Raw genomic sequence first — 144,179 nt, forward strand, 5'->3', positions numbered from 1 at the left:
TCGTGGTAAAATATTTTAGAATACTGCGGATATCAAGACAATTCTGAATACCCTCATTATAATTATAATATTCAGTTAGATAATTAATTCATTTGATTGTCAAGGTACGTACTTTAATTGCATCATGTTCATGGTGGCGTCCTCCGTGGTGTCGACGGTTCTTGTCTTGAACTACCATCACCGCGCGGCGGACACGCATGAAATGCCGGAATGGGTAAGCTGTAAATCTGGTTGGATTTAATAATTAATAATTTATGCATTTAGGGTAACTAAGCCTAAATCATTACGTAAATTATTTAAATTATAATTGTTCAAATCTGATTGTGCTGAATATTTACTTTCACTTTCTTTAATCATGGCGCTAACTGGTTTATTCCTTGCCCGCTTAGATTCGCGTCCTTTTGCTCCAATGGCTCCCCTGGCTTTTGCGAATGAGTCGACCAAACGACCGAATCACGCTGATGACAATAGCTGCCTCTGCGCAGACGCGGGATGAAATGCGCGAGCTAGAGATGAAAGACATGTGCTCACAAAGTCTCATGGCGAACGTGCTTGGTAATTCTATTTAAGTATTTATTTAGTAATTCTAAGAATTTGTGTTTTTTAAATAGGTAAATTAGTTTGAAAATTGCTTTTACTTTAGTTTTATTATCAGTTCCTTAAATTTTTAAAAATTAATTAATTAACATAAGTTTGTTTTAAATTAATGTTGAAAAAACCGCAGACATGGACGACGATTTGCGCCCTACTGCTGGTCAATATGCGACGCAAGGGTATCGATTTGGTGGTTCGCAACATCGCGCCCCATTTGCCGGAGATCACTGTCCGTTTCTGGGGCGACGTGAAGTCTCCCAAATCCTTAAAGAGATCAGAATTATTACAAAGAAGCTTCGTGAGGTATGTATGCCAATCATTTTCAGAAACCAAATTACTTGCAAGAAGCTTGTGGAATGTAATTAATTCCTAATTTCTGAAAGCTCTTAAGTAATTAATTATTAATCCTTTGTCTTACATACTAATCTCCGCTGTGATCAGGTGTATGTATGCTAGAGAAATTCTTACACATTTATCTACCTCACCCTAAATAACTTGGAGACAAATCTTCACCCGGGGAGGTATATAGTGTACATAGTCCGACCATAAGTTCCCGTGAATGCATTTCCGGTGATAAAGCCCAAAGTATTAGAGCTATCTGATAGAAATTTTTGTGGATGAACAAGGTATTAATCTTGTTTAGAAATCATAACTTCGTTTTCACAATTTCCTCCACGGGCTTGTACACAAGACATAAGTCGTGGCGAAAACTGCTCGATCGCGGCACGCACGGATTTCCTGGGAAAAGCGCCAGATCTTCAGTAAGTGCGACCTCAGCCCTTCCACACTTGGGTGAAATTTAGAGCATACTTGTACCTATAATTTTGACCACCAGTCATAATTTAGGGGATTAAGGTCTGCAGATACTGAGCCAGGGTTACAAGTGATATATATCACTGAGTGAGATTTAGTGAGATTTAATGATATATATCAATCATCTCACTTGGGGCTGAGTGAGAAATATGAGAAATAATGAGATAAACTTGTAGTTCATGACCACATCCGCTAGGTGGCGCTAGTGCATGGCTCATAAATCTCACTAAATCTCATATTTCTCATGTCTCACTATTTCTCATTATATCTCAGTGAGCTGAGATTTCTGCAACCCTGTACTGAGCACCGTTCTACGGATGAAAAAAGTCATGAAAATTCGTCTGAAGCCAGTTTTGGACAATTTTGCACCTTGCGCAGGAACAGAGTCTTGTTGAAAGGTCCAATGTCGATTTTCGGAGGGTCCAGGGTTCAGGTTATTAACGTTTGGCTTTAGGACACTCTGAAAATAATTCTTGGCTTCAACTTGTACCCTTTGCGATAAAAAACAGAGATTTCATTTCTCCAGCCAACTTGCTCCCATGCACACCACGGTGATGACTTCGTATTGACTTCCGCATCCTTATACGGATGTCAGACTTCTGTACAACAAATATCTGGCCTTTTTTTCTATTAAATTTTTTGCCAACGGTGAAAAGTCTGAAATACTTTTGGCACGAAAATTGGCGCGTACCACGATCAACCTGTGGCCGTCACGAGTTATGTCTTGTCTAATTGCCCGTGGACGAAATCTTGACACAGAAGTTATGATTTCTAAACAATATTAATAGCTTCTTAATCCATAAAAATTTCGAACAGATAGCTCTAATACTTTGGGATTTATTACCGGAAATGCATTCACGAGAACTTGTGACCCCACTATGTAAGCAGTCCTCATTTTTGGGTGATTATTAAGGAGACGTTTTGTCACAAAGGGACTGGGCAGAAAGCATGTAATCGATTTGAGGGAGGTAAGGGTCAAGGAATCCAATCCTTACCATGTTAATTATAAGATGGGGCGTATAGGTCACAGCGAATAGGTAGGGGTCAAAATTTCCCGAAAATCGATCACATTCTTTAAGTACGGCCCCAAAATAAGTCAAAAACTCAGGTACAAGACAGGACGTGCCTACATATAAAAGAATTCAATATTTTATGAAAAAAATTTGATGCTCGGATAATAATAATGTTCATTTTTTTTAAACATGACTTGACGATGTTTGGTACACGAGTTTTTGACTTATTTTCCTCAGGGGACAAAATGTCTCATTAATCATTGTCCAAGATAAAGCACTATAAAGCACTCCTGGGTTGACCAAGTAATTTAGAGTGTCGTCATCACATTTTAGCAAAGAGCTTTCAAAATTCCTTTGAAATTTTCGGTGCAAATATTCGATTATTTTTTTTCAGGACAAGGACGACCTGGTGTTGACGAACGAATGGAAATTTGCAGCGATGGTGATGGATCGAGTCTGCCTCATTGTGTTCACCCTCTTCACCATTGTGGCCACAATCGGTGTCTTATGTTCTGCTCCCAGGGTATGCAAATTAGACAAAACTGCGAAATGCTACACTCTTAAAAATAACGTTTCCCTTTTTGAAAATTAAATACACTCTCGACTTTACATTAAGTAAACTGTAATAAATCCGGGGTAAACTTTACTCTTTTAAGAATAAAGTTTACTGCGTTAACTTGATTTCAAGTTATTAACTTGAAGTTAACGTTACTCTGGGGAAAATGGGGACACAAACCATGTTCCACCCGGATTATTTATTGGCCACTTCAGTTTAAAAGACCAACTCATTGGGAACATCACTTTGTGCAAGATTTGCGCAGATGCGCGAAATTCAGAGAATTCCGAGTACCGCAAATACGAAAAAAGCTTGATTTTCGAGTAGAATTTGTGCACCGCGGGAGCATGTCGGACTTTTCATGTATTAATTTCTCATGAAAACCGAGCGTTTTTGCGAATTTGTGGCGCCCGAAATTCTCTGAATTTCGCACATTTGGGCAAACGTCACACAAAATGATGTTTCCAATGAGTTTGCCTTTTAAACTGAGGTGATAAAAACATAATCTGTGTAAAATATGGTTTCCACTCCAATGGTTAGCTTCTAAAACATAGAATTACAAAAGGCGTTAGGTGATGGTTTTGACGAATTCGCGGGTGAATATCTCTGACAGGGAGTAGAATTTTGAAGTGATTTTTGGTAGACTGCAAGATAATACTCTCAAAAAGGTATTTCCAAAATTTTAAGGTGATAGCTTAAAAAATGACACCTCCAGTGTCCTCAGAGTTGGAGGGTGCCGTAAAAACACTTTCCAAACTTAAGTACTCGTATAGCATAATAACCTAAGAGGTCAGAGGTGAATTGTTCTTAATATTATAACCCTAGATAATCATTGGATGTAATAATAAAAGAATCCACAATGAATTACATAACGTTGGCCTTCCATTGTCAATGAAATTTTTCCATGAAAAGTGATAAATCGGATCGTGCACGGGAAAATTGACCTGCTGACCTTGAATGCAGACCCACTGGGTCAAATGAAGATTGAGGGTAAAGCTGGAAGTGTCCTGAGTAATATTAAACAAAATAGTTAAGATTTTGAGTAAACAGTCTTGGAGAAGGACCCAAGCTAATCAGCTGACGGGGAATCATAAAAAACTCGTAAACTAATTTGGAAAATTAATGGTCAAATTTTGTTGAAAATAAATTTTAATAACGTTTTTGTGTCCCCTGCTACAGAACTATTTTGCCTACAAGGTACAAGTGACAAAATAATAAAATTACCAAGTTTTGGTTAGTTAAATTATTTTTGAAGTTCAACCTTGATGACGACGGCAACTTTTCCAAAAATTTTATTGGGTTTGATGAAAACTCATTTCGTGGGGTGTAACCACTTATCAAAATTTAATCAAAAATATTTACAGTGCAATATACTATATGTACCTTGGATAAAAACAACGTTAGGGATTTTTAGAATCAAAGTCCTAAAATGTGGGGGCCTTAAAAGTCGAGGAGTTGCGTTAACGAGAGCATTCCATTAGGACAAGTATGAAGCTAGACTACAAAAGTGACTTAAAAGATAAGCATGAGACAAAAATGGTTTTATATAGTGAAAAGTATGCTAAGTCTCTTGATAATACTCGCAAAGACGATTTTTGCATCAGGACCTAAGAAAAAAATCTTTTGTTCAACGCCATTTTATAAGAACACTGGTTTGGAAAACTAAAAAAGGACACCTCTCTATATTTGACCTTCCCTCATTTCGCAGAGTACACAAAACCGGAAGCCAGACATGTTTACCTATAGTTTGAGACACGGGCTTTCACATAAAAAATGTTAGAAATCTCTACAACTAAAAACCATCCCGCAATCAAAATATGAATTCGTCAAAACCATGTCCTAACGCCTTTTGTAGGAGTGTATTTACTATTCAAGAGGGTAACAATATTTTTAAGAGTGTACTGTTCATGTCAAATCCTACAAATCAAACCCGTTGACAGTTTTATCTATGTAATTAAATTTATGTTTCACCCTTCTTTGCAGCCACTCTTATCTTGAAAGTTGGTCAACTTAATTTACGACAACGTCTTCTCTGGAACTTACTTCTGAACAAGAAGAATTTCGAATAATTTTCGTGACGGAATTGTTCTTTCAAAAAATGAGTTTAAATAGGACTTAAATATGTATGTAACCGTTTCAATAATACTGTGAAAATTTGTTGGGATTTCCACGTTTTATGGTTAAGACCTGATAATTTACTAAATGGTGCGAAAAAATGCGGAAAAAATGGCACAGATTTAAATACCGGTTTTTGATGAAACCTGGCAAAATTGTGGGGGTACATACTCACGTCGACATCTCAACCTAACTCAAATAGCAAAATATTTGCGAAAAAAATTGGGTAAATTTTGCAAGGAAAAATCAGACATGGTTTTTAACCAGCAAGTTTTGCGAAATTTAGCAAATTTTGTGAAAATTATGGAGGTACTCACGTCGGCGAATTATTTTGCGTCGCAACTCCATAATCGCGAAATAAAAACATGCTGGGTCAATTTTGCGAATCAAAATCGCACATTATTTTTAACATGAAAGTTTTGTAACACCATGCAAATTTCGTAAAATTTTTGGCAAATATGCCAAATTTTCGAACAGGTTTAAGTGAGTACCCCCCAATTTATGAACATCTGTGTCCATGAAAATGGCTTAATTTTCGAGGGGAGAGTTTTACCTTATAACTTTAGCCTTCTTCTAATGCCTCATTTATACTGATTAAATTTATATTTTAGAAAATTTAAAAATTTTAGAAAATTTAGTAAATAATTCAAATGACAAGAAGCTTATGTATTTCATACCGTTTGTAGCTTACATATGTATGGAAATTTAGAAAGGTAAAAATCTTGTGATAAAAAACATTGGAAAAAAATCTCATGGAAATTTATTACGTACAAAGTTTACTTTGTAATTGTGTGTGTTTGTCTTGCCGATTCATGATTCAGGGTGTAATTATAAATGATTCAATATTATGCATATGACAAGCAGGTAGAAACGATAAGTACGTCCAAAATTGGATGGGTTTTTCGCATACATCAATAAAGCTAGAAAAATACTTAATTTAAATATGCAAATGCAACGTAATTAAGTAACTCAATCAAAAATGCGATTATAAATATCTAAGTACTCCAGATAATGAATTGTTGCGAATACATAAAGTGTAGAAATTAAATGTGAAATTACGTATGTTTGATTTATATAATAAATAATAATGTTTTTCAAAAGCATGTATACTTTTGTAGTCGTTTTTTGTGCAAAGAATATGTATACATATTGTTTCCTGCTTCCCGCGATATTGACGAATAACGATTTAAAATTCCGGTGTATTTCACACATAACGAACATTTGGATAGCTCACAATAATTGATAACTCACTTTGACCTTGCTGGGTTCGGATATGTATCGAAAATTTTGAGATGCGATATCTCAGCAGTGCTCATATTTATAAACACGCTTCGTATAACGCCGGCAGTCTTGCTCTGACTTTGATGACACAAAAATTATTTATCCTTACATAGATAAATCATCAAATTCATGTTTGAGAAGTTTTCATAATGTTCAATTTCCTCGAGATTACGATTCTATACGTGAGCGAGAATTTGAACTTTTTCCAGGGGAAATACATTCATACATATTTACTCACGTGGATCTTATGCTTCCATTTCTCCTCTTTTCTTACTCGCTTTCACTTCTTGTTACTGTATTTGTTTCTCTTTCGTATGTATTTGAACGATTACATATTTATCAAAACGGTTATAATTATTTGTTAGATATGTACCGTAAAAACTCAAATAGTAGCCGGGGGCTACTATTAATAAAATCGGTGTCTGGGACCCGGCTACTATTTGAGCAAGTTGTTCCTATTTGGGCAGGGTCACTATTTATAAAATGACGGGAAGATGCACGGCTACTATTTGCACACAGCTATTGAATTTTGTTTCCAAAATCTAGCTCAAATTAAATTTTAATAACAGCACCAATTTCTCAATTAGAATCGTAGTTTATGAGAATTCTATTGTTTAAACCTGCTCTTAATCAATTTCTTCGATGTGCCGAATTTCGTGTTCGCCTCGATTTTTTGTATGTAGTTGCGATTAAATTGAATTAAAATTGAATTACTTAAATGACCTGGCTAGATGTGTGGTTAAGTTGATGCACGACTATAATTCGAATAAGGCTACTATTTAGGCAGGGCTACTATTTGAGCAGGGCTACTATTTGGGCAAGGTCACTATTTATAAAATTACATATGAAAAAACGCAGGGCCACTATTTGAGCAGGGCTACTATTTGGGCAAGGTCACTATTTATAAAATTACATATGAAAAAACGCAGGGCCACTATTTGAGCACGGCTACTATTTGAGTTTTTACGGTATCCTTTATGTTGTAGCATAATTATAATAAATCCATGATTTTAATTTGCTAAATACCCTGGTGTGAATATTTGCATTTACTTATCTCCCTTCAAGGATGATGATTCAATTTAGCTAATTTTTCATGAACAAATTTTTTCTACATAGATAGTATTTACATAAATACGCACTACATTTTTCAAACATGACTTTATTATTTAGTTGTATCGCTACTTCTCCTTAGCGTTTCATGGAAGGGCCGTGCATGCAGCATGTCATCCATTTTCTGCGCCCCCGTGCCCTTAGTGTGAACTATATCTCCTTATGTTATTATTAACATGGGCAGGATAGAATGCCTTTGCCCCTTCCCCCTTCCTCCCCCTCTCCACATGCTTTGTGCACAGTCTCAAAGCACAAATGTTGCTACATATGTACGCATAAAAATACATACACCAAACATCTAGCTACACTCTAAAAAATCCGTTGATGGATGTGACTCTACATACCTGGTGGTATGTAGGATCAAAAACCAATTGGTGGTGTTGTGTTTATGCATATGTACATACGTGAGGATTGACTAACGCCGAATTGGTGGTAGGTCATTTACATGCGGTAACGAAGCTCTGACCGTGGGATATGATCACGATCCAGTAGACACTAGTCTCATCACATATTTGTAGTGATAATCCAGTGATTAAATTTCTTAGAGGGTACATACATACATACTTAGAAACATGCATATTTACATTCATAGGTATTCTTCATAGTGGGTCTTGAGGTTTCCTTTATGTCATTTAAAATTCTTTAGAATTCTCGCATAAGGTGAGACGGAACTGAATTGTCTAATTGCTGGCTACGTGTCCAGTTCCGTCCGTATTTGCATACAAGGACCAGTACTAAGACAATGGAGAAATCTAAACCAATGATACAAACATCCACTACATACATATGTACAACATTTGCCACGTTTACGTAAATTCTAACCACCCAATGCAAATTTTGTGTATGAAAAAATTCAGTCGTACAAACAAACAGGCATACTTTCACTTGTACTTTCACCCAGTTCTGAAATGAATTATCATCGACCACACCTAAATTGTATATAACCTGGATATCATAAATTAAAATTTTAATTGGTAATCATGTGACTCAATCATAAGAACTTATCATCATGCCAACCCTGAAAGAGAGGTGGGACGAGTTTAGACTGGACATTGTGTATGGGTGGCGAGGATTCTGGCTGCGGATTGGGCGGTGGTGGGACAGATTTCGTGATCTTCTCGCCTGGCAGCCGCAAGAGAGCAACTCGTGCATCCAGTGTCTGGATTGGAGTGCGATCCCCGGCCTGGAGGAGGTTGGGAAGGCGGCGTCCATCTCATCGCAAGGTCAGGATACGCATTTTCGTAATTTTGTAACTGGAGAAAGTCATCTTCATCTTGAGTAGGGGTGGGAGTTGAGGGGACATTACCGTTGTAGGATTAGAGTGGGAGGGAGTGTACAATTTTGTCGAATTTCTGGGCAGGGGGACCTTGTCCTCTCGTCCCCTCGTTTCCGTCTCCAATGCAAAGGTGGATTAGGAATAAAGAAATTTAAAATATTTAATACGCTGTAAAAATTTGGTAGAGTCACATATTGGCATTTATTTCGTAGCAATTTCCCCCCTCATTGGTATTAGCTTGCTCCAAAGTGCTAAATTTCTTATAACCATATGATTACGCAACGGTTCTACTACTTATTACCGTGTCGATGGAGTCGTACACGTACATATGTATTTCACGCATTAATGACTTAATACCAATTTCGTAATGATATATTTAAACACGACCTTATTAATTCTAATTTAATGATCTATTTCATACATGCACGATTACATATTTATCCTGTACATACGCTCTAAATAAAAAGACGCTAAATACATTTTGCCAAGGTGCTGTATGATCCTCTATTTTACTCAGCCTTAAGTAAGTTTTACATAATTTTATTTAGAGTGTATAGATTTATGTATATTCTTACATATACTAATTTCCATAGTTCGTAAGAATGGCATACATAATTCGCTTCAGGGAGCGGCAATATATTACGACATAAAAGCGGTGGGTTGGTATTAGGGTGGGAGAGAGGTGTTAAGGTCCGAATTTCTTGAGGACGTACTATATAGACAGTCCATTTGGTCTGGAGGTGTACATATGTATGTACACATGTCTTTATGTACCTTAACATTTTCGTGTTTGGTGAGATAGGTAGATAAATGTATGTATGTACACTCTTAAAAATGATTTTACCCTTTGAAAAGTAAATGAACTCTGAATTAGACATTAAACAAACTGCACTAAATTCACACTGAACTTTACTCTTTATCAAGTTAAAGTTACTCCGGATTTGGAAAAGTTTACATAATTTAAAATCTAGAGTGCATTTTACTTTTTAAAACAGTCAAATTCTTTGAAAGAGGATGTATTGTCCGATTGCTGTGCTCGTGACCAGTTCCGTTTTTATGTGTACATACATATACAGACCAGTAGTGAGACAATGAAAGACATCCAAACCCATGCTACATCCAGTACACATTCACCACATTGGCTTAAATTCTAACCTACTAACCCCCTAATGCAAATTTGTATATGAAAAAATACAGTCGTACATAGAACTACCACTGCCTACTTTCACCAAGGATGAGACACACATTTATGGAAGTTGTTATAAGTAAATCAGTCACGAAATTCCTGGACTACAAATTAAGTGTATTAAGAAATTTTGTTTCCATGCAGACAATAAGATCCATACATAGTCTGCTATTTATTTTCTGAGCAACTTGGCGTGTATTTATTTGAGTCTTTTATATTGTTACCCAATTTGGTAACACATTTCCCCGTCCATGACCGTGGGTTCATAAAAACTCAGGTTTTTAATAAAAAAAATCACAACTATTAAATCAAATTAATTCACTATGTTACGGGTGTTTTTTACTCATAAATTTAACCAAATTTTGCAATCTCCTTCCAGCCAAAATCCTCTCATAATAAATGCACGCATGGTTTTTTTAATGGTTAACTTATTCAAATCTTAACAGTGTGATCAGAAATATTTACAAAAATTATCATTCTACGATATTAGCACAATAACCAAATTCGACGAATTTGGTGCATTACATAATGGCTCTTGGTGGAATACTATGAATTGAAAGTGTAAAAAATCTTGTCAGGAAAGGCCCTATGGGGTGGCCCATACTATGTGGAGGCGATTAGAGAGATGCCACTGATGGGAGGCAATTTTCCGCAGTTCATACATATAACGGGTCTTACCCGATCGACAAAAATTATCACTTTTACGTCCAAGTATATATACCCCAAACGGTAAAGTCAAATCAACGGCATTCCCTGAGTATTTCCGTAGCATTGCTGTAGGAGTTAATATTTAGAAAATGGAAAATAAAATGGAAAAGTAATGGAAAAAGTAGTTGTAAATCTCGAGTTAACATTAGGCGTAATGCATCCGTGGTGAAAATTTTGAACATACAGACAGATGGCAGCAATTTTGAGTTACGTTTAGTGTGTACCATGAAAAACGCGAAATTTTCATTAAAAAACTGTAACTCATGGCTGAAAAATTATTGCACCTAAAGGGTTGAGACATTGCGTTCATAAAATACCGCACCCATATTTCGCCAAAACATGCATTAAAACAGGCGTAAAAATCATGCAATTTATACGCAATTAATGGTGGGTATTCTAATACTTATCTGCATGAAACTGATGCCATGAAATTTCGACAATGAGTTCTTTGTAACAAAACTCTCGTAACATTTTTGTTTTGCGGTACAAATTAAAATTTATTTAAATATTTTTTAGTATTTGAAAATGTGTATGGGGCACGCTTCCATTCAAATGTTATGCATCTGGCGTTATTTCACGCACTAAATCCTGCAAAATTAAAAAGTATAACGTAATTTTTCGAATTTTCTCAACATAAAAATTGTCAATGACTTACGGATAGCATGCCTTTACATTATGCTTGGTGCAGTCTATTTTCAGCAAATCGCAGATCCCTCTTGCATCACACTTAGTCTTGCCCACAACCTAAAAATTGACAATACTCATTTAGTATTCCGCTAAATTAAAGTTTGGATTGGGCTGCATTAACTGACATTGTGATCTCTTATCAATCTGGATTTTCCAGGTAGTTATAACAAAAAATCAAGCCAGAAATTAGGACCTACAGCCACTTTCTCCCTCCCTTGAGTCCACCCTTGATTAACAAACCATATTGGGAGATACAGTTAACATGCACGTACCCCGGGGGAAAAACGACAACAAATTTACTATTGAACTTTGCCGCCAATGTTTTTCCTCTAAAATATGTAGTCATTAGAAAGACAAGGGCCATGTAATCCCTAATTTTTGATTTGATTTTTGTTATATAACTAACTACACAATCGCGTGGTAGCTTCAAAAAATGTTCCATCGTTAGAAAGGATTGGTTTTCATATTTGGAGAATGACAAACGAGTCCCATTTGATCAAATCTGATATGCATGTGGATATTGAGACACTATATATTCACATTATCTAACATCTTTTCAAAAATTAACTTTTAAACTTATTGCACTTTTTTGCGTAGTTGTCCATTACAATTTGTGCTGTTTTGGGAGGATATTTTTGTAATTAGCTCCTACCGATTCTAGACCACAATCCAGCTCCATTATTGCTTCAGATTGGCCATTAACGCATCGATATGCTGCTTCTGGGATGCAGGTTCCACCCGCTTTTGGCGACATCTCGTGTCCGCAAAACATGTAGACCGATCCCTTGGTGTTCAAGGTCGGGGGACATATGCATCCAGTGTACCGATCTTCTGTACCCGGTCGTAATTTACCGTATTCCTTCAAATACCCTGCCACCGGGGGTAGTTTTAGTTTGCTGTAATCCTTGTTAGTACCTCCAGACGCCAGGATGGCTGCGAACCAAAGGAAAAACCAAATACTGCCAGTCCATTCCATTTGATAAGATCTGAAAATGGTTTATATTTAGTTTACTATCCTGATACATACTCTAAATTGGCCAGTAGGGTTGAAACTGGTCAAAATGCTTCCCGCTACATGTGTGCGCTATATTGAATATGGAATTGGACAATAACTTCACGTGAACTGTCTTTGAGAGTGAGTTCAGATGGGTATGTACGTAATTCAAGTCACTTACTAACAAATTCACAACAGGACATATTAAAGGTTGTGATAAATACATCGTGGATCGTAGATTTCAGTTGTGAAAAGAATCTTAAAGTCTGGATTAAGAGGTTTGAAGTTTGACTCCAGACAAACGCGATATTTTTGCAATCTTGGTATGTGACTGTTACATGTGAATTTCCATACAATAATTGGAAATCTGGTAGAATTAAAATTAGTAATTTTATGTGAGTCGAATTTCTTTACAATTTAAAGTGTGGTCAAACTACAAGCGATTCTTACAATGTATAGAAATATTTGCTGGAATTCAGTAACATGGTTAAAAAATTGTCTAGATGACGTCGTTGTTAAGATGTTGAGATGTTAAGATGACGTTGTTAAGATGACGTCGAAATATGGAAATGGTTAAGCTTGCATGTAATTTACGTGCATAATTAAGACCATGTTTACGTGACGTAAACCCGGTCTTACGCACGACAATGTTCATATTACAGATATTTATTTAGAATCGCTATTCATTTGTTTAGCGATTGGAAAAATACGTAGTAATCCGTCAAATAACAGGCTTGTTTATAAATAAGATACTGCAAATTAGTAATTCTATAAAAACATTTACCATATATCTAAGTACATAGGAAAATATAGGAACTTCTTACTATATTTTATATTTTATATATATAAATGGAGGTGGCTCACAAATATGAAGTTTGTCGCCAGAATTTGTATGTTTTGTATATATTTTATTTTACATAATTATTTATACATTATGAAATTTGCATGTAATTGTTGTCGTAAACATCATGAAATTTGCATGTAATTGTTGTCGTTAAACATCATGAAATTTGCATGTAATTGTTGTCGTTCACTAATTAGCTTATTCTCAAATAAAGCCAATTTTTTTTTGGTAGTATAATTCCACTTGTGTTTCATTTAATGAAAAATTCATTGACATCTAACAGGACAAACTTCCAGATTGTGGAGGATAAGTCACATCATAATTTTGCAAACTTGCTAAAAACTATGGGGAACTTATGTCAGTGCGTTATTTAGCAACTAAAAATTTGCGAAACAAAAACATGGCAAATTTGGCGAATAAAAATCGCACATTGTTTTTAACAAGAAAGTTATGCGAATTTCGTAAATTTTTTTAGCAAATATGCCAATTTTCGAACTGATTTTATTGAGTACCCCTAAATTTCTGAACATCTGTGGCCATGAAAATGTCTTAATTTTCGACAGGAGAGTTTTACCTTGTAACTTTAGCCTTTTTCTAGTGCCTTATTTATACTGATTATATCTATATTTTAGGAAACTTGGCAAATATGAAATTTAAATGCCATGAAGCCTCCCAGATAACAATTCGCTCTGAATTCTCTTATGTTTCGATATTACAGTCGCTTTGATATCGATATCGAATTCGCCTCGAATTTCCAACTTTCGAGATAAATTCGAGGAGATATCGAAGGGAAATGTCCGCCGATTCGACAGAGAATCGATAGAGAATCGTATATAGATTTCGCCGGTAAGTCTTCGCGATTTCGTCTTGAATTCGATGAACATGTAGGAGTTCATAACGATTTCTAAACGAATTCAATGCGACTTCTCCACGAATTTAATGCGACTTCTATACGAATTCACTGCGAATTAAGTAATAAATCGATACGATTTCTCCTATATTTCGAGTTAATCCAGCTTATAGTTTATTTTATTTATTCTAAATATCATGTAATATATATAACTGTTTTTATTAAAATAAAAACAAGTTGAATAATCAGATGACCCTGGTAGTGAAATTGGCCGCGATGTTAAATCACTTCCTATTGACAATATACTAATGTTATTTCTAAAATCTTTTGCAACAGTTATTACCGATAGTATATATTTGTACCTCATGCGCTTCCCAACTCTATCTGCGACTTTCTTAAGAGATTTTTGTACTTCTTCGTCAACTGTGCCCTCGTCTGGATAATTTGGAGTCCTAGGGTGAGCTGCTACCGCATCTGAGATTAACATATTTTTAAAATGTTTTAGAGTGTTGCATAATGAGATTGTATTATGAGGAATTTTAAATTCAAGGGACCAATTTTGGACACTATGTCTACATAATATCAAAAGTATCAATTTCACCTTCACTTTCTGAGCTAATTGTTTCAGCTGAACTTACTTCAATCGTGTTACTTCCGACTTGAATTTCTTCCAGATCTTCCTCGAACACTTGTTCTGAATAAATGTTTTCCCCTTCGGCCTGGCTGGGTCACTATTTAAATTTTCCTCGAAAATTTCACTTGGTTTTTTACAAGTCTTCTTTTGTGGCGACCACTCAACTGAAAAAGTCGTCTCCTTCCCATGAGGAAAGATTTGAATGTGGCAGCTAAAATTACTTAAAAATACAATAACAGCGTGAAAGAGAGAAATCACAGTGAATTCTCTAAGAATTATTTACGAATTCGAGATTCAAGGCGAACAGTTTATAGTCTCCTATTCCTGTAAGAAGAATTCCTATCGAAATCGGGGAGAATTCCTCACTACAATAACAGCGAAATCGTTTAAGAATTCATAGTGAAGTCGTTTCGAATTCGATAGAAGAGTTATCTGAGAATTCGAGTCTAATTCATTACGAATTCTGAAATGAGCGTAATATCGAATTTAGATACGAATAATTACCGAATTCGATGCGAATTCGATACGAGAATAATAACGAGGTCTGAGAGAATTCGAGTTCTCTGTTTTAATGCGACATTCTCTGCGAATTCTCTAAGCGAATTCATAGCGATCTGTTATCTGGGCTATGTCATACATATGTATGAATGTCTTTGATACCGTTTGTAGCTTATGTATCGAAATTTAGAGAGGTAACTCTTGTGATAAAAAAGCACTGGAAAAAAATCTCATGGAAATTTATTACGTACAAAGTTTACTTTGTAATTGTGTGTTTGTCTTGCCGATTCATGATTCATGATGAATTATAAATAAGTCAATATTATGCATAAGATAGGAAGGTAGAAATGATAAGTGCGTCCTATATGGGATAGGTTTTTTGCATAAGTACATAGTGCTAGAAAGAAATATTGAATTTACATAAATATGTAAATTAGCGGAGTGACCTCGAAGATAAAAATTTTCACTCCTCCGCTCGCCCGCTTGAAAAAAACAGGTCGCTACTGTGAACTTTTCCCTCAAATATTTGACCTCCAAGTGCCCATTCAACGAAAAGATAAGTACCACGTCATTTCTAATTTTTAGCTTGATTTTTTAGCATAAGTCACTAAGCTTATCTCGTGGAGCTTGAAAAAGGTTCCATTGTCAGTTTTGAGTAACGTTTATCCAACTTGTGGCTTTCGTGGCAATTTTACTCAACCTTGAGCAAATTTTAGTGAATTTTTTTAGTGTGTACAAATTTCCCTTGTGCATATTAAAATTTGGTTCCGAAATTAATTTTGTTTGAATGAGCTGAAACTTGTTATGGAGAAGGATGATGTATGTAAGTTGTTTATTTATTCCAAAGTTTCAAAAATTTTATACAATATGGGCAAAATAAACTTTCACGCAGCATGAAAATAGATTACGTGCTCAACCTGTGAGAAAAATTTTTAAAATTTTTATAACGTTTGATAACATTTTATGGTTTTCTGGGAAAACCAAATTAAAACCATTTTAAATAATCTAAATAATAAGATTTTGAAACACGGTAGGTTTATTAGATAATTTAAAACCCATTAAAACCAATTGAAAAGCCAAAAACCAATTTAAACTCAAATCCATTAAAATCCTGGGTCGGTACATAATACCCTGCATGAAATTTTGTTGTATGCTGACAAAGAGTGTTTTGCGAAATATAAATCTCGGAACATTTTTGTTTTGCAGTACAAAGTATAATTTATTTTAGCAACAAGTTTTATTATTTGTAAATATATATTGGTATGTATATACATATGTACGGAACACGCCCCCGCTCAAATTTTATGCGTCTGGCTTCACCTAAATCCCGCAAAATCAAAAGGTCTAACGTAATTTTTATAATTTTCTCAACAAAAAACTTGTCAATTACTTACGGATAGCATGCCTTTGCATTAACCTAACAAAACATGTAGACGGATCCAGTAGTGTTGAGCGTTGGGGGGCACATGCATCCGGTGTGCTTATCTTCTTCACCCGGTCGTAATTTACTGTATTCCTTCAAATACCTGGACCCTGCTGGGGGCAGTTTTAGCTTTCTGTAATCCGTGGTGCCGGCCGTAGCCAGGGTGGCTGTCAGCCAAAGAAAAACCCAAAAACTGCAAGACCACTCCATTTGATAAGACCTGAAAATAATGTTTAGGTACTTTACTAGCCAGATATTTTAAATTGGTAAATAAATTTAAAACTGCTCATTTTATTTCTCTGACATGTGTAAATAAATCAAACACACGTGGGATAGTAGCTTGACTTGCATGTGGAGTATATCTTAGTTATTTAGTAGTAAATTAGCAAATTCACAACAGAACATATTCAACATTGACATACTTAAACATGTTCATCCTTGGTGGACCCTGTGATAGGCAGAATCTCAAAGTCTGGATGCTAAGGTTTGGAGCTTGACTCAGCGTCAGCAAAACATTTTTGCAGTCTTGGTATGTGACTGTCCCGTGTATCTATGTTATAAGCTGGAAATGTCTTTCTGCAACGGAAGTGAAAGTTATTTTCCGAAACGGAAGTGAAAGTGGAGAAAGTGATTTGCATATCAGCTGCGTTGGTGCAAGCGGTTGGAAAGTCGATAAGTCAGTTATCCAGGATTTGCTGGTTAGCTTATCTCGCAGGGAAGTTAACAAAAATTATTAAGTGCGGTTATCGCTCTGCTGGGGGGATTGGGAGGGTGTGCCCCCTTGGGATGTGGTTATCGCTCTAGGGGGAAGTGGTATGCCAGACATTATCATGGATATTTGCCTATTATCCCAGTGCTGGGTGTGAAATGTTGGTGAGGTCACTTTCCGGAGGGACATTTGTTCCTTTATTCCGGATATTTAAGGAACATTCTGTTCCGTTCAGGCCCCTTAAGGCCCGTTCGGAAACCAGTGACATAAATTTCGCTATCTATGTATGGATGACGGGAAGGAGAACGGAAACGAATTCCGTTCCCTTCATGGGTAAACCATATTTATATTGAATTGTTTAAAGTACAAAATATATTTACTTGGCCTACACACAAGGGAATGGAATTCCCTTCCTCTTCCATTCCCCTTGGATATACTTCAGACGCAGTAGTGAAATCTTCACATCGATGGAAGGGAAGGAGAATGGAATTCCACTCCCTTCGTGTGTGGACTACACAGTTATCGCTATGTTAATAGGCATAGGGGATGCCGGATATTAGTAGGAAGATTGCCTATCGAAAGCAGTTACACCCCCAGTGTTGGGAGTGATATGTTTGTGGGGTAGCGCACCTAACCGGCCACTACCTCTGTTTGAGTTAACCCCATTGGGATGTGGTTATCACTCTGGTGGGGGTCTGCGGGCTGGAGCCGCAGTGAACTCGTCGAACGATGGTGAAGAGTTCCGTTCCTTCCCTCTTCCCGTTGGATATACTTCAGACGAAGTACTGACATCTTTGCATGAAGGGAAAGGAAAGGGATCGGAAGCCCCTTCCTGTTGGATATACTTCAGATGAAGTAGAGCAAATCTTATATGAACCCGATCACTAGGGCGTTTAATAGCAGAGTCCTCAAAAGTAGGGTTAGAAATGTGAAATTCTTGCAAAATATGCTAAACATTTCTGACCACGTCTCCCCAAAATTTCATAAGTTATCATTGGAAAATAAATTTCCTGCACCACTTCAAATTGAGGAAATCGGGAAACGAGTTTTTGGAAGTCCAAAAATTTGAGTGACAACGACTCGACGTAGACTTGACTGCATTTTAATCGAGAAGGGGGTGGGCGTGAAAAAATTGAGACATACATAAAAAAAGTATGCAGAATCCGAAAATTTCAACCTAATATACGCACCATGAGAAAAAACCACCATATAGGCCCTTCGAAAGTTAATAACGATTGAATCATTTTTTGAAAATTATTCATCCACGTCCGTGCCTGATGCCGCCATGAAGTCAAATATTAATACAAACTATTTGTATCATATTAAAGCCCATAACTTGCGGGTCAAAGCGTATTCAAAGAAATCTAAAGCAAAACATACTTAACGTCAAGAAAAAATGGTAAACGCAAGACCTACCAAGCCGTGCAACAAAATGACACCAAAATAATTGGTCACTGACGACGAGTCCTACGTCCTTAAAAACGTGACAGAAACTTCAGGAAGGGAATTTTTCATGGGAAATATATCTCTCAACTGAAAACCGAACAGAAATTGAAATGTTTTTCGAAATTTCTCAAAAAATCTCAGGTTTGGCTGGCGTTCGGACAATTTGGACATGTTTCGGACCCCTCAGTTTATATGGGCTATGAGGACGCACAGGTTTGTTTTCGGAAATGTGTGATAGACCGCCTGATTCCTTTCATCAAGGTGTATCATAAAATACAAAATGCAATTTTTTGGACCGACCTTGGGCTAATCCACAATGCAATAACTATCAAGGAAAAAATCTAGAAAAAAATCATTTTGATGCTGGAAAATGAAAATCCCACATACATCCATTATCTTCGCTCAATTAAAAAAAATTAGGCTATATGTGAGAAGACATACTCCCAGCTTTGTGAAACAGTCGATACTTAAAGAAAATTTTGGTTACGGAGGGAGAAAATTAACAATGAAGTTGCAAAGTCTTCCGGAAAAGAATTAATGGCGGGCGCGATGAAAAAGACTAAACACGAAGTGAGTAATTGATTAAGGTCTCCTTTCTTCGCGGATACCTAATGTCAGTAATGTTTATAATAACCACCAAAAGATTTTAAAAATCATCTTTGACCATTTTGAGGATAAATTTCCAAGTGATCGGGTTCATATAAGATTTGCTCTACGTAGCTATTTCATATTTTGTCAAGACTTCTTTCCAGCTCTCACTGCAGCTTTACATAAGGAAGATGCCGCTCCCAACGACAGACAAAATATATAATAGCCGCGGAAGGGTGAAGACAGGGATGAGGGAATATGTTCCCGCGGTTATTCGATGCTCCCATCGGCTGCCCATGTTATACACATTCCATCCCCTTCATGCAGACTACGTAGATTTAATGAATGGAATCCGTTATCTTTTCATTCCCTTAATCAAGGGAATGAGGCTTCAGATGAATTAACCAAATCTTCTACTGGAACATATTTTGAAATTTGAGCACGAATATAATATCGTACGCGCTTTGACATTCGACACACCAGTGACCGTGTGGACCAAGTAAAATATGTCGAACACGTCAAACGTCTCTTTGTTAACAGATTTTGAATCGGGTATAACAATATGATGTTGATTTTCTATGGATCCATTCGTTGTGACCATATATTTACTTACTGGGCCCACTGTAACTGTATTTAGCTGTTAACTTTAAAACCGCTGGAGATCATGAAAATCTGATAAGTGCATTGGATTCCCCGTGCGATTTTGCATAAGTTTCACAAATCCGTTTTGAACTACTTGCAAAGCTTATCAGCAGGGAAAATTTTGAATGAACGCATGCGGCGAAAATTTTTCATTTAAAAAATGGGTAGAAAAATAGTAAATTTGAAAAGTGTGGCAGGAATCGAACGTGCACTATAATTTAGTCCAGCGGACTATAAAAACGTTCTCGGGGACTGGGTCGACTAAGAACAGTCGAAGAAAAATTTTTATAACGACCACACCCATCATCAAGGCGCCGAAGCCTGGAATCAGAAGAAATTCGCGAAATTCCAACGGAAACCAACCTCACAGCTGACAGTGTGGAGCCAGATTATCTAATGAGTACTCAAATTGAACCTTAGAATTAGGACTTTGCATTGTAGTACTTGCCACATGCTGACTATCCCCCGAAGAAAAGCCAGATTAAAGAAACCCAGGAGTACCTTCAAATCTGTAACACAAAAGATGTTGAAGCTATAGGGTCTTATTTAGCGTACAGTTTCAGTGGGCCACCTGGTATTACCAAATGAGAATATATAGAATGCCATGAGCATTGTTTATATTTCTAAAATATCTTAATTTTCCTATCATCAACTTAAACCATCAAATTTACGTTCTTTACAAATTCCTTTGACTTCCGTCGGTGACAGAATTTGGGCTTATTATATAGATTAAAATATTTAATTGGTTGGAGTTTTCCAAAATTCCACTCAATTTCCATGAAAATCAAATAAGCTCGCGCCCGGCGGGAGACGGGCTTATACGCTAGTTAAGTATAATGCAATACATGAAAACCTGGCCGAAGTCAAATTAGTAATTTTATATGTATCGAATTACTTTCACAGTTTGTAGTTTGGCACCAAAGTACAAACTGATTGTTACAATGTGCAGGAAATCCGAAATCATTTGGATGGAATTTAATAAAAATATATTATTGAATTTTATTAACTTATAGATAAATTAAAATTAATAATTTGTAACTAATAATCTCACAAAATAATTTGACCTAAAAATTGAGTAAGTCTTAAGCGGCGAGATTGTTGGGCATGCAGATTTTAACTTACAAAGTCGCCAGGTTCAAATTACAGTGAATCCAACGAAATAAGTTACATATGGAGCACACGTCAATCATAACTTTTACGAATATCCGGTGCTACGCAATACAATTCAACAATACAATATTATCGGAAATAATAAAAAACCGCATGCATAATTTTAATGGCAATGACGTCGAAATACATATAAAACGTTTAAGCACATATGCATGTAAGCAAACGTGGTCTTACTCACGACCACGTAAATGCATATTACAGATGTTAGCATCGCAACTCATTAATGTAGAAAATTGGCAAAATTGTGTACTAATAATGTAAAATTAAGAGATTCTGTTAACGTACAGGATATCTACCAATATGTAGTTGTCAGTTTGTAAGTCTTCGTTGAGCAAGAGAGTAGAGATTTTTAAGTATTCTAAAGTCAAGTTTAAGTAATTACAAGAAAGTAAAGTTATACATAATTCCAAGATACAAAAGCAAAGGTTTAGTGAAAACTTAAATATCTCAAAATTCGCAATAAATTCGCACATTTCGGCTTGTATCGCGAAAATTCCGATTTGTTTTCTATATACAAGCTTGAGCCCAGCTAAAGTAAGATGCACACAAGTCATCCTAAATATTTCTTAGCAATTAACGTTGCTATTTTCCCAATTTTGGATTATTTCGCATCCTAATTTTACATATTCATAATTAACAAGGAAACATACCGAGGTGCCCAACGAGTTAAGGGTCGACACCTATACTAAAATGACCACAACACATGACTTATTAAACAAACTGAAGTAATTTCCGTGTAAAATTCACTTTTCGTCAAGTTGTGACGATATTTGTGACGAGCGCATGACCATCGGGTTGGCAGAGAGGGAGAGGTCGGCCGCTGAACGATCAGGTCGAACAGAGAAGCGTCGTCGTCTTCAGAGATTTCAAATTCTTTCAAATTTTGAAAACATCTTAAAATTTTGAAAAAATTTTGAGAAAATTTTGAAAATTTGAGAAAATTTTGAAATTTTGAGAAAATTTTGAAATTTTGACAAAATTTTGAAATTTTGAGAAAATTTTGAAATTTTGAGAAAATTTTGAAATTTTGAAGAAATTTCAATTCTTTTCAAAATTTCAAGTGGATTTCAAAATTTCAAGTGGTTTTCAAAATATGATAGAATTTGAAATCTCTGAAGACGACATAAAGACGACGACGCTTCTCTGTTCGACCTGATCGTTCAGCGGCCGACCTCTCCCTCTGGCAACCCGACAGTCATGTGCTCGTCACAAATATCGTCATAACTTGACGAAAAGTGAATTTTACACGGAAATTCCTTCAGTTTGTTTAACAAGTCATGTATTGTGGTCATTTTGGTATAGGTGTCGACCCTTAACTCGTTGGACACCTCGGTATGTTTCCTTGTGAGTTGTACACGTAAAAGACTTCATTATAATTGTTTTTGCACTACATAAATACAAGTATCTCAGAATATGGATTAATGGAATGACCAACAATGTTTCGTTGAAATAGGAGGTAGATTTTGAATGCCTTCTCGTTGATTACAACGAAAGGACATGCCGGACTGGCATGTCTGGGCGAAAAATTCCTGTGGGCGTCAAAAAAATCGTACACGGTCATACGATAGCTCATTTTTTTCGTGAGGCCTTGCCGCGTCCAATAAAAAATATTGGAAAGTCGAAAAAAAATTATCCACCGAGTTTTACTTTTGGCCTCTCATTTTGAATCTTTAAAAAAATGCTGACCTTTGACCTGCGTGTGTCGTTAAAAATCGACGACGCGGAAATTGTCCGTAGATACTTTTGACATTTTTTCCCGAAGTTCGGAATTTTAGAAATTGTGGGATCATATCGAAATAAAAAATATGTCGTTGCATCTACAATTTCGTGACATACTGTACTTTCACTAAGGATAGGATGCAAATTTATATAGGCTGGTACGCACATGTGCATGTACAGGGTGGTTTAAATGTCACGCAACAATGGAAAATTTTTCAATGGGAAAAATCCCTAAATCCCCATTGGTTACAAGATTTTGGATTAAGATTTTTACAATTATTATCAAAACTGATGGAAAACTGATAACGAAATTCTTTAAATTGAATTTTAGAGACAAAATTTCGGTAACTAATGGAAATTTACAAATTTTTCCCATCGAAAAATTTTCCATTGTAGCGTGACATTTTAACCACCCTGTATTTATGTAAATTTGAACCTGGAACAATGTTTTATTTCGTGACAAAGTAAAATTTGTGCTGTAATGTTTAATGTCTTTAAATATAAAACAAATAAGCTCACTTTTCATTTTTGTTCATGTGGTCGTATTTGTGTGTCTCGAAATGAGCGAACGTTCAAACCCTACAAAATTAAAAGGTATACCTTATTTTACGACTTTCTCCATCAAACTTACTTTTGAACAACTTACCTGATGCAAGACTTTGCATTATGTTTGTCGCAATCTATCTTCAGCAAGACACACGTCGGTCTTCGACTACACTTCCTCTTTGTAGCGCCCTAAAAATTGGTACACTATTCACTACATGTCCCGCGAAACGAAAGCTTAGAGTGCAACCAAAGTTCACACTTGCTACTTCGTAGTTTGAAAGGGGGACATTCATAATGAACTTACAATACTGCAATCCGCCTCCAGAATTGCTTCCGTCTGGCCATCAACACATCGATAAGCTCCTACCGGTTGGCATGTCCCTCCCGCTTTGGGGGACATCTCGTGTCCGCAAAACATGTAGACGGATCCAGAAGTGTTGAGGCTTGGGGGGCACATGCATCCAGTGTATCTATCTGGTTCCCCGGGTCTTAATTTGCCGAAGTTCTCCAAATACCAGGACCCCGCTGGGGGCAGTTTTAGTTTGCTGTAATCAGTAGTACTTGCCGAAGCCAAGGTGGCTGTGAGCCAAAGGAAAATCCAACAATTGAATGGCGACGACATTTCCGACGATCTGAAAAATAGGTTAGGTTAATTTAATCATTTCAAATTGGTTAATTAGCTTGAAACTGACTTTGAGATTCAATAATTTTGAATCAATATTGGAAAATAGAGCGGAATTTTAATTTCTAATTTTATTCATGCATGCGTGATCGACCTACTTTTGCATTTTCAAATGTAATAGATCCAAAATTTGTTTGTTACAAATTGCACACAACCCGAGGTCACATTTGCTCCAATTCAATTACAGGCAATGTACATATACATATTCTTTGTCAAATCACAATTACTAATTTCGCAAAATTATTTAACCTCTTGTTAATACATAAATTACAGTTACTTTGCAAATAAAAATAAGTAAAATTTACTCCAGATTGAGTAAAAAAAGATGACGCAACTTACAGGAAAAATTTATCCGACGTGGTGCAAAATTTATTCACCCGTTGGACAAATTTTACAGAAATTTTGCACATCGGTCGAACTAATTTTACTTGCCCACTGTAGCATCCTCTTTTATATATTAGCTCAACCTTTAGTAAATTTTACTTATTTTTATTTAGGCTCAACTACAGATCTGTATACGTATAATTCTCAGTTTTGACCTCCTGCGTCAAAGCTGCTGGACATGCAGCTGGTCACTTGCAGAAAGTTCCCACTTTTGATAACGCTGTGTAGGCAGTCCCTGTTACGGTTGTACAATTACCAAGGTTCAAACTATAGTGGGGCTGAAACGGAGTTACGAATCCGTCCATCATACATTTTATGAACATCCTGTGCTGCTCATTACAATGTAATATTATTGGTTTAATAACAATGGATAAGCATATATACATTTACATGTATGCATTATTTTTATGAGGATGACGTCGTTATGCCCCGTCTTAAAACGACCAGTCAGTTTATATTCCGTTATTTATTTGTTCAATCATTAGCCGTAACCAATATCGCTAGATGAATTGCTGGAACATGCGAATATTTATGCAAATGAAATGCATGTATATGCGACCGTACTTACGTACATAGATAGTCAAATATATAGACGAATTCACAGTTTTGAAAGATTAAGTTAAAAAATCAGAAAGTATTTTTAAAAGCCCAATGATTTTTTGTATGTATGATTATAGAGGTTAAAACATCCTCGGGTGGCATTACAGAAGAATTTCGAAGCAAAAAGAGGTACAAATTAAAAATATTTAAAACAGAAATTGCTCGGGGTTAACATTTAAAGATTTATTTATTTCGAATTACTTAAAATGTGTGCTGTAATATTTCCTGTGAATGCGTGCTTGACGTTCAGGCCCTGCAAAATTTAAAGATATTACTTATTTATTTTCTAATTTTCTTAGCAAAGCTTGTTTATTAACGACTTACTGAACACACCCCTTTGCATTATGATCCGCGCGTAGTATCTTCAGAAAACAGCATCCAAGTCTTGGACCACATTTGCTCTTGCCCGCACCCTAAAACTTCGCAAAAGGTTCTTTTAGCCTTTCGTTGAAGTCTGTTTATATTTCAAAAACTTAATGCAAGATTTGTTTTGCCTCTTGGAAAAATAACTAACAAATCAAATTTGATGGCAAATATGCTGCCTATTTGTGAGCAGACACATATAGCTCCAAGTATTTTTGAAGCAATTAGCATGTCAACCTTTGCAGTTTCTAGTGTAAATTACCACTTGCAAGAAATCAAGAAAAGAGGGCAAGAAACCAAATATGTACTTCGCGCTGCTCTACTTCACAAGACGGGCCGTAAGATGGCTCATGTGTCTCTTGCAGCTTGCGTGTCTTGCTCTGCATCTTTAAAAATGGAACAAACCGCAACAAAGAAACACTCATTTTTGGGTGGTCTCCTTTTGCAATTTTACAATTTTGAAAACATGTTCATAATGACCTTGGTAACAGGTCATTATATTATTTATCAGATTTATTATACTGACACTTGAGCCTTTACAACTAGGTATGTACTGACCACAGGGTCGCAATCAAACTCCATTATTGCTTCAGCCTGGCCGTTTACGCATCGATACGCCCCTTTTGGGATGCACGACCCTCCCGCTTTGGGCGACATCTCGTGTCCGCAAAACATATAGGTTGATCCCGTAGTATTCAGGCTTGGTGGGCATATGCATCCCGTGTACCGGTCTTCTTTATCAGGTCTTAATATAGCGAAGTTCTCCAAATACCAGGTAACCACTGGGGGCAGTTTTATTTTGCTGTAATCCGTAGTGCCTGCCGCAGCCAGGGTTGCCGTGAGCAAGAGGAAAACCCTAAAATTGCAACACAGCTGCATTTTATATGATCTGAAAATAATTTTGTATTTAATTAAATAGCCAGATATTTCAAACTGGGCAGTAAGATTAAAACGCATGATAACTGATCAACTTATTCCGCTGAATTTGCATAGAATGCGGTAAGTTCTGGTCGAATTGTAGTTATTAGTCTTATTCAATTGTACTTGAATTACTTTTGCGGTTTTAAGTTTGACCAATCCGCGAACTTTTTGTAACCATCTACAGAAAATCCAAAATCAGGTTGGCTGGAGTTCAAGTCAGAATTATAAAATTATCAACTAAATAACAACTAATTAATACCTTGTAATTATTTACAAAGTAGTATTAGAAATTACACAAAATAACTTGAGCTATACTGAAATCAAGTAACTATGAAGCATCAAGATTTAGCATGTAACTAAATATGTAAGAAATTAAAAACTTAAGTTCATTTATGTAATCGCTAATACTGCTTTGTAAATAATTACAAGGTATTAACTGTAGTTTGTAATTTTATAATTTTGAATTGAACTCCAGCCAACCTGATGTAAGTAATTAAAAACTTGCAAAGAATCCCTACTTGCAGAAACAATTAAGAATTTAACCAGGGAACCTTTTATAGTGCCCGGAGCTCCCAGCATATCCACTATATACATTCGACGCAGTTTTTAATACTAGTCCAATGATGTGACAAAATTTCCGTGTCAAAATCATCCCCCTGCTTCTTACAATTCGTAAGAAGTTATATTTTTTGCATAATTTTTAATCTCCGATATTTAAAAGGAAAAAATAATATTGACAAGTTGTGAATAGTAAATGAATTGGAATCATTTTCTAAATGCAGTGAAATTAGATGCCAGTAAATTGATTGAGATTTGAGTGAGGAGCGTGCGGAGCGTATTGTGAAAAAGGTACCGCGCTGCTAAAACCATGGCGAAAGTGACCATTCCGCGCGTCACTGAAATCGTCACCACTTGACCAAATGTCATTTTGACACGGAAATTTTGTCACATCATTGGACTAGTATTAAAAACTGCGTCGAATGTATATAGTGGATATGCTTGGAGCTCCGGGCACCATAAAAGGTTCCCTCGTAAGACTATCCTTGTTCAGGTTGTACAGGTTCCTATACATGTTCCATCTAAAGCGAATCTGATGAAATAAGTTACGAAAGGAGCTCCCGTCAATCATAACTTTTATGAATATCCAGTAATATTGCTAAATACAATGCAACAATACAACATTATGGGCAACAAAAAAGAATATAAAGCACATGCATCAATTTTATTGAGATGACGTCGAAATATTGAAATGTTTAAGCATGTTCCTGAACATGGTCTTAGCAGCGTGTTACAGATAGGTATACGATACGTATCGTAGTAAGCTAAATTTAGCCCTGCTAAATAAGGTTTGTAAAATATATAATAGATACTCCCTAACAAATTGGAAGGAGGAGTCACATATATTCACTGGTATTGCTTTGGGAGTTATTTGGTAGTAATTTGGTAATATCGCATTTCTAATTGTTTGTTTCAGAATTTGGTAATTTTCATTACCATAACATTACTAAACAAGAATGCCGGTTATTACCGTGTTGGGCATAATAGTCGTACATGTACTCCATGCATGTAATGATTTCATACCGGTTTCCTACTTACTGAGGGTGGGGCGTCCCCCTGATAACGTTTTTGACCTTTAATATCCTAGGCTCTATTAGAAATTTTGAATTGAAATTTTTAGAATTTGTTCACCTTATAGTCAGCATTATGGGTGCAAAATTTCAATTCGCTAGTGTACATGGCAGACCTTCCACTAACCCCAGAGTAAAACACTTATGATTTTTTTTGTTCCAGGCATAAATTATCCTATGGAAGCACATGGGGCAGTTGTTGAGAACCTAAAAATATCAGGAAATAGCAAATTATGTGGCCCCATGTCTGCAGTAGACAATACAGTTTAAAGTTTGATAAAAATATTACTGTGTAGAGTTTCAGAGCAAAAGTTATAACAGCCCCCAATGTGTCAAAATGTCGCTAATTTTATCCAACTAACTCCATAACACGAAATTAAATATTTGCACTCCAAAATCTGTTTGTATTACCATCAGTAAGGTCTCCTCTAACTGCAAAAATAATAAACATGAAAATATTTCAACTATTGAGACTTATAAAATTCCATTTACCACAAATAAAACTTTTCTCACGCTTTTTTACACAAATCCACCTGGTATAGAATGAGTTAAAAACATTTTGGGAGATTTATGAGTTGTTGATGAAAGCCACATAGATGCCACAAATTTTCATACCACCCAGATCAAATTCTATGAATAATTCGCAATTCCAGAGTGTTTTAAAAATATTCTGAAATTTAAAAAAATCAGTTTTGGAAACGCTTTTTAACAAAAATTTTTTTCGTATCAATATATCTCTGGTGCTATTTACACTAGCGAATTGAAATTTTCGACCCATAATGCTGACTATAAGGTGAACAAATTCTAAAAATTTCGATTCAAAATTTCTAATAGCGCCAAAGATATTAAAGGTCAAAAACGTTATCAGGGGGACGCCCCACCCTCAGTATGTGGGGGGTGCATGTATTTTAGTAAAATTAAACATATTTATATATTTTCACTTTCTGGGGGAAATTAATTTGGATAAGATGATTATTTATGATGTAAATGCGCGGTGCCAATCTTTTGAATATTTGTCAGGTTAATAATGTTTTAAAATTAGTCCATTCTCAATCATTCGGACTTACGTAAACTGAAACTTAAGAGCTTTACAAATTTATCGACGTTAAGTAAATTTTATATAATTTTATTTCAAATTGATAGACTTATATTTATTTTACTTGATTTTCATTTGAATTTTACTAATTAACAATTCGTTAGCATTGCACAATTCGCCTCAGGGAGCGTCAAAACATTACATAAATAGTACATTTGTTTGGATGGAACACGCTTCCATTCCATTTTTAAACATCTGGCATTAATTAAGACCCGAAATACAAAAGGTGAATCGACATGCTTTATACGACTTTGCACTTGAATATCTCTGGTGCAACTTGGAATTTTGAGCTGATTTTCGTAGGCAAGCAAGATAATATCCTTAAAAACAGGGTGCTGTAAAATAACTTTCCAAACGTAATTATTCATGTGGCATGATAACCAAAGAGGTCAGAGGTGACAAATTGTTGTTATCATAACCCCAGATAATTATTGTATCTTATAATGAAAGAATCCGCACTGAATCAAATAATGTGGGCCCTCCAACATCGCTGATATTTACCCCCAAAAAGCGAGCAATCCGAGCTTGCTTGGGAAAATTGGCCTGCTGACCTTGAAAGCGGACCCACTGGGTCAAATGAAGATTGAGGGTAAAGTTAGAAGTGTCCTAAGTAATATTAAATACAACAGTCAAGATTTTGGGTAACCAGTTTTGGAGAAGGGCCCGAGCTAATCAGCTGACGCGGAATCTTAAAACACTCGTAAACTTATTTGGAAAATTAATGGTCAAATTTTGTTGAAAATAAATTTTTATAACTTTTTTGTGTCCCCTGCCTCAGAACTATTTTATCTACAAGGTACAAGTGACAAAATAATAAAATCACTGCGTTTTGATTAGTTACAGAATTTTAAAGTTCCGGTACGATTTTGAGGAGAACCTTTTTACAAAACTGATGGGATTTGATAACAACTGATTTCTATGAGTGTAACCACTTATCAAAATTTTGTCAAAAGTACTTACAGTGCAACATGCAATTTGTATTTTGGACAAAAACAACGATTGGGATTTTTAGCATGAAAGTCTTAAAATGTGGGGGCCTTAACAGTGGAAGAGTTGCGTGCGCGAGCGCATTCCATTTGGGCTAATTTAAATTTAGACTACAAAACGGACTTAAAAGATAAGCATGAGCCAAATGTGGTTGTATATAGTGAAAAGCATGCTTAGTCGTTTGATAATAGTTACAAAGACAATTTCTGCATTAGGACCTCAGAAAAAAATCTTTTGTTCGACGCCATTTTATTAGAACAGCAGTTTGGAAAGTGTTTTTACAGCACCCTCCAACTCTGAGGGCCCTGGAGGGGACATTTTTTAAGCTATCCAAATAAAACTTTGCAGACATGTTTTTGTGGATATTATCTTGCTTGCCTACGAAAATCAGCTCAAAATTCGAATTTGCACCAGAGATATTCAAGTGCAAAGTCGTATAAAGCATGTCGATTCGCCTTTTGTAAATAAGTGGTGTTTAAGACCTACATACAAAGTTAAAAGGAGAAAATTAGCTAGCTTTGCATTGACTCAACAAAGTGCATATATTTTTGTCAATGACTTACCGAACGCATCCCTTTGCATTATGGTTGGCACATTCTATCTTCTGCAATTTACATTGTATTTTTTTACCGCATTTCCTCTTGCCCCAGCCCTAAAAAGTAGCAAAATACTCAATTGACACCCGTGATGGTGATCACTTACAATGCGATAGTGTGGAGTGTAACTCTCCGAATTGTTTGAAATTTTAAAATTATGTGAGCCAAGTCAATACAACCAACGTTTCTTGAGGAAGTTAGTGCGATGGTTGAAATTAGTAAAATTATTGGAGGTCAAAGTTGAAAAATGGGCGATTTTTACAGAGCGGAGGAAGCAAACTCCACTTCGATTCCATTTGAAGAACAAAATCGCCCGTTTGTCGACTTTGATCTTAAATATTTTGGCAAATTCGGACCATCGCACAGACTACCTCAAGAAACGTTGGTTGTATTGACTTGGCTCACATAATTTTAAAATTTCAACCAATTCGGTGAGTTACACTTCACACTATCGCATTGTTAGTATGCACTCCGATTTTGATCAACCAATTCATCATAACTAGGGTAAATCCAATAAAAACTTGATCATTGGATAGTATAGTAGCAAGTTAGTCTCAAAATGGTTATAGGGATCTGAAATTTTAGTAGAATTGATCCAAATCTATCTAACAAGATCATAATCCTTTGATATATCCAATTTAGAGACAAGCGAAAATTAACAGCAAAATCAATTTTGGAAAAATTAGCATGCAGCTTAAAGCGTAGAGTTGAGAGCATGATTGAAATGCATGGTGGAAAGACTAAATACTAAGGTATCTCTGAAAAAATGCGCCATTATTATTCTGTAGAGCCGCAGGTGCATAATTCTAAATAGGTTTCTTCAGAAATCGCTCTGCAGAAAATTGGCCCAATTTTTTCCTTCAAATTTTTACTCTGGTTTATGAAAAAACTTAAAATTATAAAAGGATCGGGTTTCTTTTGCCGGGTATCTCTTGGAAAAGAATCGTGTTAATGAAAGTACAGAATGCTAAGTTGGCAGCTGGGGTTTAATAATTACCAGGTGGTTAACGTGAATAAAAATCAAATGTGTGTTAGGTCGATATCGTTGAATATCGTTGAAATCTGATCGTATATACGACAGTCAATACGTTGGCAATACATATTTGTGAACAATTTCGTATTGCCTACACGATTTTAACTATCACTAATCAGAAGTTATTTCTTTTTTACAATTTATGAGAAAGTGTAATATGGAAAGTGGTTGTTTATACCATGTGACTTTTATGGAATACAAATTCTGCAATATAACCGTTATGCAAAAGGGATTATGCAAAGTGGCAAGAAACGACTAACTACATACAAATACGCACTTTTTAGGACATTGCCTCTTACCGACGACTCATCAGCGCAATCCAGCTCCATTATTGCTTCAGCTTGGCCATTAACGCATCGATACCCTCCTTCTGGCTGGCATGTCCCTCCCACTTTGGGGAACATCTCATGTCCGCAAAACATGTAGGTTGATCCGGTAGTGTTGAGGGTGGAGGGGCACATGCATCCAGTGTACTTATCAGCTTTACCAGGTCTTAATTTACCAAATTCCTCCAAATACCAGGACCCCGAGGGGGGGAGTTTAAGATGGCTATAATCCGTATAATTTGCGAAAGCCAGGGTGGCTGTGAGGCAAAGCAAAATCCAACATTTGAAAGGCGTCCCCATTTGAGATGATCTGAAAGGAATTTTTCAAAATTTCAGTAGAAAGATATTCCAGATTGTTCAATATGATCGAAACTGGGCAATGCATTGCCCAGTTAACCATTGCAATGGTTGGTACCATCGTTTTTTAACGATATATCGGTTTGCAAAGAGAACATAGCAAGTGAATCTCATTTTGGAAATTGCAAAGAAATTGCAGTTCGCTATCTCCCAAATAGCGAAATTGCAATTACTTACAATTACGCAACTTGACAATCTATTTATGTATGTATGTACGTACTGATTGTTACGAGAAAATCCAAAATTCGGGTGGAATTTGATTGCGTATACAAATGTTGTGAAATTCTTTGAAGTCGATTAATTATGGAGCTTCAAAACAGCTGGGTATGCAAATTGTTACTTACAGAAAGTTTCCACTTGCGAAAACGATGGAAACACTGCTTGTTCAGGTTTTACAAGCTATAGGGTTCAAATTATAATGGATGTGATAAAATAGGACTACTCGCCCATTACTAATTTTATGAATATCCGGTTTTGCTTAGTACAATGAAACAATACAACATTATATCGGCTATAACAAAAGCTAAACGTACACTCAATAATTTTTTGATGATATTGTTACCAGCGGAGGTACTATGCAACTCTACCGCTCGGGTAATAATTTATCACCGAAGGGTAACATATATAAAGAGGCTAAATCCTGCTCCGCCCCCAATGTCAACGCTCAGGTAATAAAATATTACCGATACCGGAGGCAATTTCTTACCCACAGAAGACAATTTGTTACTATAGTGTTACCACGCGGTAGAATTGCATAGTAACAATATCGTCAAAAAATTATTGAGAGTGTATACAGATATGTATCATTTTGGTCGAAATGACGTCGAAATATTGAAATGTTTATGCATAAATATATATACATATTTAGATATACGTAAATATCATGCCCACGTATTAGAAATATGTAAAACCGCTACTCATTAAGGTGAGCTTCGATCCGGCATTCCCGCGCGTTTTATTCCGCCCATGTGTCTTGTTTCCTTATGGAGAACTTAAAATAACGTTTCCGCCGTTAATATTCAATTAAATTTAAATGTTATAGCTTTAAAAGTATTCTATATTTTTAACTTAGCAAAATTGTAGATTAGATTTTAGGAAAAAAATCAGTTCCTGTGATGGGAAATAAGCCATTGAGGACGAAATATGTTTTCCACAAAATCTAATCTACAATTTTGTTAAGTTAAAAATATAGAATACTTTGAAAGTTATAACATTTAAATTTAATTGAATATTAATTAACATTGAATTATTAAGTTAATTTTAAGTTCTCAGCAAGGCAAGAGGACACATGGGGCGGAATAAAACGCGCGGGAATGACTGATCGAAGCTCCCCTAGTAAAAATTTGAACAGATTTCCTGCAGAAAATTGGCCCAATTTTCTGCAGAAATGCTTTATGCATAAAGCTTTCTGAAGAAACCTATGCAGAATTATGCATAATTATGCACATATGGTTCTGCAGGATAATAGCGACACAAATTTTCTGCAGGATTATGTAAAAAAAATATGCATGATACAATATGCATAGGGTTTTTGTCGATTTCTGCAGAATTCGGCAAAGAGATTTCAACCAGGGTCACCTTAAGCAAATGGTAAATATAAGTATTTTAGTGAGAAGAAGACTCTTAAAACATGATTTTGCAAATTCACATTGCGGTAGAAACATGTATCTCATACTTAAATTTAGTTTCCATGGATTTCTTATATAATTTTTTAGAGCCGAGAAATATAATTCTTTTAACAACCCGATTCTTAATAATTGTTCAATTGTTTCAGGATATTTGATATGGTGGAGGTTGTAAATTTATATAAATTTATATTAACATAAATTTATATAAATTTATATTGACATAAATTTATATTCCTCTCCTTGAGTGGCATGATAATTTTCTAAATTCGGATTTCATTAGAATCTCATCCAAACTTCGCCTCATTAGTTCGGCGATGAAGAAAAATTGTAAAAAAACAAATCTTTTATTCATTTCCATTCAAATCCAGATGGCGAATCCAAAAAATTTGATTTTTTTGATATTTTTCTTCACAAATTTTGGAATTTTCCCTATGCCGACCAACGTTAAAAAGTAGATTTTTCGTGAGTTTGGGAAAAAACTGAAAAATAGGAAACTAATTGAAATAAATATTGGTCTTTCATAGTAAATTATGGAAATGTAATAGGTTGCTTCCATATATAAATAGATATGCATTCGGGCAGTTTTGCGAAAACACTTTTGAAAAAAAAATCGCTAAGACAAAATCGTATTTGGCGAAAAAAAAAATTATCCATTCTACGGCGCTTTCAGCACAAGGTTTTCAAAATTTTATTTGGCGAATGAAATGCCACATTTGGCGAGAACGTGGAATATGTACATATGTATGTACATGAATATGCTAAATTATAAAGATAATAACACAACAATTTGCACATTCCCTTTACATATGTACTTCCGTAACATATTGATTTCGCATTCTTACCGCTTAACATTCACGTAGGATTGACCCACATTGTTTGGATTTAATTTTATGCGAATTTAGGTAAGTATAAATCAGGTGCTACATTTAATAAGGAAAATATAGTCCTTATAGAAATTTATATTCGATGGACACAATACGATGCAGAGGTCCTTGTTTATCCGTTCACACTAGAATTCATTAAAATAAAAAACAATATTATGCATATGAAAATATAAAACGTTGGGTCGCTGACATCAATTTTGGCAAAATAAATCTTGACAAATTTTTGTTTTATAGGGCAAATTAAATTTTATGCTGTAATGTTTAGTTTGTAAATATATATGGAACATGCTCCCTTCGAATTTTCATGCATCTGGAGTTACTCCTTCATTTGAGCCCTACAAAATAAAAAGGTACGACTTACACACTTTCCAATTTTCTCAGACAAAAAAATTCACTGACTTACGCAACACATGCTTTTGCATTATGTTTTTCGCATTCTATATTCAGCGAATCACAGATCCATCTTGTACCACATTTCCTCTTGCCAACGACCTAAAAATTTGCAAAATATGCAGTTAGCTCTGACTAAGGTATCCCAGAACATGCACTTCCATTTCGACGAAACCACTGTCAACTAATCATAAATCTATTGAACATTGCATTTTAAGAAGATTCGATCTATCAACGGGATATTTGGATTCAAAAATAGAAAACGCAACCTTGAATTGATTAATTTTAGACACTCCAAATTTACTTGACGTCTTCCCCACTTTTTGATTCAAATATCTCCACCAAATCAGAGCATATAGAGATCGCCTTTTCGAAAATGCCATATTAATTTGATTAGATTAGTAATTAAAATGATATGTGAATTCAGTGGACACTGATTTAGTCTAAATCGGATAGCATACTCATAGTGGTCTAACGTATGCTCTAGGATTTTGAACAACTTAGTGTCAATCGAGTACAAATTTAATTAAGACGACATTTGCAAATGGCACTATCTTCCAATACGCAGGTTCGGCGGAGTTACTTACATATTTGCATAAAAAGACCATATGTTGCCCCCGAAAGTTGACAAATTTCACACTTTCCAAATTTACTGCGCGTTTTCTATTTTTATGCAAATATTTCCGCCAAACCTGCGCACTGACAGATGGTGTCATTTGCAAATGTTATCCCAATTAAATTTGTAATTGATTGACACTATTTAAATACCCACATTGGGAGACCAACAGTGTACTTAAGTAAGGCTTGGACTGCATTAATAAAGACAGGATGGGTTTTGTTATTTCTAACGAGTCAGATTTAATGAAATCTGACATAAATACAAATGACCACATATTTAGATACACACATTGCCTACTTGTTTGCTAGATATAAATTTGCGTCTTGCGCACAAATAATTGCAACCTTATGTACATACAAATACATACATATATAAATAGCTGCAGAAAAATTTCAAACAATTCACGTCGCGTTTTTGGGTAGTCTTTCATCATAATTTTTTCACTTTTGTTAGAACATATTTAATAACAATTGACTCGTACCGATTCAACACTGCAATCCATCTCCATTATTGCTTCAGCTTGACCATTAACGCATCGATAGACACTTGGAGGGTGGCACGTCCCTCCCACTTTGGGCGACATCTCATGTCCGCAAAACATATAGACCGATCCTGCAGTGTTGAGGGTGGGGGGACACATGCATCCTGTGTACTTATCCGATTTACCAGGTCGTAATTTTCCGTATTCCTTCAAATACACGGGCGTCGGGGGCAGTTTTAATTTGCTGTAATCCGCGGTACTCGCCACAGCCAGGGTGGCAGTGAACCAAAGCAAAACCCAATAATTGAAAGTCGATCTCATTTGAGACGATCTGAAAAAAATGTTGATCTATGTACTTCGTCTTACAAGGAAACATACCGAGGTGTCCAACGAGTTAAGGGTCGACACCTATACCAAAATGACCACAATACATGACTTGTTAAACAAACTGAAGGAATTTCCGTGTAAAATTCACTTTTCGTCACGGTGTGACGACATTTGTGACGAGCGCATGACCATCCGGTCGCCAGTGGGGTATATCGGCCGCTGAACGATCAGATCGAACACATGTTATCTTCAGAGATTTCAAATTTTAAATAACTTACACACCTATTTTTTTAAATTTCTTAATTGTTTCAAAATTACAAAAAATTTTCGAAATTTCAAACAGTTTTTCAAAATTTCTTCAAAATCTCAAAATGTTTTCAAAATTTCCTCAAAATTTCAAAATTGGTTTCAAAATTTGAAAGAATTCGCAATCTCTGCCCCCGCCCTCTCTGGAAACCCGATGGTCATGCGCTCGTCACAAATATCGTCACAACGTGACGAAAAGTGAATTTTACACGGAAATTCTTTCAGTTTGTTTAATAAGTCATGTGTTGTGGTCATTTTGGTATAGGTGTCGACCTTAACTCGTTGGACACCTCGGTATGTTCCCTTGTTAGTTGGCCAGTAGACAAATAGATTGCTGGAAATTATATGTATGTAGACAATCCGAAATTACATTTGCTGGGAATTTTTTGTCAAATGATAATTGTAATTAGTAATTTCACGAAATAATTTTATTTCTCGTGGAACTTAGTAATTATGGAGCGTCAAGATTGCTGGGCATGCAACTTAGGTATTACTTACAAAGAAATTTCCACTTCAAAAAACGATTGAGACAATCCTTGTTAAGGTTTTACAAGTTCTACGATTCAAACTATAATGGATCTGATAAGTAAAATATGCCATTTATTGAGTACCCATTCACCATACATTTTACGAATATCCGGCTTTGCTCAACACAATATACATAACAATAGTACATTATCGGTAAGAACAATGGCTACAAAGGAAATGCATCATATTCATGATCATGACGTCCAAATATTGAAATAAAATTTTTAAGCATATGCGTAAACACTCACAACAATTATTATGTAGTACATATATTTAGCATCCCTAAAGTAGCAAATACATACACTCTAAATAAGAGTTATGCTAAATTTGCACAAGGTTGAGTAAAAAAAGAGGATCACAAAACAATTGGGTAAAATTTATAAATACAACGATTGGATAAATTCTATTGTGGTCCTCTTTTTAACTTAACCTTGGGTAAATTTAGCATAACTTTTACTATGCTACATATAGTGTAGGCTATTTGTGATTAAGGCTTGGTCATTTAGTTAGAGTGCGTTTTCGGCCCAAATAATGGGGTTGATTTCATCCAAATAATTCTTTCTATTAGCCAAATATAAATTCTACTCTAATGGAAAACCAAAAGAGATTTTGTTAATTACAATAATGATAAATGAGAAGAATTATGATCTTTTGATATGTAAATAATAAAAAATATGTAAATTATGATAAGTAAAAATATGATTTCCGAATTTTAAGCAAAATTTGCAAAATAACATGTCACGCATTAATGCGCATCATATTTTATTATTTTTTTTATAAAAATGATACAAAAATTTACCCATAAAGTTGCAGACTAACAACTAAATAAGCAAATTTTAGCAATTCAAGTTAATAAGAGATTTTGTGAAATTTAGTTAATGCAATAATAATTATTGTTTCATAAAATTAGAAAGAAGTAAATACTCTCATCGGTTCGTATTCATTCTGACCGGAGAGCCAACAAAGCGAAAATTTTGCTTGCAAGATCCGTCTGGAGGACCTTGTAGTAAGCGGGAAGATTCCTGCTTTTTAGCGATTGTTTGTATGTATTGTTTGTAATTGAAAGAACTTGGTGCCAGTACTTCGACCTCGACCGTAGCGAAATCGCTGCAGTAGATTTCTAGAGACACAAAAAAATTGATTTTGTAAATTTTTTGCACAATTTGGTGTGCTGAGTTTTCTGAGGATGAGCAGAACGGTGGCTTGGTAGAGAAGAGGGGCCGAAAGTCGCAAAATCCGGAAATGATTTCTCGATGATGAAAAAAGATATCGGGATGCTACAACTACCAACAGATTGACATTTTTTATACAATCCAAACCAAAAGTTTTTTGAACTCGAATTCGAAAAATAACATAAACAAAAAAAATGTTCAAAAAATCATATTGATTTTTGCAATTTTAGAAAATTTTCTGAAAATAATTTGGTAAAGACAACGAAACACGGAAGACCAGAATTTTGACAAAATCACCTTTCTTAGCTGTTTCCATCAGAGAAAGTTCACATTATACCCTTTATTTTGAGAGAGAATGTAAAAAAGTTGATTTTGGTAAGACTTGTTATGACTGGATCAGTTTGGTAAGAAATCATGCCTAGTACAGTACATATATTTGCAAGACATTCGAAGGCTAATGCTGATGTATGAGGCTGCTGGTGAACAATTTGGTCCCCTGAATTACCGAGTTCTAAATATTTATCGAATTTTTCAGAATATTTTATGTGGTGATGACTATTTGTTGTACAATCCTTGGAATCATTCTAATTATTTGGGCTACGAGCGACACGATTCAAACTCCGGTCGCCATAAGGATCGACCCACAGGAAATAGACACCGGCAATATCATCTTCCCCGGAACAACAATCCTAGCCCCGGGAAGCTTGAAGTACTCATTCTTTCCAAAAATGCGAAAGTAAGTGATTATTTATTCTGCATATTTATATGTTCAACATGCACAGATATGCTGTTTTAATTTCCAGTAAATAAGCTTTAACGGCACATGACTTCCAAGTCACTTCCCCCGCTAATATAACCACTACTTTATTTATTTTTAAACAACTAGACTCTTCGAGAAATTTTATGACGAAGAAGCATCAGAAGCTCAGAGCGAAAAGCCGTGGACATTCCCAAATTTAGCCGAATTGTTATTTGACGCCTCGCAAATTTGTGAATGGACCCAGTCCCACCTGAAGCAGAATGGAGTTGTGCAAGAAATTGGAGAAGGTACAAATTTGAAGAAATATGCGTATCTCAAATTCTTCCTGGGCGGAATGAACGTAACTGGAATAGATAATGCGACCAATGATGATGTCCGTGGAAAAATTGCACCGTTTCTAAAGGAGGTAAAATTCTAAGAAGGTTCACGATTGTATTGTTTAGTTTCGTAAAATATTTTACGATAAAATGTGAAAAGACTTGACGAAACGTCGTAAAAATCGTTACTTTAATAACGCAATTTATAACGACAAATTTGTATGACTTTAAAAATCTCATAACCGGTGTAACTTTTGTACTAGGAAAAATACTGAAGATACGGAGGAATCATTAGAGACTTAGAGATTTTTTGTATTTTTACTTGTACTGTAATGTGGCTACAGTACAATACAAAAATTAGTACAAAATTAAAAAGACTACCATTATTTTCTACTTTGAAAAATTGTATTGTAAAACTCCGCGAAATAGATGAGTCAAAAATTGAGACAAATCAACTAAATCCATCACGATATACGAAATGAACCCCCTTCCACAAAGTGGAAAATCCAAACCCGAAATGATAGTGATTTCTGAACTTCCCGCCTTAAACTACGTCTGCAACGGTCGAAATAAGAAATCAACATTTTTGACCTTTGATCTGGTCTACGCGGTCACGGGGTCTTCGTACTTTGAAACTGTGTCAATTTCTGAAATTCTCGCCCAAACCCGAGTCTAAAACAGCCGGAACTTAAATTTTGACCTTTGACCTCATCCCCGGTCATGGGTTGGTCGGAGGTGAAAAGCGTTGACGACGATGAGTCCTTAGTGAAATTTCTTTAAATGGACACAGCCTATGAAAATTAAGGTAGAATTTTGCGTTTGCTTCACGCCAAGGCGACCTTGACCATTTTCGAAGTCGACCTAGGGTTAAAAATTAGAAGCGAAATAGCGAAAACGGCGCTTGATTATATTGAGGCGTTCAGGCGATATCCTACTTTCCAACCCTTGATTTTTCTACAGTAGTACAAACTGGGTCTACAGTCGAAGTACAAGGAATCTAACTCTCTATTGGCTCCCTCAATATGCATATGTGTGATTATTGACAAAGTTACTCGTCCAAGCATTATGTACACATTTACATGCGTTTATATATAATATCACGGTTTTGATGGCAGGGTTTAACAACGGTAGGCGAAATGTTGTCCACGTGTAGCTTGGGTGGGAGAAACTTCACCTGCGGGAACATGTTCCTGGCCTCATTCACCGAACTTGGTGGGGCATTCACATTCAATGGAATTCCTGAACTTACGATCCGCCAGTAAGTCACGCATTAACTTGGACGACTTTAATGATAACCATCATTGTATAAATTATGTACGTAGGAATGCAAGCCTTTCAACATTGTTAACCGGTGATCCTCCAAACCATGTTGTGGAAGAATGGATGAAGTTCGATTTTGATGTCAATGCAGTATCGCCAAAAACAACTAACTCGACCAGAGTCTTTCCACCAATACCATTTAAACAGAAGGTGCCTGGTAAACCGTCCGGACTAAAATTCCTCGTCAAATTTGATGAAGCAGAATTTGCTTGTCGCCAGAAAGACGGAACTGGATTTACGGTAATCTGGCAAAAATCATAGTTTTCATTCGTTTGTGAGCATTCCGGTATGCTACGTTGCCAATTATTTATGCAGTTGTCTGTTCACAACCCGATTGATGCTGCTGACATTCGACGATTCGGACTAGAACTTCCCTTTGGAATGGAACTTTCTGTTGCCATTATTCCGACAGTGATACAAGCAGACGAGGACATCAAATTTTTGGACCCGGTGAAATTGAGCTTATTGAATTGAGTTTATATTTTGATAAAATGGATTTGAGCAAATTTTGGTTTACATTTACGTAGAAAACACGAGGATGCTACTTTTCAAATGAACACAAGCAAGCAAATCTAGCATATTACCGAAATTATACACAAACTCGATGTCACCTTGAATGCATTGCGGACAAGATTTATGACAAGTGCCATTGTAAAATGCTCGCATCGCCAGGTGACTTTCTCAAAGTATTGCTAATTATTCTAGTCTCGATATAATATGTAAACTTTAAAAACAGGTCGTCCCGACCAAAAACTTTGTATGCCAACTATATTAGAGTGCATCGATGCAACCGAGGGTATCAGAATTATTACACAACTTATTTAATTCCATGTACATACATGCATGTGTGCCAGAGTTGAGCCGGATACGTCCTTTTTAGATAATTCGGGTTTTTAAATTAATAAACGAGTCGGATAGGAAATTTTTTTAAACCCACAAAATGGGGATGGTCGGATCGAATTTCCGATCCGACTCAACTCTATCGCTGGTTGAAAATCCCAATTCTCGTATCGGAGCTGCCATTACAGTGTCGGACAGATGTCTACGTCCACATAGTCGCGTCAATTTCATTTTCAAATTGTCACTGAACTACTGATCCAATTTTCATCATTGATATATCAAATTCTCACAAATTTAACGTAATTTCATAAAACATATGAGTTATTTCTGAAAATTCTGGGAAAACTGAGAATCATAGTGCAGAGCGAGAGAGGATGAAATTTGAGCGGACAAAAGTCTACGTCCACTTCACTTTAATTGTCAACAACAAAAATCTCTCTAATTTATAAAATCAGGTAACTTAATAAATCTATCAATAACATATGCCGCATTAATTTTTAAATAATTTTCTTCCAGAAAAATATGATGGCGTCGACACGCAAGGAAATTCCTATCGCTATTCGAGATCTTGTCATTCAGGACTGGAAGGGTGGACAAAAAGGGGGCTGTCGCAGAGACAAATATGGACCAAGTATAAATTAGCAAGGACAACCATCCAGACAATCATTAAGAACTTTAAAGCTAATGGTTCAGTCCAAAACAAGGTCAGAAGTGGTCGAAAACCCATTTTGGCTCACCGAGAAGTACGCCACGTGCTCAACAAAGTCAACGTTACACCCTCACTTAGTGCTCCAAAGCTATCTACCGAGATCAAGGAGATGTTCGGCAAACAGGTTAGTCCTATGACCATCCAAAGAACACTGAATAAGGGAAATTTGAAATCCCACAGAGCAGTCCGGAAGCCTCTTATTGTACCGAGGAATGCAACCAAACGAGTGAAGTTTGCCAGAGACCACATTTCCAAGCCACAAACATTCTAGGACATATTTTATGGACTGACGAGTCAAAGTTCAATGTCTTTGGGTCAGATGGGCGTCGTAGAGTGTGGAGATATCCAAAAGAAGCTTTGAATCCAAAAAATCTCAACCCCACAGTTAAGCACGGCGGCGGGTCGGTAATGGTGTGGGGATGCATGGCTTCAAGTGGGGCAGGAAAAATGGAATTTGTTGACGGAATTATGGACCAATACAAGTACCAGGGAATACTTGACCGTAATATCCAGGAATCTGTTCGAAAACTTGGACTTGGACGACGATTTGCCTTCCAACAAGACAACGATCCGAAACACTCTGCCAAGTCCACCATGGAATACTTCAAGAAAAAAAAATTCCGAAGCTAGAATGGCCTCCCCAATCTCCAGACTTGAATCCCATTGAGCATCTGTGCGACCACATTGAAAGAGAAATAAGAAAACAATCTTTTTCAGGAATTCCGGGCCTTAAATCCAGAATTCGTGAAGTTTGGGAAACCATTTCTGAAGATGTGACCAAGAATTTGGTAAACTCAATGACTCGACGCCTTGAAGCCGTCCTTAAAGCGAACGGAGGCCCAACCAAATATTAAAAATTAATTGTTATAACATTCCTTATAAATTACAGTTTTTTTTGTATGTTTTCTCTGACTGGACGTTGACTTTTGTCCATCCAATTGTTTTCATTTTGAATTAAAATACATCTCTGGCCTAAAATAAATTTTTTAGCGGAAAACTAATAATGTGCTATGAAATTACGTTAAATTTGTGAGAATTTGATATATCAATAATGAAAATTGGTTCAGTAGTTCAGTGACAATTTGAAAATGAAATTGACGCGACTATGTGGACGTAGACATCTGTCCGACACTGTATATAATAATCAATGGCCCGGACCTGTTGGATCGCCCATTCTAAATAACACAACCTATCAGTAAAGCTTTGCTTAGCCCGAACCAGGATTAGTGAACCCATGTTTGTCCGTAGTTTTCTATAAAATTATGTGCTACTATTTTACATAATACACTAATTTTTGCATTAAGTACATCAATCCTTCGTATTACTAGGCTCAAAATTCGAAAAATATTTACAATCCCTTACACTTGCTACTTCCAGTGGAGATTGCCTCTATAGCCCCTCCAGTTAATTTTTGTTCATATTTCACTTCATAATATTTCATGAGAAAGCAATAAGGATCTCTAGTCCAAATTTCAGCTTTCTATGTTAATTTCTAAAAATCGGTGTGGGTCACCCCATAGGGTCGCTCTAGATAAAAATTTTACCAATTTCATGTCATATTCTTCCATTAGGACCCATAAGCAACCTCTCTACTAAATTTCAGCTCGATATGACGAATTTGAAAAATCCGTATGGGTGACCGCCTAGGGTCTCTCAAGATCAAAATTTTTCCAACTCGAACTCATATTTATCTATTAGGAGCCACTAGCAACGTCTGTGCCAAATTTCAGCTTTCTACGACAATTTTGAAATTTTGGTGCACAAGCCCCCACCCACTCCGATGACCCCCACAGGTCAACCACTTGACCATGTCAACCATTTAGCCCATCTTCGAACTCGTTTCCTAACTTTGCCAAGTATAAATATGTACATATGCTAAAAATTTCAAGTCAATCGGCCAACTCGTTCGAGAGTTATCGAAAGACGGACGGACGGACAGACCGACGGACATGACAATTACATGAGCCCTGGTTCGGGCTAAAAACTGATCAGGTAGGACATTTTTGGTAATGCAAAATGCTGATAGTACCGGGTTTCTGAAAACGTTATCCGACTCAACTTTAATACATATCCATGTGCACTATAACTAACCACCAGTTTCTGTGTGTATATTTAGTATCTTTATTTTCAAAAGCGGCGATTTATGACATTGGGCTTGAAACAGTGTGCGAAAAATGTCTCAGCGATTGCGTTAGCATTACTTACACTGCCCAATTGGAGTCACAAATCCCAATTGATGTGGAATATCAAGATCAAATCATTGAAAACATGAAACTGAGGTAAATATTTTATTCCTGTTGGTGTTGTTTTATTATGAAGCCTGTGTAAAAAGCATATTTTATTACTATTTAGCAACACCACTCAGATTTCTGTCGTGCATGTTTACATGGCAACCAAGAAAGTTTTGGGAGAGCGACGCAAACTTACGTACAGCGCAACAGAAGCTGTTGGTAGGTTGTTGAGTTATGTACTTTCGAACTTCATTCAATTGTGCATGTAACACTCTAAAAAATAATGCTACCCTTTTGAAAAGTAAACTCATTCTGAATTAAGTAAACTAACCAAAATCTAGAGTAACATTAACTTGACTAACAGTTCGCTTCACTCTAGATTTAGTGTACACAGTGTAATGAATATTGAAAGTGCATTTGCTTATGTACTTTTCAATTGTGTAGACTTATTTTTAAGAGTGTTTCGCCTCTCTAGGCTTTGTTGGTGGTAATGCCGGGATAGCTGGTGGTTGGACGATGCCCGCATTGGCGAAGACGTTCGTCCGAATGATGACCTTCGTCATTATTCCCGTCGTGATGTGGCTGATTCGCTGGATTTGGAGGAAGTTGGTGGCCCTTGTGGGCTTCGTTATGGAATGGATGGGGCGTCCCAGACGAACCCAGGTTGTGCCATTCGTTGAATAATCTGCATTAGTTTCTGCTTATTAGTTAAGAGCTTATGAATGCGATCTCGAATAGATTTAGATCAACATTTTGCACGGTCATGTACATATAATAAAATTAATATTGCACTAATACGTAAACTTCGCAATTCGAAATTGACATATGCAGAAATACGTACAGATTTATATTAGAACGTGTGCACATTGTGGGATAAAAAAACACTATAAACTGATGGGAGATATTTTTTTATTATTCCTTTAAATTAACAGCGACCGGTTTCAGAGTTTTCATCAGGCTGTATAAAAATAATTTGATAATATCTAATTTAATTTCACCATAATCATGGATTAATAGGGAATGCTTATTAAAAGCCGTTTAGTAAATTCCTTAAAGTAATTTACTATACGCAAGACTGTTCAGGCGGGGAGGTGATGTATGTTAAAAGGGGAGGGAGGTTAGTCTAGAAAATTGCGATTTGTGCATTACATAGTTTCATAATTAACGACTCTTTGGGCTAGATTCACTCGTGTAGGGTACATATGTACATATGTATGATAGTCGAAAAATACATCACGCACGTGTCAAAATATTTTTAAAGTTAAAATACAAATTTAATTAGATTACACAAATAATGTATGCACGACTCAAAATTTAAATACGAATTTTACTGTGCTTATCGTGTACAAAAACATGTGTAAGGAGGCTTTCCACTTTGCGAATTCTTTAATTATATAGTCAAAGAAAGCATGTCACACCAAATGCTGACTTGTCATTTTGATGGAACGCGACCAGCTTTGCATTTGGTTGTAGTTTCTTCAGGATATAAAAATTAAATAGTAAATTATAAAATACACTAAATTACTTAAACGCATACAACAAATGATACAAGCTATGGGCAAAGGAGTGCTCGTATTGTAATTAGAAAGTAGATTCCCAATCAAATATTGGATTATCTCTGGTGCGTTTATCTTATATAATCTCATGTAGTTATCATCTCAGATAGATAAATAAATGCATACTTAAATCAAGGTTTAAACCAATAATTTTAAAATAGTAAACAATAAACATAATCAAAATTCAAATTCTTTAATGATACAATTTCATGATGAACGATGAAAATAAGTAAAAGCTACATAGATAGGCATGTATGTATGTGCGTGTGAAAGTTTCGTATTTTCCGTTACCTAAGGTATTACATAATTCCATCTCCAAAACAATGCTTCTAACTTACTATTACAATTAAACATGTGCAAATATTTAGCATATTTAGACTTTAGATTTTCACCCCGTTTACATATTTACATATATCGCATAGGCGTGTAACACGACAAAACGTTTGATAAATCTACTCGGTACAATTATTTGTTTTTCATTAGTTCTTCAACCAAATTGGTGGTTAAGATTTTTAACTCGGTATTAAAGTAGATTTTTTTCGAATATAATTTGTTTTTTTAAGCTGAGATTGTTGTCATGTGTAACTGTTCAAAAATTTAGATCTGATTCAAACGTCAGTCATCTCGATTTATGACTAAGGATTTTGAGTCACATTCAGTCATTTCCATTGAAGTTTTGACGTCATCTGACTTCGTTTCTTACTTCACCCCATGTACTAAGCATAGGGTGAATTGTGAGAAATGATAGGGGTGAAAAATCCTTTCACTCACGGTCATTCGTGTGAAACGACGGAATCCATCAGTTTTTCATTTTGATTTAAATGACAAGATTTGGATTCTCATTCACTATCATAATTACTAATCTTATTTATTAGACAAATGAATGAAGCTAAACAGGTGTGTGTAATTACTCTTCATTTATTATGCAAATTATGGCAGATCGTAAGCATCTTTGGCGCGTATGCTTTTCGTAGTTATTAATGCCATGCTCGTATATCTAGGCTTCTAATTGTCGCTACTGCTATGGAAAACCCAAATTTATGGATGTATTTATGTAAGTTGTTTAGTACACACATTGCTTAGCTTAGGCGAAAAACTAATATTCTGAGTTTGCACATGTACATCTTGCATTTTACACATGAAAAATCCACATCGCTTAGATAATTAAAAAGTGCGTAATTAGACATTTGCATTTTAGAATCTAGATTATTATGGAAATTTAAACTAAATTTAATTCATACATACACATAAATAGATCAAATTATCTTCAATAAATATTTAGTATGCTAGGTTAGGATTAGTCAAATATTGCGATGCTGCTTCTATAAAATTTTTGCCTACATAAAATCTTACAAAATTAAAATTAAGAGTTAGTTAAAAAATTCAAAACCTAAATTAAAAGATAAAAGTTTTAAATAGTTACAATTATACACTCTAATTCTTATAAAATGCTTTTTATAATGTCTTATTACAAATCATATTCTATTTATTATAAGATTATCTTAATGTTTCATCGCAAATAATTAAAGGTATCGTTTTTATTTCTGACTATTCGTGAAGATTAAGAATTGTATATAATTAATACATAGATAAATATATGTACATACATATGTACGCACGTACATGATTTTTTAAAAAAAGCTCAACACTGCTTAACGCCACTAAAGTTAAATACATATGTATGTACACTTTTGTACATATATGTCACAAGTATACTTGTGACATACGCACTACATTATTTATATTTAAATTATACAAGTTTACAAATAGAAATTGGTAACCAAAAGCGATCGTTATCCTGCCGTCATCATTCTACATTCTAATTTAGTTTGTAGACAGAAATACAATATTTTGTATATTAACATCTTATTTTAAACTTATTTTCCAACAAACAATTCCATATCGCCTAAATACTTGCATTTGAGGATCTCGATAATTAGGGAAATTTAAACTAAATTTAATTGGTACACATAAGTAAATCAATTTATCTTCAATAGTATGCTAGCTTAGGATCAACTATTGCCATGCTTTGCCAAATGTCTGCATACATAAATTCTTATTAGACTAGAATTAAAAGTTATTGAACAAATTTAAAAAATAATAATAATAAAATAAAAAATTTTAAATAGTTATAATTATAAATTCTTATTCTTATTACGTACCGACTTATTTATATATCATTATGTATTATTTATTATAAGCTATTTTAGTTTTTGATCTCAGTTAATAATAATAAATGCATACGTACATGCATGTTTTTCACTAATTTTTATTTACAAAAAAGCTTCAACACCTACTAATGAAGATCGTAGATTCACAAGCTAAATATGTACTGCATACTTTTGTAAATACTTGTAACGTACACACTGTAAATTATTTGTATTGAAATTAGACAAGTTTACTAGTAGAAAAAATGTAGGAACCACAAGCTATCGTTGTCCTGCCGTCATCATTCAACATTCTAATTTTATTTGTCGCCAGAACTATATAGATTATTTGGTATATTTATTTGTTATTTTACACTTATATTATGAAATGTGTTTGTTATTGTTCTTGCCAACTAGTCAGCTTATTCTGAAATAAAACAATTTTTTGGTAGTATAATTTCACTTGTGTTTATTGTTGTGCATTATTGACCCATAACAGGACAAAATTTCAGTAATTGTTGGGGGGGACAAGTTACATCGGGATTCGTAATTGGCAGGGGGGTTTAAGAAAAAAATATACGGAAAAAACTGCATGTAATGACAAGAATGAAGCGAACGCATGTTCACAATTTCTCCTTCATATATTACGTCATTACAAAGGTGCCTAGGCAGTTTTGGGTCGCCTCTATGTTACTCGTGATACACACCCAACATTTGTGAAAAAACTGTCGATATTCCTTAATGTGATATAGCTAATTAACGATACTCTTATCTAAAATGATTGAAAATGTAATTATGATATTTACTATTCAACGCAAAGTAATGTCACCTTGAAACTACAGACACCTACGTGTCATAGTCGAAAAAAGTTTCTGCTTGTCGTTTAACCAAATTCTTAACCTAGTCGATAATACTGATACCAAACCACACCATATTTAAACAATTGGTCTTCTAAAGTTGTCAAAAATTAACGTATCGTGTATTTTATGAAAATTAAGTATGTGTCCGCTGTACTATATTAACATTATACAGAACATAGTGATTCCAAACAAGGATCCATTCCAATATCTCAATCAAACTCTTTGTTATATTCTGCTGATAAAACTAACGGAATTTTATTGTTGGACTAATTTGAAACACAAAAATGGCCAGAATTCCATATTTCTTTTCTATTATTATATTCCTCTCGGTTATTGGGGCAAATTGCAAAATCCTAGGGACTGATATCCTTCCAGTATTTGAAATTGTCCTGGAAAATCTGATTCCTTATAACATTCAAATATTACATGACGGTACGCCCAGTAATATCGATTGGTTCAACGTAAATGTGCCAATAAAAATTGTGAACACGTACACATTTAGCAGGGATACTATTCATCACCTGAGTATCGATGTGTTCAAGTCACGAGCGAATTCACATTACAAATTAGCGATCTTCATATCAACGCCTTTTCTGGAAGTTGGCGAAACCAATGTGAACAGAAATTTAAATTTGGATGACTGGATTTATACAGTAAACTCAGGCCTGTTTCATTATACGGACATATTGTCCGAATTTGCTGATCATAATTATGTAAGGAATATCCAATGCAACGATGTTGTAATGACATTTGTCACTGTGCAGAATTCCAAGAAAAACTTAAGGCATGTATTCTTTGCGGTTCATCAACATTACAAAATTTCCGTAGTTTTTATATCAATCGATGGACAAGTCGAAATTTGCGCATGGTCTGCTTCGTCGTGGAGTGATGGTTATATAGTTTCTTCGCTAAATAATAAATTTATATGTAATGTGGAACCAGAAATTAAGTGGAAACGGAAAGTATCAGATATTTATCAAAATATTGCAACCCTTTCACCAGGATGGTGCTACAGAGGAGAAAATTCACTAGAAATTAAGAAAGACGTGGATACAGATAAAAATCCATTTAATCCCATGGATTCGAAGTCACGGTTAGGAAATATTTTGAAAATGGTTTTTGTCTCAGCAAATGAGACAATCGTTTTTGATGAGATTTGCGCCAGCTACTATTACTATTTCATGGTTGATACTCTACCCAACATTTATTTTGTAACTACCATCGTGGTAATTACTAAGACTTCGGGGCATCAATTTCTAAGTTGTTATCGTGATGAGTATATTTCCTTTAAATTTTATATTACACCATTTAAGAAAATTTTATGGGTGTGGCTGATAATCTCGCTAACCTCTATTATAATAATTACATCAGCGTATAAATATTAACGCGAATTGAGCAACATCTCATTTCCCCCCTGGTTATTCATTCTCGCCACTATTTTTGAAGAGTGTGGTCACCTTCCTAAAAAAATTGAGCTAGACTCGTTCTTCCGAGTGGTGTTTGGATCATGGTGTCTTGTCTCTGTAATTTTGACAAATTGCTACAATGGGATTATGATATCAGAACTTAACTCACCACTTGAGGCCAATCGCCCAACAGCATTTGAAGACGTCATATGCGACACTGTAGACAAGACAGATATAGCAAAACTTCCCGCAAACTTCAAGCATTTTACGAAATCTTTTCTTAGCATGAGAGACCAAAACTATTCAATGCTACTACACCCACCAGAAGCATCTCGTAAGTTCGGTAGTGACAGGATTGAATGGTATTTGAGGATGTTGTACCTTCTAGAAAAAAATTTCGTGGAGGACGTCGACTATTTTTGGAATGAGTATGTCCGAATTCAAGAACTTGATAACCCTTTTGTATCAGATAAATGCTTTAAATTACTTTCCTTACCACGCGGTTATATTTCTGGATTTTCCGACATTCCAGATTTCCTTAGTTATTTAGCTTCCTATACTTGGGAGATATTTACAAAGGAACGGGAGGCGCAAACTGTGAGCCAAAGGTCCATAAACCTAGTCAGCTTGCTTGATCCGAGGCACAATCATTATCCGAAAAATTTTAAGCATTCTGACAAAAATCAGATGCGTCTTCAAATACAAAATAGTGTCGAGGACGAGATAGTGCATTGTGGGAAGTCAGTCTACATTGCAGATTCGGAAAATATTGAGGCCGAACTGCAATTCCTGGATAGATATTATTCTTCCAAGAAGTTTTTTAAGGGTCAGGAAATCCTGCAAATGGAAAATTATGGTTGGAGATTTTCCCTCAAAGGGGAATCAAACGTTCCTAAAACATTTCAAGATTTGATTGAGAATGGAATATACGGACGACTGAGTGAGGAGGAAGAGCGGCAGAAATATTTACATCGCAAACCAATCAGAAAGTTTGAAATAAAAGAGTCAGCACCAGCAGTTGAATTACGCGGGGCACTGTTAACACTGTTCATTCTATGCGGGGGGATAACTTTGGGGGCGAGTTTAGTATTTGCAATTGAAATTCGTGAAATCTTTTTCATACTCATTGTGAACATTATAAATTATTTAATCAGTTTAAGAACGATGCTGAGATTCCAAAGATAATTATGAAAAAAAAATTTGAATGTTAATTGAATTATGATTATCTTTCTTATATTATAAGCTGGAAATGTTAGTCTGCAACGGAAGTGAAATTAATTTTCCGAAACGGAAGTAAAAGTGGAGAAAATTAAGTTTCGCACGGTGCGTAAATTCGAATTCGATTCAATCGAAATTTAAGATAGTAATTATGTATGAGAAATTATGGTGTCACTGGATCATATGCCCCATGGTGTTTTCGGAATATTGCGTCTTGATTCTGATTATTACTTGCCTGAGCAATATTAGTTACAAATACACTTCCGTTTGCATCAACGAGTTTTAGCCAATAAATAAATATTGATACAAGAATATAGAATTGAATGAAATTTTAAAAACGAAATCCACTCTCGCCCGGCGGGAGACGGGCTCGTACGCTAGTGTGATAAAATCAGATTGGGTAGTTGTCAAATCATACAATTAGTAAAGTTAAAACTGAGAAGCACGCATAAAAATAAGAAAATATTCGTATAATTGAGAAGGCGACATGTACATATATTAGGTCAATGAATCATGAAAAGGCTTAATTTGAGAACATGAGTACAAAATGGTTGTAAAATCTCAGCACATCCTTGGATACAAATGAATTGGGATGATAGGGAATGTAAATTAAAAACTTGTGAAACCGATCAGTAGTTACATACCTTATTACCGACTGGTCGTTCATATAAGCAAATGAATATCACTATCAAATACGTTTAGAATATTTTAAAAATTAAGTAGTCGAAACTTTCAAATTGAATGCAATTACAAATAATAAAATCCATGTTTATCAATATATTGAAACATTTATACACCTAGATTACAGATAATTTATCTTCTCTCTTATCTAATTCATCGTCAAATTGTTTTTTTAGTTTTTATAAGGCTTCTTTTCAAATATATTTGGCTTGAAGTTGGTTAAAAGATTCCTTTGAGTACAATAGAAAATGTCGGCTACACTGGTCGGCATTTCGATGAATTTTGTGTGGTAGAAGTCCTCAATGGATTTCATGGTGTCGTAATCTCCGTCAGTTATGAAACTGATGGCGACGCCTTTTCCACGGAATTGGACATGGTGACAAATTCTTGAACAAAAGAAAATATATCAATTAGAAAACCAAGAATATAATTAGAATGGGATTTATTTGCAAGTGAAGTATTTGCGAATTTTTGAATCCTCAATGTTTTTTGACGTCGCAATTTTTTCTCAATATCCGCTGCGCTGCGAAATCTCAATTTGTATCCATAATATGTAGCTATTAGAGACCAAGGTTGGCATGACTTATAAATCATATCTAATAATTTATCAGTTACGTTTTGCAAACATCGGTTTTCTTAGCGACTTCAAAATCTTGTAAACTCGAACTTATGAAAAATCTATCAAAAAATTACCCTCCTTAGTAGTAACCATGCATAATAAAAAATATGTATGTGTATATGTTCTTGGGATTTATAATCCTACTTACAATGAGCGATTTGGGGACTTTTAACTTTTAATTAAATTTTTAATTATCACATAAAATTTATAAGCTATGCCAATTCTATGTATGAATGAGCACCGCTCGACGTAGCTGTCACGATTTGTTGGTAAATCGTAATTGATTAGGATCGGTGGTTCTGGAAGGTCAATATTTCGCGCAAATAAATCCGTCGTGACCAAGACGCGGGATGATCCAGAGCGAAAGTCCGCAAAGACGATTTCCCGATCTTTCTCATCCATTTCGCCGGGCTGACAAGGGAACCTTAAGTACTGTCACCTCTCGATTTCCTTCGGAATAGCCTTAATCGACAGATAATTTAGTGAAACTAAAACTTTGTTATAGAACATGCGGTGCAAAATCGCGTTTTCGCGAAATATTTAGCGAGAGCTGCACCAAAACCTGCCATTTTCCCAATGCTTTTAACATAGCCACCAGCCTTTCGAATGATGAAATGAATTTTATAGAATCTTAATAAATTATATTTGTACCTGTCCGCGTAATTTCAGCCGATCACTAATATGCACAAAATGATGCAAAGATTCGCAAATTTTTTGCAAATTGCGAAAATCTGAAAACTTTAGCAAATTTTGAATTTCTTCGTTTTTTTAAATTCAACAAATTTATCAGCTTAACTGATATAAAATATATTTTTCTTATTGCAAAAAATTTGCAAAAATTGAAGCTTAGAATTTTTAACTTTTGCTTTTTCTAGAAACTCAAAAATTTTCATATATGTAGGTATGAGCGAATAAAGGAAAAACAAATTCGTTGAACAATTAAAATATGCAAGCATTGCAAAAAATTCTACATATTGAATTAAAAAATTGCACACACTTTAAGTTTTTGCAACTTGCAACAATAAATACCGCAAATAATTTAGAAAAATGCGTAAAAATAGACTAGCATTGGTTATTTAACTTATTTTCATGCAAATTGCGAATTTCAGTTTTTGCAAATTTTTGCAAATTTTTTGCAATAAGAAAAATATATTTTATATCAGTTAAGCTGATAAATTTCTTGAATTTAAAAAAACGAAGAAATTCAAAATTTACGAAAGTTTTCAGATTTTCGCAATTTGCAAAAAATTTGCGAATCTTTGCATCATTTTGTGCATATTCGTGATCGGGCTGAAATTACGCGGACAGGTACAAATATAATTTATTAAGATTCTATAAAGTTCATTTCATCAATCGAAAGGCTGGGGCTATGTTAAAAGCATTGGGAAAATGCAGGTTTTGGTGCAGCTCTCGCCAAATATTTCGCGAAAACGCGATTTTGCACCGCATGTTCTATGACAAAGTTTTAGTTTCACTAAATTATCTGTTGATTAAGGTTATTCCGAAGGAAATCGAGAGGTGACAGTACTTAAGGTTCCCTTGTGAGAATGCAAAAAAAAAATCCACAATTACCGTCTTTCCTTCCAATACTCTAGCCGATACCTGTTCAAAAATTTAGTTTTCATTCAAAAGTCAGTCATCACTCTTTCTGATTTACGAGTTTCCTAGACATTCAGTCATTTTCTTTCAACTTCATTTCATTTGACATTATTGGTACTTCGACCCATGTATTGAGCATAGGGCAAACAATGAAATGAGTGAGAAATCTTTCAATCGCAGTCATTCATCTGAAATGACTGAATCTTTCACTAATTTTCGTTCAACTCACAGGAAATTCATTTTCATTCAAAATCACTCACCATCATAATAACTCAAATGAGAGTAATAATAATGAAAACCTGAATCACTTCACAAAAAAAATTTGATTTTGATAAGATTCTAAGCGTTTGTAGAGCTGATTTTTATGAGTTCAACGGCATTAATAATTTGGAATTAATCCGCCCCGTCGTTGAGTGGGAGGAGCTCAGAGTTGGAAAAAATCGCTCCGTCTGCGATTTTTAGCGCAAAGGCGGGCCAATATTTTTGAAATTGGTTTTCAGCAAACGTTTCCTAATTTTGTTCCCTACAACCGTTTCCGATCGTTTTTTAAATTCGCAAAGCGAATGTCACGATTTTGTGCATCCAGAATTTAACATAGCGGTAGATAGGCAAGAACTCAAAAATAGTCTGCTGTGTCTGGAACATCAGGGAGTGGTCAAACACCAGACAAAGTATATATATTCCAAATTCCCCCGCCGAGATCTTTCCAACGATACCCCACTTATGGGGTAATATGAGATTTGACCTTTTTTACCTTTAAGGTCCAAATCATAAAAGTTCCTTGAAGAATTTCAGAGAACGGTCGAAAACGGTTGTAGGGAACAAAATTAGGGAATTTTTGGTGAAAAGTGATTAAAAAAATATTGACCCTCCATTGCGCTAAAAATCGCAGACGGAGCGAATTTTTCCAACTTTGGGCTCCTCCCACTCAGCGAGGGGGCGGAGTAATTCTAAATTATTGGTGTCGTTGAACTCATAAAAATCAGCTCTACAAACGCTGAGAATCTTATCAAAATCAAATTTTTATTTTGTGAAGTGATTCCGGTTTTCATTATTGTTACTCATGAATGAAAGTGAACAGGTATTCTTTAGCCGAACCTCAAACATACACAATCATGGATTGTGATACATCGATACTTTTACAACCAAGTATTCCTTCTTAACCAGTTTAATGTATCTACTCACCGTGGATGATACTGTGCGGCCCTTCTCTCTCATCTGACCCGCCAGCCAGTCCACCATCGCTGGGGAGTTGCAGAAAATTACGTTCTGCTTGTGAGACAGCGTGTCATAGAGGTCACACACTGTGTCCAACTTCAACTCCTTTTTTTCCACGCTGACGTAATACTGCGTCACCCTGTTAAGAATCAGCTCCTCCCACGTGATGCTAATTTTTACAGGATCACGCATAAAGTTGGACGCCACCTCGTACAGCTCGAGGGGCACAGTGCATGAGAACAGAAGCTTTTGTGCATCACTACTAATCACATGGACTAACTAGGTAGAAAATAATGGTTAAATTAATTTAAATAATGACATACGTAAATTGGTAAAAAACTAAATTAAGCTGTGGGGAAATTCACGTCTCAATTTTTGAATTCGTACACTCTTAATAATCCGGTAAAGTAACGCAGGTAATGGTTTGTCGGTAATAAATTTGGTAATAATATTTTAGCAGGTAGTAAAGATTTGTCACCATTATGGTAAAACTGTACTACCAAGCCATTACCATACGGTACAACTCATATTACCACTTTGGCAAAGTTCTATATTAGTACTTTTCGGTAATGTTTATTACCAGATTATTTGCAGTGTATCCACATAAATTTACGAGCACAATTTTCAAACGAGAACGCTCATGTTCGTGACCAAGGAAAGAGGCAATTTATATGGTTAATAGTAACCCGAAAAATTGGTATAGTTCACGAAATAATTTTGCTAAATTAAAAAATTAAAAAATACGCGCATTAACAATGTTGCGAACAGTCCCACGCGACATGATTTCATCAGCCTCATCAAGAACGAACATTTTGATGTGATCAATCTTCAAAGAGCCTCGATCGATCATATTGTAGACACGACCCGGGGTTCCAATCACGATTTGGACACCGCTTTCCAATGTTCGCTGGTCCTCGCGGATAGCCGTTCCTCCGACGCATACGCGACAAGAAACGTTCAGGTAGACACCAAGGGCCAAAGCGTCCGCCTCTACACGTTGCGCCACCTCGCGAGTTGGCGTGAGAATAAGCGCTTGACATTGAGAGACATCTGGGACAATATTTTGAAGAATTGCGATCAAGAACGTGGCCGTCTTTCCGGCTCCTGCTTGCGCTGCAACAATCACGTCGCACCCAGTGAGGCACGGCATGATGGCGCGGCGTTGGAGGGCCCATGGTTTTTCAAAACGAGCCGCGTAGATCCCGCGCAGCAGATTCTCGTTGAGATTCATCTCGTCGAATGTGGAACATGTCTGAGGTAAAAAAAAGGGTAGCAAATTTAGTAAATCTTGTCTGTTTTGGGGTTGGGGTAAATAAATAGAGTTTTGCCTTCAATTTTCTTTTCAAGAAACGGGATTCGTGTAATAATTAGAGTACTCACTATAGTGAGTACTCCGCATATTCCACAAATATGCCACAAATAATTAACGTTGTAAATAGCATTATTTACAACTCTTTACGACTTTTCGCAACCTTATTGAGGACAACAGTGCGATTTTTTCGCAAATCAGCTACTGCGAAAATAAGTAATTATCTTTAAGTGCGTAAGAAGTGGGAATTATTCATTTCGCAAAATTATTTCGCGAAAGCTCGCAAAAAATTGGCCACAACATTTTTATCATTTAGTAGATAATTTTTGGAGTCATTTGCGGTGAAGGCTCACATCAGTATTCAGGTTGACCAACTTAATGGAAAAAAATATAAAAATATGCATAGGTCCCCAACCTGATTTTTGTCCGATTTAATGGCACCGTGCCTATCCATTCTGGCTGTTACGTGGCTTCCAAGAGGACGTATTGGAACAGCGTTTAGCACACTTTTGAACTGGGATGGTTCTCCTTGTCTGCAAAAACTAGGACAGGATTTATTAAATCAAAATAAATTCAGATAGAAATCGATTCATGCATTTGTACGCCTTAACTTTGCACATTTAAAGATAAGCGAAATTTCCTTTTTTTAAAAGACAGATAAATTTATTTTCACAATTTTGCCCATTCGATTTACATATTTCTATTTCGCAAAATTATTTCGCATATATTTCCTAAATTATGTAGATACAATGTTGAATAGGACGCTATTGTTACATTGTAACATAGTGCGAACTTAAAAACAAATGTTGCAAAAATTTATGTACAAGATCTACGTACGATTTTTTAAAACTAAACCATGATTTAATTCTGAACTCCAATATGTAGCCTAGCAAATATACGAGTCATGCCCTATTATTTATTTGGATGGAAAAACCCATAAAATTTGAAATTAAAAAAAATTACAGAATAAATGTACCAGTTGTTTATGAGTTGACTTACGGTTGTTCAGACATTATATAAATCTTTAGTTAGTAACTAAAGCTCTGCTGCTTGATTGAACTGGAACTGCAGAATGGTAAAGGAAGGATACAAAAAAATTCTCATCACACCTGGTATATTTTCTTTGCACAAAAATCACGACTGTGTGCATGATGATAACGTTACGAAAACGTTGATAAACGTAAATCTCGTGACGTTAGAAGTGCCATTCTCAGTAAAAAGTCTGCGTAGTGGATCACATACGTATTAACGTAAGTAGGTGGTACATGAATTATGCGAGTGTGCAATGTAAATATTTTAGCAACTCTGTTTATCGTTCTCTTATTTCTCATGTCACGTACTGAAAACTAGTAACTCCATGCAAAGCTCGATCTTTGTGTTTATACATGTTTACATGGATAAAAGAGAGGCAGGAAATATCGTTAAAATCGATGGATTTGGAAGTTATCTAGAATATGAATTGAGTATTGAAGTCAACGGTAAATTTCCTTGTTGTTTGTAAACGTTCACCATTTACAAATTAACAAAAAAAAAAGGAAAAAGATGATCACACTCCAAATATTTTTTCATGTTCAGATTTATGATAAGTGTGAGAAGGTTCTACTTCTATCTAGCCCTTGTTCCTTGCATGATATAAATATAGTTAAGTTATCTGCAGAAACGTTGAGTGCAGGGATGCGTATTATGGACACATGTTCTTCATTCCGAATGAAGAATATGTGTTTCTCTCTCTAACGGAACTTGGCAGCTTTTATGTGATACCATGCTAACACTTTTAAATTAGATAGCCAAATTTGTTCTTTAGCTCTCATATAAATGGTTTAGGCACTCTCACATATTCATAATGTTTCAGGCTAAATTTCTCAGAAAATTTGATTTTATCAGTCATACGCTTTATTAGTCTAGAGACTTGAGACGAATTGATCATGATGTGGACTTAAAAGTACGATGAGTTTTATACTCATAATAATCCGACGGGTAGGATGTAGTGCAATGCGATAGGTCCTTCTTAATAACTTACAATGAGATGGTGTGAAGTGTAACTTTCCGATTCATGATACTTTCGCAGTATAGAATTAATAAAATAGAAAACTTAGATATGCATTGCTACATCTTTGTGAATAGCAAATCGCTTAATTATCATGCACATTGCATATGTCTCAACAGTTTAATGACTATGGGATTATTGAATAACAATATACATATCATAATTATCTTAACGGTTAACGTACAGATATAACCACCAATAATTTAAGGTAACCATTCTCTTATCAGTCAACCACCCTAGAGGTGAAATGGCTATCCATTTTATCCAATTAATTTGGAATCCAATCCAATCCACGGATATGGATTGGATTGGATAATCAGAGATCTGGATTGGATTGGATGGATTTTTGGTTCTGGAAAAATTATGGATTGGTTTGATTGGATAATCGGAAATCTGGATTGGGTTGGATGGATTTTCGGTTGTGGAAAAATTATGAATTTTCACTGTGACTTTCTGTATAGAAATCATAACCAGGACGTTATGTTATTCTAAATATTCTAAAATATGTGTATTTATCTACGTATATTTTTAACTTAAAGCAGGCGGGTGTATTGCTGGTTTGGTCGGTAACATATTGGCATTTGAAAGGAGAGCCAAATTCACTAATGTTGCCATCTAGTTTTTGTCTGTCAATCGGCGGTGTTATAAACTAGTTTTGTTATATTAAAAATATAACGAAATTTAATAATAGGTGTGTATATCATGGCAGTATTTTTTTAAATATAGTTTTGCTGATTTTGTAAATATTATACCCATGTTTTTACACTGGATTCTATTGGTTTAATTTAAAACTAGTGCTGGATAATATAGATTTTTTATTTTTGTTTTGAATTGGATTGGATTTTTAATGGTTTGAGAGTTATGGATTCGATTGGATATTTTTTTTGCAAAATTTCGAATGGATTGGATGGATTGGATAAATCCAAATGGATTTTGGATTGGATGGATTTCTCGTTTTGGTAATCCATTTCACCTCTAAACCACCCCTGATAATCGGTCAACTCTTGCCGTATTGTCATTGCAACTTATGGGAATACTGTCAACTGTTTCGACTGGTTTATTCTTTATACACGTCACATCTAAATACATAGATTTATTGGAAATTCACTTTTTTAATGCTTCTACCTTTGAAAAAGCGTCAAATTATTGGATACATAGCAACTCATATTTACATAAGTACATATCCATCAAAGAAAATGAAAGCTCATCAATTTCCTAGGCATCATGCCAGAATAAATCGCATATAATTTCACTTACCAACAGTCGTATGGTATATATTTGTAAGTAGATATCAGGCCCCGATTTTGGGGGGGGGGCAACCGGGGCAATTGCCCAGGGCGCCGAAAAGACAGGCGCCCGAGCGTACACTAGATAAGATTGGATATCACCGTCTCCACTCTAGCGCGCCAGAAGAGTTTTTGAAAAGACTCGTTTTTATGTATAACCAAGGGGCCTGTCTTTGGTTTTGATTGGAGAGAAATAGTTGTATCTCAACTGGAGTGACGGTGGCGCACATACCCATCTGTGTATTAAATTGCTCGAGACAACAACCCGTGGCGCTGGTGTGCAATACATAAGTGTATTATATAGTTTGGTTGAGGACAACGACGGGCGCTCATAAAGTGGCTACTATGGGTCGTTCAGTACGTCTTCTAGATTTACTATTAATGGTATAATTCTGTGTATATAACTTCGCATTTTTCACTGCTTTATGTTCGTCAATGAATCACACCGTAACAAGTTACCATACCGTAACAAGTTACACTGTCCTCGCTCTGGCACATTTTTAGCCCGAGTCAGGGTTCATGGAATCGTTTTGTCCGTCTGTCGTCTGTCTCAAAGTTTATTTCTGTTCTACTCATCCGATCGACTTGAAATTTGGTATGCACTTAAAAATGTCAATAGAGGCATATTATGGGAAATGTGCCATTCCGCGTTGCAACGCTTTCACGAAATCAAATATAAAAATTAGGAAGCAAACTTTCGGGCGCAACTTTTAATATACGTAGTTTAGCTATTTTAAATTATATGCAACCAACCCCCCTTCAAAAAATTGAAGAAAGAAACCGGGAAAAATGAGAAAGCCAATGTACATTGGGTAACAACAATTAGACCATAACTTGCGTTTGACATTTGTCTTGTCCTATGCGAACGTGCAAAAGTGCAAAATTCGAAAATCGTTTTTTTACCTACACTCTGAATAAATTTGATTAAAATTTACTCAAGTTTGAGTAAAATTTGCGATGACACAAATGGTTGAGAAAAATTTACATTATGAAAGTTAAAATTTATCCAACGTTGTAGAATTTTAGCTCAACCTTGAGTAAATTTTACCTTCGTCGGGTAAATTTTGCACAACCCGTTGTGTCATCGCAAATTTTACTCAACTTTATTTGGAGTGTACACATAAATAAACCGTAGTAACGTTGGAAGTAGCTCACCCTGTCAAAATTATTTAGATAGAACTTTGCACTGAAGCTTCGGTGCAAAGTGCTATACTAGTGCACCTTCGCGAAGGTGCACAATAAGCCGACAAAATAAATCATAATTATTATATATTCTTGCACCTATGGTGCAATATAAACGGAGAAATGTCGCAAATGCTCAAATTAGTTGGACCACTTGTGCAACTTTAGCGTCCCTCCGGCTACATAATTTTGAAAATTTTATGTCAAAATTGTATGATTATTTCTCCCGGATATTCTGCACTATTGGTGCGTTTTACATCCAGTAGCCCCTATTATTTCGCATCATTTTGGGTTCTCAATTGTTAGATACCAATGGTGCTATTAACTTATTAAAGAATGGACTTGATCGATTTTTATTATATTCATTAGTTATTCTGCACTTTTGGTGCATCTTGCATCGATTCCCCCAATTGTTTCACACAATTTTGGATAACCGATTGTTCGATACTAACGGTGCTACCTATTCCTAAATTGTAGTCATTTCTAGATCAATTTGCACAATTAATTCGCACCATTTGCGCCACGGCTTGTTCGATACCAATGGTGCTCCTCAGACCGGTTATAATGGAGCAGGGACTTATTAATTAGCATCAATTGATGCAAAAAGGTCGTTAACATACAGACGGATGGACGGACAAGAGGACGCTGGTGGAAAAAACTTGGTATCCAGGTATTCAGGATACCGGGAAATTTTGCGGGCGCCGAAGGCGGCCGCAAAATTTTTTTTTGTCGCCAAAACAAACGGGAAAAAAACGAGAAGAAAAAAAATTGACGCAAAAAATACGAAGCGGAAAGAAAAAAATAGGAAGCAGGGCGAAAAAGGGGCGAAAAAATACGAAGCGGGAAGGAAAAAAACGGAAGGAGGGAGAAATAAGAGCGAAATACGAAGCGGGAAGGAAAAAACGGGAAGGAGGAAGAAAAAAGAGCGAAAAAAAAACGAAGCGGGAAGGAAAAAAACGGGAAGGAGGAAGAAAAAGGGCGAAAAAATACGAAGCGGGAAGGAGGGAGAAAAATTAAAGAAAAAATACAAGCGGGAAGGAAAAAACGGGAAGGAGGGAGAAAAAGGGCGAAAAATACGAAGCGGGAAGGAAAAAACGGGAAGGAGGGAGAAAAATTAAAGAAAAAAATATGAAGCGGGAAGGAAAATACGGGAACTAGGGAGAAAAAAGGGCGAAAAAATTCGAACCGGGGAGGAAAAAAACGGGAAGGAGGGAGAACAATTAAAGAAAAAAATACGAAGCGGGAAGGAAAAAAAACGGGAAAGCGGTGGAAAAATTAAAGAAAGAATACGAAGCGGGAAGGAAAAAACGGGAAGTAGGGAGAAAAAAGGGCAAAAAAATACAAAGCGGGAAGGAAAAAAACGGGAAGGAGGAAAAAAAATTAAAGAAAAAAATACAAAGCGGGAAGGAAAAAAACGGGAAGGAGGAAAAAAATTAAAGAAAAAAATACGACCGAAAAATATACGAAGCGGGAAGAAAAAAATTGCGAGGGAGAAAAACGACCGAAAAAAAGACGACGCGGGCAGAAAAAAATTGCGAGGGAGGAAAAACGGACGAAAAAGAAGAAGCCGGAAGGAAGATGAGAGAAAATGGAAGACAGAAATACAAAGCGGGAATCGAAAACCTACCGAAAAATTTGAAGCGGGTAGAAGAAATCGATTGAAAAATTTGAAGCGTAAAGGAAAACCCCTTTTTCTCTCCCGTTTCTTTTAGGTAAGTTTTTAACAAATCTAGGAATAAATGGAAAGCTGAATGGAGAAGCGCAAGGAGTTGAACAACCGATGTAAAATACGAGGCAGGAGGATAAAATATGAATTCGCAATTTCTCAGTTTACGGGAAAGAAAAAAACGGGTGAGGCGGAGAAGTTACACAACAGGAGGAAAAATCGGACGGAAAATAGATAGTGGGAAGAAAATCCGACGAAATGGATTTGAAACACGGATAATACGAACCGACGTCAAGACTATAAAGCGGGAATTGTCAAATTTGCGTTAAGTTAGCATAGTCCGACCTATAAAATGCGCTAGTCGCATCCAGTACAAATACCCCAGAATTATTGATGGGGTTCCTGCTTTTTGGAACTATTAGTTGTCTTGCTATAAGTTGTTTTGACTAATCTTATACAGCCACTCTCACCATCGTCCGTGAAAGACATTATGCCAAGTTTTATAGTATTTGTGAATAGGTTTTTGAGTTACATAGGTATGTATGCTTCTCATGAAGAATTATTTAGCGATCTACATACAACATAGCGTAGCAGTAAAATTATCTGGGTGGCGGAGATGTGGGGAGCTTGTTTAGTACTTTTAAGTGCACTTCCTCACCTTATTATTAGAACCATTTACTTTTTCAAGCTATATTTTATTAAATATGAATTCCTACCGGATATCAATATTTTTGTTTAATTGAGAACTCCGTTTTGAGGAGTTGTATGCACAGTGTGCTAAAACTAGCTAGAGGCCTTCAGATCGTTGGAGATAATAAAAATCTGATAAATGCATTTCAAATTTGAATAAATACCGCAAGTCAATTTTTAAATATTATAAGGCAAATTAGTGTGTAAAATCTTGAAAGGAAGCGGGGGTTTCTAACATCCGAAATGGAAATTTGAATGGCGAAATATAAAATTGTTAAGAGAGTTGAAAGTAAGATTCAGTCTAGTCTCCAATAAAATAAACCCGAAAAAAAGAGATTCTTATGTGAACAGTAAGTCTAACGGAAAGTTTAAAACAAAACTATTAAAATGATAATCAATTATTTGCATCACCACCCGCTGTATGTTTGATACCACTGAAAAGTTTTAGAAGTTTTTCGTCACATTTTTCGAATTCGTAACAATTTGAAATTATTCGTCGAAATGTGTTTCACCCGATGAGCGGATTTGCCGCCCGTCTTAAGTTTTAATTGAATAAATTTAATTATTGAGTAGTTTTTGCAATTTATCTATGTGGTATCAAAAATACGGCGGGCGGTGAGGCACATAGGTAACTTTATTATCATTTTAATAATTTTATTTTAAACTTTTCGTTGCACTTATGTACTATTCACCTAAGAATCTCGTTTGTTTGATATATTTTATTTTGCAACTTTTTCAATTTTTCCTTTATTCATCAATTAGCATGGCATGGTGCCAGCAATGATTTGCTGGCACTATTACCACAACGGCGCCCAATGCTGGGAAACTTCCAACCGACTTATCTCAGCCATTTGATTACCGATTTTGTTACTCGCGGAAGCAAAAATATAGCAATAAATATACCAAAATAAAATTGTTTATGTCTGAATATTGTTAGACTTCTGGTTCACAAAATTACTCTATCGAAACTGTTTTGGGAGGAATCCTCTAAGAAACATCCTCCTGGAGGGTGTTTTTGGCACATAATTCGGAAAAAAATCATCTACTTAAAAATTGAGTCGTCAAAAATGGCGTACTCCCTATCCCCAATAGTGTGCAAAATTTGAGCAAAATCAGTTGGAAATTGACAAAGTTTTTCTTATGACATATTTTTCGAGGTGGCCTGTAAACGCACACTTCTGTAGGTTATTTGGTCCTTGGCCACAGCCAAGAGATTAATTTGCATGACCTTAGAAAACGATTCCTGGAGACTATTTAGATTGCCAAGGAACGGTCGAAAAAGACATTTTCGAAACCCACAAAATCCAGTCAAGAAGAATGCCTTGAAGGCTTCAATTCGAAGCAATCCACGAAGAACCCTCGAAACCTAGCTACATACAGATACAAACCAGACCAAGAGTACTACAAAGCTCTTTTCCATATTTAGCGTGAGGCAGAGTGAGATTCGGGTTCTGGTGGGTATCCGCGATTATCGCGCGTCAGTGCCGTATCCGTCTCACTTTGCCGCGCTCACACAATCATGCGTCTTATTTAATTAAGTATACTGGGTTATCTAAATGTTGTCTTATTAAAATACAAAAAACTTAAATGTTGGTATATCATTAGCCCTCGTTTGTTACGGCACTTGCCGTATAAGTCACTCCCACAGAAACTTTGTCCCCAAAAATCTCATGGTCCCAGGCATTTCTCGTCGGGCAACATAAGCTGAAAATGTAGGAGAAAATAAGGAGAAAATTCTGGCATCAGGTTGTCAGACGGAAAATGGCTGGGACCATAACTTTTTTAAGGATTTATGTGTATGCAAAAAAAACCGCCAATTTTCGAATTTTGAAACTCTTGATGCATCAAAATGTTCGTATTCCAGGGGGAAGTCAAATTGCAAATGCAACTTGGGGTCTTATTCTTTTTGTGCCGAGTGTACATTGACTTTCTCATTTTTCACGATTTCCTTTAACAATTTTTGAAGGGGGAGTGGTTGCATATAATTCGAAAAGACCTATGGTATATTGATGTTTCAACCCGAAAATAAATTTTGGATTTTTTCTGGGAAATTCGGTGAAATCTACGCGAAAAGAGCTTGTACTTTTGGCTCATTTTGTACCTACATATAGGTTAATGTGTCAAGGTAGACGCTCAAATCGAATCGCTCAAATCGAAAATTTTGTTGAAGACTTTGCAACATGACACTGTAATACTAATTATTCCCTGAAAGATAGCCATCTTTAACAAATGTAGGTCTCCCCGATGCTACGGGTCGCTAGAAAGCAAATGACCTATTTCTGTGATTGTTTTGGCAAGCGTGAGCTGGTTGGCTATAGTTCCCATAAATCTACTTTATCGAAAAGAGGTAGAATATAAATGCGTCAAATAACTTATGCATTACATTACGTATGCTACAAGATTCTTGAATTCAGTGGGTGCTTCCACCGAGAACTGGATCTGTGGGTCTCGCCTTCAATGATGGGGGAAAACACTTTCGAAAAATTGGTTTCAAATCGGAAGCTAACTGGTCCTCAAGATCAACCAAAAATTTGTAACATGAGAACTCTTGCAGTTACGCGGTTCATTCCTCGTATATACAGTTAGCTTTGCCATACTGTCTACAAAATACTTCTTATCAAAAATACTGAAAGCATTAGTTTGGTAGTAGTTTCTACTCTTTACTACACTCAATTAAATTCTAAAATCTCCTATCTACGTACATTCAGTATTGATCTGCTCCTTCGCGGAATTGAAGATCAACGCTGAAAAATATAACAAAACTTCCTGCTTCTTATTCCCACAAATGAATATACGTAGCATCAAATGCAGTGTAATAATAGAAGCGCATGGTAATTACAATTAGTAAACCAACCACCAAGTAATTAGCTAAGTACTATTGTATTGTCCAAAGCGTTTGTGAGAAGAATTACTATAAAGGTCACTAAATCGGGAAATTTTGGGACCGGGAAATTTTTTGGCAATGTTGGATACCGGGAAGAAAAAGTTTTTTCCACCAGCGCAATAGCTAAATTCAAGAGGAATTCAATAGCTCTCATGCTACGCAGGGTGAGCTAATAATTAAAAAACTCACGGCTCATGCACATTTATTTCTGACAACCTGATGCCAGAATTTTACCATTGAGAAGAGCTATAATTTCAGCATTTGTTGACCGAAGGAAAAGTGTGGGTACCAGGAGATTTTTGGGGTCCAAGTTTCTGAAGGAGTGGCTTATACGGCAAGAGCCGTGACAAAATACAGCCACTGAGAAATAGAGAAGCGAAGTGAGACGTGATTCTACTATACCCCTGACGCGCGATGGTGGTGGATACCTTCCGAGTCTCACTCGGCCTCTCGCTAATATGGAAACGGGTTTCGTGGCACATTTCCCTCGATATTCCTAAATAGTCGTAGAGAACTGAAATCTGGCATTTAAGTTAATAAAAGATATCATACTCAGAGAATATGAACCAAATTTCGAAAACATTTTAAATAACTTTAGAGACCCCCTATGGTTACCCGATTTTACTACGTCTACGACATTTACGACAATTGGAAAAATATGAAGTGGAATTGAGATAAAATTAATCATTTATAATTCAACACATTAACTCGGGCCATATGAGGTTCCACTGCGGGTTTTTAAGTTAATCTCACACGTCGTAAGTCACGTCTTTACCAATAATTGGATAGTTCTTATGGACGGAATGGATTTTGCAATCGTAGTCGATGCACTTTATGAAACGTAATATTTCTATTATTATTTTTACATACAATTCCACTTCACCAAAGTTAAGGAAAGTTGTATGAAGCTGAATAATATGCATATACTTTATCTAATATTAGTATAAAAGCATAAAAAAACTAATTTAGCAAGTTAGTTGTAGAAATTTATGATTTGTTAGAGGGGCTGGGGCGCCTCATATGCTTGCCCAGGGCGCCAAAATCGAAGATCGGGCACTGGTAGATATATATATAGTTAGGTATATATTTAAATAGTTATATATCCAGTTATGCTACATATTTTATATATTATACGAGACTTTTTTTGCACTGAAGCCTTATGGTGCTCAGTCTCTTAAGAAAATTTCAGCCATAGGTTCGTTTTGTTCTTTGTCTCTCAGCACGTAGGTTATTAGGGTGAGAACTTCTTATTCAGATCACTTGCCAAATTAATATTCTTTAAAATGTTTGTATTTTTGTTTAAGGGAGAGCATTAATAAATTTCATAGGCTCATAGCCACTTCCACAAACAAAATTGCACCACTTCGATTTTTGAATAACATTTGGAATATTTATATTACAAAGATTGTGTTTGGATCCTAAAAAATCAATTTAAAATAGAAACGATGATACAAATCTACAGTATGCGATACATTTTGGTGAATTTGTGTCAAACGTAAAATAATAAGGAATTCAATCTTTACCATATACTTATTTGAAAACCATACATTTTGAAACCACACGTCTTCTAACGAAGCGTCGCGTAAATTCGGACAATTTCTGAATATTCCCAACTATTTCATCCCATCTGGAATATGTCGCCTCAATCAAATTGAGTAACCCCGCAACCAAGTTAAAAATTAAATAAACCGTAGTAACGTTAGAAGTAGCTCACCCTGTCATGATGATTAGACAGAACTTTGCACCGAACGTGCGGAATAAGCCGGAAAAATAGATCATAACTAATATATTCTTGCACCCATGGTGCAACAAAAACGGCTACCCGTTGCACCATTACTGCAGCATTAGCGACCATCCGGGATACAAAATTTTGAAAACTTTGTTAAAATTGTATGCCCATTTCTCCCGGATATTTTGCACTATTGGTGCTTTTTGCATCCCTTCTCCCAATTATTTCGCATCATTTTGTGTTACCGATTGTTAAGTACCAACGGTGCTATTAATTTATTAAAAAATTCGATTCGGTTTGTTTAATACCAATGGCCTAACATATTCAATAATTGTCAAGGGGATTTTTAAATAGCATCAATTGATGCAAAAAACTCGTTAACAGACGGACAGACAGAGAGACAGACAGACAGACGGACAAGAGGAATTCAATAGCTCTCATGCTACGCAGGGTGAGCTAATAAATAAAAAACAAAATTTTTGGCGACGAATCTAAAGCCATTGGAATCGGAACATCTTTCGGAAACATGGCAGCCCTTGTTGTGTTGGCAGAACGTTCGAAACTTATCCGACTTCTGAAACCATTAACACACAGATCAAAGAAGGTAAACATCTCGGTCTTCATTAACTTTGAATATCAATAATATATATACTTCTGAAGCAGAATACGATGATACCACCGTTTTGATACTCCCGCTTCTTGCAGAGTAGCCAAATAATATGCAGCTTTACCACCTCCATGACCTCTGACCACCCAAGGAGACCAACGAGGTATGTTTTCTTTCACGGAAGAGCATGAAATATTTCTCATGATGAATCGTTCCCCTCTCCCAACCATTGTTTCCCAATTTGATATATCCTCTGCTAAGACTGATCCTTCCAATGCAGCCATCCATGAGATCCATTCCCCAACAGTGGTTAAATGCCGTCTTGGGAATTCTTAAAATGCATCAGTGAAATTGAAACGAGTGGAATTTACGAATCTTCTTAAATAGGGTACATTCTCGATTATAGTTGGAATTACGTCGAGAGACCTGATAAAAATTTTGTGTCTACCCCAGCTAAGAAAGTCTTCCACAGTTTCTGCCACTTTCTCTCTAGGTGGTTCTATAAATTTTGTCGTAACTTCTGTGGAATAATACAAACTGATGTGGGTGACACAGATCATAATAATGCAGATAATTGTGTTGATTTTTCTTTTGGAATCCCGAGAGCAAGGTTGGCACAGAAATATCAGCAAAATATCAAGGGAGTACTCGACATTTCGAAAAACAGAGCCAATCATTATCGACACAAGAATCAGTCCTAGCCAGATTAAGGGGTCCAATGGATGAAGAAGAATTGTAGGGCCAGGCGGTAGAAATCGCCTGTAATAGGAGCAATAAACAATACTCATCGGTCTGTAAAAATCCAGGTAGAATTTTGGACTGTAAAGTATTGCGTCTTCATAGGTCTGTTCCAAAAATTGAAATATTTAGTTCGAGTATGTTATTTAGATTAATTCCGGGGTAATTCACGCAGTTCTTGCTAGCTTTTAAAATACGAAAATCTTAACTAATCATTCAATAAATATTTGCCAAACAGTGTGACACCCATGATTAATTATCCTCATGGATAAATACTTGTTTGCAAACTGCTTTAGTTTGCAGATTTTCGGATACTACAATGTTACCAATAACTGCGTGAATTACCTCACCATTTTCATACCAATTTGTGATAGCATAGCAGACAAATTTCAAGGTTTGCCGAGTCCAAAAGATCATACGTTTTAACTTGTAATGATAAATTCATCTTTTCTCCAACTATGTGTATTGTGATGTGAAAATCGTGGCACGCATGGGGTCGGAGTTTGTAGTGTTCCGCAACACAGTTGGGGTCTTCCACAGCGTCGGCCATCCATATATTTCGTGACACAATGAATGCAAGACCTCTTGAGAGGGATGATTCTTTAGGCAAACGGATGAAATGCATATCTTGTTGTGGCTGTAAGATAATTAAGTGTCGGCCATCTGGGCATTGGTAGCAGTAGTAGTAGTACTGGTGGTTAGTGATTTCATTGTCAGGAAACACTCCCAGGAATAAGTTTCCAAAAATGAAAGTGTCATCCTCAGAGTCTTTTCCAATGTAGTCTAGTCCCTTATTAAAGGCATGCAGAAGACGCGAATAATTATGGGAGAGAAGCTTTACAAAAAATTGATTCATGTCGTGCTCATCATATGCGAAGCCAGTAGACCTGATGAGTTTCAAGATTTGGATTGCCATGGTTGTATCATCTGTGTGACGAATATTGGGCAGATTGATTGCAAACGTTTTTTGATGGCTGTCGTATTTGGCTATGAATGGGACATTTTGAGCTACAGTAATTGCTCCGACACGATCCTCAGCAAAGAAATATCTGTTTCCATCAAGGATTTTAGTTAAATACAGATGGGTTATATATGAGTAGGAATGCTGCACATTTTCAGTATTTTGCCAAATTTTAGATTCACGTGAAGAGGAATATTCTGTCGTTAGCGGCCAGTATTCAACTTGTAGTATTGCTGAAGTGCTCACTCTATCGCAGGATGTGAAACATGAAATTATTAGCATGCTGCGTAAAGCAGTATACGTTATCACTGGCTTTGCCATTGTTCTTTGGGGAATATAATGTGTCAGTCAGAGGTTTGATTTAGGATACGATTTGAGGAAACCAGATTGATACTTTCCTAGATAATGTTAGAATTAAATACAATGAAAATCGTGTTTTGTATAATTTTGTTCTGTAAGGTTGAGTAGTGAAAGGAATATATTCTACCTATAATTTGCTTAGTGTTCGCAATTGACAACTTCTTTAGCACTCTTTTGACACGGTACTATGCAAGTTCTCGCCCACAAGTTTTCACCCGTAAGTTCTCGCCCGGAAATTTTCGCCCGTAAGTTTTCACCGTATGTAAATTCTCACCCATACAAGTTCTCGCCCATACAAGTTCTCACCCATACAAGTTCTCACCCGTACAAGTTCTCACCCATGAAAATTTTTCCTCATCCTCAATTTTATGTGAAAAAGGGTTTCAGCTATGCTTAGCTCATGAAATTGTGTCACTGATAAATGGTAAAACCAATATGACATTTTGGTAGAGAGGCTTATGGGTCTTAATGGAACAATATGGAATGAAATTGGTAAAATTTTTATCTGCAGCGACCCTACAGGGTCATCCATACCGATTTTTAGAAATTGGTTTAAAAATATGAAATCCGATACGGTGATACTTAATGCTTCTTATGAAAGAATATGAAGTTAAAAGTGATCCAAGTGCAGCCAGAGTGACCCTAGCGGGTGACCGAGCCCGCTAGGGTCACCTGAAATTTGGTATGAAGGCCAAAAACCACTTCTGGATAGCTTTGTTCAAGTTCAAGATGTTAAATAAGCCCACCGATCCTGGTAGTAACTGGGAAAAATTTGTAAATCCTTCAAAAATTTGGTGCCAAATAACAGAAAATATCTAACAAAGATTTAACCATTCACACCACAGAGCTTGGTAATATTATGTCGGTCAAATCGGAGAAGCGGGTTGTGACTCACCGAGTCAGAGACGCTGTCCCTGACTCGGGATAAATGGAGTTTGTACTGTAGGTTTTGTATAATAAACTACCAAGATTTGAATTATTGAAACAGGTAGACTTATCAGTATATTTGGTTAATCATTACTTCTAAAATTTCTAAAAGTTGATATTATCAGGTGAAATTTAGAATGGAGTCGAAAAATGTCATATTGGGTTTACCAGTTATCAGTGATACAATTTCATGAGCTAAGCCTAGCTGAAACCCTTTTTCACATAAAATTGATGATGGGGAAAAATTTTCATGGGTGAGAACTAGTATGGGTGAGAACTTGTACGGGTGAGAACTTGTATGGGCGAGAACTTGTATGGGTGAGAATTTACATATGGTGAAAACTTACGGACGAAAATTTCCGGGCGAGAACTTACGGGGGAGAACTTGTGGGCGAGAATTTACACCAAATCTTTGACACAACGTTATTGATTTGTGCCAACATATCGTGCATGTAGAGGCTTCATGTTTTCTCGGAATGAACTTATGGCGCCGGCATGTCCTTTCGTTGTAATCAACGAGAAGGCATTCAAAATCTACCTCCTATTTCAACGAAACATTGTTGGTCATTCCATTAACCCATATTCTGAGATACTTGTATTTATGTAGTGCAAAAACAATTATAATGAAGTCTTTTACGTGTACAACTCACAAGGAAACATACCGAGGTGTCCCACGAGTTAAGGGTCGACACCTATACCAAAATGACCACAATACATGACTTATTCAACAAACTGAAGGAATTTCCGTGTAAAATTCACTTTTCGTCACGTTGTGACGATATTTGTGACGAGCGCCTGATCATCGGGTTGCCAACGGGAGAGGTCGGCCGCTGAACGATCAGGTCGAACACAGAGAACCGTCGTGCTCTTCAGAGATTTCGAATTCTTTCAAATTTTGAAAACATCTTAAAATTTTGAAAAAATTTTGAGCAAATTTTGAAAATTTGAGAAAATTTTGAAAATTTGAGAAAATTTTGAAAATTTGAGAAAATTTTGAAATTTTGACAAAGTTTTGAAATTCTGAGAAAATTTTGAAATTTTGAGAAAGTTTTGAAATTCTGAGAAATTTTTGAAATTTTTAAGAAATTTCGAATTTGTTTCAAAATTTGAAAGAATTTGAAATCTCTGAAGACGACGTGAAGACGACGTGAAGACGACGACGCCTCTCTGTGGTCGACCTGATCGTTCAGCGGCCGACCTCTCCCGCTGGCAACCCGATGGTCAGGCGCTCGTCACAAATATCGTCACAACGTGACGAAAAGTGAATTTTACACGGAAATTCCTTCAGTTTGTTGAATAAGTCATGTATTGTGGTCATTTTGGTATAGGTGTCGACCCTTAACTCGTTGGACACCTCGGTATGTTCCCTTGTGAGTTGTACACGTAAAAGACTTGCATTGTTAGTGCTTGTTCTAAAACCAATTGAAGTTTAAATTCGGAACATCAAACTAAAGTGGCACAATGAACACATTAACTCGGGCGAAATGAAGTCTTCGCATTTTAAATAATAAGTAAATTAATGCCATCCAACCGAAATAATGTTCGTTTCAATTAAGACAAAGTAATGTGTATATGATCGTCATACTCCAGAATTGTTGTGTATACTGCGACAAAACCGCTACCAAGGCAACGACGGGTGGGGCAAGAAATTTGCATGTGATTCCTCGTAAAATAAAGGGTGCGATGGCCTTTGGAAAGACAAATATCGTTGACTCCTAACCCAGGAAGAGCGAGTTCGACATACTTATTTACTGGCATGAGCAGAATAACTACGTGTAATTCTTCATGTAAAATTAATGGCGTTTTATGTATACTTAGCAGAAGGCGAATATGTATGCCTTTCTAGCTTTTTCATATCAAATCAGATCATGCTAAAACTTCGTATTCTGTCATACCATTGAAGCGTGATCTCAAGAATTATAACATAGTTTTACATATTTAGCATATTTTAGGGTTTTACATAGTACATACATATTCGTATTTTCGTACAAATTTTAAGGGTTTTTTTCCTGGATATGCATATTTTCCTATATATTCGAGCCTTTCTATAAATATGTGTAGAGTAATGCACAATAGTGAGAAAATAGGAATAATGGTTTTTCCGTAATAACTTCTTTCATTGTTAACATAGCGCAGAGATTAATGCATCATTAGAAAGATGAGAAGTTATCACATTTCAATTCTCAATCATTCGCATTCAGATGATAATTCAATAGAACAATTTTCTATGTAAAGTCTAACACATTTTGTGGTTAGCAGGGAATTTTGAGTAGGCAAAGATTCTCTCAGTCAATCTGGGCTTCTGTACGACCAATGTACAGAAGACAGGGCTATCTCGCCTACACTACACTCCATACACGGTGTTTACCATACCACAGGTAGCACCTCACGGTAACCGGAACCGCTTACACTAAGTGACATATCTTCGTGTCAGATAGAGGACTGATCTCTACTGATTGCGGGTTACCTTGCCCTGTACACATTAGTGATACTGCTATAGCGTGAGTATTATTTCCATTAGTAATTCGTACCGAAATTCCTATAGCTTGTTCTTATCCAAATCCTTCTACATACTTAATTAGATTATCTCTGAAACTGATTTTTGTGCTGAGCTCTACGGAATCTCTCCTGTTAGCTTTAAACCATAAATCGTTTCGGTCTTATAATTGGCACTCATTCTAAATCATCATATCTCTTTCCTATATCACTCTCGCACGTAGCTCCAATCTAGGATCACGAACCTATTCCAATGGTAATGCATGTAGAGATCCTCCTTGGCTTCCAACCGTGCACGACGTGTCTCTCTCTCGCTCTGCAACTGGATTCTCTCTCTTCCATCTGGGTCGCGGGTGTGCCAGGGCAAGTGAAGTGTGTCCCAGGCTTTTCGCCATGTGAGCCTCGTCCACTCACACCCCCCACCTGCGTGCCTGGTGACACCCCCTGCCACACCCGTCCCAGCAACGACAAGCTGAGCCATCAGGCGAAGATGGATTCGCCGGACCCAGTGCCCGGGAGGATCTACGCCATGGAGGACTCCCCCAGGTAGGTCATTGTTTGGTATGTCGGGGTGGTGACTGTGGGGGGTGGTTGGTGGAAGAGTGAGGACGGGGTCGTGCATGGCGGTGGGCAGCGTAGTCGGGCCTACGGGGGTCCCGTGACCCGGTTGTGCTGTGAGGGGTGAAGGGGCAAGTGGGTAGTGTCACTCGGCCCTGGTCACACTGTGTGACCGTGAAGGGGACACGTAGCCCGTGCCCGAGAGGGTGCTAAGGTAGTTCGTGGTCCGTGGACGCCCCGCCCAACAACCTTCACTCATCATGCTTCCGCCGTCACGACGCCGTCCTCATTTGGATATCACCACTATCTCATGGAATCTACCTATGATCTCTATCATTCATTGTCCTATCTGGTGTCCAGGTAGTCAGAGCCGAATGGACCTCTGGGCCACATTCCCAGAGGTGATGGAGGTTTTCCTAACTCTCCACCATAGTTAGGTTTTTCCTCCATTCCTCTGACTACCTACCTATTTGGTTATCTACATTTGCACATATGTACAACTCTGTAATTTGTAATGATGAGGGCCTCGGCCATATCAGATGAGAAATAAATAAATAAATCTATCTATCTATCTGGTAATGCATGTATTTTATACAGAGTATTTGCAGTAGGTGCATAATTAAGTACACTTAGCATATACCACTATATATACATATATCCATCACGTAATAATGTATTATTAGCTCACCCTGCGTAGCATGAGAGCTATTGAATTCCTCTTGTCCGTCCGTCTGTCTGTCTGTCTGTTAACGAGTTTTTTGCATCAATTGATGCTATTTAAAAATCCCCTTGACCATTATAGAATAAGTTAGGCGCACCATTGGTATTGAACAAACCGAATCGAATTTTTTAATAAATTAATAGCACCATTGATATCTAACAATCGTTAACACAAAATGATGCGAAATAATTGGGAGAAGGGATGCAAAACGCACCAATAGTGCAAAATATCCGGGAGAAATGGTCATACAATTTTGACAAAGTTTTCAAAATTATGTATCCCGGATGGTCGCTAATGCTGCAGTAATGGTGCAACGGCTAGCCGTTTTCGTTGCACCATGGGTGCAAGAATATATACGAGTTATGATTTATTTTTCCAGCTTATTCCTCATCTTCGGTGCAAAGTTCTATCGAATCATCATGACAGGATGAGCTACTTCTAACGTTACTACGGTTTATTCTATACGTATTTACACGCATAATCCATTACATATGTATAAATATTTTATCTGTATTACATATTTCGAGGTTTTTTAAGTTAAAATATTTTTCTTTATTCAGAAGCTAAAGTTTCGTCAAAATTATATTTTCATTATAATGGTGGTCAATTCATGGGAAAACAGTTCGTCCAAGTTCGGTCAGCACAAACAAATTTTTAATCAAAACTGACATAAAGGGCAATCACTTGCAAATTAATTTTCCACAAAAACAAATTTTAATCTCCTGGCGAATAACAATTTAAAAACTGTTGCGTTACATATTTATACCTTAGAAATCGATAACAAACTACGTGCGCCCTTTGTCGAACTATAATTTGTCTAACTATATCACTATCGGCCTCACTGCCGATAGTGTGTCTTTATTAGAAATTATGCAGCTTAGAGGGGGTGAAATTGACTCCAGAAATTTTAAATTTGACTGACAGCTTCGAAATTTCCGAGTACAGGGAAATTTGCAATAAAAAACTAAAGCTCGATAAAACTCACCCCGTATGAAAATTGTTTGTAGGATTAATTGGCCATTACAGCAGGTATTCAAGAACAAAAAACTTGGATGATTCTGCACAAAATTTCTACGAGTTATATTCTACAGAACTATTAATGCATAATTATGCATAATTCTGCAACCTTTATACATAAATCTCACGGCATAAAAGTTCTATGCAGAAAACTCCGCAAAATTTCTACATAAAAGCTGCCCAATAAGAAACTCGTTGAAATTTTCCTTCAGATTAGAAAAACAATGTGGGAGGACGAAGCGCTCCACTTCTTGCGCCGCGCTGTTTCCAGCGTACAGCGGAATTCAGCCTGGTGCGCGTACTGTTTCGAATATGACGCCAAGTCTCAATCCATCCAAGCTTTAAGTGGGGCACGATGGCAATACCGATTATATAAATTGATCTGCTTTTGTTTTACGTTTCCCATTTTTCCCGCATTCGTGGCGCGGTGTTATTATCTCGCGAGGATGGTGCAAAGTAACAGGGACAACCCCATGGTGTTCGTAACGTATGTGGGTACCTTAGTCATCTTTGGGTTTCTACCGCTCTCATGGTTTTTAATGAGACCCTTCAAAGCCAAAAAGTACGTTACCTTTTTCAAGGCAACCATATCCTTGGAGAAAGCACTGCACGGTTAGTAAAATTTAAGTTTAAATTGTAAATTTGTCTATAAACGATTGAATAATTGTACGAATGCTGGATCAGGTTTCAAATTAATGTAATATTTTCCTTCAAAAACTAAAGGAAGCTACTAGAATAAATTATGCGTATTCGTTACAAGTTCGCATAATCTAAATTTCAACAACAAAAAGGAGTAATTAGTACCAGCCTATTAGTTGCGCAAGTTCGTAAATGAAGTTTCTGTGAACTTTGTGAGGTATGTGGTTCGCAATTAGGGCTGTCAAATTCGGATTTTTCGTTTTCTTAGTATCCGGCTTTAGCCCCAATTCGAGCCACTACATAGGTACCCAAATTTCTTGGGTTTCTTGCACCTTGGGCTTTTGTCAAGCACAGTACACAAACTGTAAAACAGTGCGAAAACCAAACTTTTATTTTAATTTTCCTGCAATTTGTGTACACAAAATAAAATCTGTAATATTCATTTTACTGAATCGAAGGTGTGAAAGAAATGTGAAAAAGGTGCAACAAGACAAACGTTTACTTTTTGTCCTATTTAGACTTACTCCCGCACGTGGACAACCAGGATTTAGAAATTCGGAACGCGATACGTGTAATTACCAATTTCTTTCGTAACCTCCTCAAAACCACGGAAACCATAATACCGCTCCTATTCTTGCCAATTTGCTTCTTGCCCTCCACTAATCCCATTTACGTTGCGGTTAACGACATCCGGCACATCGAGGAACGTTACACCCCAGCTGCCTGCGTCGCCTTCTTGGTTGTCTTCGGTTTCTTGACGTTCATGGGGGCACTCTTTCTTTTCTCAGTAGAAACGATCTGTATCTTAATTTCTGGGTATGGAGTAGGCTGTTTATATTTATGGACTCTAGTAATTATCCCGCCGGATAGGGAGTTGTGGGGAAATACGAGAAACCAGGTCCGTCATGGCATCATAAGGAACAAAGAACCAGTTGTTTCGTGGGGAAAAGTTAGGAACCGTATGGTGAAAAAACTCCCGCGGAAATTAGGAAGTGGCGGGAAGTTACAGAATCCAAGAGCTATAAAAAATCCCTCCTGTAAAACAAGACTCCCGTTCCCCCTGAATCTTTACATTTATAAATGCCTCCGAATCTTGAGTATAATTCATTCCGAAATCGCGCACGACTTCGTGTCCACGTGTCTACACCATTTTTATTGTGTGGCAGCATCCACGATTGCCTTGTACTTTCTCGTGGTTGGTTTTAGCAATGATTTCGCAACTTCGCACAGCCTTCTCCTCCGTTCTTTGTGCATTACGCTGCTCATCTTGTGCGTGGTGGTGGAATGGTTCACTGTCTCCTTTGTTTCAAAGGGGTCATCCGCATCCCGCTTATTTTTGCAGAGAATGTACAAATTGTACGGCCGAAGAAAGTATGAGAGGAAAGTGCTACGTTCGCAGACACCAAATTCGGTTAATCTTGAATTTATGGGATCCGTGGAAACAATTCGGGATGGCATTCAGGCAAAATATTTTCTCAACTATTTGTCCAGAGTTAGCGAAATTACGGTGTCATTATTGCTCGGACTTTAACAAGCTGGGTCAGCAGCAGATAAAGATATAATCGATGCCGTTAACTATCTATTTTCTATTCGTTATTAGCTCGCCCTGCGTAGCACGGGAGCTATTGAATTCCTCTTGTCCGTCCGTCCGTCCGTCTGTATGTTAACGACCTTTTTGCATCAATTGATGCTGATTAAAATGTCCCTGGTCAATTTTTTCATAAATTAATAACACCGTTGGTATCTGACAATCGGAAACACCAAATGATGCGAAAGAATTGGGAGCTTTGATGCATAGCGCACCAATAATGCATACTACTCGGTAGATTTTATTAGACCATTTTGACATAAATTTTTCAAAATTATCGTTGATCGTTGGTAGGTAATTCTGCACCAGTGATGCACAATTTTTGGACCTTCCTCGATCCATAATAATTATTGATCTATTTTGTTTAATTTTTCTGCACCATTGGTACAATATTGCATAAATATTATTCATCTACTTTGTTGGATCTTTCTGTACCATTGGTGCATAATTGCATAAAAATTATGTATCAATTTTGTTGCATTTTTCTGCACCTTTGGAGCAAGTTATAACCAAATCATTATTACAGGGTGAGCTACTTCAAACGTTACTAAGGTTTATTTGGGATAATATTTCCCGAACATGTAAATACGCGTAAGAAAACTTTAAGTTGTATTAGATATCGTCGTACTAATTCAGAAACGACCTAAGTGCAGTCGACGCTTAATGCAGAAAAGACCTAACAATGGAGGCGCAAACCATGTTCAGCCCAGATAATCTTTTGACCTTCTTAGTTTGAAAGAGTTTGAAAGTCTTTACAAACAACATTTGGTTCGGCACTTGGGCAGATGCGCATATTTCAGCACGTTATGGGCGCCGCAAGTTTGCAAAAACGCATGAAGTTGAGCTCGCGCTGGGCATTGCCCGGAAAATCGTGCGATTTTGCGAACTTGCGGCGCCCATAACGTGCTGAAATATGCGCATCTGCCCAAGTGCCGAACCAAATGTTGTTTGTAAAGACTTGCTCTTTCAAACTAATAAGGTCAAAAAATTATCTGGGCTGAACATGGTTTGCGCCTCCATTGTAAGTACACAAAAAACACCAGAAACGACCTACGTGCAAGTATGTATTTACTTATGGCTAAATCGAGCGATATATAAAGGGCAATGTTTGAATTCATAGTCTTATTTTTCCCCAAGAATTTAAATTGAGCGCTGGTGGTATCACCATTTTTTCCAGATCTTTCTTTTGAAAACGAGTAATAGGTAAATGTATGTATGCGAGAGAGCATCAAGAAAGAGTAAAGGTTTTGTCTAGTATTTAATTGAATTGAAATAATTAAATAAATTGATTTGTTATTGCTCGATGTGAGTAAAATTAAAGTTTGAGTTTTTATACAAATTTCATTTACACCACAGTAGTAGTATTTTTAAGCAACGACCCAATCTTTTTAAGAAGTAGAACCTTTCAAGCTGGTAGTTCGTTTGGTTTTACAACATTTGGTGACCTCGACGTGATTGAGGTCGTTGTTAAAGTGCAGTGAAGTTATCTATGAGTGTAAAGTGAAAGAGTGCATCCATCATCCCCTCGAGGAAGCAAAGGACGAGTGGGAGGATTGCAGTTTTTAAGCAAGAAGGACAAGAGTGGACCGCCCCGTCATTACCACCGAGGACTGATTTCAGAGGTCGAGTGGGAGGAGCAACCCGTGTGGATCTTGCATCAATAATAAAATTGAATTTACGGTTTGCCACGGCCTTGAGCGTAGCCTACCTAGGTGGGATCGTCGATATTTTGGAGAATTTGAGAGTAGATTAAACTAATTGTTTTTTCTTTGCTGGCTTTATTCGGTTCGAGACAGGATGGATCGTCTAAAGAAGCAGCGCACACCCATTCGAGCCATGATGACTAGGACGGTCAACGAGCTGGATGAGGAAATGACCAAAGAAGATCGAGATAAGGACGTCCTGATTGTGAAGTTGAAGAAGTTGATCGAGCTTACCGACACCGTGTTGGATTTGGATAAGCAAGTTTTGGATGCTATTCTAGACAACGAAGAACTTACTGAAGAAGATTATTTAGAAGAATCAAGATCAATTGAAGGATACAATGATAAGTGTAGATTTGTGCGCCACAAAGTTGAAAAGTTCCTTGGTCCAGAACGATCAGCAAGCCCGACAAATAGTCCTCCACTGCTAGTGGAGGACTTATCAAGAAGAATTATAAGCTACCAAAGATCGAGTTAATGAAGTTTGACGGGGAGATCAAGAACTGGCTGGAGTGGTGGGCGCAGTTTAAGAAGATAGATGAAGATGAAGATTTACATGTGACGGACAAGTTCCATTATTTAGTGCAGAGTATGGTCAGCGGGTCAAAGGCCGCTGATCTTATCAGAAGCTATCCGAAGACGGATGCAAATTATCCGAAAGCTATTGGAGCATTGAAGGAAAGGTACGGGAAAGAAGACATCCTTGTTGACCTATATACAAGAGAGCTAGCACAGTTTTTGTTCGAGAAAGAGAAGTTATCATTGGAGAAGTTTTATGATCGTCTTCAAACACAGCTGCAGGCGTTGGAGTCGTTGGGAGTGAAGTCTGAACGAGATACATTGTTTCTTCGCCCCATTATTGAGACCAGTCTACCTAAGGAAATTTTTAATGCCTGGTATCGATCTCCTTTGTACCAGGAAGATGGTGCGAAAGTTAATCCACCAAAGTCAAGACTCGACTATTTAATGCAGTTCCTCAGACAAGAAGTGGGACGAGAAGCAAAACTGAAGATGTTTATTGGAGGTGATTCCTCTGGCAAGTCCAAGAAAGAAAAATATGAAAATCATGGAAAGAAGAAAGATTCAATCCCAACCGCAGCAGGATTGTTAGTGGCGCAGAGCAGCAATTGCGTGTTTTGCTCCAAATCCAACCATCCAAGTACCGAGTGTTATCGAGCGGATAGGATGAGTTGGTCAGAGAAGAGTGACCTGATAAGAAGCCAGAATTTGTGTTATCGGTGTTTGAAATTTGGACATCGTAAATCAGACTGTAAAGTTAAGTTGAAATGTTCATCATGTGGCGAGCCCCATGCAAGGTCAATGTGTGCAAGACTTCCGTCAAATCAAAGGAACAATACCGGAAGAGAAGAGGTACACAGTGAGGTCCCAGCGACAGCAGCAAATGCCAACCATTCTTGCAGCAAAGATGTATTAATAAAGGCGTTGTTGGTGAAGATGGCTGGTCCTAAAGGAACAAGAATAGTGAGGTTGCTGTTCGACGAGGGAAGCCAGCAGAGCAGCGGTGGTCAGAGAACGATCTCTGCAATCGGTAGTCCTCTCGTGGGAGAAGAATGGACTCGTAATGTTCTGTTTGGTGGGGTTCTGACGGAGCCTAGGAAAATTAAGAAATTTAAAGTGCAAGTTCAAAGCCTTGATGGGAGATTCAAGAGAGACATTATTTTGAGGGAGTCCCCAACTATTTGTGGAGACATTCCAAGAATTCCGGCCGGTCCGTGGATGAATGAGTTGAAGAAGAGGAAGATATTTTTGTCAGATTTTGAGATGAGCCATGTGGACCACCCGGATATCGAGTTATTAATCGGAAGTGATTATAGGGGACAATTTGTGTGTGGCAGACGGTTAATGTTATCGTGTGGTCTTGTCGCAGTGGAGACTGTTTTTGGATGGACCCTGAGTGGACCTGTCCCAGGAAAAGAAGTCAGCATGGGAGTGATGACGATTCATCACTCATTATTCAATGCAGAAGCATGTGTCCAGGATTTATGGAAGCTGGAGACAATTGGAATCACTGATCCTACCGAGCATAAAACCAAGAATGAAAAGGAAGAAGAAGCAAGACAGCATTTTTTGAGAACAGTTTTAAGAACTCAAGAAGGAAGATACGCCGTGACGCTTCCCTGGGTTGATGAAGAAAGGACCAGTCCCGACAACAAGGTCGTCGCGGAGAAGAGGTTAATTTCCACTACTACAAAATTACGAGAGTCAGGAAATTATGAACTTTATGATAAAGTATTTCAAGATTGGGAGAAGGAAGGATTAATTGAAGAAGTAGTTGGAGGCGTGGACAGGCCTTGTCATTACCTGCCCCACCGTCCAGTTTACAAATTAGAGAGCAAGACAACTCCAGTTCGTCCCGTTTATGACGCTTCCTGTAAGAATGGAAGAAACCCGTCACTGAATGATTTGTTGGAGAAAGGACCTAACTTATTGGAGCTCATACCTGCAATTCTGTTGAGATTTCGCGAAAAGAAAATTGGTGTCATTTCTGACATTAGAAAAGCATTTCAAATGATCGAAGTTGCGAAGCCGGATCAAGATTTCCAGCGTTTCCTGTGGTGGAATAATAAAGAAAATCCAAGAATGAAGATTTATCGACATAAGCGAGTCGTTTTTGGGGTCAAGTGCAGCCCATTCTTACTCGGAGCTGTTATCGACTACCACTTGAGCCAGGTTACTGGAGAAAATAAGGAGTATGCAAATAAGCTCCTGCGTTCCCTTTATGTGGACAATTGTGTCACATCAGTTGACACGGAAGAAGAATATGAAAAGTTCAAGAGTTTAGCAGTCAAGATGATGTGCGACGCCAGGATGGAGCTTCGTCAATGGGAACGTTCTTACTCTGGGGCCGCTGGAATCAGTTTCGAGCAGTTTGATAAGGATGAAAATGGTCAAGAGACAACTGTAGTGCTCGGACTGAACTGGGGCAAGAAGAAGGATGAGTTATCAGTCTCCCTCCCGAAAGAAGAAAAGATTGAGAATATTAGCAAGAGAGTGATGTTGTCAAAAGTGCAACAATTTTTTGACCCGATGGGGTATTTAAGTCCAACCACCATCATCCCAAAGCTGTTATTGCAAAGGACCTGGACAGAGAAGAATTCATGGGATGAGGAGTTGGATTCAACAATTAAGAAAGAATTTGAAGATTGGTGGAATCAGGCGCAGCTATTAAAAGAAATGAAAATTCATTTTGCTCAAGTTATGAAAGCGGTCGCCAGTTTCATGTATTTTGTGACGCAAGTCAACATGCGTATGCCGGCGCCGTATTTATACGAGTTGAAGATAATGAACAAGTTTCAGTCCAATTGTTACAAGCTAAGGCAAGAGTTGCCCCATGAAGAAGGTAACAATTCCAAGGTTGGAGCTATTAGGATGTACCATTGCTGCCAGACTTTCGAAATCTGTGAAGGAGGCCTTGTCCGCAGAGGAGACCCCAACTTTTTACTGGAGCGACTCGACGACAGCGCTGGCTTGGATAAAGCGCAATGATGAATGGGGAACATTTGTGGGAAACCGAGTTAAGGAAACATGTTCCCTCAGTAATTCCATGGAATGGAACCATGTGCCGGGCGTCCTCAACCCAGCCGACTTACCTTCAAGAGGATGCAGTCCTTCTCATCTTATCAATTCTAAATGGTGGGAGGGCCCGGATTGGCTAAAGAAACCGAAATCGGAATGGCCATCAAGTAAAGAAGAAGCGGACGATGAAGAAGTTCGTGTCGAGATGAAGAAAGTGGCGAAAGTGTCACTTATTGCGACGTTGCCATCAACGCCCTGGTATGGAGAGATGTCATGTTCTTTTGTGAAGAATGTTCGTATTATCGCGATGCTGAAGCGTAGCATACGTCGATTTAAAGGAGAGAAGATAGTTGGCGAATTAGAACAGCGAGAAGTTGAAGAAGCTGAAACTTTTATCTTCCACAAAATACAAGAAGAATCTTTCCCCATGAATCAAAATGTGGTGGAGAATCTGCAAATTGTTCGAGGAGAAGACGACTTGCTCAGAATTAAGACCAAGATTACGAACATGCCAGAGAGTAAATCATTCAGAAAACCAGTTTTGCTGCCATCAAATCATCCTGTGGTATGGCAGTTAATTAGATCGGAGCATATTCTAAATATGCATGCAGGATTAAGCATTACGATGAGCAAATTAAGGGAGCGTTTTTGGATAATCCATTTACGACAACAAGTTAAGAAGGTGATCCGGCAATGTGTTGTCTGTCGCCGTTTTACCACTAAGAAATCAGAAGTTCCGTGCCCCCCACTTCCCGAGGATAGAGTGACGACGACCGCGAAGGTGTTTCAAGTGGTGGGGATTGACCTAGCAGGACCGTTCTTCCTGAAAAATGGGTCATAAGCCTGGATGGTGCTGTATACCTGTGCAGTTTACAGAGCTATTCATTTGGAATTAGTGTCATCATTATCAACGGAGGATTTTTTGTTAAGTTTACACCGATTCATCAGTCGAAGAGGAAGACCAGCCATCATCTATTCGGACAATGGCACCAATTTTGAAGGTGCGAATAATGCAATTAAGCTGATGGACTGGAAGAGAATTGAACAGGAGTCAAGAGTGAGTCGAATCAAGTGGAAATTTAGCGCACCCGCAGCACCGTGGTGGGGCGGATGGTGGGAGCGGTTAATAAGAAGTTGCAAGGATATTATGAAGAGAATGCTGGGACGCAAGAAGCTAAACCTTGCTGAGTTGGAGACATGTATGTTTGAGGTGGAGGCGGTAGTCAATAGCCGTCCTCTGACCTATATGTCAGAAGAACAAGACGACTTGGTGCCCTTGACGCCTGCGATGTTTCTTCACGACATCACCGAAGCGGATTTCCCTGAAGAGGAATTATTGGGTGGTCAAGCACTGAGAAGCAAGTATCGAGATCTACGCCAATTGAGACAAGAATTGAAGTCAAGATTCGTTAAAGAGTACCTGTCTCAACTTGTGCAACGAGGAAAAGAGAAGAAATCGCCAGTGTTTCGAGTAGGCGATGTTGTGCTCATCGGTTCAGATGACAAGAGATCATTTGGCCGATGGCAAGAATTCTGGAACTGATTGTTGGAAGGGACGGTCATGTGAGAGTAGCCAAACTCAAGACGGCGAATGGACTGCTGACTCGACCTTTGCAGAGACTGTTCCCCCTGGAGGTGTCAACTGAAGAGATTCCCCAAATTCAAAATAGAGTGAAGATATCAGCGCAAGTGTCGGAGTCAGTCGACGCCAAGAAAGAAGAAAATGTGCGTACAAGATTTGGAAGACAGATTAGGAACCCTGAGAGATTTGGAGTGTAATTTTTATGTGAATATGTGAAATTTTTATGAATGTAGTATTGTTCTTTTAGCCCTGGCTGTTTGGCTTGGGGGTGAAAACCGGTGGCTTTCGGCACTCGGAAGGTCTATGGTTCGATCCCTCATATCTCGGCAGCTGGGGCAGCCCTCCCTGGGTGCCAGTTACACACATTGTAGCTGGACACTCAGTAGAGTGGACTGAGCATACTTACCGTTCCATGGTAGTATTCGCGTCCAAAGGGGCATACAGTAAGATTGAATAGGCAGTGGTGGGTAGAGGATGGGCGGAGTGGGACTGGCCCCGTAAGTGCAGGGGTGAGTGGTGGTGCTTACGGCAAGCCGGCGTCTCTTCCCATGTTACTATCCTTAAATGGTTTCTTGATCCCCATATCTCATCAATAGATATGGAGATTATACCTGAGCAACTGGATAGCCACTGTCATACGGTGTAATGAGAGGATATGCAATAGATTTGATAGATGATCTGAGCATTGGGCTTCTCCAACAGGAGGAGCCCTCCTCCCAAAATACATACATACATTGTTCTTTTGTCCGCATTCTCTCCCAAAAGAAGTGGGAGGATGTTTGAATTCATAGTCTTATTTTTCCCCAAGAATTTAAATTGAGCGCTGGTGGTATCACCATTTTTTCCAGATCTTTCTTTTGAAAACGAGTAATAGGTAAATGTATGTATGCGAGAGAGCATCAAGAAAGAGTAAAGGTTTTGTCTAGTATTTAATTGAATTGAAATAATTAAATAAATTGATTTGTTATTGCTCGATGTGAGTAAAATTAAAGTTTGAGTTTTTATACAAATTTCATTTACACCACAGTAGTAGTATTTTTAAGCAACGACCCAATCTTTTTAAGAAGTAGAACCTTTCAAGCTGGTTGTTCGTTTGGTTTTACAACAGGCAAGATATAGCCATAAGTAAATACATACTTGCACATAGGTCTTTTCTGGTGTTTTTTTCACACTTACGTCTTTTCTGAATTAAGCGTCGACTGCAGGTAGGTCTTTTCTGAATTAGTACGACGATATGTATGTCCGACGAATTCTTAAAATTTGCATAGTTATGCCCTCGTCTTTAGTTGCAAATAAATTCGTTGCCGCTTAGTTTATTCACTTTTGAACCGAACGAATGACAACTTATCTATAATAGCATTATTTATTTAAAATATTAGCTGTTTACACACATTTGTAGATAATCCAATCTGTATGGAAAGGTCAAGGGAATCGGAAATTTTCCAAGAGCAGCAAATGCAATATTTAATTTTAACGGGGTTTAAGCCTAATATTCATGTCGCCATCGGGATACAGCATTATTTTGAGCTTTGTCTGAACCTCGTCACTCTCAACCACGAAATTCTGCACGATCTGTAAATGCAATAATAATAAATTTTACATACAAAACTTGAAACTAAGTATTTAACTTGTATATTTATGATTCATGGTAAATACGATATTGTTGGAAAAAATCATGCTATCAAATAAAATGGTATGGTGTCAAGGTCAAGATTAAGCGAATTAAGCGAATCCCTTCTTTTTCTTCAAAAACTACTTATTTTACGATATTAAGGGTACGAACACAATTCTGAATACCCGCAATGATTGATTCAGTTAATACAATACCTTGGCTACGAAAAGTTTTGTTAAGTTTTGCACCAAGTGTTTTCCAGCACAGGCTCTTTTCCCAATTCCGAAGGGAAAATAGGCATTTTCCGATCTTTTCATGGCCCCCGTGTCGACGTCCCGCTCCTCTCCTAACCATCGCTCTGGCCAAAATTGTTCAGGATTCGTAAAGAGTGCCGGATTTTTGTGGGAAGAAAATGTCGATAATGCAACAATATACTGAAATGGGTAAGAATAATTAATTTCCAGAAGACTTGGTACATTCTATTTTAAACAGAGGTGGGAAAAATAATTTGTAAAAATATTTTATTATTTTGACGAATACGTTCTTTGGATTCTTAGGATTTGGATTTTGGGGGTTATCTGACCCGCAAAAAAGACGAAAACGGAGTAGTACAATTGCCATACGAGAATCAATGTTTTTTGTAAAAGATAAGTACTTCGAATAAGTAAGATCTATTGTATTTTACCAATGTCAACTTATTCTATCTTGACAAACTATTTTTTCCACCTCTGAACACGGCTTAATATTGATTTTAAAACTTACGTCCGATGTAACGTTGTAACCTCCAAGGACCACGTCCTTAGCATTTTTTCGAATAACTAGCTGTGCCGTTGAAAACATGCGCATGACTTCTTTAAAGGTGGAGTTGAGATATGGTAATTTTTGGAAGTCGTTGTACCCCACATTTTCCCCGGTTCCGCAAACATGTTCAATTTCCTGCAGAATTTTCTCTTGTACGTCCAAATTTCTACCCAAGGCGTACAATGTCCAAAGTAAGGTTAAGCTGACCTGAAATGTAGAATAACCGATAAACGTATTTGCTTAGTGGTGAGTGCATACATACTTAAGGAATATTTTAGTTGGGACTTGATTGATTTTTGTTGGACAAAATCGTCAATTTTCGTACTAAAGGTTTCTCTATATTTCGAAACCCGATTTTTACACAGTTTTCGACCGATTAAAGAAAATGTTATCAGATACGTTATAAAATACTTCGAGATTGAGCGGGAGTAACTTCTTGTGATTGCAACTTTGATTGTAGATAGATCACTTATAACTTACAATCACACCCAACCAAAATTCATTGCGCGCAATCTATCTATTACCTTACGAAAAATACCTTGGCAGAATTTGCACATAAATCTTAAAGGCTTGGTTTTCGCATATAATGTTTTCTTTTGCAAAACGGGGAATCATACATATGTAAACCGTTTAAGTAAAATTGGGGATGCCCTACAACAATTGTGTTTTACAGTACTTACCGGGTCGCTAATGTCCACCGTAAAATCGGTGCAATGGACTCGAATGTCTTCGTCAGATGCGTTGCAAACGTTCTTCAGTCGATATAAAAGACCAAATTCTTCAAGCGACCCTCCCGTCGCGGCCATCGTTTCTAACGCAATATCGGCACATTTTCGACCTACAGAGTTCAAAAATTTTAAATGTTAGCTAGAAAAAAATCAGGAATTTTTTTCTAAACATAATTTTTTTGCACGGGCAAAATAAATGCAAGCTATTCATACCCGCCGTCTAGATATATTTAACAAATTTTTGAACCAGTTCACACAGTCATTGGTACATAAGGTAACTTTGTAAAACTGGGCGTTCTGTCCCATAGTTTTATTATCTTTACAACGTAAAGAAACTTCCTTGATATGGGTAATTTAACAATAATTTCTAAGCTAAATTTCCTCAGAAATGTTTGCAAAATGTTGTAAAAATTTGTTGGTACCTTTTTTTCACAATTTTACAAAGGACTGCGTGTATTTCCTCTTAGCTGTATAATTTCGTGCAAAATGTATATGTATGTAAATATGTGCTGACCTATTGTTAAATTGTTGAGAGTGTATGCCTCATACTCTTTCCAGCATTTTAACCCTAATCCGGTAGCCATTTGAATCGGATGGGCGTTAAGGTCAAACGTGGACTGGTTCAATTTGATAGCTTCTATCGCCAAAGTTGTCACGCTGGAGCCGGCCTGGGACAAGTACGTCTCGAAATGTTGGCCATATGTCACCGTCATTATGGCTGTAAAAGAAATTAGCATATTCATAATGAAGGTAAACAGCTCGAGATACAGGAATACGCAAATATTCCTATGTTGCACAACACAAGGTTCCTAAACTCTTAGAAATCCTGTGTTAAAATAATACCAGGCGGTATTCATATATGACTCTACCAACGTGGTACTGATAATTAATACAGTGTAGTACTTAATAATCCGGTATTAAAGTTTTATAATATGGGTATAAATTTTTGGCGGAGGAAAATAATAATATTTACGAATGCGTATGTAATTTCTCACCAGAAAGGAAAAACTCGTAGCAATCCTGCTCAATATTTTGGATATGTCCGTCCTTAGATTTCCCCGATTTGAACGTCCAGTTATCCATTAACCGCTGTAATACCGGTTCGACCGAGTCGAATAAAGTTTCCATATATCGGCCCGTATCCTTAAGGAGCAGTTGCGTTAACAAGGTTCGACCTTCCCGCCACTCTTCGCCATCTCTGAAGCATGTTAAAAATAAATAAAATACGTAGACAATTCAACCTTCGTAACTCCGTAAACACGTAAACTTCCGCACATTTCTTAATTAGCTTTCGAGTAAGAAGTTATGTATAAAACCTAGCGAAGATAAATTGCATGTTTCTGGTTCGTAAGGTGATCTTCGTAAGTTTATGTGGTTACAAAGGACATTGTCTAATATTATAACAATCAGGGTCCGAATGATGATTAATTACCTGAAGAATAATCCCCGTTTGATTTTGTGTTTCTCATAAAAGGCTTCAGCTGAAGGAAGCTGTGAGGATTGGAATGATAAAGAAATTATTAGTGCATGCTTTTGTACAAGATCACAAATCTGACACAGTTACAAAGGTTGCAAACGTTGACGTGAGTTCCCTCAGTGTCAATATTTACATACTTATAACTATTAATGAAATTTGTGATCGATTAAGAATAAGACTTTTGGTCAAAGTCATATGTTGCTTTGGACACGACCATTGTTAGAATTCACGTAAAATAGCGTATTTACATACTTACATACATACTTAAACATAATAGGAATACTTACTTTAAAGCTGACAGGACATTTTGGTTCAGACCTCACAATTTCCTCGTATAATGCGGGATGATTTACAAATATGAACTTTTGCGGACCAAGTTTCGTTCTGAAAATGGGTACCGTTTTATTAAACTTGTCAGAACACTCTTAAAAGTAACGTTACCCTCTTTTTTAAAAAAAAATTCAATCCGGCACAGTAACACTTTTTAAAAGGTAACCTTATTTTTAAGAGTGTCCCAAGCAAATAATCCAATTCATGTAAAACTTACTTGACAATCGGTCCATATTTTGCATGTAAGCTGGAAACGTAGTCCAGAAACTTTTCTGGGCCTCCAAATTTGTTCAGTGTGAGAGCATCTCCCAACAGGGGGAGCCAAATCGTGGGGCCAGGGATTTCCCACGTGGGCTTAATCTTGACACCATTCTTATCCGTGTTGGGAATCAAAGAAGGGCAAAATATACGTAAAATAAAGTCTTGAATGATGGTCCAAATTTTTATCAGGATCCAGAACCCTAGGATATCAATCGCTCCCATTTTGCCCTATTTTTCAGAAAATTATTATTATTTGTTAAAAATGCTTAGCGCAATTCACGCAGTGAACATTGTAAAATCCTTTTGTTTTGTAAAGTTTAAAAAAACTTTAAATTATATAAACTTTTGCAAAATAGGTAAGGCCCTTGCTCGGAGCCAGTGTACAAAAATGTGTACGACAATTTTCCAGAATTCCCCAAACAAGCAATTTCAAATAAACAATTCCCAAATTTTATTAAAATTTAAAATTTAGAAAACAAATTTGAAATTTTAATAAAATTTTGATAGTTCAGTGTTAAATAGGCCTGGACAAGTTTTAAAAAGGTGGGAAATAATTTTCCTTAGGAAATTTTGTACAATTTTGTGAAATTTTGTCAGTTTAAAGAATTTGCGGATTTGAAAATGTTACCAATTTAGGCCTGTGTAAATTTACTCGATATATGCAATTTTTACACTTTTTGGAATTAAAATTTACTCACTAATTTACTTATTTTTTCAGAGACAAATATTTGAGACGTTATTATATCACGATTCCAGCCAGGCGACTGGTTAACTTTAGAGTGTACAATGTCAAATAACCCATTGGATAAGTATGTAGATAAGCGAGTCTTAAATTTTATTTAGACGTGTCTCACTAACTAAGCACACTAAGACATAATTGGACATAATTTATGACAAGCTGACAGACACGGGTTATAATCTCAATCAACAGGGGAACGTCCACTAATTAAGTCATCAAAAAATACCGATTTTAAGAACACTCACCCTCCCATCCCTTCCTTGCCCAACTCATGATAAGCTTAACACAAGTAAGATAGACGCCCCAAAGCCATCCACCCACTTTTTAATGACATAATTCATGGACGTTCCCTATAACCATATCAAATTCTTATGCAGCGTAATTAAATTATGTATGGAATTTACCTCGCTTGGATATTGGAGTCTTTCCGATCATGTAATATGTGTACACATCATTTGCATATATGTATAGGGTGATTCAAATGTCTCGCTTTAGCAAAAATTTAAAAATTTAGCAAAGGAAAAAGTCCACAAATCTCCTTTAGTTACAAGATTTGGGATTAAGATATTTCATTATTATTCAACTCTAATATCAAAATTGATGACAAAATTCTAAAAATTTTAAATTTCATAGGCTAAATTTTGATAACTAATGGAAACCTACGAATTTTTGCTATTGGAAAATTGTCCGTCGTAGCGTGAGCGTAAACTACCCTGTATAATTAAATAGATATGCCGTGTAATGAATAACTGCTACATATGCACATGCAGGGACCGGACATAAAGAACGTGATCGATTTTCGGAAAATTATGACTCTTACGCACGTGGTGTGACGTATAAGTACATATGTCCCATGTTATAATTTACAAGGGGATGATATGATGCCTTGGCCCCCTACCCCTTACCCCCTCAAATCAATCACATGCTTTCTGTATAATCCCTACATACGTGCGAAAGATAACGATTTCATGCCCATATTTAAGACAAGTTTGCATGTGGATTCTTAAGATTAATGAACTTGAGGTACCGAGGTTGAGTCGCATTTCACTTTACTGGCTGCCATTGACCTTCTTGCCTGGCGTAATGGCCAGTGCGCGGATATGTATGTACAGATTTACGAAAAATCTCGGAAAAAGTATTTAATATCCTAATGACAAAAGCTAACATATTTACGAATTATGTACATAAATATGTATGTATGCAAATAAATACAAAAAAAACAAATATCTACGTAAGAATTTCTGCAAAATTGATACTTTTGAATTTGATCGTTAGAATTTTTTGTATTCGAATTTCTTTGAACAAAAAAATTCCGTCTAAAGTGGTTGAAATTTTTGCAAAATATGTAGAGATTAATATTTTTGAAAAATATCTACGAAGTTTTTAAAAATTTTGAAACAATGGCGATAATTTTTGTAGATAGGAGACGTATTACTAAAGCGTAACAATATTTTAAAATGTTTGTGATGTAAAAGAGTTGGAAAACACACGAAATTTGTCATCAAATAAAAAAGTTTAAACAAATTACATATCCAAACTCTGTTGAACACGCGTGGTTGAAAAAAGACTGATAAGCAGTTTGGCCGAGCCGAATGAATTAGAGTCAAGTTAAGCCTGGAAAATTCCTGCACGACAGCTTTATTCCCAACAAAGTGATTGCTTCAGAGGTTACACTCGGTTTTAATGGACCCATTTTAATTTATGAAAATGATCCCAGTCATCAAATTTGATGGCCTAAGTCAACATTACCAATTTTCGGTTTCAAATTTATCCTAATTCGCGAATTTACTTGCAGGGAAGAATTTTCAAAAAGAATATCCAAATAGAGTAATTATGCTTATAATTTCGTTCTAACGTAAATATTCTGGAATGTAAAGAGTTATAAAATTTGCAAAAATGCAAAGCAAAGCTAAGCTTGTAAGGTTCATCTGCCCCAGGAAACTGGTCCCATTGAAATCTTAGTGTACCAACTAAGAAATTCACATTGTCAGAAATTATTAAACAGATACGTGTGTAAAGACTATGTGTCAATAAATACATAAGTATGTACTGTAACGCCCCCTGTTCTAGCTATGGGGTTTGCGTGTCCCTGTCCACACCCACTTTCGTGGGTGCCCCTTATTTTGTGACTTTTGCGTGAATAATTTGTAAAAGTTCACTTTTTGGAGAAATTATAAATATATTTATTTGTATCAATATCGACTGAAAAATATTGATTTTATAATAAAGATCTATTTTATGCGTGGGAGAGCTAATTTATATATTTATTTTTGTTAACACTATCTAGATGAGAACTTAACCTAAAGCTTTTGAACAACTAAATCTTAAATTTCCTAAAATTACACACAGAAAAGAGGGTTAAATATTCCCGAAAAACCTATACAATAAATAACCTTGATGGTTGCCTACCTATCTTGCTCGTTCCGTGTCTGAAACAGAACTCTCCTCTTCACTCCTCTGCTTACGCTATATATTACATTCTGTGTTATAACCTATGATGTAGGGTTGCCGCGGGTAGCGGGTCGGGTACCCGTTACCCGCATACCCGCACGATTCTTGTGGATACCCGTTATCTGCGGGTAGCGAGAACTACCCGCACGGGTAACGGGTAGTTCAGTTTTTATTCAATTTTGGCCTAAATTAACTCACAAACAAAGTTAGAAGCTCATCAGTCCTTCCATTTGCACAAGTATGATTGTATTATTTATTCAAATCAAAATTTGTCATTTGCCAATAATAAGCGTTTATAGCTAGCGTGTCTTTTCGGAAGCCACAGCAGCCTACGGCAGCCACAAATACTTTTAATGTCCCGAAAATGCGGATAAATTATTGTTTCTCCAGAATAACTTGCCTGCTATAAAATAACTGGACTAATTTGACTTGTATTTGTGCGTATTAATGTAAAACTGACATTAATTTGCGCCGTGAAAACCCTCAAGCCGCTTGCAGACAAAAATTTAATTTGTTGACGAATTTTTAATGAATACTTCATTGAAACCAAAATTTCAAAAAATAAAACTAACAATTCAGATAGAACCTTGAGACAAACTGTATACACCAGATTGTGTATATGTAGGTAGCTAGTACATAATATCAAAACATCAAGCCAAAAATTACGGATCACATGATCCTTATCTTTCCGTTGATTGGCCAGTTTGAAGAAAAATATTGGCGGCAAAGTTCAATTCTCAAGTAAACTTTCTCCATCTATTTCCTGCAATGGACGAAAACCATGGTGAACGTTGAATTCTGCCCCCTAATAACATTTTCAACAATCGGAAAATTCAGCGGAAAGTTAAGTGTCATGTACTTCCAAATTTTTGAATTGATTTTTTTATATAAATTGCTAGGAAATTCCGGTGTAGCTTGAAAAAGGTTACATTGTAAGCCGAAAAGTTTGGTTTCCGAAATATCTAATGACATCTAGCAAATTATAGCATTAGTTACAGGCATAACATTATCTAAAACTACTTATCAACCCAAATGGGCAAATAATCTATGAAATCAAACTTATTCTGATGCTCGGTTAGTTTTTAACTTAATTCTCATAACGGGTAGCGGGTAACGGGTACCCGTGCGGGTACGGGTAGTGGTGTTGCGGGTAGCGGGTCGGGTAACGGGTAGCATTTTCGCAACCCGCGGCAACCCTACTATGATGACGTAGTGTGCTTGTAGCGCTGCTACCATCCTACACTCCTCATCCCTATCCTATTCTCCCCTTTGTAACAGTTGCCTATTACGTCACGATTCTTAACCTTTCACTTTAGGATTAATCCTGTGCGTGGAATCTTGACCTATGTGACCTTTTCTTGTTAAATACATATAGAATGATACTTGAATAATATATTCTTAACAAGAAAACTAAGTAAAAGTTAATATTACACGCAGCAAGTCGGACCCAATCCTGATGATCTAAATTTTCCATCATTGGATCGACTTGGTGCGTTGAATTTGCACTTATCTTAACTTTTCTTATTATATACATATACAATGATAGTTGATTATCATATTTATAACAAGAAAACTAAAGATAAGTTATTATCCTACGCACAGAAGTTGGCTTTGTCATGCATGATCTCTACCTGCACACTAAGTCATGGTTTGGACAACCATGAGAGGCGAGTTGCTACTTATATAATACGCTTCATATGAAACTAAATCTATGTAGTTGAATCCCTTGACCTTTGGAATGTTAATGTTGCATTTGCATTATCATTACAAAGGTTGCAGTATGTATTAAAGAAGCGTCTCTTGCGTATGGTTCAAATTGAGTATGGAATGAATGAATGAGTATTTAAATATGTATGTATTTGTGGATTTTGTGTAAGAGTTTAGACAAAATGTCTCAATTTCCCAAGTTTACAGTGAGCAGAGGACATAAATACATGTTTCTACTTAAATAAATATATTGAGTAGTCCTTAGTCGTAAATGAACGTGTTGCACCTTTATTCATTCATCTTCGAACCGAGCAAAGGATACATAACAATATTATCACTTGTTGCATATTATATATTTAATTTCATGGCATATCTAAACTGCAATATTATATTTTAACGCGATTTGAGCCGAATATTCATGTCTCCATTGGGGTATAGCATTATTTTAAGCTTTTTCTGAACCTCGTCACTCTCCACCACGAAAGCCTGCACGACCTAGGAATAAAATTATTTACACTTTTAAAAATAATGTTACACTTTTGATAACTAGATAGATACATAAATTTGATAAATAAACTATATTAATCCAGTGTATGTAATACATACTATGTATATATCAAATTCATGTTTCTCCTGATTTAATGTGTTTTAATTAACATAGGAAATTTAAAGCATTGCCTTTGGTAAAAGGGTACACTCTAAAAAATAATGTTACCTTCTGAGAAGCAAATCCTCTCTTTCTTAATCAAATATGCTTAAATAAATCTTGAGTACATAAACTTTGATTTTTACCAAGTTCATGTTAATTTTGATTTAGCATAATTTACTTAATTTAGTATTTAGAGTGCATTTAATTTTCAAAAGGATAGCATTAATTTTAAGAGTTTATTTTAAGAGCTTATTTTCAAATGATCATATTAAACTCGCAGGAATGCAATAATTTACCCCAATATATACACTCAAAACAAAAATTTGTCAAATCAACACCGCCGGTGTCAATATATGACTTAACCGCCTTGGTTACAATTGTGATTCCGAGTGGTAATGAAATTTTTTCCGTCCGGTCATAATATTACCACTACCGGTATCAAAACCAGCATAACTCGGAATCAAAATTGTAACCAAGGCGGTTACGTCATATATTGACACCGGCGGTGTTGATTCGATAAATTTTTTTTAGAGTGTACCTTTGCGATAAAGAGTTTCATCAAATTGTACGCCAAAAGTTTTCCGGCACACATTCTTTTCCCCATGCCGAAGGGGTAATAGGCATTTTCCGATCTCTTTACTTCCCCCGTATCCACGTCCCGCTCCTCCCCCAACCATCGGCCAGGCCAGAATTTTTCCGGATTAGAAAAGAATGAGGGGTTTTTATGGGACGAAAAGGACGATAGAATGACAGCATACTGAATAAATAAAGAGCGTCAGAAGGATTAAGTTCACGTCTTGATGCATTTTGTTTGTAGGCATCAGAGCTGGGCAATATGCTTTGTCATAGTGTGTACATAAATGCTTTTGAGATGTTTTTTTTTCTTTGATGGAATTAGGATTCCTAGGTCACAAAAAGGTAAAAGTTTAGATACATGGAGATTACAATTATTATGTAAAAACGTTGATGGCAACCATTGTCTTTGTATCCTTAGCATTGTGAAATTGCTTACCAAATAACTGTAAAGACGGGCAAGTAAAATAAAAACCGTAAAAATTGTAACCTTTACAACGCGTCTTTGGAGGCAAAATCTTAATACTCTTGTAACCGTAGTAACTAATTTTATGATTGAATATTTAATACTAAGGGTACGAAGGAATCATAACCCTCGATATCGTCTTGTGGAATTGACACCCTCCATATTGATTATCGTCTTTTTGTTGCTGTAACAACCCTAAAACTTCAAATTTCTGAGAAGGACGGAGCTTGAACTACTGTGTCTCGACAAAGTATTTTTCCCAGCTCTGAACATTTCTTAATTAATGATTTATAAGTAATTTACGTCCGCTGTAACGTTGTAGCCACCAAGGACCACGTCATTAGAATTCTTTCGAATAACTAGTTGTGCGGTGGAAAAGAGGCGGAAGACTTCTTTACAAGTGGTGTTGAGATATGGTAATTTTTGGAGGTCCTTGTACACCACATTTTTCCCGGGTCTGCAAACTTGCTCAATTTCTTGCAAAATTTTCTCTTGAACGTCGGGATTCCTACCCAAGGAGAATAGTATCCAGAGGAAGGTTAAGCTAACCTAAAATGTAAAATTACGCTTAAACTAACTTATTCGAACTAAAGAAACTTTTTGGTTAGGGCATCCAAAATCGGAAATTTTCGGAAAACCGGTTAATTGTGTTCTACTCACCTGGTCGCTAATGTCCGCAGTCATATCGGTAAAATATACTCTCATTTCTTCGTCAGATGCGTTGTAGACGTTTTTTATTCGATGCAAAAGCCCAAATTCTTCCGACGACCCGCCAGTCGCGGCCATGGTCTCCAACGCAATATCGATACATTTGCGACCTACAGATTTCAAATATCGGTTTTAGGCTGATTTTTAAGAGTATAAAAATCAAATTGTGACTAATTTTGTAGTGGTCGACCTGTTTCTAAATTTTTCAGGGTGTATTCATCATATTCCTTGAGCCCAAAACCGGTCGCTATTTGAATCGGGTGGGTGTTAAGGTCAAACGTGGCGGCGTTCAATTTTATCGCTTCAGAGGCCAAAGTTTTCACGCTGGAGCCGGCTTGGGACAAGAACGTCTCATAATGTTGACCATAAGTCATCGTCATTTTAGCTGTAGAAGCAATTAGTAAATAAGACATGTACTTTATGTTATGCAAATATGTCTAATTGTTGCTCAGGGTTTCTATCCGTTGTTTTGAATGACATTTTTTTAAGTTAAGAATTTCCGACAATTAGATTAATTGAGATTTCTGCCTATGAGGATTTTGACGATTTCACTGCTAAAACGTGAAAGGTTGTTGACAGGCAAAATTTAGTCTTAAAATTCGCATAGATACAAATTCTAATTAATCCGATTTTTTAAAATTCTCAACTTGACATATTCAAAAACTGATCTGAATTTGAAAGTGGTGAAACCTCAATGTTAAATATTTCTCACCAGCAATGAAAAACTCGTAACAATCCTGTTCGATATTTCTTATATGTCCGCCCTTTGTTTCCATTGACATGGTCGTCCAGTGATCCATTAACCTCTTCAATACCGGGTCGACCGAGTCGAATAACGTTTCCATATATTGACCAGCCACCTTAAGGAGTACTTCGGCCATTATAGTTCGACCTCGACAAAACTCTTTACCATCTCTGCAAAATATTCCTCTGTCGATTTTATGTTTCTCATAAAAAGCTTCACTTGAAGGGAGCTGGGAGGAATTAAAAGACAAATTTTTAGTACATGATTAAGCTAGCGGGCAAGGGAGGTGTCCCAGCGTATGCTCCCTGATTTTGACCAAATTAGAATCAATCGGTCTCGAATTTAAATATGATGGTATTTACAAAATAAACAATTTCTCGATGGTCACATTTAGTGCAGATAAGTATTTGCTGAAACATCCCAAAAAATTTAATAAATTTTATAATTTCTCAAGAGTTGCTGACGGTTTTCTCCTTTTCGGAAGCAAATGTTTGCAAAAAACGATAATTGGGAAATCGTGTCATTTTTAAATTTCAAATTATTTAAATTTATGGTTGAGTGACACTATTTTTTCCAAAATCGTAGCTGGGAGCCATTAAACAGGTTTCCAATCTTTAATTATAAATACAATAGGCGTACTCACGACAACGTCTTATTTCGCTCAGTTGGAAAACTTGTGAAGATAACAAAATTTGTGCCTTGAGGGGATTCGCAACATATAGATCTTTCGGTGGATGTACGAGATTTGCGAAGCCCTATATTTTTATATTGCTTGCATGGGATTCTGTAATTTAAATGCCGAAGATAAGTTTGAGAAATACTCTTGTGAAATATGTGAAGCTGTCAAATTCCTGGGCAAATATGCGAAAAAAATGTCACAGTTTTCCAACAAAATTTTTGTAAAATCTAGCAAACCTTGGCGAGTTATTTACTATGCTGAATTTGCGAGATTTGCGAAGGTGGCCGTGAGTACGCTCAATATAAATGCATACCTTTAACCTGATTGGATAGTTCGGTTCAGGTCTAAAAATTTCTTCGTAAAGGGCTGGATGATTTATAAATACGAATTTTTGCGGGCCAAGTTTTGTTCTAAAAATGTGCCCCGTTTCAATCACAATTTTTAACATAATTTATTACAAGAATTTGTACTCTTAGAAATCTGGTATTAAAATAAAACCAAACGATATTCATATAACTATGTATGACTCTGCCGAAATGGCCTTGATAAATAATACCGTGTTGTTGCACCTCGATATTAAAGTTTAACCATAAATTTTACGAATCGGCATTCATACATAATTTTAATACCAAGCGGTAGCAACTTTAATACCTATAAATCAATACCAGATTTCTAACAGTGCAGAGGTCAACGCAGCCGATTGGGCGCCACCGATGTATTTTACGTGCCGCCGCTGCGGACAAATTCGATTTTCTACTCGTACAACTTGCACGCCGCCGCCGTTAAAAAATCATCAAAAAATTAGCCAGCCGACTCAAAATTCGTATACGTTGACCTCTATAACAGAGTGTACATGTACATATTTGCATAACATACTTGAAAATTGGTCCATATTTTTCATGTAAACTGGAAATGTAGTCCAACAATTTTTCCGGACCCCCAAACTTGTTCAAGGTTAGAGCATCTCCCAACACAGGGCGCCAGATCGTGGGTCCAGGAATTTCCCACGTGGCCTTAATTTTGGCACCAAATTTATCCGTGTCCGGAATCAAAGATGGGCAAGCTAAACTTAAAACAAAGTCACGGATCCAGGTCCAAATTTTTAGCAGGATCCAGAAACCTGGCAGTTCAAGTGCCTCCATATTTTGTATTGACCATTTCACGATATTTATTATCTTTGATGACAAATTTTAGAAGTAATTCACACAGTCATTGATAACTTAGTAAAATCTACAAATTTAATTTTGCAAATTCTACTGAAGAAAAAGATAATGTAGGCAAGTTTGCAAAAATGTATTAAGTAATTTTCCTTTGAAATATTTGTACATTTTTGCAAATGTTATGCATACACATTTATTGATTTAGAGAGACTTTATACGCCACGATTCCAAGCTGGAGACTGATTTACTGTATGTGTTTCAATGCTTAATAAATCATTGGATATGCGAGGTCAGGCTTAACATTTTTAAGCGTCTCACATTTTTATGCAAAAAGTTTAATGTATGACACAATGTGACAAACTTTATGATTTCAAGCTCAACCTTGGCTGCAGATTGGGTGTTATTGACGCAGGCAGACATTTAGCAACTACCTACCTCTACAACAAGTAAAATATTATGCATCGTAATTAAATTGATACATAAGAAATGCTCCTTTTTTATACATTGGCGTCTTTAAGGGGCTGCACAGAAAGCATGTAATCGATTTAAGGAGGGGTAGGGGTCAAGGCATCCCATCCTTCGATGTTAATTATAATATGGAGCGTACATGTTGGTCATACCAAGGGGGTAGGGGCAAAAATTCCCCGAAAATTTATCACATGCTTCATGTACGGCCTCTTTTGGATCAAGTAATAAGTTTGTCAATGGAGTATTTATAATGAAGTTTGGAGTGCAATGAATAAATGAGCAAATGCGAGTTAGATAACCATTCCATTTTAATACTATAAGTTTACGTGAGTGGATCTTTATACATAAATTCTTGAGATGAATGGAGTGAGTTAAGATTAGTATGTGTAAGTGCATAATGAGTCAACCTTAACCAATCATTAAATTACTTACCTTACGTAAAAATTGTATGAATGATTTTACCTATACTTGTGATCAAGGCTCTTTTGAGTGCCCGAGTTGGCTTTGAAAACGGATTAATAAATGACTTGAGTGCATATGTATGTACCAAGAGATTTATGAGGGTCGGACCATCAATACATACGTACATAGCTTGACCTTGGACGAATAAATTTGGGGTGCTTGCCTGACATAATATAATCCAATGCGAGATCGACACGCTTGGTCCACATGGATTTCAAAACTCTTCTCCGGGTTTTATATGAGGTTGAATTTTGTTGGGCAACAAATTTTCATTTCGTTTTTGCATCTGCATTTGCACCATATTACAGAATCATATTACTCATCAAACATCTTTAAAATCCATAAAAACATAAAATATATACATATGTATGGATGAATAATTTCATCTCAAATGGGTTTGGAATTTTAAGTTGAACTGGAGTAAATTTATCGACTCACAATACACCGTCCAATGTTGAATTATATAATATGAGTGGTGATGTCGCAGGAAATACATTTTGGGCGTACAAGAAATGGGAGGCAATTTATATAGGCCCGAAATTGAAAGAGGATGTAGAATCGAGCATTCCGTCTAATGTTACTTTGACATGTAGCACATCTGGTAAATTATCCACATCGTTAAGCGAATGCTTTGTAGAAAATAGGTAGTACATCATGTCACAATATTTTTTATATCTTGAAAGCTGGTCACACCAAACAACAATACGTTCCTATAATAAATTTTTTGGCAGACAATAATATGCCTGAATTTAATTTCAAAGTTATCCCTGAGAAATCCGCTAAATATATTATGAAACTAAACTTTATCCTCACCTTTGAAATGAGCCTTTTTCAAGTCTCAAATTAATGACCCCACACTTCGGGTAATGTGTAGCACTCGTGTACTTGGGGTAGATGATGGAAGAATCGTGCGAAATAAAGGACCATTTATGGAGGCGAGTTGAGATTTTGAAATTAAGAAGAGCGGTTTTTATTCTCAAAGGCTTTCCAATTGGGATAGGACGCAGCTACAGAAAGGATCTTGCCTTACTATGACGACCCCAGTACTGTGGCTGCTCTTTGCTCATATATATACTCAACATGTACCTAATATATATCTATATACCATAACTTTATTGGCCTGAATAAAAACAGTATGAGTGGCCGAAAATTTGCGTTTTTCTCCCTCAAAAACAAAAAGAGAAAAACTTCGCGAGAAAATGCGAATTTTCGGTCACGTTTACCCTCATAACTTTGTTTAAACTGAGCATTATGAAAAATCCCGAAACACGTGTTCAATTATTTATCTAAGGCTAAATAATGATCGTGATTTTGTCAAAATTGGAGCGAGACCGCTGGCGTCATCGCATTGTTAGTAAAATGGTGTACAGGATGTGGCAGTGGAATTGCAGCCTCGAGAGGGGACTTGTGAAAAGTGCAGCTTTGCCATAATAGGTCAGCCTCATTAAATATGTAACCCATTCTTCTTTCTTCTCATTAATCGTGAATGCCTCAGAGCATTCAGTGATTAATGTTGCGATCATCATTGCGAGTCATCTCTCTCAATTTGCAAGTTCTCTTCAAGTAATCCCACTTTCTATTCCTGCTTCTCGGACCGACGGGCCAATAACGATACAACATGTAGGTATACATATAGGTACATGTTTTAGTATATAAACAGGTCCCAGCAGCAGTACAAGGGGTTGTCATTGTAGGACAAGTTTCCTGTCTGCTGCTGCTGGCCTGCCCCAATATCTTTGTAATTGGGTAACTCAAGAGTGAATAAAAAGATCTTGTCTCGATTCTCAACCTGCCTCCCAAACACACAATTTATTCGACAAACACAATTTGGCGCAATTCATCCCTCATCTCTAAGTGACACAACTTCCTGGCCATTTGTGGGGTCATAGAAAGAATTGATACTTATTAGCTCATTTCATTTGCTAGAGAAGATTACCGGTGAAGAGTCAGCTAAATGTGAAGCCTCGAAGTGCATAATTCGTTCCTTTAAAGGCACCAACCTCCGGAATTAAGTCAGTGGTTGATATGTATAGGAAAGCAGTCACACGTTAAAAACTAGTGTCACATCTCGTATTGACACATTTGTCTACATTCATGTCTTCACTTAGTAATATGAACATGCATAAGTGACCGATACCCAAGAAAATACCTAACCTAACAATACATGCATATGTTAAGTTATTTAAACTACACAAATTCCAGGAGCTAGCCTTGTCGACTACGCTTTATTTCCCCTACATTATCTTTGACTTCACGACCAGATGATGCTTGCAAAAAAACATGCATTAGCGGCCACATAAAATGCGCAGGCGCCGCGGTCGTCCGACATAAATATAAATAACACATATAAATTACACAGGTCATTGCCATACTTTTTTAGTTTTATGGAACCACCCTTCCCTTTATCTTTTTTGAATAATTGGGCTCCGTAGAGTCGCAAACTGTAAATTTTCGCCCCCAAATTTTTCCTATTTGTTCCGCTGCATAGGAAATAGCACGGTCATAGATGCCAAGGTCTTTGCACTGTAGTTTGAGTCATAATAAACAACTATATCGCGCGTCGTGTCGACGAAAATAAAAGCCGCATGACCAGAACCAGAATAAAATTTAGGCAAAAAATCACGATAAAATTCAGACATAAATGTGACAGGAATAAAGAGAAAATCCTTGTTGTTTGCGTGCATATCGACTAAAAAGTCATAGTTCGTAAAGAAGAGATGTTCGCTGCGAGTTCTACCGAGTTTTGAATCTACACACAAAAATTTAAACACATACGTACTTGAAATGTCCACATTGGGTGGGGTGACTCGAGACGAGAGCAAAGCGTTCGTAATGGAATCATAAGCTCCCTCTGAGTCGTCATCATCTTCAGTGCTAACGTCATAAGATTTGAGAGGATCTAGGTTCCCAGTTGTAACTTGAGTCAGGTCTGGGTATGCATCCCACCTTAGGCCTCGCCACAAAAGTTTGTACTATGGTGACCAGACCGGATATTTGGTTCCAAACATTGTGGCAGTTAATTTATACAGGAATACGCGACCCCGCCCTTGCCGCTGAATGATGACAGTGAAGGATTGGAATAACTAACAATAAATAAATAAAACAATTTTGTGTTATTATTATTTTCTTAATTTAAAATATAAATAAAAAAATATAAATATAAATATAAATATATAAATAAATACATTTAAATATAAATAAAATTTTACAAAAATATATAGAAATAAGATCCATTAAAATTTGTTATTCTAAAATCGGAAAATTGAAATAAATAATTTTACTCACAAATAAAGCCCTCGCGTGATCAAACCTCTTCGCAGGATACACTCGCTTCCAAACCTTTTCACCTTCCTTGACTTTTAAAGATTTTAACAACTTCACTTGGTCGGGCACAGTTTTGGTATCGAAATATTTAAAATCCCGGTTACTCAACCATTTCAGGGTAAGATTAAAATCATAAAAACAACTAAGGAGCAACAAAGCGGTTCCACGAAAAAATTCAAAATGGAGTTACGCACCAAAAGACGTTGCATTTGCTTGCACCTTGGTCTAACTTAGACTATAAAACCTTTTGTTACATTTCCACGAGTTGGGGTATCAATGTTTGACCACATGAAAAAAGGGTAATTTTCAAGAATTCTATATTTGATTCTACCTGTTTTAGGGCAACTTTTCTTGTCAAGCATATAGGAATTGACTTTTGCTTTGCATAAAAGCCAGTTTTTATCCATAATTTTCATAATTATGCACTTTATTTTTACACGATCCATTTCCAAGAAATATGCATACCTTTATTTATAAACGACCCTGTAATGCCCAGAAATTTTTACGCGACTAAATTTCCAAGAAGCACCTAAAAGACATTTCTTGACGAAATTCCAAGAATTTTGGGGAAACATTTTTCAGGACACCAAGCAATAAAGGACTCAGTCAAGCAGCAGACTTTACTGCAACAAAATGGATTCCTGGGAAAGTTTTTGCGATTCTTGTTGCGCTTTTCATATTATTCACTGTCAAAATTGTGCTGCTCGTCATTGTGTAAATGTATGTACCGTCCAACTATGTACATACATCTTGCAATTAACAACATGGTGAAAACTGTCAGAAAAGTACTGTCCTAGTGTTTGTAACGATATACTTTCAAATCTCGTCCTGCCCCATATCCCGATATCATTAAATTATGTAGTGACTGTAATTACGATCACAGTGAAAAGTGCACTTTCTGTTCTGTATCACATTGTCCTAGTAAATGTACAATTCTATTGGCTGACTTTGAAGATTCACCAACTCCTGACACGCGAGGCCTGTCGCAATTATACACTCGCTCGCTCGAAAACAACCCAGGCTGGATTACAGAACGGGTGCGTGCAAAATATGTGTGAATTCCTCACTTACAAAGGAGCATTAGGTATGCACTACCAACAATGTCATGGATCAACGACAGCTGAACCACTCTACTTTAATCAAGAAGGTGAAGGTCTCATAACCGGCTTCGTCTTTTTAACACCATGCTAAATACCGTACGAGTTTATTCCTTGGACATCTGTAACCACACTTACAATGACTTAGCTAACGTTTTTAGACTAGTTGTTCGTGAATTCGAATCCATAATGCAAGCAGAGTTGGATGAACACAATTGTGTAAGGATAGCAACGGAGATGCACGCCCACTTTAACCGACCGTATCTAGCTGCAGATGTCGAAAATTATAGTTAACTTTATTTTTGTAGTGTATACATTAATTTAAGAATATATGCGTTGCTAACATAGTTAACAATATCGATCTACTATCAATGTAAATATGTACACATTTGTGCAGCAGGTTACACTGTTAAATATTTGATATACCACGCACGTGTTGATTTCAAGTCAATCGTACTAAAGATTCGTATTACATAAAATTATTCCGGACCGTAACAAAATTACTAGGTAATTACTTATTTAGTAATACCACTTTTTTATCGTCACATTTAGTCAAACTCGTATGTGCATATGTTCTAGAACGACAAATTATTTAATTTTTGAATATATATTTTTTAGTTTTGTATTTCTGTAATTTTTTGGCTTTTTTCTTCTTAAATTTTATAGATTTTGTATTTTTCACTTTGAAATCACCATTTATGTCTCAATGCAGATAATTTAATACCAATTCCTTAGTTTAACTATCCGCATATTTAAATTAAATGTTTCACCATTTTCAAATCTGAATTGTGTACACATTCTGATAATGTACATAATCTTTATTATCGATAAATGTGCCATTTTTTACGTTTTTTGTTCAATTTAGCAGATTCGTGCAATCAGCCAACATGTTTGCAGCGGAGAAATATGCAGAAATTTGTATGCTATTGTTCATCTCAATTCTTTTAAATTGCTAAAATAGATTAAGGTAAGTGTGGAGTACGAAAATGAAGCCTCCACTGAACCCAATAAAGCACAATCACGTTAACCAAGGTTTTTTTACTTCCAGTTTTTTACTGCTTTGTTTGCATCGGTTGCTCAGTCTCTTTGGTACTAAGCAATATATTTCGTTGTTACCACAAGAGTTATTCTTCACTCTTTTAAACACCTTGATCATTTCGATTTGATCGGATCGACTTTGTGGTGGGGGTGCTGATGGTGAGGGAGGTCATGCCCTCACAAAAAAGATAATCCGGAACTTGTGCGTCGAAAATCTTGCATGACTCCTAGACCCGTGGAATTGAGTGACGCAAATCCATCAGAAATAATATCAGTAGAATCTCAATGAAGATCTAGTATGGTGTGAGGCGCTAGGGATGAAAAATGGAGACGAGAAACTCTTTATACCTGTCATAATTTCCATTTAATCTATTGAAGCTTCTGGGAGGAAATCTACGAGCTGTAGGAACAAAATTTATAATGTACACTCATCTATTTCTCTTATGCATATTAGCATTTTGTCTAAAATTTGTGGTTTCAATTCAGAAACTCGCATTTACGTTTCTATAAATATATCAATAGATTTCTCATAGATCTCATAGATCTATTTGAGTAGAATTCCACCCACAGGATCGACACCAGATGAGACAACTTTACGATCACGAACGAGGCTTAAATGGCATCGCATTTTCATTATGAATAAAGCTTCGGTGGAAACTTCGTGACGGATAAAAATATCATCTTTTGTGATGTAAGTTCATATCATAGAGTAACCAGTAACGCTTCCAATCATGTAGATCAATATTTCATAGCTAATTCGATTTTCTGGTTACGGTTATTTGGTAAATGATTGAAAATTCTAATTTTTAATAATTATTTTTCAATCATACTCCTCAATTTGAAAATTAGCTGGGCTGATACAGCAACCATTATGTTCATTTTTATAGCGAAAATGTGAAAGAAAAGTCAAGAAGTTTCATATGACCGGTTATATTTGATGACAAATACATATGTACAAATTCAAATCAATTTCGATTCTAAAGTAAACAATAATGGAATATTTAAAATTTTTCACGTATCAGGGAACGTTCGTAAATTATGTAACGCAAAAGGGACGCTGTTATCGCAAAAGGGACGCCCCCGCTCCTCCATTATATTGGTGTCACAAAGGCACCTCCCTCCTCTCGCGTTACATAACTTATGAACGTCTCCTCAACTTGGCTAAATCGGTTAAAATTATACATAGTTATGGCTGGATTGGACCGCGAATACTGCTAAAGTCGCACATCCTGGTGGGATAACCGTCCATAACATCTTCGCACAAGGTGGATGAACAATACAATCCGGACGAAAGGGGGCAATCGAGACAACGCGACTCCACGCAATTGGGGGCATTATAGGGCCCCATTACTTCATCCATACAGAATGGTTTTCCTGTTATCATCAAACATGTGTCAGAGGGTCAGTTGCAGTAGTACGTGCAGCAATTTCTCGAGTGACAGTGTCCCCCGGGGCAGCTTGACACCTGACGCGTCTCTGGCTTCCTTGGCGCGTACCACTCAAGTCCAGCTATGAATTTCAAAATTCAAATTATTATTCACAAATTTTAAACAAGATTTGAAGCCACACATTTTATGGTCACCCATTACCAAACCAAGGAATATATAAAGTTGCTTTCATTACATAAACTTCGAAATTAAAATTTTTAAATCTGCAAACTTGTCCTTTAAATTTGAAAAAATTTTGTAAAAGTGTCTTTACTTTACCTTTACAAATACCTGAGTGAAGTGTATGCAGAATGTTTAAATATTTTCGTGGTCACACCCTATAGAGTCGTGACTGAACGTTTTGGTGGTCACACCCTTTGGAGTCGTGACTGAATGTTTGTCCGTGGTCACACCCTTTAGAGTCGTGACTGAACGTTTTTCGTGGTCGCACCCTTTAGAGTCGTGACTGAACGTTTTCGTGGTCACGCCCTTTAGAGTCGTGACTGAACGTTTTTCGCAATAAACTAATAAAATCGTTTTTCTTAAGAGCCCGCATTGCGGGCTTCAGAGACTTGTGTTTAAATAAGTGCTTACTTGATGAGGCACTCGTAAGTTGGAAACTTCCCGCGAGGACAAATCCAACAAAGAAGGTGCTCAATATGACCAACTAGAAATTTAGAATTACATTTTTCGTAATTTCTAGATCATTTACAGGGTCAGGCGCGTAAGATATAACGATTTTGGCCTTGAATAACCCCGGAACGGTTTGTCGTAGCGGGTCAAAATTTTGAACCGACAAGCATGTTATCCTCAAATAGCCGTGTGCAAAAATTCAACTCTCTACTTTCAAAAATGCCTCCCCCACAGCCCCCAGAAGGTGAGACAGTCATTTCAACTTGTTCCAAAATAAATTTCGCCGGTGTTTGCAAAAAAAATTATTTAAATTTTCTGTTGAGGAATTTGAGTGAGTGATTGGTGACAATTGACGAAGAACTATTTTCCCTACAAGTCACTAATTGGGTTCGAAGAGCTTACTACACGACAAATGCCGAAAAACAATTCAAGAAATTTGGTGGTTTTCAGTGAGGAGAACTTTTTCAAACATTTTATGGTTGTGGGTGCAATGTCCGGTCGTGGTATCCTCCCACTTATCAAAGTCCCCCAAAAAGTGAACGTATCTACAAAGTATGATGTGGACCGTGTTTTGAAACCACTTTTAGAATAACATTTTCCTAAATTGTACGGTGAAAAAATAAACAAGGTGATTTTTCATCATGACTCAGTGACTTCGAAAACGACAACGTTGACTCAAGATAATGCAAACGACCTTGAACCTAGATTGGGGATAAAAATCATTTGGAATAGTGAAATACCTGTAAAATCCCCCGATATGAGTCAAATGGACTTATTTGGTTCGAATACTTGAAAAGAATATTTTTTCTGCGGAGACCGAATTTTTGAGACGGAGTTTGGAACGAGTTGAAATGACTGTCTCACCTTCTGGGGGCTGTGGGGGAGGCATTTTCGAAAGTAGAGAGTTGAATTTTTGCACACGGCTATTTGAGGATAACATGCTCGTCGGTTCAAAACTTTGACCCGCTGCGACAAACCGTTCCGGGGTTATTCAAGGTCAAAATCGTTATATTTTAAGCGCCTGACCCTACTGTACATAAATAATCTGCTCAACACCTGTCTCTCCCTCCATACATTGAAATCTTGGCAGTCATGAAGTTCACTAGCATCACACAGCATTCTATTTTTGTCCTGGTCGCATGTTAGTCATGCATTTGTGTAGACGCATTCTTAAAAATTATGTTACGCTTTTTGCAATGTAAATACACTATGCATAGATTAAGTTAACTGCACTAAATTCAGAGTACTGTTAACCAAACAGATAAGGAGTAAAGTTTACGCTGGATTTAGTATATTTTACTTAATTTGGAATTCACAATGCACTTGTGTACGTTTCAAAAGGGTAGCATTATCTTTAAGAGTGTGTGGCTCGTTCAGTACGGTGCCAAATCATATACATTTTAAAACCACATTTTTCCAGTTTGTCAAACCAGTTACATAACTTTTATTGCTGGCATTTATCCCAATCTGGGTACGTTTTACACATAGTTACACAACTTTTTGGGGGCGTGGATCATAATTCATATGCAATTTTCCTCCAGAATGAATGCGGTTGTGCGAAATATTATAAAGTTCAAGGCCATCGCTTCATCCAAACAGGTAATAATTCCGACCTGATTTTGCGTAAACGTTGAATCTCTACATTTCTAACAGATTTTAGACCTTTCTTCGTACTCTAAAATTCTTAGTGCATCAACTCATATGCTACATATACCCGTGTGCATGTACGAACGTATGTACATATGTATGTGCATAGTCATTTCCGTCCCGTACGTCCGGAAGCAAAAAGTGGGCAGAATGGAATACATGTGCCAAATATTATTTGTGGATTTTGTAGGATGGGCACCTCTGACGTCATTGCGGCTTCTTGAACGCCGCACTTTACCATTCTTCTCATTATTACTCACACATGCATACAGAAATATTAGTGGGTCGTGCATAAGGCATGTGATCAATTTAGGAGATCAAGTAGATTTTATAGATTTTATAGCCTTAATGTGTCCTGGTGTTCAAACCAGTTTTTTTTGTAATCTGATATCCATTAACACTTTAATATAGGTTGGCTGCAAGTCATCCTGTATGTAAAATGCCAAGGTTAATATAATTCTTCTTAGAGTGTATACTGTTAGAAATTTTGTAGCTATTGTCACGCACCTATTTCTTTCTCGGCATTGGAGTTATTATCAATTCGTATTAAAATTACACTGGTCAGTAAAAACTTTATTATGACATGGCAAAACTTTAATACGGATCGGTTAATAGTACACGATATTATTTATCAATACAAACTTAGGAGGGTCATACGTGAATACGGCTTGGTATTATTTTAATACTTGATTTCTAAGGGTATAATAATTTTTGCAAAAATTTCTCAACATTATTGGGCACAATATTTGGCAAATTTGGCACATCCTTTACGTCCGGTCACCCAGTTGGTCGTGTACTGATTACCCCTGCCATTATTTTAATAATAAATTTAATAGAGCGTAACATTTGGCACATGCTTTACGTCTGGTCCCCTGGTTAGTTAGTCGTGGTTATGCTGATCACCTTTCCTCCAGTTTTTTGGCAGGGATATTATTAGCGTCGTCTTTTGAAGCGTCTCCAAGAAAAAAATCAGACCGACTCGACAAAAGAGATGAAGTGAATTTAGCCAAGTTTAGAGTTCGCTAATGACATGTGAGACATAATGGATCGTCCTCCCGTTTCCAGTCTGAACACTAAAAATTATTATTTAGTCTTCTCCCAACTGTTCGAGAGTCGTGGCTGTTTATTTTTGTGCGGTGTGGTTACAGTTAAAAAGGAGCAAGTAATACAAGGAAAGTTGCAAAAAAAGTTGCACATTACTTCGTATCGTTTCGCATTTTTGAATGAATAAAGTAAACCCGGAGGATTTAATTAAACCAAAAGGTAAGAAACACTCTATTTAAAAAATTGCAGGCTTTGCAAAAATTTGAATACCTGTAAATCTGTTAAAATATTCTGAACTTATTGAAATTTTTGCAAATATTCCTCTACAATTAAAACAATACGGTAAATAAATTCTCATTGAAAATATCTATGTAAATATTTATATATATGTAAATATCAGTTTGCATTTTTTGCATATAGTAAGCTTTTGCAAACTTCAAAATACAAGTTTCTGAACAAAATTCATCTACAAATATTTCAAAATATTTTACATGTTTGCAAATATTCCTCTCAAATTAAAAAAACAGTTCAAACAAATTGTAATTAAACATAAACATTTTTTCATATGCCAATTTTTTTCAGGATGGGGTGCCCGACATACCCTCGTGCTCCTCGGATTCATGGCGTTAGGCGCCTCGTACGCCATGCGGTTCAACCTTGCGCTCGCCATCGTCGCCATGGTGGCTGACCATCCCACCAAGGTTGTAAACCCATCGAGCAATGAACCCGTCGCGGCGGCTGCCTCGTGCCAGCAGCACATCGCAAAGAAAAATGGAGTCGCAAATTCCTCGTTGGAAACTATGGAGGAGGAAAGTGCCAAAATTGCGAACATTTTGCGACTCGATATCCTCAAGGGGGACAAGTTAGACTGGACCGAGGCTGAACAAGGGATCGTGTTAGGCTCGTTTTTCTATGGTTACGTCCTTACGCAAATTCCGGGAGGATTGCTGGCTCAGAGATACAGTGCGAAATGGGTGTTGGGCATGGGAATCCTAATTTCTGCAATTTTTACGATTATTTCACCGATAACGGCCCCCTGGGGGAAGGAGTATTTCATCATGTGCAGATTTATGGAGGGATTGGCAGGGGTGAGTCATTTGTAGATTTTTTCATGAAAATTTGAATGGCTTGGGCACAAATCATTTTGCATGAAAAATTGAATGGAATTGGCACGGATTACTTTGCATGAAAAATTGCATAGCTTGGGCACGAATTACTTTGCATGAAAATTTGCATAGATTGGTACGAATTAATTTTTTGGCTACATTCTAAAAGTCTCTACACCTGCTGAGAAGATAATTGAAATTGTGTCAGTGTTTAGTCTACTCTTTGACATCTCCTGCCGGATTTTTTCCCTTAATAAATTGTCCATCTAATTAAAATCCATAATTTTATAAATATGGGAATTAATCCTGAAAATGGAAAATTTATTAATGCCGAGATTTTAATCTGTGTGTAAATTTCTTTAATTTTTAGGGATCCCTGGTACCCTCTATTCAGGTCATTTTGGCGAAATGGCTCCCACCCGCTGAACGGAGTGGCTATGTGAGTTGTGTTTTCTCAGGTGTGTAATTAAGTCTGAGAATTTTTAATAACTGCGAAGCAAATATGCTAATTTATTAATTATCCATTAAATATTTAGGGATCAGCGTCGGTACGGCGATAACGATGGTGGTGACGGGTTTTATCATCGAGCACTTAGGGTGGCCCTCCGTCTTTTATGTGATCGGCGTCCTCTCAATTTTTCACTTCGTCGCGTGGATGTACTTCGTCTACGACACGCCCGACCAACACCCAAGAATCTCCGTCCTCGAGAGAGAATACATTAAGGCTGCTATCGGACCTTCAACGACAAAGGTATCTAGAATTTCGCAAATATCAAAAAACATTGCGAAAACTGAATTTACGCAAAATGCTTTAATTTCAACGTTACATACATAAATGCTACAATTGGGGAGCGTATTCAGTTAGGGAAGTCAATAATTATTCAGCTCAAAAGGGTCTTATCAAGGGTGCAAATCTCATAAAGGCTATCCTTTTCCTATAAATTCTTTAAATTAAATTAAATAAAACTTTAGTGGCATTTAATTTTACAAAAATCTTCTGTTAAAAACAAGGTTATCATTTTCAGCAGTAAATGCACTCTAAATTCTAAATTACCTTAGCAAACTCTACAAACCCCAGAGTATATAAACTTTACTCTTTGTCAAGTTAACGTTACTCAGAATTCGATATGCATAATTTAATTTGCTTAATTTAGAATTAAGGCGGAATTTACTTTTCAAAAAGGCAGCATACTCATTCTTTAGTGTGTAATGAATAATCAAAAAAAATCACAAATATGTAATAGAAACTTTCATAAAAGTAAATTTCTCAAACAATTTTCTTGTACGACATATATTTGCAAAGTTTCCAATCATGTGTAAGGTCGGACCAGCAGAATTTACACATGTGCATTTATGGTCAAAATGCTCGTAAAATCTACCTCATCCTTCCCCGTTATTTTACTTTCTAATTTGGATTTGTTTCTTCATTGCAGGTCAAGTTGCCGACGCCCTGGAAGAAGATTTTCACCTCGGTCCCCGTTATAGTGATTTTCATCTCGCAGACGACGAAAGTGTGGGGCCTCTACACGCTGCTCAACCTCCTCCCAAAGTATTTTAAGAGCGTGCTGCACTTCGACATCAAAGAGGTGAGTGGATTATTAGTCGGTGTATGGACAAGGTCGACATTTTCATTTTCTGTGCCAGCTTCACAAACTAGAATAGAAACGAGAGGTATGTAAATACATAGTAAAAGTAGTGCAGGATGTCACGTGGTTGACATGGGTGACAGCGACGAGTGGTGATGAAGAAAGATGATTTTTTTCCTCGTGGGTTTCCTGGGTTAAGGCCAAAATTATGACGGGTACAAAACCGGTCCGAGTCGAGCTACATATATAAGCAGAGTCTGGCCAATTCCGGATTACATAAGAGATTAGAAAGTGGGAATTAATCCTGAATCGTGACTTCCACTGCGTTAAGTTTCGTCTAAAATTGAGATCAGAATTAGCTTAAAATTGGATTAAGTTTGCATTTGTTGAAGTGTCGAAACCAAAAGTTAGGAAATACTTAAATTAATCCTTAATCCAGAAGAACTCTCTAAAACTTCCTTAAAAAATAATTACTTAATTAATAAAATAATTACCCAAAATAATTTCTCCTTAGTCTATAATTTAAATCTTAATCCTGAACTTAAATTCTTAATCTCGATATGTATAAATCGCCAGTCTCTGCATAAGTAAAAGTTCCCGTACAAGTCTGACAGACATGTCAAGTTTTTTGGCACAATGGCTTAGATCACCTCATTTTCAGATATCCAAGAGTAAAACAAAACGTACATGTCACTGATGATATATGTATGAGATTTATATGAGAAGAGGATCCTGCATAGAAGATGTGCTCGATTTTAAGGAACATAAATTAGCACATGTTACATGTCATGCTGTTATTAACATATGGATGCCTTATTCAACTCCATGATTTTCTGCGCAGACGGTAATTTCTGGGTTTATTTTAATAGTTTAATATTTATTAAGGGGATAATAAGTAATATTAATCCGATATTACTTATTATCCCGCTGTAAATCCCGCACTTCATGTGGATTTGTGTAACTACTTAGATGTACATTTTTTTAGCAAACAGCGTTGGTCTTAATTATTAAATATGTATATTTACAAATCTAATCGTACCTTAAACAAATAACAAATCACGCATATTTATGTATCTACATACTTTCGCAATGAAAGACTACATATGTAATCATGCTAAATATTTATGAATGCCTAATTTCTGGAAAATTGCCTGAAACTTTTGGCATTAATTTTCATATTTGCAGAACAGTCTCACCTCAGCGTCCCCTCAAATCTGCATGTTTATCATTGCCACGGTCGTGACACACACGGGGGACTGGCTGATAGCCAAAAAGTACGTGTCCATCCTCACCTCAAGAAAGTTGTGTAACAGTATTGGTGAGAAATAATGAGAATTATGAAATCTGAAATTCTAAAAATTTATGGAAATTTTAATTTTTATAAATTTTCATGAACAGCTCAATGGGGCAGTTGCCTAGCCATGATTGGGGCCGCCTTAAGTGGATGTAATCGACTGTGGGCCCTAATTTTTGTCAATTTCGCTGTAGGATTTATGGGAGCGGGTAAAGAGTGTAGAAAACTTTGTAAAAATTGCCACTTTTTCAGCAAAGAAGGGCGTATTATTTATGAAACTATCAATTAAAGCAATTCACGAAGTCAATTGTAACTCTCGGTTTTGTGAAATAATTTTACAAACTGCTACAAAATAAAAAAAATGTCATTTAAAAAAATTGTAAGCTAAATTTCCTAAGGAATATTTGTAAAATAAGAATATAAAATTTTACTGAATTTACAGATTTTATAATGTTACAAAAGCCTGCGTGAATTGCCTCACTGTAAAAGTTACACAGTTTACAAGCAATCTTTGTTTGCATGAATTGCTCAATTTTTTCTAATTTCAGGGTTTGGAGGATGTCTGGTCAACGTGATTGATATCGCGCCAAATTTTGCTGGTGTTTTAATGGTAAGATTGAAATTCAGCTAATTGTACTCATATTCAGAGTCAGTAATGCGAAGTTGTGGTAATTTGCGAGTTTTCTTTTTGACAGGGAATTGGCAACACGTTTGGAAGTGTGACAGGTTTCGTAGCACCTGGCGTGGCTGGATGGATTCTTAGTAATAATGTGAGTGACGATTTTAGCATAAATGTGTAGAAGACCTGTTGTCCGATTTTTCGGGGTTTTTCGCCAAAACAGTTCGTTCATGTTGAGGGTATACACCATTGTGTTGGTATGCTTAGTATCGTAAAAATAGTTTTAGTAAAAGGAACCAGTCATATGCTTCCTCAAAATTGTACCCTTAGTAACGCGATTCTTGATTACGGAATCTTACCAAAATCTCTTAAACATCATAGTGCTAGAACTGCTAAAAATCTTAAATACCCTAAATATTAAATTCATATTTTGTGAACAATTAGTTCAAAATGTAATTCCCATATTTATAAATAATTCGCAAAAATTTAAATTTGCAAAAACTCCATTCTTCCAGGTGACCCTTGAACGTTGGCAGATCGTCTTCTTCATCGCCGCCGGCCTCATGTTTTTTGGCAATCTGAGCTACATCATTTTAGCCCAAACGGAAGAACTCGAGTGGAACCGACCCCCACCCGGGATTGGTCTTTCCGCCACGCCCACCCCAGAACCCGGCACGGCGGAAGAATCCTCCGACGAAGAAATACCCGAGTTACCAAAGGCCGACGATATCGCACACCCCGCCCACCACGCGCACCCTCATCGTCGCCACAGCGGGGCACGCCGCGACTCGCAAGCATTTATCCCGGCATTCAACCAACCCCGCGCGGGACGACGGTACTCCACCCTTTCAATGGGATTGTCGCAAGAGAGTTAAACAAGATTTATGCAAATGTACCTTCCACGGGAATAAAAGGCTACACAAAGAATATTTATGTAAAAAAGTGGGATTAAAAATTACTTTTTTTAAAAAAAACATTGTGTCTTGCATTGTGAGTGTGATTTTGCAAACCCGGAATCATAATAGGGCTAGGTCCATAAATTACGTAACTTCTGAGAGGGTCTGGAAGCCCAAAGTTTTGTGTGACAGGTTGATTTGCGCTACGTTTTTAAATATTTGTTTTTAAATATTTTACCCTTGGATGAGGGGAATGGGATGGTTAAAGAAAGCCACATTTTTCTGCGACATAATTTATGAACTCTCCCAAAACATTTGTGTACCTATGTATTTTAAGAATGGAATTTTCCATATGCATGTTTGTGCCGACAAGTTTACCCTGGTGCAAAATTTTTCCTGCACATGAGTGAAAGAAAATGAAATATTCTCGTACAATTGTACGTACATACAATTGCGTACACGTTTGTTAATATTGATGACAATATTTCTCCACATATACATATTTATGTAATTGAGGAAAGATTTACATAGGATTTTACTACCTAGTTAAGTATGAAATGCGAGCTGTCATCGAATAACAATTTTGGCCTCAATTCGTGCAATTAAATTGAGTGCGACGCCACTAGGGTTGCCGTTTTTATCCGAGATTATCCTATCCGATCGGATAGGATCGGATAATGTCGGATAGGATAAGGAAAAATAGGATTCGGATATCCGACGGATAGGATAATTTTTTCAAATTATCCGACTCGGATTATCCGATGGTGTCTATCGGATATCCGACGGATATCGGATAATTGAAAAATGTCAAATTTGGTATGTTTTGGGCATTATTTTACAAGTTGAAAGTGGAAGTAATTGTATTACATTTCCAATTGTATTGAATTATCATGCATGACAATTATATTCATGACGGGAATGAAAACGTTGCAAGATTCTTTGATGGATAATGTATATATGTAACGTCAGGAACTGTTATTAAGATAATCTATTGCGAAGTCCGATAGATTTATCCCCGAACAAAATTGTTTAAAACCTTATCTCATTATAGTAATAAGTTTGTTGATGCTAATTAAACTCCATTCCTGCTGCAGTAGGTGAATTCGAGAAAGCTATCTCTGACACTGTGAAAGATAATGCTACCAATTTTGCATGTCTTAAAGATGGGGTTACCTTGGAAGATTCTTTATCGTAATTTGTAGCAAAATTTCAAACTTTGCTTTAAATAAAACGAATGGAACATTAATTTTAATTTCCAATTAAAACTGGGGTCAATTGAATTATCCTATCCTATCCGATCGGATATCCGAATTATCCGTCGGATAGGATAATTATTTGCTGGTTATCCGACTCGGATTATCCGAGTCATAAATTTATCCGATCGGATAAAGATAATTTTTATCATATCCTATCCTATCCGATCGGATGGCAACCCTAGACGCCACGAGCATGATGTTTTCTTGATTTTTTCGCTCACATCTGCACCCACGATGTCACGGCACAAAAAATATAGTTTTTTACATGATATAGTGATGGACCTATTTATTTAATACCCCTAGTCCCCACGTGTCTATCTACATATATGGCGATATATCTTGTCCCCCTTCTTCACCAGATAAGTGACATGCTATATGCTCGACCCTCTAAGATATGAAATTGTGAGTCAGTGGTGGTCATGTAAATGAATAGAATGTTAGCTAAACTAGAGAGATTTGTTATAAGGGCCGTTCATAAATTATGTAACGCGAGAGGGGGATCACTAGCTTCAAGGATATCGTGCCACTGTTGCACATGTTAAAGGGGGGAGGGGAGAGCCTAGAAATGTTTGCGTTACGTAATTTATGAATGTCCCCTTATTTTCGGTTCGCAGAAAATTTGCTGGATATTGCACTTATGTTAAATGTACATGTTATGTATTTATGTATTTCGTGACTATAATAATGACTCGTGTCTTGTCGGAGTTCGTGTCTTAACCTTTCATTACCACCACCCTCTCACCAGTCCTGTTCCAGTTAGGTACATACATACCATCTCCTCTGTACAAATTGGTCGGCATTTTTAATTAATTAATTCCAATTAAGAGTGGACATAGCGGAAAAAGAATTAGACATTGTTACAGAGACCAGGACGCATTGCACTAACATATTCACTGGAAACATAGTAAGAAAAAAATTATCCCATAGTTTTAATTATGCTAATGAATTTTTTGCACATAGCGATATTTTTTAAATTATGCTTTCACACTCTTAAAAACCCGGTCTTAATCGTCACCACGAGTTGATAATGTTTATCACGAAATAGTGACGAAATGACTTGCACTCATATTAATATTATTGCACTCTTAGAAATCCAGGAGTATCTAGAATAATAATACCTACCAGTATTCTTAAATTCAAATGTGCCTCTAAATACATACTTACCCGGAAAAAATATTGGTATTCATTTCTTGGTATCTATCGTTACTAATAGTGGCCGCGTTAGCCGTGGGGACATGTTTGTGTATTTATGCTCAAAATAAGGTAGTAATGAATCATTACCATGCGGAATCATTATCATGCGGAATCATTATGTGTCTGTACCACGTCGGTTACGATTTGTCGTAGAAATGGTAATAATAAGTTCAGGGAAATTCAAATTTAATACATAATGATATTCACTTCCTTAATATTTGGTAATGAATTTGAATTTCCCTGAACTTATTATTACCATTTCTACGACAAATCGTAACCGACGTGGTAGAGCCACATAGTCATTCCGTATGGTAATGATTCATTACTACCTTATTTTGAGTGTACACACGTGCAAGAAATGTACACATTTTATACATAGGTTTTATGACACCAAATACATTTGCATTTACATATCTATGGAACATGTTCTGAACAATTAATTAAGCATGATGATTCGTTCCCTTTAAACAGAGAAACTGAAGAAAAAATAGAGGCAGAGTGAGACCATGGAACCACAACCTGACGAATTGGATCCAGTTAATCTGGCATTGCAAAATCCTATCGTACGTGCACAAATCCAATTATTTTAAAATTAGTACTAAATTATCATATACACTCCAGTATTAAACTAATATTAATCAGTATTATTACATACTTGAAGCTACAAATGTTGTATCGCTAAGTAATAACCTGTAGTATGTAACAGCTTTGTATTAAAGTTTTGTCATATCCGTAGATAGCAAATTTTTGAAGACTAGAATAATTTTACCAAACGGTAACGCATTTACATACTTAATGCCAAAAAGTTAATACCTTCGTGACCATACCAGATTTCGAAAAGTGTACATATTTTACAAAATTTTCAAAATCAGAGGCTTATGCATCTATACCAAAATTTCTTATTTTTCCCAGATTTTCGCAAAAATCCACGCCTTCGCTGGATCTGAATCTGGACCAATTTTACGACTCGTCTGCAAAGCCTGGAATGATGTTATTCTTTCCAACCCGAAGCGAAAAATGGTGCTAAAACTGCACACCAATTCACTCACCGATTTCTACGGGTGCTGTGACCCTTTGACCTTTCAATTATTCTGCAGAACGATTGACCCCCGACTCTCGAGACATGTCCGTCTTTGGCAAAAATACTGCAACGCCCATCAGCATAGCGAACATCATTATCGAGCCTGTCTTGCACGATTTTTCCACTTTTGCGAAAAATTTGGCGACATCGTGGTCACCATGGAAATCCTTGTGCGAGCATCAATGCTCCCAATTTTGTATGAATTGCTCACCTGGTCCTGCCCAAATCTGAGGTTTTTGCGAATTCGCAAATGGTGTTTCGGGTTCGAGTCGCGAGATCCTGCCGACCTTGAGGGCGACGTGGTGTTATCTTCGATAACACCTGGGCTACCGATAAGACGGGATTTGGTGGGACTCCATATTGGAACAAGTTTACGGAAAAATGCGAGTGTGGCTCACAAGGGAACCTCAACTACTGTCCCATCTCGATTTCCTTCGGAATAGCCTTAATCGACAGATAATTTAATGAAACTAAAACTTTGTCATAGAACATGCGGTGCAAAATCGCGTTTTCGCGAAATATTTGGCGAGAACTGCAGCAAAACCTGCCATTTTCCCAATGCTTTTAATATAGCCCCAAGTCTTTAGAATGATGTAATGAACTTTATGCAACATTGAAAAATTATATATGTACCCGTCCGCGTAATTTCAGCCCGATCACGATTATGCAAAAAGTGATGCAAACATTTGCCAATTTTTTGCAAATTGCGAAAATCGGAAAAATTTCGCAAATTTGAATTCTTCGTTTCTTTAAATAAAATTTTCAAAGTTTAACTAATGTAAAATACAATTTTCTTATTGCAAAAAATTTGCAAAAAAAATCGCAAATAATTTCGAAAAATATGTACAAATAGACTAGCATTGGTTATTTTAACTAATATTCATGAAAAATTACGAACTTCAATTTTTGCAAATTTTTGGAAATTTTTTGCAATATGAAAAATGTATTTTATATTGGTCAAACATTGTAAATTATGTTGAATTTAAAGGAACGAAGAATTCAAATCTGCGAAATTTTTCCGATGTTCTCAATTTGCAAAAAATTGGCAAATGTTTGCATCCTTTTTGCATATTCGTGATCGGGCTGAAATTACGCGGACGGGTACATATATAATTTTTCAATGTTGCATAAAGTTCATTACATCATTCTAAAGACTTGGGGCTATATTAAAAGCATTGGGAAAATGGCAGGTTTTGCTGCAGTTCTCGCCAAATATTTCGCGAAAACGCGATTTTGCACCGCATGTTCTATGACAAAGTTTTAGTTTCATTAAATTATCTATCGATTAAGGCTATTCCGAAGGAAATCGAGATGGGACAGTAGTTGAGGTTCCCTTGTCAGCTAAAGGAGTTTACACGGCTTCTGATTAACTCTGCGCCAGGGTTGAAAGAGCTCAAAATTCCGGACCATCCGGAATTTGACAATTTTAAAATTCCGGGAACCGTAAAGGTTGCGAGGGTCAATAAATAAGTAGGAAACACGCCTATTTTGCTTATGTAAAACTTATCTAATCATGAAATAGATTAATTTTTGCAAGGTATTTTATACTGTATTTTCAATGGAATGATTTGATAAAATGGTTTCTTTTTGTTTGTTAAATTCACTTTATGTTAACACAAGTATACTAAATCACATTGCGAAAGAGGGAGAAAAATTATAATAAGCCGATAAATAAATTCTGTATATTATGTAGCTATTCATCCCTTATTTTCTAATAAATAAAGCTCCTACATACATACGTATTTTACTAAATGTCGCAAATTACTTTAAAGCGCATTCTTTAATTTCGCCGATTTTCATGTGAACATTCATTTTTGCATTTTTATCCTTCGCAATGGTTTAGCTTACTTCCGGTATCTTGACCGCTAAACAGGAACCTGCCATTAAACGAAATAAATAAATATGAAAAATAAAATTCCTTACGTAGAACAAGCCTAAAATAATGTTTGTCAGAAAACCAGTCAAGGTTAAAGTAAGTATATTTAATAAAGTTGTAGAAAATTTGAAGTATACTTTAAGATACATATTTATGCCATATGAAGAGGTCAGTTAAATATATACATACATAATCTCAAATTTTTCTGCAACAACGCAGAAAAATTGGACTTACGTATTTATTTATTATGTCAATTCGATATGACATTTCAATAAATACTTTCTAGAGAAATAAGTTGTGCATGACTATCTTAATTGTTGATCAAGTGAAAACAAGGTAGAAATAAGTACACTCTTAGCAAAACGGTATTGAATCATCACTAACAGGAACACAAACATGTATATGGGTATGAGTTCCCCGGCACGGTAAAAATAATAACGAGAATTACAATATCGTCATATATCTACCGCTGTGATAATGATAACTTACCACTCTGAATTAAACTATTACCAGTCCGGGGGAAAAGTATTACCGAATCAATACCATCACGGCGTGTATAACTGACCTCACCACATTTTTAAAAGTGTATTTCGGTCGTATCTTCACTACCCATATTTATTTTTACCATAGAAATTCTTCTCTGCTGCGCAGTATTTGGATTACCTAATGTCAAGGACAATTAAGTAATCGGGTATATCGATGTCCTTGGACTCAGTGCAAATCGAGGGCTCCACCAACCCAGATAGAATTTTGCTTACTTAAAAAGCACCCGTTGAAAATGGGTGTGGTTACTCCCTTGATGTGGAAGTCTCTTGATATCTGCTCCAAGTTCTATGCCCACCTCTGGGCCAACCCAGTCGAGTGGGATGTCGAAGGAAAAAAGTTCATTACAACTAAGCCTGCAGAACTAATCACATATTATCTCATAGTTTTTGTTATGCTGATCCCACTCCTTCTGCTTTGCATTGTCATCTTGTCTGCAGAGATTTATGGTAGGGTAGACCTTTCCATGGTAGAGGTTACCCTCGTAATCTTCTGGGCAGCCAATACTGGTTTTGCTGTTTTGCTAGAATTAATAATGCTGGTGTATGCAAGGAATATAAGCCACGCACTCAATTGCGCAATCAGTTTGGAGAGGAAAGTTCCTAAGCAAGGTAGAGGTTGGGTATTTCATAACATTTTCTTGGAAGGGTTTTTTACATTTTTTTTACATACAAAGATTTTTTTAGTTTATCTAAGGCTGAGTCAAATTTTGATTAGCTAACAGTGTGCGAAAAAAACGCAAATTTTACTCAACCTTAGTACACAATTAAAAATTTATAATTGTTCAACGATTTCTGAGCTTTTCACATACTCATGTATGCATCCATGAAGTATCTTATAAAATCAGATATTTACAACATAATTTCCCCACAGGTCACCAACTTGCCCCACGGATTGACCTAGTTGGACTATACTTAAACGGAAGCGTGTTAGCATTCATAATTTATCCTGCCTTTACAATCGTTTCCCTTATCCTGATCCCGATGGATCTCGACCCCTACATTCTAACCTGTAGGTACTTACTCTCCACCGATTCCTTTCGCTCAATCTGCATAAAAGGGCATCCTCTCGCCCTGGTCTTGTTGATCCTCCCATTCACGCAAATCTGTTACCTGTTCACTTACATGGTATGCTTCGGCACCATGAGGAACCACCTTCTTCTAACTTGCCTCAATTACTTACATAAAACAAGGCGAAGGATCCTCTGGAATTTAAGATGTTTCGTATTTTACAAGTATTTTTCCGCCTATGCCGGAATTCAGATTGCTTTGCAGGTAGCACCCGCCGCTTTTGGCGGGTTCCTCCTCGCCCTCATGGCTTTCGGCTTGCTGATTGGAATCATGTGCAATTTTGTCACGCTAAAAATGCAAATGCTGATCCCCGCCCCGTTCTACTACGTGTTTCCGACCCTTTCCATCCTGGTGGTGGTCATAATTCGGGTCATGCTGCCGATGATGATTTCCGTGTATGAGGTCGCGAAGGAGCTGCACTTCGGGTGGGAGCGTTCCTTGGGAGTGGCGAGGAATGTAACGTATTTAAGGAGAAAGGTGCGGTCGATTAGGACGGTGCGATTGGAGGGTGAATTATTCCATTTTAAATTCTACAAGCTGCAGAGGTCCACGATGCCACTGTTTTCAGCGGCTTTGGTCAATTACACAATTACAGCGTTACTATCTTTTGATACGGGGAATGTTGTAAGTTAGGAGTATTTTTATTATGAAGGCTTTGGGAATAAGTCAAGTAAATTGTTATTGATTTTCGTACACAATTGGCATAAAACTCGTGCGAGTTTAGGAAACACCAGAATAAGGGGATTGATGGGGATGTGCATGAACCTTTGTGTAAGGATGTTGGTGGAAGAAATGTGGGTGTGACTCGAAAAACTATAGATTCTTTGTAATATTTTTACTTGGTCAATTTGGAATTAATGTATTACAAGAAGTTGAATTTAAGTAGCTTGACCAACCGTCGTTACATTTAAAGGAGCATTTGGAGACTGGCAGGGAAAAGAAGGTGGAAATGGTTGATATAAGGTTGAGTTCAAGGTAAGTCAGGCTAGGAGACAGATTAGTTAATTGAATTAGGTAAATGAGGCTTATACAACTTGGAAAATTACAAAAAGATAAGTTGAGAAATGGTCAAATCATAGTTACATAAAATAATAATCATAATTAAATCATGTTTGCATAGGCGTCAGTAGGTTAAGATAAATAAGAGACAAAAATCACAAAATGTTCACTATGAAATCGTTCAGGGATAGTTACATACATTACTTAATTATTAGAAATGCAAAACATAATTAATTATTGTTATACAGTATAGGTGAACTTTTGAAGTAATAACACAATTTAAAAAATATCATTGATGTCAAAATATTGTAACCGAATATTGTAAATTAGTATTTTGCGACCTTTATGTACTGCCTTAATTTGATAAGTAATTTTGACATATGCGTGTAAAATTTGAAATGTGGCCCGTCTATTGGACGGGCTTATAGGCAAGTATAGTTTATAATTTCTGGGGTCTTTATGCACCCGAGCTTTTTTAAAATAAAAATGAAATGAATTCACTACCAAATACTTGGCATACATATGTATCAACTTGATTGTCATGCAAGAAATTCCAACTATTTTGATTAACTTAATATGTAAGCTTATCTCCTGCTTATGTATGTATGTATTGTGCAGATTCTCGTACATATGTACATATCTTTGGCCAAACTTAAAATCCCCAATTCTGTCTTTTAGCCGCCATAATCCGATAATGCCGGGGAGAGAGCAATATCGTCAGTTATATTAGTTCCAAAATTCTAAACGTTTTAATTATGCATCTTATAGAGAAGAGAATATGTCGAAAAAATTACCATTATTATGAGAACATATTGCATACACACAAGAGTATGGTGGAACATAATTTATTTGAGACCAAGTTCCGTCCTGGTTGAATTCTAAAATGCCAAATATACTTTGATAATAAAATTATATCGTTCGAGTTAGACTATTAAAAATAAATTTACCATTTTGATAAGAAGTTGCACTGTAAAGTCTACATCAAGTAAATTATATATACAAAATCCAGGATAAATTTTCCTCTTTATGAAGTTTACCCTCCTTGGGATTTAGTATCCCTATAGTTTACTTAAGGATAAGTTTCTAGTGCACAAAACAGTCAACATTATTTTTAAGAGTGCCGGTGGAATTGACGAACCTCATTATTATGATTTTGCATGACCATAAATCCAAAGCAGAGTTGGCAAAATTCTTAGTCACGTACACAAGTTCCAGAACTAGTTGTCTCATTGAGATACTTTCTTATCTTTCTTACCTTTTTAGCTTGCTTGCTGTTAACTTACTTCGTATCTTGTTTCACTATTTGTAAATTGCATAAAATTTGAAATTGTTTATCTCTTCACCAACAAGACAAATATGGCAACTCATGGAATGTGGGAACTTGCCTACCTCATGGACCGACTGTTTGGCGATACATTATATCTACTCCCTTTCAAGACATCCATTTGCAGAAGGCAGATGCTCTTCCTACGCAACATGTCACGAAAACGACGCTATTTCACAATATTTTGCAATCTTTGCGTTTTCTGTTACACTCTGTTCTGCTTTGCTATTTTATGTAAACCTTTCTTTGTGAAGAATCCCCAGGCAGATCCGCTTGCTTTGAAGCCGTCTGAAGCCGTGCGAGTAGTTCGAATCTACGTTCAGGTTCTGGTGGGATTTTTGCCATCTTCATTTTTAGGAATGAATTATGTCATAGCGTTCACGCCAATAATTGCGGAAGTTATATTAGGCAAGATTGCGGATTTCCAGAATGAAACACAAGGTATGGATAAAGCTTGAAAACTTTTCTTATGATTTTACCAGTATTGCGTTTCTTACTTGCCTGTACATATGTCAAATATTAAATCTAATACACACAACTATCCAGGTGTTTAAAATGTAGCATACAATTTTAGATCATGGCTTTATTTTTCTCGTCTAAACCTATTTTACCACGGCAGATGAGACAAAGTGGGAAACAAGTAAAAAGTCCCACTTTTTCCTTTTTGAATAGTGTGTTTACTAATTGAAGTACTGTTTCAGATCTCACCGAGGCTAGAACCGCCAATAACTATGCCGTGGTCGAACTTGGTATGAAACTAATGCTCTGGGTCACGTTCATTATTATTGGGCCGGTAGTGATTCTTGCTGTTTACTTCCAAATCGACCCTCTTCACGTCCTAATGGAAGGAAACTTCTATAGGAACAAGATTCTAATAATTTTATTCCGAAGCATAATCGCTTTACTTGTCGCTTTCTCCGTCATGGCGGCAATAAATTCATTCTTCATCGTGGGACTTATGGTTGTCTGTGCGACAAACGATATGCTACGAGATCTGCGAGAATCTAATCTTCGCCATGATTTGATCCGAAGATACCAGGAAATTCACCTGTGCAGAAAATTGTTTTTGTGGAATAAGTACACGAATCAAAATTTCTGCTCGTTCTCCGTCCCGCCATTAATCTTTTTTGGAATTTCTGTCATTGTGCTGGCATACTTTGGTTCAATCAGAATTTGGGGAAAAGTTAGCTTGCTGCTTTACTTGGTTCTCCCAACAATTTGTTTATTTGGAACTTGCTTCGTTCTAATGATGATCCCACAAGCGGCCAGGGTAGTGGAATTTTCGGAGCATTTGATTTCCAGTCGAATAAACGGAGGAAATACATCGAAATTTGAGCGAAGAACTTGGAAATCTATGAGACCTTTGGGTATCCAGGTTGGTGGGTTCGGTAGCGTGCAGAAGTCGTTAAAAATGCTGGCGTGTAAATACATATCTGAAAATACGGTTGACTTACTGCTCGCCTTTTAATGCGAATATGTACAAGTCCAAACTATCATCGGAAAGTCGAATAATCGAGGTGTAAATATTTGTTGCTGGCTTATGTGAAAATTGGATACGGTGGGATTGTGAATGAAGAAAGTGAAAATATAATTCTAATTAGAAATAGCGCCATTCGGTAAGCAGATTGTATAGGCTTTTAGCAACTTTTAGCGACATATCTCAGTTTTGATACATAGTTACTATTTGACGTAACAACTTAAAGTTATGGCGGGAGAACTACGCCCTAGCATACGTCAAGGCAACTAACTATGTTAATTACGACTAATAACTATTGTTAAAGTAAAAATTACGACTATGAACTAATTTAAAATAAATAAATATAGTATAATACGGACCAGGTATGTCTCCATGTATGTAACTATGCTCATCTATGTAAAATTATCAATATCTTAATTATGTATGTACCATGCATGAGAATCAAGGTCGCCGCTTATCGTACATATGCCTTGGAGCGCTGGTAGCATCTTTCGCGCCTCCTGTAAAACTGATTTTACAGTATGTCGCTTCAACATCCTGCCTGAGCCCCTTAATCGAAAAATTTGCGGTGTCTCTGTCTACGCAAAACTGGATGGCGTCGACCTCTTTTGAGGATAAATCGTAAAAAATTGCCATTATTATCGAAGCGACATATTTGTATGATACATAAACATAAAGCATTATTTGCGACGAAGTTCCACATCGATAGAGTTATTTTTGAACTATAACATAATTCGAAAATGAAATTATCTTGCAATTAGTCCAGAATTACCGTAGTCACGTATATGCCAAATTTCAATTTGGGGACATATGTAGCTTCCCTTCCGAATATCGACTTTTATCGAATTGGTTAAAATTCGGATTCATTCTGTGCCCCAACCCCTCAAAAACTTTTGGCCACGCCTGGATTATTTAGTAAACGTGGCGCAGAGTTCATATTAGCTACCGGTAAATCTGGGTTTATCTGGTCGATATCGAAATTTCTAAAACTTCGGAAATTACATGCTAGTATCTACCTACAGAAATATTCCACTACCCGTATATCACATTTCTAGATTAATGTGCAATTTAAAAATTCCAATATAATATCTGGGAGGATTTATTTTAATTTCAATTCAATATATTCATAATTTCAATTCCGCAAAATTACAAATGTCATTCACTTCACAATTTTTAAAAATGAGTCGAGCAAACTCTTCAATAGTTATACGAGCACACGCCATGGTACGCTGTGCTTCTGCAAATCCGTGTCACGCCGGCACATGAAATTTGAGCGGATGTGCAAGACTCGCAATTTGGTCGTATGCATACTCGCGGCGGAGCAAAGGTGCCAGGAGGCTGGAAACACTCCGGAGCACTTCCACTTGCCACTAAGCAAAAGAAGGTGTTTGGACACTGGGCGGAACAGCACGCCTCTTCGTTGCAGGTTGGACATGGCGCTAAAAGGGAGGAACATTCAATGCGCAAGATTAGTGCAAAAATGATAACACCTTATAAATAAATTAGAAAAATTACCCAGCTGCGCAAAACATGATGTCGCAAGTAAGAGCAGTTGGACAACTTTGAATAATCTTAAACCCATTTTTGCAATGTGAAATTTTTTCTATTTTTTGCAGGATTTTAACCCCGCTAATTTTTCAAGTTGATTAGAAGAAGAAGGGCAAACAATTAAGTACAAACTCGAGAGGAAGAAGAATGCTGTATTTATTGTAAACTATGAATTTTATTTCAATCACCTCAACATTTTGACGTAAAGAATTTTAAGATCACACGAATCTGTTTAAACAAGTGCATTAAAATACCAAAGCTGATTGAATAAATTGGAAATGAAAGTCATGGGCGTCAAGTTTTCCGAGGAATTTATTCTGGAAAATAAAACCACACAAATTTATTTATCTTGACGTGGAATGAATTTGACAACACCTTTGTACTCAAGTTTTACGTAACTGATTTTAATACGAAAAGCAGTAAATATTTACCTAAGATTTCCCGGAAATGTTTTTCACTGCAATTTAAAAAGATTCTGGTCTACATTTCAAATTACACTTTAAGGGTCAAATATTGGTTTTAACCTCCAAGCAGGTAGCAATTATTTGTGTACACTTGTTTGCACACAATTCTGGAAAAACAAGTTAAAAAAATGTGGCGATATTTTCAACATGGTTTTCAGTATTTTTTTCTCTGAGACAATTATCGAGTATTTGAAGAGTATAATTCCAGAGATTCGCCCTAACTCAAATTCATGACAAAATCGTACATAATAAACTCTTTTGGTACGAATTAATGAATTTAATGGACAATATTGACCTTTGTGGTTTTCCTCAGAATCAAATTTGCGCATGGAAGTACAAACTTACACTAACGGATAAATTTGTTTAAAAGGAGTTTGAGCATGGCAAAAAAACACACTCGATTTTTGGATAAATTTGTACAGACCAAGAAGTCAGAACCATGTCGAAACTCTACATTTGTGTAAGTAGAAAGTAAATTATTGTACTAATTTTTAATACTTCAACGACTTAATAGTTAAAAAAAATAAAAAAATTGCTCACTCGCTTTTGGCCCTTGTATACACGATGAAGCTGAATCCGCGGAATATGTAACCTGTTTTCTAAAAATTGCTGAGCTCAATCCTTGATCAATTACATACCTGGAATTTTCTCAAAATTTATAACTTTTTTCCTCTGAATTTCTAGTTTGTCGTATTCAGCACCATGTTTGTTGGGTTTGCCGTCGCAGGAAGTTTGCAATTTAAGAACGTCTCATCGAGTAAGTGTAACCTTTAATATTTCAGACATTAAACAACTTAACTCCGATATTTGCAAAGCTAACGAAGTTTGTAATGCTCTGCTACTAGCTTTTACAAAATCTTGCATTTTGTTGAAAATTAAACTAACAAATACATGTAATTAACTTCGAAACTTCTTAAATTTATTTAAATTTATGTATAGGTACATGTTTGTTTTGTAAGTTAACAACATTTGAGTGACATCTCTCTATATAATATATGGCGTTCAGTTCTGTATACATACCAATAAGCTAAACATTTAATTTCCAGGAGGGCTCGACTGGTACGCGGGCAACAAGCCAGAGACGCGACAGGTCTCAAGCTGTCTCGGGGGACACTGTCACTCGAGAAATTGCTGCACTTACTACTGCAACGCGCCCACGGACACATGCTTGATGATCACAGGAAAACCATTCTGTATGGATGAAGTAATGGGACCCTATAATGCCATGCATTGCGTGGAGTCGCGCTGTCTCGATTGCCCCCTCTCGTCTGGATTGCACTGTTCGTCCATCTTGTGCGAAGATCTTGAAGGATATCCCTCAATGATGATGTGTGACTTTAGCAGTATTCGCGGCCCTGCCCAGCCTTAATTTTGCAAAAGTTTAACTGATTCACCCTTTTTGAGGGGCCGTTAATAAATTCTGTAACTCGAAACGGGGAGGTTTAAGGCTCTAAAGATATCGTGACACATTTTAAACGGGGGAAGCGGGTCTTTGTTATTGTTATATTTGCATTACATAATTTATGAACGTCCTTTGGCTCGTGAAAAATATTTGATATATTTTGGTCTGTCGTAAAACTAAATAGGTTAAATTGAGTAGACTAAAATATAAAATAAACTGTCGTAAATGCACATAAGGAAGTAGCTTCAGACTCACTTCACCCCTACCAATCCCACGACATATCGGGGACACCCTCAGTTGTGCCACACCCCCCTGCCCCATGGAGTGTGGCACAACTAGGATGCACTTAATTTTCCTGTATTTCATCTCTATATTCAATTTTTGAAAGAATCCCCGACTACACCTCCTATCGCCCAGTGGGTGTGGCACAATGGTGGAACTCAATTTTTCACTATATTTCATCCATAGATTCAATTGCATTAAAAATCTCATTTTACCCTGACCATATCTGTCGGCGGTGGGGGTGGTCCGGGTAACCCCAAAAGTTGAACAGATACTCCCCCTGGGGTTATGTGTATAATGTGGAAAACCCATTTCGATTATCTCAATCCGTACTCTCGTTATCATGCTGGCAGATAGACCGACAGACAGACAGACGGACAAAGTCTTCGCATAAAGTAGACGAAGCTAATTAATAATTTTAATTTGTACACGAGTATTTGGTTACCTAAGATAACTGACTTCTATGTGAATTTCATTTTACCTTTTGCTATAAAAATAAATACATTATGTAGTTGTTGTACCAATGCAATTAATTACGAGTAGTATGAGAGACGACACTTAGATCACTTATGCCTTTTAAGATCACATTTCCAAAAAATCGATTGAGTTTTGATTAAAAGGGCTAAAACCTAAAATAAATACATATTTATTTAGCTTGTAATGTCAGGAATATATGAATAAATTCTTGCAATGACTTACAGATTAGAGAACATTTTATTTTCATTGATTTTAATGCAATAATATTTCGCGAATTATATCGGTAATACCGGTATTACCGACGCCCCCAATACCGAAAATACCGAATACTGGTTTTGAGAAATAGCTCCGGTATTGCATGCCCTACGCCCGAGCGTACACTAAATAAGATTGAGTGTCACCGTCCCCAGTTTAATCTTGAAATTAATCTTAAAATTAAGAATGAGTGGCGTACTAAATAGGATCCCAGCGTGCCAGAAGAGTTTGTGCAAATCCTCGTTTTTATTAATAACTTGCATTTTCCACAATTCCACTACTTTATGTTCGTCAATGAATCATATAGTAGCAAGTTATGCAACAATGTGCTCGCTTTGACACAATTTTAGCCCGAGTCAAGGCTTATGGAATCGTTTTGTCCGTCTGTCTTCTGTCTCCAAGTTTCGATTTTACCAAATTAAATATTTGGAAGCAAAATATCGGGTGCAACCATTAATGTAGTATAGCCATTTTTGAATTATATGCAACCACGCCCTTCAGATATTGAGAAAAGAAACTGGGAAAAATGAGAAAGCCAATGTACACTGGGTAACATAAGAATTAGATCCTAACTTACATTTGAAATTTGAGTTGTCCTATGAATACGAAGGTTCTCACGCATCAAAAGTTACAAAATTCGAAAATCGGAGGTACACAAATAATTTAAAAGCTCATGGCTCCCGCACTTTTATGTCTGACAACCTGATGCTAGATTTTCTTCCTTGAGAAGAGCTTTAATTTCGGTTTTTGTTGTCCGAAGGAAAATTGTGGGTACCAGGGGGTTTTTGGGGTCAATTTTTTTTGAGGGAGTGGTTGATACGGAAAGAGCCCTAACAAAACATAGCCAATGAGAAATAGAGAGGCGAAGTTAGACATAATTCTTCTACGACCCTGACGCGCGATGGTGGTGGATACCCTTCAGAATCCGAGTCTCACTCTGCCTCTCGCTAAATATGGAAACGGGTTTCGTGACACATTACCCTCGATATTCCTCAATAGGGAGGGAGGCTAAGTTCGAAGATAACTGTCATTGGTTCAGTGGTTGACCCGTGGGGGTCATATTTGTGGGTGGGGTACTATGCACCTAAATTTCTAAATAGTGGCAGAGAGCTGAAATCGGTATTGAAGTTAATAAAATATATAATCGGAGAATATGAAACGAATTTCGAAAGAATTATGACATTTACGACTAGTGGAAAACCATGAAGTGGAATTGAATTAAAATTGATCATTTATAATTCAACACACTGACTCGGGCTATATGAAGCTGCACTGCGGGTTTTAAGTTAATCTCATACGCAGTAAGTCACTTGTTTACCATTTGGATAGTTCTTATCGACGGAATAAATTTTGCAATAGCAATAGATGCACTTTATAAAACAACAATTTCTGTTATTATTTTTACATTCAATTCCATTTCTTCATAGTTAAGGAAAATTGTATGAATTTTGTCTAACCCGACCGCATGTGAACAATTTTAGCACGAGATGGCCCAACTCTGAATTTCCTTGACAATTAATAAACTCAATAATATGCAAATACTTTATCTAATATTAGTATAAAAGCATAAAGAAACCAATTTAGCAAGTTAGTTGTGGAAATTTAAGATTTTTAGAGGGACAGGGGCGCATCATATGTTTGCCCAGGGCGCCAAAATCCAAGATCGGGCACTGTATGGATGCGATGGAATAGAATACCCTCAAGGTATTTGCAAAGTATTATTGAGTTATCATCTTACTATTAGTCGTACTTAAATACTTCAAAATCCAACATCCACCATTTTTGAAACAATTAGAACGTTTATAGTGGTAATATCCGATTTCGATCGGACTAATTGTTTATTTATTCACGTTACGAAATAAGTGCACCAATATTTTGGCGTTGTTCAGAATGCGCATGGTTTCGCCAGTTCTGGAATTTCTAAACAAAATTCAACAAATATCAGGATTTTTCAAAAAGCTGTCGCTTTTCGAATTCCAGCGCGACTAAAAAATTAAACACATTTTAGATGCAACAGCAAGGCGGTTCCATGATTTATTTGCGTGCGCAAATAAATATGAATGTAGATCAGTGCGTTTAGCGAATGCAACTGGCCTAAAAACCTCGTGTGGCTGGCTACATATGCGAATTCAAAAACATTTTATTGTTAAACTTTTAGACAAGCTTATGTTGACTAAAAAACCATAATACATATGTCACTTTAAATCGTATCTGGATGTTTTTTAAGTCGAATTAAAAGTGGACACTTTGCATCATACTTTTCAAGAATCAAATTATACTAACTGCTCATCACACTTCTTATCTAATATACATACAATTTAATAATTCTAATACAATATCATATTTTGCAGAGATGTGGTAAGATTCATTTTAATTTCAAATTCAGACATTCGCAATTGCAATTTCGAAAAATTGCAACTTTTTTAAAAATAGTACTTTTCAAAAATCAAGTCCAACAATTTCCTCAATAGTTGAATGAACACACGCCATGCGTCGCTGTGCTTCGGCAAATCCGAGTCACGCCGGCACATGAAATTTGCGCGGATGTGCAAGACTCGCAGTTTGGTCGTTTGCATATTCGCGATGTCCAAAACATGCCAGTGACAGAGTCAAAACACTCCGGAGCCTGTCCACTTGTAACTGAGCAAAAGAAACTGTTCGGACACTGGGCGGAACAGCACGCCTCTTCGTTGCAGGTTGGACATGGCGCTAAAAGGGAGGAATATTCGATGCGCAAGATTAGTGCAAAAATGTCAATACCTTCCTTATAAATAGATTAGGAAAATTACCCAGCTGCGCAAAACATGATGTCGCAAGGCAGAGCAATTGGAGAACTGTGAATAATTTGAAATCCATTTTAGCAAATTGAAATTTTTCGATTTTTTGAAGGATTTTATGTCCGCTAATTTTTCAAGTTGATTAGAGGCAGGAGGGCAAACTATTAATTACAAGTACCAGAGGAAGAAGAATCCTGTATTTATTGTAGACTATGAATTTTATTTAAATCAACTGGACGTTTTGACGTAAAGAATTTTCAGATTAAACGAGCCTGTTTGAACAAGTGTATTTATTAGTAAGTAGCAAAGCTGATTAAATAAATTGGAAATGAAAGTCATGGGCGTCAAGTTTCCGAGGAATTTATTGTGCAAAATATAATTAAAAAGAGTTATTTAAATTCAGGTTGAATGAATTTGGCAACACCTTTACACTCGTATTTTCAATATTTTATGTAACTTATTTTAATACGAAAAACAGTAAATATTTATGTGTGTTTTCTCGGAAATGGTATTCACTGAAAATTTAAAAAAATCCTGGTCCACATTTCTAACTAACAATTGATTGTAAGCTCTAAAAGTCAAATATTGGTTTTAGCTTCCAAGTAGCAATTATTTGTTTACACGTGTTTGCACGCAATTCTGGAAAAGCAAGTTAATAAAATTTAGACAATTATTGAGTAAGTATTTGAAGAGTATAATTCCAGAGATTCGCTTTAACTCAAAGTCATTGCAAAATCGTACATAATAAACTCTTCTGGTACGAATTAATGGAATTTAATGGACAATATTGACTTTTGTGGTTTTCCTCCGAATAAAAATTGCGCAAGGATCTACAGATTTACACTAACGGACAAATTTGTTTAAAAGGAGCGTGAACATAGGATAAAAACGCACTCGATTTTTGAATACATTTGTAGAGACCAAGAAGTCAGAACCATGTCGAAACTCTATATATGTGTAAGTGGAAAGTAAAATATTGTATTAATTTTTAATACTTCAACGTCTTCAAAGTTTCAAACAAAAATTTCAAAAATGGATTACACGCTTTTTGTAATGGTGTTTAAACTTAATCCGCGGATATGTAATCTGTTTTCAAAAAATGTTTAACTCAATACGTGATCAATTACGTCAAAATTACTCAAAATATGTAATTTTCTTCCTCTGAATTTCTAGTTTGTCGTATTCAGCACCCTGTTTGTTGGGTTTACCGTCACGGGAAGTTTGCAATTTAAGAACGTCTCATCGAGTAAGTGTAACCTTTAACATTTCAGACATTAAACAACTTATGTAACTCCGATATTAGCAAAGCGAACGAAGTTTGTAAAGTTCTGCTACTAGCTTTTACAAAATTTTGCATTTCTTTAAAAATTTAACTAATAAATTTATGTAATAAACTACGGTGAAACTTTGGGAATTTATCTATATTTTGCTTGAACTTAATGTATGGCGTTCAGTTCTGTATACTAAGGAATAAATAATTTGAATTTCCAGGAGGGCTTGACTGGTACGCGAGCAACAAGCCAGACACGCGTCAGGTGTCAAGTTGTCTCGGGGGACACTGTCACTCGAGAAATTGCTGCACGTACTACTGCAACGCGCCCTCTGACACATGTTTGATGATAACAGGAAAACCATTCTGTATGGATGAAGTAATGGGACCCTATAATGCCCCCAATTGCGTGGAGTCGCGTTGTCTCGATTGCCCCCTCTCGTCCGTCACCTGTTCGTCCACCATGTGCGAAGATCTGATGGATGGCTACGCGAGTTGTGATTTTAGCAGTATTCGCGGTCCAATCCGATCTTAACTCTGTATAATTTTAAATTATTCAGCCTTTTTGAGGGGACGTTAATAAATTAAGTAAAGCGAGAGGGGGAGGTTTAAGAGTCCAATGATTTCATGCCCATGTGCCACAGGTTAAACGGGGGAGTTGGGTCGATAAAATTGTTACGTTTGCGTTATATAATTTATGAACGTCCCCTGGCCTATGCAAAATTTGATATATTTTGGTACATTATATATCGTAAAACTAAATAAGTTTAATTGCACTCATCAAAATATGAAACAATTCTAATTTGGACATGAATATTGGGTTGCTTAAGATAACCGACTTCTTCGTGAATTTTATTTTATCTATTTGCATAAAAATGGATAAATTAGTTGTTATAGTAAGGCTATTAATTTCGAAACTTAAGAAAATTATTATAAAAAAAATATTGACTAGAAATTCAAAATTTGATCATTTATTAAGATCAACGTATTTGCATATTATGCAAATAAATAGATGTGTGTAGAGACATATACATTTATAAATACACATATTATGCACGTAAGCATACGTCACCCAACGAAATGGCATAAGTTCATTTACATCAGTGTGAACGCATCAATTAACGTAAATTCACTGAAATCCGAAGAATGCTATTCGGTAAGAATGGAAAGCCTTTTTTGTCAAGTTCAATATGTAGCGTTGTCATGTAAATCATGCAGATACTTACATACGTACATACATGCTTTATACATTTATTATACAACCATAACTGGGAATTCCGACCCAGGGTTTATTGGGTTTATTTTTATTTTTTTATTTAATGCGTTTAAATGGACTGTTAATAATTAAGACCCATTTGGTTGTTACATGTTCCCTGGGTTTTATTGATTTTGATTGGATTTTAACTATGTTTTATTTGACAACTATATTTTAAAAGTTAAAAGCTTCTCTCATACATTAGACGAAAGTACTTAATGGCGCCTGGGAAACTAATTTCCTTCATATTGTAATAATCGAAAATGCGGAATAAATCATTAATTGACACCACAGATTGATAAAAACTAGTTTTGAAATAGTAACAAGGATTTGTATAAGATTGGACTTGGAGTTATAAAAGCTGCGAAAAAAATGTCTTGAATGTATTGCTAAAAATTAAATAAAATCCAATTGAACCCTGAAACCAGATAAAACAGAGAAAGACACCAATTAAAACCCCTGAGTTATTTTTTTACTAAAGCCCTTGGATGTCATTTTGTATTAAAACCCTAGGGTTTTTAGAACCCTGAGCAGACCATAACAGAGTTATCGTACATAGCGCGAAAATACAATCTACGTATTGAATAATTTACAGATTAGTATTTATTAAGCTGCTGCCTCCCATGGGTAGCTAAGTTTAAACTTTGTGGCTGAGTTAAACTTAAAAGAAATATTATCCATTAAGCTCTAAACCTTGGAGCTTCAAATAATAAAATGAACAAAATTATGTACTTCAGCTTTTTAGCTGCCTTCTTATTCATCGGGTTTCAAGGTAAGGAAACATTTTGTAAATTTTCTTACACCGTGTTAACAAGGACCTTAATCTTATAATCATACACTCTTAAAAATAATACCCTTTGGAAAAGTAAATTCACTCTTTCGGTAACGATTTCCTTGATACTTTCTTTAGCTACGTTCGCACTAAATGTTCCCGGGTGCATAACAAACTACCAACCTGCATCGCATGACTGCAGATGGAAATCGGGACTGGACTTGGACGCCGATTTGACCATTTTGGGAGCCAGGATTCAATCCTACGGGATTCAGTGGTTTTCCGGAAGATGGTCCCACTACGTTAAAGGGAACGAGGACATCGATTGGGTCAAGACGGAAGAAGAAACTTGCAACGGTGCTCAATCCCTGGCAGGACAAGAGAGGCGGGTTTGGTCGTATTTTTTCGATCACCCGCATTACTACGTGATTTGTCCGGTGTCCTAAAATATAAGACAAAGCATCCAGCATTGATTTCTTGTAGCAAAACATTGGCCTTTTGATACAAAATCTAGCGAATATATAATGCTAGGATTCAAAATTACTTGGTATTCCTCGCATCATAAAAGTGGTTACGACGAGTTAGGAGATTTTCTAAAGGCGGTAACACTTCGTCATGAAAAATTGCATTACTAACAAGGCACATGTTAAACATGTTCCTTCTGGATCTAAACATAAGCAGAAGTAAAGAAAATCAAGGAACTAACCATAAAGAAGCTTTGGTTGTGGCACCTCTGCAAGATTTACGGCTTATAATGGTTAAAATTGGCAATAACGCGCATTTTCATTTATGAGTTATGCACATAGTGAAAATGGGCGTATTTGACAAAATACAAACTTGATAAGTAATTTCGAATTGTGCAGAAGTGCTGAAATGTTGTTCGTGTTTATACATATACTTGATTTTTGGTGTTGGTATTAAGAAAATCCGGGAGAAACATGTCTGACATGCGCCTCGTACGGTTAAGATTGTCACGATAAGCTTGACTACTTTTTTCTTCGTAAACCAAATATTTTGCGATGTTAAAGATACCCAGATAATTGTGAATATGTTATGTGTGAGAAATACAAATAAATTATTGTGCATCATGTATAAATAAATTACGAAATTGATTTATTTGATCAACACTTGTATACTCAATGGGTTTTTGTACTAATGGCAGATGTTTTCTGGCCGTAATATTTTGCCAGTTGCATAATTATGCAAATACTTTTAATTTCCCATACACTAATACGTACGTAAATACTTATCAAAAATAGCTACTAAAATATGTACAAAGTCACAACATTTACAACAATGTCAATTGTGATATCCATGACCATGAATACAAGAAAAATAGAATGATCAATATAATTCTATAAATATGGGCTGTCCATATATTACGTCATCAAAAATTTTCGATTTTATTACCAACCCACCCACCGTGTATGTTAATAGATATGGAATTTTAACATGGGAAAATAGAAGGACCTAAACCACCCACCCACTATGGTTCATCTATTAAAACCGCAGCATTTTCCTATTCAATTTTGCTGAAACGAGTTGGCCGATCGAGCCCATGCTTATAAGCATTGGAACTTTGATTGTGAGCCATTCTTTCAAATCTCCATGGATTTTCAAAATTAAGTATGTTTTGGAAACATTGGAAATATGGCTACAATATATAATTTCAAATTTGTAAAATTTGACCTAGTTGACCTGAAATCAAGGTCACAAGGTCAAAAATGACAATATTTGCAAAGTCCTTAAAAATGCGTCTTCACTAATTATATTCGAAATTTTTAAGTCAGACAACTCAGCGTAGTGGCAAAATATTACCCGCAGGTCATTCAAAACCTTGTGGGTGTGGCAGGGGGTGTGGAAAAATTAAATTAGGTTTAAATTACTAAGTTTTAACACCTCGGAGTGTTAGAAATATCAGTATCCAATCAGGGTCACACCCCTCGCCAATGGTTACATTACCACATTAAAATCTTCAATCCCCACCCACAGGGGGTGTGCCCATCAGCGTTTTTGTGATTAATCATCTTAAGTACATTGTGCGACACAAATAATTTATTGTAACGGAATGGGAACCCCAATGGTCACCTCATATCACCAAAAAACACCCCTAGGTTAAAATTTTGAATCCCCACCCACGGGGGTGTGGCTTTCAGCGGTTTTGCTATCTTTTAGAGAAAGCATGTCGTGTGACATATCATTTTGACCAGAAGCATAAGGGAAACTTAAAAATGGTATCGATTTTACCAAAACCACACCCCCAGTGGGTGTGCCTTTCAGCGCTTTTAGCAGAGATCTTATACAGTGTCTTGTGTGATACTAATATCATGCGGGTAATATTTTACCACAACACTGAGTTGTCTGACTTAAAAATTTCGATTGTAATTAGTGAAGACGCATTTTTAAGGACTTTGCAAATATTGTCATTTTTTGACCTTGTGACCTTGATTTCAGGTCAACTAGGTCAAATTTTACAAATTTGAAAGTATATATTGTAGCCATATTCCCAATGTTTCCAAAACATGTTTAATTTTGAAAATCCATGCAGAATTGAAAGAATGGTGTACAATCAAATTTCTAATGCTTATAAGCATTGCGGCATGCGCCACATAACCTCGAAACAAGAAAATGCTGCGGTTTTGTTAGATTAACCATAAACTGATGACGTTATATGTGGACGTTCTCTGTGTTAACCATAAACTGATGACGTTATATGTGGACGTTCTCTGTGTTAACTTTTTGCTTACTTTGACAATCAAGTTTACATATATACCTATGTACATGTAGCTTAAACATTAAAAATTGTGATTTAAAATATCCTGTGTACTCTTAAAAATAAAGTTACCCTTATGCAAAGTAAATGTATTTCGTCGAATCGTTATAGGCTGACACCTCAATTGAATATTTTGACGCATTCGCAAGAGAAATAGAATTTCTTCAAATGGCAAGCCCTGTATCGCCGAAAATGGGCATGGTGAGATTAGTGAAAATGAGGTGCCAAGCCCAAGTAAGAGGATAGTATGTAATTTGAATTCTAGACTACAACATTTATTATCATTTAATTGCATAATTAAATTTCCGTTGCTTGAGTAACTTGGTTCAACGCCAGTTTTGACATTCCAAAAGAATTACGCCCAGATATATTTTTAAGAAAATTATTTGAAGATACTTTGTCGACGAGTCCCTCAAAGGGGTATGGTCTTAGTTTATCTTAATTAAATCTAATCGCTCTAAATTACTTAACCCTAACATTCTTCTTATGATTGCTCGTCTCAAGTTACATTGCCATCACCATAAAGATAAATCTGCAAGCATCCCAGTCTGCATTCACTCAGGTTGGACCAATAGACTGACACATAATTATATTGAGTTATCGTGTTGCTATGCATTGAGTTCTAGTATATTTTATGGCATAATTATTACATACTTATATTTATTAGTATTTAAGCAAAAATTCAGAGATTCAGGCGTACACTTTCCACTAGGCTGTACAATGATTCGCTTTTCGAAACCTACTTAGATGAATATGGTTAAAATTTTAATCTTTTTGAGGTGACGAAAATATGTTCATTATTTTACACACAGTCATACATTTATTCATTCAGCTATATTCATCGTTTGTATTTTAGTCATGTTTTGGAGTCGAAAGTTGCTCGTGGTATCGTTTCTGATTGGGGAGCTTATGGGTTGTTCAGTGGTTAGGTCGATGGATAAGCCTTGCAACGTCTCTCTTCCCCGCGACTTGTGTCTGCAATTAGTAAGCGAGTGTGACCTGTGTCTGAGCGACGGAAATGCCAATGTTATTATTGTTGCATTTTGTGACGAATAAATCTCGCTGCACCGATCCGTTTTTTTACAGTATCGATCAGATTATGTGTGGTGCACCGATGGAGGTAAATTTTTCCGATAGAGAATAAGATGGGAATTATAAATATGTTCTACAAATAATACTACCCATAATAGCGTATATATGTTCATAATAGAATTTCTTCCCCAATTTTTGATGACTACGTTGTCTCGTGAGACATGTGCGAACTCAACGAAGTTGATTATTGAATGTACCAGAAGACGACGGCCCCTAAAAGTCGTGATGCATCACACAACTCTGCGTCGCCCCGTGGCTACTGCAGAGATGACGTCTGCGGCCATAATGTCCATTGTCGTGGGAGACGGGGAGACGGAGATTCCGTCCACCGTAATGACGACCCTGGCGGTGGGGGATCCAAACTTGGGAGCGTCCGACTCTCCCCTCTCGACACCGTCCCCACCCCTTTTGGCTCAGGCGGGAGAGACCCATGACGAATTCCCCTAAGGAATTCGTCAGGACATGTGGATTATGCACCGTCGAGAGTCCTTCCAAAGAGTGGACAGGAAGTGACGAACACGACCTCTCCCTGGTCGGGCGAGATGACCACGGACGGGGGACAACACGGAGCGACGATTGACGCAGAGTACTCTGTCGCTTTCATTGATAACAACGAGACTTTTAGATGGGAAGGTAGGGTAGGGTGCTTGCTGATAATGATGCTGCTGCTGCTGGTGGTCATCATTTTAGGTTTACGTCTGGTGAGGAAAGTGGCCCAAAACTTAACTTAAGACTTACATTTTACATGCATGATACCTTCCTTATGGTTTAATAAATTGCTTAATGAATATATCATGCGGATTAAAGGATTGTGTGAAATGGATATTAGTGCAATTTATTTCTTAGC

The 144,179-nt window shown here is 36.5% G+C and overlaps 13 protein-coding genes and 1 long non-coding RNA gene across 18 annotated transcripts in view; 8 read left to right on the plus strand and 6 right to left on the minus strand.

The window, feature by feature from the left end:
* LOC110855477 (neuronal acetylcholine receptor subunit alpha-7) overlaps positions 1 to 6,191 on the plus strand; it is a 20,062-nt gene extending 13,871 nt beyond the window's left edge. Inside the window, exons 14-18 of the mRNA XM_035855946.1 lie at positions 105 to 214; positions 390 to 555; positions 725 to 897; positions 2,815 to 2,943; positions 4,960 to 6,191. Coding sequence (XP_035711839.1) covers positions 105 to 214; positions 390 to 555; positions 725 to 897; positions 2,815 to 2,943; positions 4,960 to 4,974 — 593 coding nt within the window. The 3' untranslated portion in view covers positions 4,975 to 6,191. The remainder of the gene's footprint in view (positions 1 to 104; positions 215 to 389; positions 556 to 724; positions 898 to 2,814; positions 2,944 to 4,959) is intronic.
* A 17,110-nt stretch (positions 6,192 to 23,301) lies between these two features.
* LOC118437246 lies at positions 23,302 to 24,025 on the minus strand. The gene is made up of 3 exons (XM_035856153.1): positions 23,707 to 24,025; positions 23,503 to 23,591; positions 23,302 to 23,435 (listed from the first exon to the last, which is right to left on the minus strand). Exons 1-3 carry the CDS (start codon positions 24,022 to 24,024, stop codon positions 23,429 to 23,431), a joined length of 414 nt encoding a protein of 137 aa, XP_035712046.1. The 5' UTR covers position 24,025; the 3' UTR covers positions 23,302 to 23,428.
* Positions 24,026 to 34,690: 10,665 nt separating this feature from the next.
* On the minus strand, positions 34,691 to 37,573 carry LOC118437221. Its single transcript, XM_035856104.1, has 4 exons — positions 37,509 to 37,573; positions 36,378 to 36,708; positions 35,291 to 35,379; positions 34,691 to 35,222 (listed from the first exon to the last, which is right to left on the minus strand). The coding sequence occupies exons 2-4, from the start codon at positions 36,696 to 36,698 to the stop codon at positions 35,204 to 35,206; spliced, it is 429 nt and encodes a 142-aa protein (XP_035711997.1). The 5' UTR covers positions 36,699 to 36,708; positions 37,509 to 37,573; the 3' UTR covers positions 34,691 to 35,203.
* A 3,398-nt stretch (positions 37,574 to 40,971) lies between these two features.
* On the plus strand, positions 40,972 to 45,571 carry LOC110855478 (pickpocket protein 28). The gene is made up of 7 exons (XM_022103885.1): positions 40,972 to 41,045; positions 41,110 to 41,347; positions 41,423 to 41,557; positions 41,635 to 41,779; positions 44,773 to 44,935; positions 45,009 to 45,106; positions 45,363 to 45,571. The coding sequence occupies exons 1-7, from the start codon at positions 40,972 to 40,974 to the stop codon at positions 45,569 to 45,571; spliced, it is 1,062 nt and encodes a 353-aa protein (XP_021959577.1).
* A 6,976-nt stretch (positions 45,572 to 52,547) lies between these two features.
* Positions 52,548 to 58,712, minus strand: LOC110855301 (ATP-dependent RNA helicase eIF4A). 3 transcript variants are annotated; one of them, XM_022103723.2, is made up of 6 exons: positions 58,500 to 58,709; positions 57,916 to 58,042; positions 56,940 to 57,443; positions 56,159 to 56,470; positions 54,947 to 54,976; positions 52,548 to 53,141 (listed from the first exon to the last, which is right to left on the minus strand). In XM_022103723.2, exons 1-6 carry the CDS (start codon positions 58,511 to 58,513, stop codon positions 53,085 to 53,087), a joined length of 1,044 nt encoding a protein of 347 aa, XP_021959415.1. In that variant the 5' UTR covers positions 58,514 to 58,709; the 3' UTR covers positions 52,548 to 53,084. The 3 variants fall into 3 exon arrangements, with proteins under 3 accessions (XP_021959415.1, XP_035711934.1, XP_021959416.1); XM_035856041.1 differs by having other exon boundaries at positions 58,477 to 58,709; XM_022103724.2 differs by lacking the exon at positions 54,947 to 54,976 and having other exon boundaries at positions 58,500 to 58,712.
* Positions 58,713 to 81,776: 23,064 nt separating this feature from the next.
* Positions 81,777 to 83,332, plus strand: LOC110855479. Its single transcript, XM_035856182.1, has 2 exons — positions 81,777 to 83,110; positions 83,188 to 83,332. The coding sequence occupies exons 1-2, from the start codon at positions 81,777 to 81,779 to the stop codon at positions 83,330 to 83,332; spliced, it is 1,479 nt and encodes a 492-aa protein (XP_035712075.1).
* Positions 83,333 to 84,110: 778 nt separating this feature from the next.
* LOC118437265 lies at positions 84,111 to 85,677 on the plus strand. The gene is made up of 2 exons (XM_035856184.1): positions 84,111 to 84,674; positions 84,727 to 85,677. Exons 1-2 carry the CDS (start codon positions 84,111 to 84,113, stop codon positions 85,675 to 85,677), a joined length of 1,515 nt encoding a protein of 504 aa, XP_035712077.1.
* A 2,026-nt stretch (positions 85,678 to 87,703) lies between these two features.
* LOC110855278 (1,25-dihydroxyvitamin D(3) 24-hydroxylase, mitochondrial) lies at positions 87,704 to 92,947 on the minus strand. 3 transcript variants are annotated; one of them, XM_035856052.1, is made up of 10 exons: positions 92,771 to 92,947; positions 91,584 to 91,855; positions 91,324 to 91,420; positions 90,992 to 91,050; positions 90,555 to 90,757; positions 90,074 to 90,277; positions 89,512 to 89,669; positions 88,793 to 89,038; positions 88,246 to 88,464; positions 87,704 to 87,990 (listed from the first exon to the last, which is right to left on the minus strand). In XM_035856052.1, the coding sequence occupies exons 2-10, from the start codon at positions 91,847 to 91,849 to the stop codon at positions 87,889 to 87,891; spliced, it is 1,554 nt and encodes a 517-aa protein (XP_035711945.1). In that variant the 5' UTR covers positions 91,850 to 91,855; positions 92,771 to 92,947; the 3' UTR covers positions 87,704 to 87,888. The 3 variants fall into 3 exon arrangements, with proteins under 3 accessions (XP_035711945.1, XP_035711944.1, XP_021959389.1); XM_035856051.1 differs by lacking the exon at positions 92,771 to 92,947 and adding an exon at positions 92,256 to 92,500; XM_022103697.2 differs by lacking the exon at positions 92,771 to 92,947 and adding an exon at positions 92,326 to 92,499.
* A 3,838-nt stretch (positions 92,948 to 96,785) lies between these two features.
* On the minus strand, positions 96,786 to 101,730 carry LOC110855340 (1,25-dihydroxyvitamin D(3) 24-hydroxylase, mitochondrial). The gene is made up of 8 exons (XM_022103770.2): positions 101,221 to 101,730; positions 100,658 to 100,754; positions 99,633 to 99,894; positions 99,111 to 99,305; positions 98,873 to 99,030; positions 98,516 to 98,761; positions 97,712 to 97,930; positions 96,786 to 97,019 (listed from the first exon to the last, which is right to left on the minus strand). Exons 1-8 carry the CDS (start codon positions 101,484 to 101,486, stop codon positions 96,918 to 96,920), a joined length of 1,545 nt encoding a protein of 514 aa, XP_021959462.2. The 5' UTR covers positions 101,487 to 101,730; the 3' UTR covers positions 96,786 to 96,917.
* A 10,950-nt stretch (positions 101,731 to 112,680) lies between these two features.
* On the plus strand, positions 112,681 to 118,225 carry LOC110855481 (putative inorganic phosphate cotransporter). The gene is made up of 10 exons (XM_035856003.1): positions 112,681 to 112,863; positions 113,227 to 113,732; positions 114,121 to 114,208; positions 114,287 to 114,501; positions 115,184 to 115,336; positions 116,522 to 116,654; positions 116,735 to 116,839; positions 117,179 to 117,240; positions 117,326 to 117,400; positions 117,765 to 118,225. The coding sequence occupies exons 1-10, from the start codon at positions 112,824 to 112,826 to the stop codon at positions 118,122 to 118,124; spliced, it is 1,737 nt and encodes a 578-aa protein (XP_035711896.1). The 5' UTR covers positions 112,681 to 112,823; the 3' UTR covers positions 118,125 to 118,225.
* A 13,144-nt stretch (positions 118,226 to 131,369) lies between these two features.
* On the plus strand, positions 131,370 to 132,605 carry LOC110855412. Its single transcript, XM_022103833.2, has 3 exons — positions 131,370 to 131,437; positions 131,662 to 131,734; positions 132,024 to 132,605. Exons 1-3 carry the CDS (start codon positions 131,417 to 131,419, stop codon positions 132,344 to 132,346), a joined length of 417 nt encoding a protein of 138 aa, XP_021959525.1. The 5' UTR covers positions 131,370 to 131,416; the 3' UTR covers positions 132,347 to 132,605.
* Positions 132,606 to 135,509: 2,904 nt separating this feature from the next.
* Positions 135,510 to 136,361, minus strand: LOC110855408. The gene is made up of 2 exons (XR_002548464.2): positions 136,183 to 136,361; positions 135,510 to 136,102 (listed from the first exon to the last, which is right to left on the minus strand). It is a non-coding gene; the product is annotated as an uncharacterized LOC110855408 (long non-coding RNA).
* A 661-nt stretch (positions 136,362 to 137,022) lies between these two features.
* LOC110855359 lies at positions 137,023 to 138,039 on the plus strand. The gene is made up of 3 exons (XM_022103788.2): positions 137,023 to 137,127; positions 137,344 to 137,416; positions 137,662 to 138,039. The coding sequence occupies exons 1-3, from the start codon at positions 137,107 to 137,109 to the stop codon at positions 137,973 to 137,975; spliced, it is 408 nt and encodes a 135-aa protein (XP_021959480.1). The 5' UTR covers positions 137,023 to 137,106; the 3' UTR covers positions 137,976 to 138,039.
* Positions 138,040 to 139,105: 1,066 nt separating this feature from the next.
* LOC110855334 lies at positions 139,106 to 140,575 on the plus strand. The gene is made up of 2 exons (XM_022103762.2): positions 139,106 to 139,467; positions 139,606 to 140,575. Exons 1-2 carry the CDS (start codon positions 139,410 to 139,412, stop codon positions 139,911 to 139,913), a joined length of 366 nt encoding a protein of 121 aa, XP_021959454.1. The 5' UTR covers positions 139,106 to 139,409; the 3' UTR covers positions 139,914 to 140,575.
* Positions 140,576 to 144,179: the final 3,604 nt, after the last annotated feature.

Source organism: Folsomia candida, unplaced genomic scaffold (genome assembly GCF_002217175.1).
Source record: "Folsomia candida strain VU population unplaced genomic scaffold, ASM221717v1 Fcan01_Sc012, whole genome shotgun sequence".
In the NCBI taxonomy this organism is placed as follows: Eukaryota; Metazoa; Arthropoda; class Collembola; order Entomobryomorpha; family Isotomidae; genus Folsomia; species Folsomia candida.

Coding starts and splice junctions, on each gene's coding strand:
- LOC118437246 (XM_035856153.1), bottom strand. CDS start 24,024: ATGTCGTCGCCATTCAATTGTTGGATTTTCCTTTGGCTCACAGCCACC. Junction 23,592..23,706: donor TGGAGGCGGATTGCAGTATT/GTAAGTTCATTA, acceptor ACCAATTTTTAG/GGCGCTACAAAGAGGAAGTG.
- LOC118437221 (XM_035856104.1), bottom strand. CDS start 36,698: ATGAGATCGACTTTCAATTATTGGGTTTTGCTTTGGTTCACTGCCACC. Junction 35,380..36,377: donor TGGATTGCAGTGTTGAATCG/GTACGAGTCAAT, acceptor GCAAATTTTTAG/GTCGTTGGCAAGAGGAAATG.
- LOC110855478 (XM_022103885.1), top strand. CDS start 40,972: ATGTTCCTGGCCTCATTCACCGAACTTGGTGGGGCATTCACATTCAAT. Junction 41,558..41,634: donor ACATCAAATTTTTGGACCCG/GTGAAATTGAGC, acceptor ACATTTACGTAG/AAAACACGAGGATGCTACTT. Junction 41,780..44,772: donor TAAAATGCTCGCATCGCCAG/GTGACTTTCTCA, acceptor GTGTATATTTAG/TATCTTTATTTTCAAAAGCG.
- LOC110855301 (XM_022103723.2), bottom strand. Junction 54,977..56,158: donor GCCGCACAGTATCATCCACG/GTGAGTAGATAC, acceptor ATTTTTGAACAG/GTATCGGCTAGAGTATTGGA. Junction 53,142..54,946: donor GAGTATTGGAAGGAAAGACG/GTAATTGTGGAT, acceptor CTTTTGTTCAAG/AATTTGTCACCATGTCCAAT.
- LOC110855479 (XM_035856182.1), top strand. CDS start 81,777: ATGAAGTTTGACGGGGAGATCAAGAACTGGCTGGAGTGGTGGGCGCAG. Junction 83,111..83,187: donor GTGGACCACCCGGATATCGA/GTTATTAATCGG, acceptor GTCTTGTCGCAG/TGGAGACTGTTTTTGGATGG.
- LOC118437265 (XM_035856184.1), top strand. CDS start 84,111: ATGATGTGCGACGCCAGGATGGAGCTTCGTCAATGGGAACGTTCTTAC. Junction 84,675..84,726: donor AAGAAGGTAACAATTCCAAG/GTTGGAGCTATT, acceptor AAATCTGTGAAG/GAGGCCTTGTCCGCAGAGGA.
- LOC110855278 (XM_035856052.1), bottom strand. CDS start 91,849: ATGGGAGCGATTGATATCCTAGGGTTCTGGATCCTGATAAAAATTTGG. Junction 90,278..90,554: donor CTACGAGTTTTTCCTTTCTG/GTGAGAAATTAC, acceptor TTTCTTTTACAG/CCATAATGACGGTGACATAT. Junction 87,991..88,245: donor CAAAACTTTTCGTAGCCAAG/GTATTGTATTAA, acceptor TTGCATTTACAG/ATCGTGCAGAATTTCGTGGT.
- LOC110855340 (XM_022103770.2), bottom strand. CDS start 101,486: ATGGAGGCACTTGAACTGCCAGGTTTCTGGATCCTGCTAAAAATTTGG. Junction 99,306..99,632: donor TTACGAGTTTTTCATTGCTG/GTGAGAAATATT, acceptor TTGCTTCTACAG/CTAAAATGACGATGACTTAT. Junction 98,762..98,872: donor CTGCGGACATTAGCGACCAG/GTGAGTAGAACA, acceptor TTTACATTTTAG/GTTAGCTTAACCTTCCTCTG.
- LOC110855481 (XM_035856003.1), top strand. CDS start 112,824: ATGAATAAAGTAAACCCGGAGGATTTAATTAAACCAAAAG. Junction 114,209..114,286: donor TGTGAGTTGTGTTTTCTCAG/GTGTGTAATTAA, acceptor TTAAATATTTAG/GGATCAGCGTCGGTACGGCG. Junction 117,401..117,764: donor GATGGATTCTTAGTAATAAT/GTGAGTGACGAT, acceptor CCATTCTTCCAG/GTGACCCTTGAACGTTGGCA.
- LOC110855412 (XM_022103833.2), top strand. CDS start 131,417: ATGTCGAAACTCTACATTTGT. Junction 131,438..131,661: donor TGTCGAAACTCTACATTTGT/GTAAGTAGAAAG, acceptor CTGAATTTCTAG/TTTGTCGTATTCAGCACCAT. Junction 131,735..132,023: donor ATTTAAGAACGTCTCATCGA/GTAAGTGTAACC, acceptor TTTAATTTCCAG/GAGGGCTCGACTGGTACGCG.
- LOC110855359 (XM_022103788.2), top strand. CDS start 137,107: ATGTCGAAACTCTATATATGT. Junction 137,128..137,343: donor TGTCGAAACTCTATATATGT/GTAAGTGGAAAG, acceptor CTGAATTTCTAG/TTTGTCGTATTCAGCACCCT. Junction 137,417..137,661: donor ATTTAAGAACGTCTCATCGA/GTAAGTGTAACC, acceptor TTGAATTTCCAG/GAGGGCTTGACTGGTACGCG.
- LOC110855334 (XM_022103762.2), top strand. CDS start 139,410: ATGAACAAAATTATGTACTTCAGCTTTTTAGCTGCCTTCTTATTCATC. Junction 139,468..139,605: donor CTTATTCATCGGGTTTCAAG/GTAAGGAAACAT, acceptor TACTTTCTTTAG/CTACGTTCGCACTAAATGTT.